General features: G+C 37.7%; 2 protein-coding genes across 3 annotated transcripts; one reads left to right on the top strand and one right to left on the bottom strand.

The window, feature by feature from the left end:
* Positions 1 to 32,655: 32,655 nt before the first annotated feature.
* On the bottom strand, positions 32,656 to 87,168 carry CUNH9orf85 (chromosome unknown C9orf85 homolog). The gene is made up of 4 exons (XM_045840702.1): positions 86,960 to 87,168; positions 55,561 to 55,667; positions 33,715 to 33,828; positions 32,656 to 33,227 (listed from the first exon to the last, which is right to left on the bottom strand). Exons 1-4 carry the CDS (start codon positions 87,080 to 87,082, stop codon positions 33,077 to 33,079), a joined length of 495 nt encoding a protein of 164 aa, XP_045696658.1. The 5' UTR covers positions 87,083 to 87,168; the 3' UTR covers positions 32,656 to 33,076.
* A 370-nt stretch (positions 87,169 to 87,538) lies between these two features.
* On the top strand, positions 87,539 to 129,378 carry ABHD17B (abhydrolase domain containing 17B, depalmitoylase). 2 transcript variants are annotated; one of them, XM_045840890.1, is made up of 6 exons: positions 87,539 to 88,162; positions 109,795 to 109,852; positions 120,135 to 120,604; positions 124,041 to 124,220; positions 126,416 to 126,623; positions 129,122 to 129,378. In XM_045840890.1, exons 3-6 carry the CDS (start codon positions 120,138 to 120,140, stop codon positions 129,146 to 129,148), a joined length of 882 nt encoding a protein of 293 aa, XP_045696846.1. In that variant the 5' UTR covers positions 87,539 to 88,162; positions 109,795 to 109,852; positions 120,135 to 120,137; the 3' UTR covers positions 129,149 to 129,378. The 2 variants fall into 2 exon arrangements, with proteins under 2 accessions (XP_045696846.1, XP_045696845.1); XM_045840889.1 differs by lacking the exon at positions 109,795 to 109,852.
* Positions 129,379 to 144,179: the final 14,801 nt, after the last annotated feature.

Raw genomic sequence — 144,179 nt, 5'->3', positions numbered from 1 at the left:
GTTTGAATGTTCTTGGACCATGAATGATCTGAATGGTATTTGAATTAAAAAAAAAGATATGTCAAGAAAACCTTTCCCTTCATCATCAAACATATACACATACACCATTACATTTAATAATATATTCGGAAGAATTGACTGTTAGAAAACAATCACAGGAAATATTTTCTTGGACAAATTATTGCCTTACCATGCCTCAGTCTCCTCACCTGCAACATTGGAATAATGACAAGCCCTTCCTCAGTGGCTTGTTATTAGGATTAAAAGCATTGCTCGTCTTAGTCCATTGACCCCTTTCTACTCACCAAACATGCCAAGCTTATTAGTATCTCAGGAACTTTTCATTGCCTTTTCCCCTGACTATAATGTTCTTTTAAAAACTGGTTTCTCTGGGTGTGTGTAAAGCATTTAGAGCAGTACCTGGCATATAGTAAGTGCTCCATAAGATTGAGCTATTGCAATATAGCTATTATCTTTTAACCCTGAAGAACTCTTAAAATCCTGAGGTCAGACTCTTCCAGAACCAGTTTTTCTAGTTGAATACCTGCTGCATACACTAGTCCAATAAGAAATGTATCCTTCTTGGATATCCCCATTCCCGGATTCTTTAATCACGTACTTAGAATATGTACAGATTAGCCCTGGTTAGTGTGGCTTAGTGGATTGAATGCCAGCCTGCAAACTGAGAGGTTGCTGGTTCGATTCCCAGTAAAGGCACATGCCTGGGTTGCAGGCCAGGTCCCCAGTTGATGGTGTGTGAGAGGCAACCACACACTGATGTTTCTATCCCTCTCTTTCCCCTTCCCTTCTCCTCTCTATAAAAATAAATAAATAAAATCTTTTTTTAAATGTGTAAATTAGATACCACATCCATGCTCTTGTCCTTACCATTAACCCTACTTTGAACTCAGCGCGTGCCCAGGGAACAGAGTTAGACTTGGACGTGTGAAGATCCACATTTCAGGCTCTACTCAGCCCTTGCGGGGTGAACTTTGGATCCACCATATAATGTTTCTGTAACTTCCTTTCTTTACGTACTTATTGGTCTTCAAGTACTAATTTCCTCACTATCTGTTGAGAGCATTAAATGAGATATGCATTATACACGTGAATCAAATTGGGTAACTCACCTGTTCCCTCCTTCTCCTTTGTCCTTAGAACAAAAATTTAGACTCGATATCTTGACCTTTGCCTGACGGACCTCACCCTTCCCTTCCCCTCTCTCTGCTCTAAGTACTTTGGCTTCTTCCCATTAGTCAAACACATCGCGTGTATTCAAAGCTCAGTAACTTTGCTCTCGTGTTTTACCTGCCCGTAATGTTCTTCCTCCAGATATTCTCAAGACTGGTCTGTTCAAACATCTGTCCTCCAAGAGGCCACCTGAACTGCCTAGTCCAAGTGGTACCACCTCATCACATATTTTCCTCATTGCACTTGTGGTCATCTGAAATTATTTTGTTCACTCTTTCATTTAACAATTTGCTCTGAGGGCAAGGAGGATGTCTGTTTGGTTGACCACTGTCCCCTCAGTGGTCCCCTCAGGCTAGATAGCACCTGGCCTATGGGAAACGTTCCTTAAATATTTGTGCATAAATGGATATGGACACGCTTCACAAAAGAGTGAGTAAGCAGCCCTGGCTGGCATAGCTCAATGGATTGAGGACTGGACTGTGAGGAAAAGGGTTGCCAGTTCGATTCCCAGTCAGGGCACATGCCTGGGTTGTGGGCCAGATCCCCAGTGTGAGGCACATAAGAGGCAACCACACATTGATGTTTCCTTCTCCTTCTCCCTCCCCTCTCCTCTCTGTAAAAATAAATAATAAATAAACAAAATCTTAAAAAGAAAAAGATTAAGCGAGCATCCAGGTGTCCTGGAGGGTGTATTGCAGGGACTGGCTGCAGCCACTCTGCTAGAGCGGTGGCCAAGAGAGCAGAACAGCTCTGCAAGTCCCAGAGGCCTTCCCCTCAGGGATGCTCTGAAAAAAGTATCACTTTAGAGAAAAGCAGGTGAACAGCATGGTGTGGGGAAATCCTTCTGTGAAGAGAAGTGCTGTGAGCCCCAAAACAAGGGAGGGAGCCCCTCATCTCCTCATCGCACCTATACAAGGACAACAATCGCTCAAGAGGGAAACCAGACCCAGAAGAGACCACACAGAGTATGCGTCCAGGGGGAAGGAGGAAAAAGGCTCCATAAACTGGATTTGGAATTGGAACAGCAACATGCCGGGAGGCCACTGTGGGAATGGTCTGCCCCCGGAGGAAAATACCAGTATAATTTATCACTGACCTTGTATATAACTATATACAGCCATCCTCAGAAACTATCATTTCATTCAATATCATTTCATTATAACTGACTAGAAAAAAAGTCAGTTCCCAGCTAGGGCCACTGTTGGTGTAGAGTTGGTGTTCTCTCCCCATGGGTTTTCTCTGGGTATTCCAGTTTCCTCCCTCATCACAAAGAGGTGCACGTGAGGTAGACAGGCAAGCCTAGATTATCCCAGAGTGACTGAGTGCAGGTGAGGGTGTGGGTGTGCCCTGCACTGGAAGGGAACCCCGTCCAGGGTGGGTCCAGCCTCGAGCCAATGGGAGTGGTTCCAGCTGCAGGGACCCGGAAGTGCAGTAAACCGGTTGGCAAAGAATTATCTTCCTTGTTTTTCTTAATCTTTCTTAAATCTAAGTAGCTCACATTTATTTCAATGTTTAATATTAGAAAGGTTTGAATCTTTATTTAGAAGATTAGTGATGTTTATGTCACCAGAAATATGCCATAGGAGCTTAATCTATGCCAATTAGCTTAGGGCAAGATTGGTTTTGTTATATGTCATTTTGCTTAAAGTAGCAATTTCCAAGAGCCTGTCCACAACATTAAGTAAGAACTTACTGTATATTGGATCCTGCCATTGTCACTGGAGCTTTAGCGAGAATGTGGTTTAATTCTTACAGAATTACCCTGACAAGGCAGCAAAGTCAGGTGACATCAGCATGCAGAACCCAGTCAGCATGAGGCCTTTGAAAAGAAGGTGCTTCCTACACTATGTTACACACTTCATTGATTTTTTTAAATTGGTGTTGATAGTACTATATAATGATGCTGCTTGCTTATGACCCCAAATCATCTACAAATTTGATTCATCTTCAAGTACTGAGAATAGTGTGACTTTTGCAGAATCTGCTTTCAACTCAGTCCTTCTTCCTATACAGGGTAGTTGACCTGTGCTTGCCTGAAAGTTCTGGGCCAGTCACAACCTGGTTTTGATTCCTACGCTTTCAGAGCCTACGCCTGGAAAACCTGACCCAGGGTCAATTCCGCTCAGCGGTTTGCATTTGCTGGTTCCTCCCTGTGTTTTCCTAGCTGCAGGGCCTTTGTACTTCCTTCCTTTGGCCTGGAACAGACTCTTTCCCAAATCTTTATATGCCTACTTCTTGTAGTCATCCAGGGCTTGGCCCAAATATTATCTCCTCAAAAAATTCTGCCACTGAAAAGTAAATTCCCTGAGAACAGGGGTCGTCTCTGTTACTCACCCTCTACATCCTCTCATTCCTAGAACAAAGTCTGTCCTATAGTAGGTGCTCAATAAACAATAATTTATTCATTGAATGGCACAGGAGTCCAGGTGTTCTGCTGGTCTGTTGAAATTCACAATTCTCCATGACCAAGGTCTCTGATACCTATGTAATTTGTCAGTGATCTGTTTAGCTTCAAGTTAAGAGCATTGACTTTGGAGTCGACCAGACCTGGGCTTTAGTCTTGGCTTTGACTATAGCTAAATGACTGTGGACACATTACTTACCCACACCCCCGCCCCATGCCTCTCTTTCCTCCTTTATCATTTTATAAATAGTCCTTTTCTCACAGACTAATTTAAGAATTAATAAAATAATATATGTAAAAGGCTTAGTGTAAGACTTAACACAAGATAAGAACTCAATCAATATAACCATTAATATTATAGATTAATGTTATTTTTTATTTGTGCTGTTTTAATTATGGATGCACTCTGCCCAGGAACAGTGTGACTTAGGCAGTTCCAGGGAAGCAACTAGTTCTACACAACTAGACCACAATTTAGATTCATCCATTTATTCATTTTGAACCCATTTTCCAACCACCCACTGTTAACCAGGCACTGTGACAAATGCTGGGGATAAAAAGGAATTAGAATGTGGTCCTTGCCCTCAGGTTGCTAAGACTAGAGAGGGACACAATTGCAAACTGATGCCTTGTGAGAGCTGCTTGTAGCATGAAAAAACCCAACAAGTTTTCCTTGTGGGGAAGAAGTGAGCAAGAGCCTGAGAACAGTGATGGAACCTACTGGAGAAGCATTGAGACAGAGCTGTTTAACAAAGAAGCACTGAAGGTTTCAGAATAAGGGAGTGATATGAAGACCAGAAATTGAAAAAGTCAATAGGATACTCATTTTGGAATTCACCCATATCCACTCAGCTTGATGGACTCTTAGAAAGAGAACAGCAATATCTTTTAATTATATCAGTCCTCTCTGTGAGGGGAAGGGGCAGGTTCCCCTGGATATGGCAACTTTTCCATGGTCTGGGATCATGTGACCTCCAGAGGGCGCTGTTCCCCTTTCATTCTCAAGGTCAAGTAGTAGTTCTCAACTAGTGAGCCAGCCTCGGAATCCCCTGGAAGGCTGGTAAACACATCACTGGGCCCCACCCCCGACCCCGAGTTCCTGAGGTGAGGACAGAAGAATTTGCAGGCCTAATGGGTTCCAAGGTAGATGCTAATGATGCTGGTCCCAGAAAACACACTTCAAGAACTACTGGTCACAAGGATCTAAAACCCTTCTTTGTGTCTTTCAAAAACACAGGTGAAACAAGGCCAGAACCTTAAAAGGAGACCTTGCTAAAAGCTCAGGAGGAAAACAATCAAACAACAGCCAAACCAACAAAAAACAGAGCTATACCCAACCAGGTAATGAGGCTTCCATGTAACGAGGCTTGTGTCTCCTAGCTTTGCATGCAGCACCCTCTGAGTTCTGGCTTCCGGACAGTCAGGGCAGATGCACATGCCATGTAGAAAGAGTGTTACCCTTCTCAGGAGGGAAACCAATTAAGAACATCACACAGAATACAACAGCAGAACTGCATAGTTTGAACAAGTGAAATACATATAAAACAGCAGGAAGTCTTTATTTCCTTAACAGAAGAGTGTCTTATTAATTTTATCGCTCTCTCCAATTCCTAGAACAGAGCTTTATCTCTGATGTGTAGCTAATGAATGCACGAAGTGAACTGAGTTATGGCATATAGTATCTCTTTATGCATAGAAGCACAAACGACGTTACTCATTTGTTCTTATCCAGCAATATTTATGCAAAGGTTTTTGAATCATTTATTATTTTTAACATTGCCACAGCTTTCCAGATACAGATACAGATTTACAAATACATACACAGGCTCTACAAATACAGATTTATTGTCCCTTATCTCTATACTATGTCTTCCTTGGACCATTACCTTAGAAACCTATGCTTGGTTACTAGTCTTGAATTTATTTTAGTGTCTCAGTTTGTCATGACTATGGGTTGCCTTTGAAGAAAAATATACATAAAATTTCCCCCTTAAACCTAACTAATCAACAATTAGTTACCCTTAAATGCCATTCTATGATCCTATTGGGAAGTAATATTCAACTTCCCCACTGTCTTCCCCTCTTGTGTGTGCGTGTGCGTGTGCGTGTGTGTGTGTGTGTGTGTGTGTGTTTAAATGCCTTCTATGTTGCAATTAATTACTTAATTAATTATATTTTACTTATTTTTGAGAAAGGGAAAGGGAGGGAGAAAGAAAGGGAGAGAAATATTGATGAGCAAGAGAAGCATGGATCGGTTGCTTCCAGCACTCCCCTAATCAGTGACCTGGCTCACAACCAAGGCATGTACCCTGACCAGGAATTGAACCGGCACCCTTTTGGTTTGTGGGATGATGCCCAACACACTGAGTCACACTAGTCAGGGCTACTTATTTATTTAAAGTCCTAATTTTTTTTCTGTTTTTTTAAATTGACTTTTGCAGGGGTGGGGAGAGAGATTGATTTGTTGTTCCACGTATTCATGCATTCATGGCTTGATTCTTGTATGTGCCCTGACCGGGGATCGAACCTGCAACCTTGATATTTCAGGATGACACTCTAACCAACTGAATTACTCAGCCAGGGTTTAATTTTTTTTTAATTACAGTTGACATTCAATATCATATTAGTTTCAGGTGTACAGCATAGTAACATTTTATCTTTTTTCTTTTTTTTTTTCTTTAGGTGGTCATGTTCCCCTTACAGATAGAGGCCAAGGAAAACTCCCTCATGATTTCTTACACAGAAATATTTCCAAAGGCCTAGGGGGTCTTCACAACATAGACTTAAGCAGGAGTAGAAGGAAATGAGGAGTGAGGAGACGTGACTGCAGCATCTAACCCCCCATTATAGCTTCTCCGCAGACATCATTGGGGTCCAAATAAAGGACAGGGTAGGGGATGGAAGAGGAACAGAAGGAGTGCACACGAACCTTCACCAGTGCCAGCCCCAGACACACAGTCCTCTTCCCTCCACAGCCCTGTCATGTCTCAGGCAAAAGCCTCACACATGACTTAAAAACTATAATGCATTATAGAATTGTACACCTGAAACCTGTATAATTTTGTTAACCAATGTCACCCCAATAAATTCAATAAACAAAAATTTTAAAATTACTGAAAAGGATGTGTTGGGAAGAAATACGAGTCAAAGCAAGTCTGAAAGAAAGAACAAAAAAGAGTTCACACAGAGAGTGTGAGACAGCAAATGAATGAGGGGAAGATAGGGCACATGAGAGCAAGAAAGAGAGAGAGAGAGATTGAGAAAGACAGGCGGCAGGACATCTGGCTTGTGAGTGGGAAGCCCTGTACCACACATGAGAAAAGAGCAATTTAAAAATGGGTGCTGCTGAGCAGAGCAAGATTTTTTGTTCAGAAGTGTGCCCAGTGCCATACCGTGGAAAAGGGAGGCAAGCACAAGATGGGGTCGAATCTCCATGACCTTACTGGGCAAAAGACAGGTCAAGCCCCTAGGTGATCTTACAGGGATGCCAACACGAACAAAGGCATGACCTGGGGAGAGGCTACACTGATGGAGTATTTGGAGAATCCCAAGAAAATATCCCTGGAACAAAAATTATCTTCGCTGGCATTAGGAAGAGTGCAGAAAGGGCAGGCTTGATAGCTCATCTCGAAAAAGCTACTAGTAGTTGGCCACTGCTTTATTTATTACAAAACAGAAATGACTCGTGACTTTTTAAATGTGCACCATATTTAAATTGATCTCATACACCAGAATTCAGACCGTGAATAGCTGATAGATTATTTGGTTTGGGTTTTTTCTTATCAAATTTCTTGGGGTTACATCAGTCCATAAAATTATATAGCTCTCCAGTGTACCATTCTACAGCATGCCACCTGCACATTGCATCGTGTGCTCATGACTGAGCAGAAAACATTTCTTTTGGGCAGTCCTGATTTAAATAAATCTGGCTAACGGATAAACAAACATGATCAGCTTTGTGAACTTTGATGGTAATTTCAGTTCCGCAAGTGCTATCAGTTTTCTCCTTCTAAAAATATGGCTGCACTGGATTCATAATGTTCAGCTTTTCAGAGAGATGGTGAATGCCATCTCAAAACCTGTAGGAGATTGGTTTTCTATTTAGAGTTATAGAACTGTTTGCCTGCAATGTTTAAATAGTAAGGAAATCCCTTCACTGTCACTCAGAACAGAAAGATTTGCTTGCATTTCAGGTTGTGCTCATTAACCTGTTAAAAGGTAAGACAAAAACTAGGAAGAGGGTGGTAATGGGAGGGAAGTGGGGAGGGTTGGGAGGGGGGGCTGGAATGGGAGTAAAAGGGAGAAAACCGTATTTGAACAATAATTAAAATAAAAAAATATATTAACAGCCAAAAAAATTTTTTAAAAATAAAAGGCAAGGGCTGAAGATAAGCCGTCAGTATCTACTTGATCTTGGTTCTGACCATGCAAATTTAATTAAAAATTCCGTGTATCTAAACTGTTGACTTTTACTTAATGGAAGGCATTTTAATGTATGTATAATATCAAATAAAGAGTAACATCTCACATTTTATAGATGAACTACAAGGTCAGATGCTTTTAAAATTCAGCATGGCAAGACATAGTAGCAAACTTTGCCTATAAATTCTCTAAGTCAGACTAAGTTATAATTCAGGGCTGTTCAAGATATAATTATCTTGAACAGCTATTCAAAAACACAACTGTAGAATTACTATATATGTGTGATTGGTAATGATACTTTTACCAACTCACTAGAAGGATTAAAGTATAGGAGAATAAACCGTCAGCCCAAATTTGTAAACCATATCACCATAATGCTTGAGATCATTAAAAACAAAATCATAGATCAAGAGAGAGAGAGAGATGCAGAGAGACTCTTCTAAAAGAGTGAATCACTCCTCCTACCAAGCTACACACACACTCCCAAACTACCTCACAGGTCCCTCAGCCTGGGAGTGCAAGCCCCTACAGGCTGAGTCACCACCCAAGCCCTAATAAACTGCTTGACCCAGTTCTGAAGAGGACTGTTTTCAGCTTTAGTCATTTGTAGATTTTCCCTTTATACTTTCAGTGGCCACCTTTTATCCATCCAAGGTGACTGAGGGACTGAAGTTATTTTTCTGACATAAATTAATGACATCAACTTCATGCAGCCCTGTTAGTGTTTAGAAAACCACTCAGAGGCTGAACAAAATACAATATGGCCTCAGCATTCTTATCCAGATTCAAACAACTGAAACTAGACCAGATTAGAAAAACAAAAACCAAAGAAATTAAAATGTGGCAGCTGTTGACCAGCCCTCAGCCAAAAGCTGATCTTTTCTGGGAGAATAACACCTTGGTGAGCAAGTGCCATACTTGCAGATCTTTGTGGAGATGAAGGATTTTAAAAACTTTCAAACTGATGATTTATGGGCAAAGACAAATGGTTTGTCACATTTGACCCCTGTATTGGCCCAGTGAGGGAAAGAGACTTCTTTTTATACAGATGAGGAAACTGAGGTTTACAGAGGAAAGTGATACACCAATGATCACACAGCAAGAACCAAGAGGTAGAACCCCAGTCCTCCCAACTCATGGTCTAGTGTTCTCTAAAGTATGTGTGGGCAAAACAGGGGCATTTGATGCTTACACCGAAGAAATGTATCTCCTATAGGCAATACTATTAAAAATCTCACATGAAGTTATGCTCAATTTAAAGTTACTTATAGAAAACATAGTCTTATTATGAAAAAAAAAGTCAAGGTTCCTTGGATTTCTCTCCTACAGAGACAATAATACATAAAGTGTAGGGAAGTCAGACGAGAGTCAAGAATGAGATACTTAGTCCAAAACCAATAGCTGCCCGAGCATCCTCTTTATCCTTCAATTTCCTCTCAGCCTCCCTCCTAGAATGTTTGTTACACCACAAGAATAGCCAGACTTTTGTTGAAAACTTCAAGTAGAAAAAAAATAGAGACCCAAAACAAACACACTGAAAGGAACCCAGAAGACACAGTGTATTGTATCCAACAGAATGATATGTTTTTTAAAACTGCCATTGTTTATTTTTTTTAAGGTTTTTTTTTTGCTGTTACTGATTTTAGAGACAGAGAGGAAGGGGAAGAGAAAACATTGACTTACTGTCCCACTCACTCATGCATTCATCAGTTGAGTTTATTTTGTTTGTTTGTTTTATGATTTTATTTATTTTTAGAAAGAGGAGAAAGGAGGGAAGAAAGAGAGGGAGAGAAACATCGATATCAAGAGACATCAATCAGTTGCCTCTCTCATGCTCCCCACTGGAGACCCGGCCCACAACCCAGGCATGTGCCCTGACTGGGAACTGAACTGGCAACCTTTGGGTTCTCGGCTAGTGCTCAGTCCAGTGAGACACAGCATCCAGGGCCCATTGGTTGAGTCTTTCGTGTATCCTGACTGGGGATTGAACCTGCAACTTTGTCATATTGGGATGTTCAGTGAGGCAAGAGAAGATATTTTGTCCACAAAAACCTAACAGGGTGCTATGAAAAAGGAATCAAGAATTTTTTTAAAAGTTCTTGCAAACTCAGAGTATGACCAACCAAATAAAAAAGTTATAGATATATAGGAGTATAAAAATTAAGTAAATCTTTCAGAATGTAAAACTACAAAAGACAAAAAGCTGAAAATAAGAGACAAAAGACAGTAGATTAAGATGAGAAATCAAAGATACCTATCAAGTAACTAATAGTAGTTTCAGAAAAAGTAAATCGATAAAATGGAAACAAAATTGTCAAAGAGCTGATATTTTAAAAATCCAAAATAGAAGAATGTAAGTCTCCAACTCGAAAGAGTTTACCAGTCACCTGACTTAAAGAAATAATAAAAAGACCTACTCCTCACTCAGCACACCATAATAAAAGTTTGGAGGAATGAAGTGAAGATGCTAACCACTTTCAGAGAGGAGAAAGAAGCGATGGGGAATCAAAAGGACATTTAATTCTCAACAGCAATGCTGAAAGGTGTTGGGACAATTACTTCAAAATGTCTCAGGGGCCATACCTGCCAAATTCTGTATCTAATTACAAATCACATGTGAAGGTGGAATAAAGACACTTGTAGACATGCAAGGGCTCCAAAAATTTACCTCATGTGCCCTTTCTTACAGAACCCACTGCAGAGTGTGCCTCAGCAAAATAAAGACGTAATAACAACAACAACGACAAAGGAGGCAGAGAACAGGGACTACAAGAGGGACTCACGGACGGAGTGGAGGCTGGAGACCAGCACTTGGCAATGGACAGGAATGGACAAAGGACAGCAATGGTCAGCCTGGAACCACAGACTCAGGAGCACTCTTTTCCCTCTTGGAAAAACGAAGACTGGGACTGTCTGCCACCAAAGATGCTCACTAGAAAAAAAAAAAAAAGATGCTCACTAGAGAAATAAAAGATATTCCCACTGATGAAAAGTGGTCTCACGAGACAGAAGGAACTAGAAGGAGGAGATAGAGAAATGGGCTGACGTGCTGGCAAATATAAACAGACAGAGGCCAGCAGTATAAATCCGTAATAATGAAGTCTAACTCAGGGAAAAAAACAAAAAACGATAGAATTAAAACCCTGACAAAAGCAATGTCTAAGACGAATTCCAGGGTCCTGAATTTGGGGGAAAGGGAGTATAGATATTGTTAACTTTGACTTTGTTAAGCATATTTATTAAGATTTTAAAGATTGAAAAGAAGTAATTAAACCTTCATATTGTCTTTGAAGTAAGAACTGCAATTAAGAGTAGCCCAACCGGCCCAGTCAAACAGAAAGCTCTTCCTTGTCAAGGAATTCCAGCTAATACATGTAAAAGGAATAAAGAATTAGAGAGGCACCATTTTAAAGATCCTAACAGGAAAAAAAATGACTACCAATCAATGCTAAAACCAACATGTGAAAAGCTGATGGGGAACAGAATGTTTGCAAAGTAGTAAGGTATCACCCCACCGGTGACTTGTGAGTCACAAGAGGAAAAACCAAAATGACAATGTTCGCATCAGGCTTGCCCCATCTGAACCCGGTGATGAATATTCACATCGCTATTAAATGGAATGAGACATTATGTGCTTCCTGACTGATGTCATGGCAAGTAAACAACATTGTCTACCATGCATTCTTGCCAAAAAATATTCAACCTGAATCTAATGAAGCCTTCAGCTCTCACTTCTAGTTTACAGAAAACACAGGGGCTGAAAGAACCAGTTAAACAATACTACAAGGAAGCGATCAGACAATTCCAGAAAGGGAGACATTCTACACGACCTAATCTTCTTAACTAGACAACGTCATAAAGAGAAAAGCTGTGGGTGCGGGAGAAGGGAGGGGAGTAGCCTGGATTCAAAGAAGCGTAAGAGACAGGAAACTTAATGACCAAAAGCTGTGAATAAACCAAGACTGGATCCTAGTGCATGCTAAGTAACTGTAAAAGCCGGTTTGAAAACAGTTGGAGAAATTTTAACACTAATTGGGAACTAGCAGTAGAAAATAATAGTTAATGTTAAGTGTGATAATGGCATTATGAAATGTAGAAATGTCTTTATTTTTAAGAGGTCCTTATTAAACTACTTTGAATATAAATTTCATGGTTTCTCCAATTTCCTTTTACATATATAAACATAAATGAATATATGTATACAAAGCAATTATGGCAAAATGTTAACATTTGTTAAATTCAGGAGACATGCATTCACTAAACTAGTGCTTCTCACACTCTTAATGCACACGTGAATTGGCTGGGGATCTTTTTAAATGCAGATTCCGTAGGTCTGGGGTGGGACCTGGGATTCTTTGTTTCTAACGAGCTCTCCTAATAGCCCAAAGGTAACTGCTATCCTCACTTGGAATAGCATGGATAAGTGTTGCCTGTCTGAACATTTTATAATTATTCAGTTTACAGGCTATCTCTCCGGTTTTTTTCACTCAACATATGCCTGATACTACTGGTTCATCAAAACAGAAGAAAATAAAAGTCCAATTAAAAGTAAATAAACTCAGGAGAAAGTAATATGGACAAAAGAAGGACTATAGAAAAAGCAGGATGAAAAAGCAAAAGATAAATTAGAAAGAAATTGGAATACATCAGGAATCACACAAAATAAATAAACCCAATTACCAGTTTTAAAAGACTGCAGTTGTCAGAATGGGAACCTTTAAAATCCAGTCATATCCTATATAGAAGAGAAAATCCTAGGACATAGACTTAGGAAAACTGATAGTAAATAAATTGAAAATACAGACAAATATTAACCAAAATAAAAGCTCTTGTAGTTATAGTAACATCTGCAAAAGAGAAGTTAAGGCAAAATTGTTATTAGGTTAAAGAAATTCATTAGGTTAATAAAAGTTTCAAGTACAAAATTGTGATATTCTCATAAAATGGAATATTCTAAGAGCAGGGAAAAGGGATGAACCAGAGTAAAACCAGTAAGGTACAGAAAGATGCATGCAATAATATATAATTTCTATAAAGTATGAAACCAGGCAAAACAATAATATATCACATACATGTATATAGTGTTTAGGGATGCATAGACACGTGAGGCAATTATAAAAAAGGGCATGAGAACAACCGAACAACAGAAGGGCAGAAAGAAAGACTTGAGCAAGTGCAAAGACGTCGTGTTCTCAAACAAGAAGACGGCATCAACACGTGTTCATTGTCTCCACATGAATTCATAAATTTAATGTGGCCTCTGTACAAACCAAAATGGTTTTTTGTTTGTTTTGGGTGTTAGTTTGTTTAGAATTAGACTAATAAATCTAAAATCAATATTAAAAAATGATAGAGGCCCTGGCTGGCATAGCTCAGTGGATTGAGCACGGGCTGCGAACCAAAGTGTCGCAGGCTCGATTCCCAGTCAGGGTACATGCCTGCCTGGGTTGTAGGCCATTACCCCCAGCAACTGCACATTGATGTTTCTCTCTCTCACTCTCTTTCTCTCTCTATCTCCCTCCCTTCCTTCTCTAAAAATAAATAAATAAAATCTTTAAAAAATGATAGAAACACTTCAAACAGGAAGAGCAATAAGCAGGGAGTGCTTATTATGGGATATTAAAACATACCAAAAAAAGCCCTCAATAACTAATGCAGTGTGAAAGGCAGACCAATGGAACAGGATAGAAAGTTTATAAATAGATCTAAATACTTGGTAGAGTTTTAGTGTAGCAAGAGATACAACTCATCTGTGTGGGAGAAATGATTACTCAGCAAATAATGTAGAATAACTGGTTAAAATGGGGAAAAACATTAAGATGGAACCATATCTTACAACTTACTTCAAGAAAATTCCAAGTAGATCAAAGATTTAAAATATGAAGACATACAATTCTAAAAAGAAAACATGGGAATTCTTTAATAACTTTGAGTCATTAAAACCATACTATGTTTAGCAGACATTAAAAAAATGACTAATTGCTAAATTCCACTACATAAAAATAAAAGCAAAGAAAAGCTTCTTTGTGTGTGTGCAGAGGGGACAAATCAGAAGTAAAAAATAAATAACACCCAGGAAAAATCTTTACAATCAATATCACAGAAAAAGAGCTGATGTCCCTAAAACTTGCAGAGCTCCTAAAAATCAAAAAGAGAAACACTACATACCAGTAGAAAAAAGTTAAAGAATGAACAAACTGTTCACAGAGAAGGAAGTACAAGTGACTAAATTTATAGAGTTGCTTATCCCCATTCATAATAAAAGAACCAAAATTAAAACTGTCCTGAGATACCATTTCTCCTCCAGTAGATGAGCAAAAATGCAAAAATGTAACAGCACATTCTTTTGACAAGCCTAGGGGGAGACAGGCACTTTGCTTAGATTGCTGGTAGGACTTTAAATGGACACAATCCTAGTGGATAGCCACTTGTCACTATCAGAATTACAAATGTGGATGCCTTTAATCTAGCAATCCCATTTCAGGGAATTTATCCTGCATCTGTAAGTGCACACCTCTAAAATGACATATGTGTACAGACTTACTCATTGCATTATTGTGACAGCAAAAGATTGGACCCAAACATCAGTAACAGGGGATGGGTTAGATACATGTAATGATAATTATGATGCATATAACTGCATATAATGGAATACTATGCAGTTTCAGAAATGAATGAGGAAAAAATTATTGTTGATTTTTGAGAGAGGGGAAGGGAGAAAGAGAGGGAGAGAAACACTGATGTGAGTGAGAAACATCAACTGATTGCCTTCCAAACCTGCAGCCCAGGAATGGGTTCTGACTGAGAAAGCGGCAACCTTTTGTTTTGTGGGATGATGCCCAACCATCTCAGCAACACCAGCTGGGGCGATGAGGAATTATCCTTAAAGCACTTTGAAAACATCTCTAAGATACAGTGAGTGGGGTGAGGAGAACATGCTGCAGGGCAGTGTGCACGTTACTTTGCATATATAAAAGGGGGAAAAAGTAAGAACCTATCTTTGTGGGAAAATAAAAAAGCTCTAGAAGAATACTGTGTTTGAACATATACTTGTAGAAAGTTTGTGGATTAACTTTGGAAATATAACAAGGCTATTTTATGATATTATGGATATTTCAATGTAGATGCAGGAGATAGAATGATGGTATCATGATATGAATATAAAAAGGGAGGAGAAGAGAGAGAAGTGAGTGAAAGAAGAAAAGGAGAGAGAAGAGAGGAAGCGAGAGTGTGGGGGCAGAGAGGAGGACACAGGGACAGACAGAACAGAGAGAATAAAGAGGGAGAAGGTGTACTCACTTGCATAATGTTCACACTAGGAACGGGGCTCTAATCAGGGGCTAGGAAGTATCTCCAAGATGAATGGACAGGGGAGATCAAGGCTGTCCATAAAGACATTTTTCGTATTTTTAAATGGAATTGAAACCTGAAGAGTGGCAAACACGTTGACTTCCTTTGAACTGAATCCAAGCTGACCGTCAGAGTGGAGCTGAAAGAGGACTGGAGTTCAGGGACGTGCTCTTTGATCCCAGTTCTACCAAAGACTGAGACCTCTGATCAGCTTTGTCATCTGTGGGCCGGGACATCAAGTCATCTATCTGTCTTTCCTATTTCTAGGGGTGTCTGACAAGTACAATGGTGACTGCTGATACTATTATGACTTTGTGCTCTTCACATTACAGTTAAATTCAAATACTCTGAAAATGATGTTGTAATCTACGTAAGTCCACAGGACCACAGGGAACTCGGTGGGGTAAAGGAAACAGGAGAGAGGCCAGAGCGGATGGTGTGAGGTGGTGACCCGGTACAGCCTTCGCTGAGAACCACCTCCCAACTCTCTCTTCCCCTCATCGCACACGCAGCGGAAGCCTGGCTCACCCAGCAGGTGGTGGAAGGGGAAATTCCTGAGGTGGTTTCCCATATTCAATCCTCTCTTCCCAGTCCAATTACACACCAATTCAAAGACACTCTGCTCTTCCAAAGGCCACCTCCCTGATCAAAGTCCTTATCACTTCATACCAGAGTTTCTGCTATGGCCTCCAACTCGGCAACACATCAGTATTTCCCCTAAGTATCTCAGTCAATGACATACTTAGGCTTTCGGGTTAACCTTTTCAGTTTCCAAATTTTGGAGTCACTCCCGAATCCTTCCTACCCCCATCCAGGGCCACATTATGATTTTTGTGGGTCCCAGGCACTTCTGCCTTTGTGGGCCCCTCCTTCCATTAAGAAAAAAATTATATATATATTTTACAACTGCATGGTCACACAGATGAATATAAACCAAACCAGGTTTATTTTATGTAGTCATTACTTTTTTCTCATTTCAAGATAAATTAAAATTCAAACATAGTACCGTAGTGCTATGGGCACAGGTCCTAGGCACCCAGCCTAATGGGTCAGTAAGTCCAACCGTTCACTAAGATCCACAGGCTATGAGACCAGGCCTTAACTCTCCCCCCTGTGTCTCCACAAATCTGACTGCTGCTCACCACTGTAAGTCCAAAGTTCTGCCCTCGGGAAGGGCTTTCTGTCACCACAGGCTCTCAGGAGCACCGCTGAATGAAGGTACACCACAGATGCCAGCATAGTAGAAGACCCTTTAGTAAACCAGGTCCTTACTCCTCCATCAAGTGGCCATGGAAATCTTCCCATGAAGACATATGGGTGAGGCAAGGGGGGTAGTGACACAGGGGACCAGGCAATGTCCGAGGCCCAGCCACATTCAAGGCAGTTCACTTGACTCTTGGATCTGCATGGGACTGGTTGCATGTATCCCATTCCCATTTATAAGGGAATGCCACGGCACAGAGTTTTATGGTTCAGTGGAGACGCCCATTCGTGTCAGCTCCCTGGGTCACACAGACAGATGATGGCCTGTGGCCAGGCTTTTGGGCTCCACCAGACCCAGGAGCAAGCCAGAACTGCTTTCAAACGGTAATAGTTGCCAGCAGGTCCCAAGTCTCCTACTGGAGATTGCCAGAGGTTCCGTCAGTCGTTCTGTTGGTCACAGACATCGTGGGTATCTCTGGGTCATGAGGCTCCAGTGGCCGGGCAACCTACACTACAACATGCACCTGCTTCAGAACACTTTCTTGCTCTCTGGATGCCATCCAAAACTGCCAGCTTCACAGCTCGCCAGGTAAATGGGTTGGAACAGCGAGCTCAAACACGGCCTAGGTTGCCTCCAAAATCCACAGACCCAACGTGCACTGTGCCTTTTTGTGATGGTCAATGCAAGGTGCAGCAGCTCTCCTCCCACTTCAGAGTGACATGCCTCTGGCTGCCGCACCCCTCAAATCTTCATTCACGCATGTGGCAGGACCCTGCACTTCTCGGACTTTCACTCTTACCTTCTGGCATAAATGTAACTTACTAAGGAAGGCATCTAGGATACTTGATCCTTCCTGTTCTCCAGTTCCAATTAGCATTGTGTCATCTTTATTTTTATTTATTGATTTGAGAGAGAGAAACATTGATTTGTTGTTCCACTTACTCATTTGTTCACCCATTCTTATATGTACTCTGACTGGGTAGGAACCCGAAAGCTTGGCGTAGTGGGTGACACTCTAACCAACTGAGCTATTTGGCGTGGGGCACTGTCATCTTTGTGGTGGATTAGACTGATGCCATCGAGGTGATTGAAGTCCGTTTCACCTGTTTTATAAGGAAAGCAGAGTTCACATGGCCTAGAGGCATATCAGTAAAGTTACATTGTTGCCCCTGAAAAAGCAATCTGCTTCAAAATGTTTCTGATTTTTATTAATGATAAGAATGGGGGATGGGAGCATTTGCTAGAGCAACAGCTGTAAGCAGATGCATAGGGCTGTACTGATTTGTCCCAGCAATGATACTGCCTCCCGGTCATGGTTATAACGGGCATTACCATCTGCTTAAGTTTGCAGTAATATATAATCATCGCCATAACCCATCTGACTTCTACACTAGACAAACAAGTTGAACGGGAACATGATAGAATCACACCACTGCCTCTTTCCAGTGTTTGATGGTGACACCAACCTCTGGGGGGTTCTCTGGGGGTGGGGAATTGTTTCTGGCTTAATGTCCTGAAGGGGGAGTTGTGTAGTTCCAGAGTTTTCACTTGACCCTTTCTGTAACAGTAACCAATGTCATCTGCTCTGTGACTATAGGAGCTCTCATCCTCCAAAGCTGCCATGCAGGCTTTCTGATTATCCACTGGGAATGGGAAACTCAGCTTCATTTCCCCTTTATCCTTTGTACACTCTCTAGGACTGTCAAAAGAAACCAGATGGCTCTACGATCTATCTAATCACTATTAGTGCCATAATGACAATGCCACAGCTACTTGATCTCCCAATGCCTTGCTCTCTTCCTGTACTTCTTCTCATGCCCCCACAGTGATAATCTAAATAATCATGATGCCGCCACATACTAAAGATGATGTGTCTTATTTCCCATTGGCAAATAAGTTCTCCCTATGCTCTTTAAATAGAGGGGTCAGACAAATCCAGAATCCCATTTTGAATATCTATTTCCTTGGGCAATGTGTGATAACAATATTTATGTCAGTCAAGATCTCAGAAAGAAACAGATGACACACTGAAATAGGTTTGTTTAAAGAGAGTTTTAAAATGGGACTATTTGCAAGGATGTGAGTAGGGTTTAGGGAATCCACACAGCTCGATATAGTACCCTCAAGCTGGGGAACAGGTGGCACCGTTACCACTCCTAGACCTCAAAGAGCAACGAGAATCTCCTTCCAGAACTGGAAGAGAGAGATGCCTGTATGTAGTGAACCAGACCACCTCTCTACTTTCGTCAAGCCTGCCTATGGTGACCCCACAGGAAGGGAGCCAGGAGAATAATCTGGATTCTTCTCTTAGGAATTCCCATTGAATGAATCCAATTGGAAGTCAAGGGCAAGGACATCCAAGACTGTAACCTGTAAGGTAAGCCTCCCAGGAGGAATCTAGGGATAAATAGAAGATAACCTGTGATTTTTAAAAATTAAATTTTTTGAGTTTATGTTCAGTTCCCTCACATACATTACAAACCCCTTGAAAGGGTAAGAGACTGTCTTACCCTTCCACGGATCCTCTCATAGCACCTGAGATGGTTTGTCATGAATGAATGAATGAAAGTACATCAATGTTCAGAGCTACATTACCTGTCCATAGACCAAGTTACAAAGCATGATAAATAAACTATCTAAAAAAATAATCAGCCCTACATATTCTACCCAATTCAATAGAAGGGCATCAAAGTGATTGGAACATACTGGGAGAAAGCACAGCAGTTCAAACGGACCGGATCAGGTAAAATTCAGACAGCATTTAATACAGTCCAAGCTGAACAATGACTCGGACTCTCCTTGAGTGACTTCATAGGCAGGCGTCAGCCAGTCCAGCCCGTGCTTATGATTAGCAGGGCTTCGGATAAAATCACATCACCCAGTTTGTGGCCTTAAAGTGATAGCTGAGTAATGGATGGTGATTTCCCATCCAAATTATGATAATGCTCCCTTTCCAATGGGTTTTTGTGAATTCTGCTAAGTGGCTCCGATTTTCATTTCCTCAACACATTTTTCTTCCCCAAATGCCCTTCTAATATGCCTTGTTTTGACAATCTGTGGCTTAGTACGATTTGCAAGGATTTGTTTCTCTCTGCTACAGATTGATTTTAATCTCACCTTGATTTATTATGATGCATTTAACCTGTCACTGACAAAAGAGGTGGTGGGGCCTTTTTCTGCAGATAATAAAAAAAGAGGCAGTTTTATTTCTCAGATTCTATTTCAAGATTTGAAGATGAAGAAAGAGACGGCAGAGGGTTGCTGCAAGAGGATCGGCTGCTCATGTGTATTGCTGCAGAGGTGTCCTGGACACAGAAACCTTCCAAATAGGCTTCACATACAAACAGACCGTGACATTCCTTCTCAGCATGGGGACCACATAGAGTGATGCACACATTTTACCTTAACGTCAACATAAAATCCAAGAGCTACATTCATCTCTTGGTGACCACCGCCCAATGGCACAAATCAGTCTGAGTAACAGTGGGCTGGTGTGCCAATTATTCCCCTTCAGGGTCACATTTCAGTTTTCTAAGTTCTTAATATTGAGAATGTACATATGTAAAGTGCACAAATCTTAATGGTATAGCTCAGTATATAAATATGTGGAGTGTATGTATATATGTATATGTTCATGTGTATATATGTATATAATTACCACTACATCAAGAAGTAGGACATTTCCAGCACTCTGGAAAGTTTGTTCCACCATGCTCACTTGTCGTTACTACCAACGTGTCCCAAGGATAACCACTGGCCTCCATCAACATGGATTAATTTTGCCTCATTTTCTCTTAAGTAGAATCACATAGTATTTCTATTTTGTGCCCAGGATTTTTTTGCTCATTATTAAATTATGAGATTCAACCTTGTCACTGTGTACCAGACAATCTAACAATTTTTTGTATGTTGATTTTGAGAGAGACATCGATTTGTTGTTCCCCTTCTTTATGCATTCATTCATTGCTTGATTCCTGTATGTGCCCTGGCCGGGGATTGAACCACTCCACCTTGGTGTTTTGGGACAATGCGCCAAGCAACTGAGCTACCTGGCTAGGGCCTCACTAGTTGATTTTTATTGCTGAGGGGTATTTTGGTGTATGTATGTACCACAATTTATTTATTCACTCTATCATTGAGGGCCATTTAATTTCTTTTAATAAAATCTAACAGACTGCAAATGAATATTTAACAAATTGTACTCATATAAATCACAGAATATATCAGAAGAAATACACTTTGTTCCTCTACATATCCAATGGCAAAGTTTTAAAAATGCTTTTCCTTCTCTATTACCACAACACCTAGTGGTCTAACAAGCCTGCAGGTCTAGATGGAAGTATTTATATTTGGAGACAGTGACTTTTAGTTGTAATAATCCTCAGAGAGCATCTAGATGTCCATCTAGAACCAAATAACAATGCTTGGGGCCCACTAGAAATCATTTAAGTCAGAATCTTTGGCAGGTAGAGCCCCAAACCTGGGAACTAATCTGGACCAATTGTTCTCAATTTCTGCCAAGTATCAGAACCCCCAGAGGGACTGGTCAAGCAGATTGCTGGGCTCCACCAGGGAGTACGTTTCAGTAGGTCTGGGGTGGGGCCCAAAAATCTGCATTTCTTACAAGTTCCCAGGTAATGCTGATGCGCTGGTCTGGGGACCACATGATGAGAACCACTGATCTAGACCAACTCTGTTATTTTAAACAAGGAGAACCTGTGGGCCCAGCAGGCTGGAGTGATTTGCTGGAGTCATAGACCTAGTTAGTGACAAAGTTATAATTAGAACAAAGCCTCACAATCACTTTCCCTTTCATCTGACACACAACTGGATATCTCTACTAAGTCATGTGAAGCATTGTTAAAATAAAGACCACTTGCCCTCAGCAAAAAAGAAAAAAAAAGTATTTAAGGAGCGTGTGAGGGTAACTCTTTCCTATAAACCTATTTGCAAAAACTGAAGCATTTTTGAGGAAATGAGATTATTTACATTAGAACCAGGATTTGAGGAGGACAGGAGGGATGGGATAGGCAGGCGATGAAATTCCTTTGGGCAACTTAAACTCAGACCCCTGCCCAGGGAAGGGTGCGTGTGCCCTCCAGGACCTTTCTCAGCCTTCCTCTCCTTCAGCTTCCCCCCAAAGACTGAGCTGCTGCAAATGAAATGGGTCACAAGTCACCCATTCCAGAGGCCAATTGTTTATTTCTTCCACATCTCTCTCACAGCACAAGATTTAGTCTGTTTTGCTGTATTTCCCTATGACATGTAAATCTCACCCATATTTGCCCCTTATAATAGAATTTCTTCAAATGTGGCCAGCATGTCCCTGCCAGTTATGCCCAAACCTGAGGTGCAGACAACTCTGTGCCTAAGCATCTCTAGTGTCTGTGAGCCCATCCTCCTAGCCATGCTGTTAGGACAACACACTGACAGTGTGGACCCTGTTGCTGAGCTATTTTGACCTGCTTTAGTGGCACCCTGGAGTACCTGTATTCGCACGGTTGAAGAGCTTTGCTCATGGGGCCAGAGGGCCTATATTTTAAATACACAACTCAAGTGATTCTAACGGAACCCAGGTCTGGGGACCATGGTCCAATTTCTTATCAGGTATTTATTGAGTAATCTTTAACCTCCGCTGCTGACTTTTTTTTTTTTTTTGCCGGGATGGGGGACAGTTGAGTTTAATGGCATTACACAGTGATTTTCAGTGTTCACACTTTTGGGAAGTGGAGATAATACTTTCAGCAAGACTCCCATTCTTCCAAATGGGGAGAGGGAAGAGAGAAAAGAGAAGACAAACTGCAGTGGCCACACACTGCAGGGGCAGGATATTTGCATATGATATAAAAATGAGTTCTATAAAAAAATAACTGATACGAACTCATTTTTAAATAAACAGCAAAGACTGAAGGACTCCCTGATGTGGAACAAAAAGCATTCTCGATGCGCACAAAACTTAGGGGGAAAAAAGTCCAAAAGTGGATCTAGAACAGACCAAAATGATTCTCGCAACTACAGGGGGTCTATTGCCATTCTCTCAGGAAGAATCGGAGGCTGATATGAGAATCCGTATTATGACTTTTATCATTTGCTGTAAACACCGTTTTCATTATTGAAGGAAGGTCCACTTAGTCTTTTGTTTTCTTCATAAAGTCTGTAGCTGAACTACTCCCTCCAACCATGTTTATTTATTTACACACAGAGAAACATACATGTATACACGTGTACTCAATCACAGGGATCCCACTTTGACTTAAAAGTAATGGAGGCCATTTCTTCACATTCTCAGGAAATGGCGTTCCCAGCCACTCCCCAGATTCATACGGGACGGGTCCACAGTAAATCCACCACAGAGGGAAGCAACACCTCCTCACTTCAAATTTCATATTAACTTACCTCTGGAGGCAAGGTGTTGGATTAGGGTCTCTACATGTCTTCCAAGTCCAAAGGTCTGTTCACGTGAAACTGCATACATGGCTACTCTAGAAGTTTCATAAGTGATGCCGCGTGTAGCTGGTGGCAGGTGGGGCCGGGGGAGGGATAGTTGTCAGGCTTCAGGACTCTAAGCCTCCATGGCTACCAGAGGGATTATTATGTCTCCACACTATTAATTCCTTAATGTGAAGCATATTTTTATTTTATTTTATTTTTTAGAAGATTTTATTTATTCACTTTTAGAGAGGGGGAGGAGAGGGCGAAAGAGAAGAAGAGAAACATCACTGTGTGAGAGAGACATCTATCAGTTGCCTCTCACATGCCCCAACCTGGGGCCCTGGCCCACAACCCAGGCATGTGCCCTGACTGGGAATCAAACCAGTGACCTTTCAGTTTCCAGGCAGCAGCTCAATCTACTGAGCCACACCAGCCAGGGCTGAAGCATGACATTTTTAAATTGAGACATATTTATCATGTTATGTACATATAAATAAAACTAGCCACAAAGTTTCATAAAGTAACACAATATTAAAAATAGGCAAAATATCTGATAGACATTTTACTAAAAAAGATAAACCACTGGAAGATAATCATGTGAAAAGATGCTGATTCAACATCATTACTCACTATGGATATGTAAATTAAAACCACAATGAGACTGGACACCCAATGGAACAGCAATAATCAAAATGGATCGGCAATTACAAGCACTGGTGAAGGAGTCTACCTCCTCAGTAAAGAAGCCTCATATACTGATGGCAGGATTGTAAATGATGTAGCCACTTTGGAAAACAGTTCTGTAGTTGCCTAAAAATTAAACATACATTCACCATATGATCCAGCAATCCTATGCCTAGGTATATATACCCAAAGAAAATGAAAACATGTCCACACACAGACTTCATAAGCAAATGTTCACAACAGTATTATTCATAATAGCCACAAAGTAGAAACAATTAAAATTTGAGTGGGTAGCCTGGCTGGGTGGCTCAGTTTATTAGAGTGGCAACCCATACAACCAAAGGTCGTGGGTTAGATTCCCAGTCAGGGCACATACCTAAGTTGCAGGTTCAATCCCCAGTCAGGGTGTGTACGGGAGGCAACCAATTAACATCTCTCTCTCTGTCTTCCCCTTCCCCTTTCTATAAAATCAATAAACATATCCTCATGTGAAGATTTAAAAAACACCCTTCTATTTAAAAACACTTTTGAATGGATAAACAAAATCAATATGTTCATACAATGGAATACTATTCAGCAGTAGGAAAAAATACATAATTAATAAACTGCTTATACATGTTCCATGGATATATCTCAAATGTTTAAAGTCAGACTTAATGACTATATATTTTATGATTTCATTTATATGAAAGGTTCATAAAAAGCGATTTTATAGACAAAGAAAGATTAGTTGCTTGGGGCTGGTGGTAGGAATGAAGAATAACTTAAACTGAGCAAGACAGACCTTTGTGAGGTAATGGGAATGTACTAATAAAACTGGATTGTGGTGCTAACTGCACAACTCTGTAAATTTACCAAATCATAAAATTATACACTTAAAAAGGGTGGATCTTATGGCATATAAATTATACTTCAGCATTTAAAAAGCACAGAGACAGAACTATCACTACACTGTGGAAATGGCTTTTATAGAATTTTATAGAATTTACAGTACAATGAAGGCTGATACTTTTATGATTGGTTCCCAACCAGACTGAGTTCCCTTTTTTAACAGCAGAAACAGTGACAATCCTGCATACTTGAATTGAACGTTTAATATAATTTCAAGAATACTATGGATGCCCTGGCCAGGTACCTAAGTTGGTTAGAGCATTGTCCTCACATGCTAAGGTTGTTTGGGTTCAACAGTTTTGCGTCCTAATGCAACACTGAACTACTAAAGAGCAAAATTACTACTTTAAGTTCATTTCCATGGTGTTTTTAGTCATCTCTGCAGTCAGCTTAGAGCTGGGAAAACATGACTGATTTTGGACTATAGGCATGGCCCATGTGTGGGCAAAATGTACTTGACAAGTGCATCACAAGAAAGGAGGAAGTTGTATGACTTCTACTGTATGTCCAACATTATAGGCAGGGACAGTATGCCCCAACGTGGCTTCCTTCCCCTGGGATTTTCTTTTCTGCAGGATATCCTCTCTACTTTACGAACAGTGGCACAGCATCATTAAGTATTCCCAGAACCACCAATTGAGGACATCCCACATATAAATCAATCACTGAATAGGATCTGAAATGTACTATTTCCATTGCCAAGAAACGGATTCCGAAATCGTTTCCAAATGATTTATAAGAAATACTTGTTTGCTTCAGTAAGTCTTGCTTTTGTCACTGTCTACTGACTGCCACTCACGCTGCCCCTGCCTTGTTCAGCTGACAACCACAAGTGTTGTGAAGGCGAGGAACACAGGGGAAATCCACTTTAAAACAGTGTGTAACTGTTTAGTTGCACTTCCAAATAGTTATGATCAGTATGCTTTTGGGTGAAGTATAATAAATACATTATTCTTCCTATGTTTTCAGATGTTTTAGACACTCTCAATGTATTCATTAAATATTTTCCCAGAATAACAATGGACCTATAGCTTTAAATTTAGAGTACTTCACCAGAAAACACACTGTGTGCACTATTTAAAAGAGTAAATAGTTTGTCAGTTTATCTCCTGTTTCCTGTCTCTGTGGACATGCTGTAATATCCTGTTAAGGGACGTCCTAACCTCAGCTGGTCCTGGCAATTTCCCCAGGGCCAGTTCATTTCCTGTATCAGTACTTCATACTTCTGTTCCCCATGTTACTATAATTTTTCTTCATAATGGTAAAAGAAAAAATCTCTTACAGGTTAAAGAAAGTAAACATCATATATGGAGCACCTACTATGGGCTGGGTGCTATATACAAGGTAAATTTAATACAGCAATCTTACGCTGTAGAAATCACTGTCCTCATTTTACAGGTAGGGGAGGTACACACAAGGAAATCGCATATAGGTAAGGAGATTGAACCACAGTCACATGACCAGTAAGAAGCACACTTAGGATTCAAACAGATGTGCCTCCTAGACTCCTGCAGTGCCTCTAACTCCTGTTCTTCCTGAAGTCAAGACAGATGTTTTGTATCAAGGCATGGATTTGACAACAGTATGCAATTAATTTTTTAAATTAAGTATTATAATTACTTTTGAAACCAGCCAAAATTTATATACAATAATGTGAACAAATCCTAGGTATTAAATTTTGCATTTCTATACACTGTGTTAACATCACCTAGATCAAGATCTGGGCAATTTCAACACTCTAGCAGGTTCCCTCATGCCCCTTCCTGGTCAATCCACCATAAATTAATTTTTATTATATTTGAACTTCATATAAATGGGATCATAAAGTATGTGGATTCCTGTTTTTTGTTTTTAATCCTAGTCAAAGGACAGTTTTCCATTGTTTTTTTTTTTTTTTTTTAGAAGAGAGAGGAAAAGGGGGAGGGAGTAATAGAGAAACACTGAAGGCACAGAGAAACATCAATTGGCTGCTTCTCATAGGCTCCCTGACCTGGGATGAAACCCACAACCCAGGCATGTGCCCTGACTGGGAATCAAACCCACGACCTTTCAGTGTACAGGATGACACTCTGACCAACTGAGCCACAACAGCCAGGGTGTTGTATGTGGATTATTTTGCTCATCATATCTGCGAGGTTGATCAATGGACAATGTATAAAATAGAAAAGTTAATTGATATAGTTCAAATTACTGTTTATGGAAGTTTCAAAAACTTCTAAACCAAATTTTGGTGAAATATCACTTAGTCAACTTCTTAACACTTTGGTACTATTTGTATTTTTGTATCTAATGTATTCTTTAAAAACTTCCACATTAATACCAAGTACCAACTACATGTTTTATGATAATGTAAATAATTTCCTTTAAAAGCAAACATACTTTTTAAGATTATAAAAAAATTTTAAGCTAATATCGAGTCTACGGCCATAGCACCCTGAACTCGCCCAAGCTTGTCTGAGCTCGGTGAAGTTAAGCTAATGTAGAAATAAAAGGTGAAACTTCATGTGTAATTTTATGCATTAATATCTTTTGAAAGCCTGGTGCTTCAATTACTTAAAAAGTCTTACATATGACATTTGGGGATTCATAAGTTTTTCTGTATGTATACTTACAAATTTGCAGGATTCCTTAGTATAGAGCTGAGTAAGTAATCTCAACACACTGCCCCTGCTTCATAAGGATTACCAGTAAAAATTGTGGAAAATTGTCTTCAACACTCAATATTACTAAAAAATGTGAACATAATGACTGACAAAAATCTATGCCCCAAGTATGGTGACTGCCAGAGGGAAGGGGCTGGGGCAGGCAGAAAAGGGTCAAGGGGGAGACGTGACTTGGGGTGGTAAACACACAATACAATACACAGATGATGTATTACAGAATTTACACCTGAAACCTACATAACTGTATTAACCAGTATCACCCAAGTAAATTCAATATAAAATAAATAAATACATAAAAATTAAAAAATGTAGCTTTTAACCTGGACAATCATTCAGCACAGGACTAATGGTACGAGGGAAGGAAAAGACCTAGAAAGAGGGACAAGGAAGTGACAGAGGTGTGTATAAGTTAATGTTACCAATTTCACCTATGAAAAAAAAAAAAAAACCATTTAGGAGCATAAAATATTTTTAATTTTATATACATGTGGTTGAAATAATAGGCTTTGTTGCCACAAACACTTGATTTGAAATCCAGATTTATTATCTTTTTTTACTTTGGCAAGTTATTAAACCTCTGAGCCTTAGTTGAGTCACCTGAAAACCAGAGAATACTCACTCAGAACATTGCTGTTTACCTTACCTGATAAAATATATATATATATATATATGGATAAGCACCAAGTACATATAAAAGCTGTTTTTTCTCTCCTAATAATTATTACTGTATTAGGAGACAATCACTACAACTAACCTGCCCAATACAGCTACAGATATATCCAGAATTGTTACAAACAGTTATATTCCTTCCATTATGCAAGTAAGTCTCACAATAAAGTGACATCACCTAATTAGAAAGATTACAGGGGTTTTGATTCACATGTAGAAATCAACAGTCATGGGGGAAGAATTTTGAAAAAGTGAGGTAAGTTCAGCTGCATGAGTAACAACTAGAAACCTAAGTACCCTCCAATGATGACTGTGACCCAACAGTTCTTCGGAAAAAAAGCTCTAAAATGTCTAAGATAATAATGAGAATGACACTGTGACAGGGCCCTGTCCGCCGAGTCCTGGAACAGGGGTGAGGAAAACAGTGACGTTCTCCAGTCAGCAACTCACCTATTCTTACGCACACTGCCCCTGGTGTGCAGGACAGGTTCGGGGATCAGAGGAGTGCAGAGGGTTAAAACCCAGGCCTAAGTTTCTGGCTGTATGCCAAATTATTTAACCCCAGTTTCTCAGCTGTAAATGTAAATGATGACAGTTATCACTATACAAGGCCATAATAAACATTCAATGAGCTTATCATGTAAAGGGCTTGCTGAGAGCAGTGCCGGGATATGTTAAGCACTCAATACATGTGCCCCTTGCCTCCCAGGACACACTTTCTTGATTTTCCTTCCACCCTCGTCACTCCTCAGTCTGCTGAGCTGCATACACGCAGGGCACAACTCCAGGAGTCCCAGCAGAGAACTGCTGTGAGAGGCTCAGAGCTAGACAGGGACTTCAGAGGTCACACAGGCTGCAGTTGGGGCTCACCCAGAGTGGCGATCCTTGAACACCCCTGGCATCCAGACCCCAGAAAATACATGCCTAAGAATAAAGACAACACTTAATGAGTAAGAGACAGAAATGAGAAATTCTAGAAACAAGGGCAAAATTGAAATGGACCACCCCTAACAAATTTGAAACCCAATTTTGACAGGCTCAAGGTGATCTACAATAATTTATTTTTAGAGGAAGCCTCTATAATGCATCACGTACAACTTCTAGCATACAATAAAAATTATTACATATGCAAGGCGGGGTAGTGACCAATAACCAAGAGATAAAATAATCAACTAAAAGCAAACAAAAATGAACAAGGACTGCACAATAGCTATAATTAATGTCTAAGAAAACAGAGAAGAAGATGGGAAAGATAGGTAACATGCAATATTTTAACAGAATTAAAATCTATTTAAAAAGAATCAAGTGTACATTTTAGAACTGCAAAATTCAGCATCCAAACTTAAGAATTTATTAGATGGGTTTAGAAGCAGACTGAACACGTTAAATCTATTATCTAGCAGATACAATTAATAAGTGCAAAGAAAGGCCAATAGAAAACATAAACTGAAGCATGGGAAAAAATGGAAAAAAGCAAGCAGAACATGAAAAATACTTGAGTCAGCGTCAAACAGGTCCAACAGTAAATGTAACTGGAGTGCCAGAAGTAGAAGTGAGGATTAAAAAAGTATTGGAAGAAATAATGGCCAACAATTTTCCAAGTCTGTTTAAGGACATTAACCAAAAGATTGGAGGAGCTCAGAAAACCTTAGGTAGCATAAATAAGAAATTCACACCTTAGAAATCACAGTAAAATGCATAAAAACCAAAGATAAATATTTGAAAAGCATATGATCATACCTCTTAGGGTTCTCCAACTTAATCACTCCCTTCCCTGCTGTTACCTAGCACTTTACAGACCTCACAGTGGCTGTTCCCTTGGTCAGGGACACTCTTCCCCAACGTGTCTCTCCAGACACCATATTTAAAAGCCACAGCCTACTCGCTACCCACTTATGCACCTTCCTTTCCACCCCATCATGTCCTTAGACTTCCAGTCACCCTACCATGCCTTATTTTCTCTCATAGTACTCTTCACCTTCTCATATATGATTTACTTATGTTTACTACTTATTGTCTGTTTCTACCCACTGAAAGGTATTCTCTGAAGGGATAGGTATCTGTTCTGTTAATTGTTGTACCCTAGGTATCTTGAGCAGTACTTTGCATATGTAGGTGCTCAAAAATTATTTCTTGAATACTATTACCATTATTATTCCAAGCCCTTTTAATCACCAAATAACTTGTTCATGCCATGTGCTCCATATAACATTCTCATAGCTTTCTCTATTTACCTTTAGAAATGCTTTTGACAGGTGCTACAGTGGTAATAAAGGGCAGTAAATAAAAAACAGACTCTGGAGCCGGATAGCATTGACATACAAGTTACAGGATTCCACATACACACATTCTCCACCCTATATATATGTATTCTTTTACAGAATATAGGCCAACAACCTATACATACTCATAGTAGCAATGATGTCAATTTGTAGTGCTCTTATAGGTTCCAAGCATTTTTACATATTAATGCATTTAATCCTTCTATCAACCTGATGGAAACCAAGGCACAGGAAGGTTAATCTGTATCAAGTCAGACAGCTACTAAATGACTGAGGCAGGATTTAGATCCATGTTGGGTTCTTATTTTTAAAAATACTTTTTAGATTAGAAAGGATAATTCCTAAAAAATAAAAGTGAACTACATAGAACACTTAAATTTAAGTCTGTTAAAAGAAAGCAAAATGACCTTTCTTAGCATGAAAGAATGGAATGCAGATATTAGTAGATGTCACTAGGTGATGCTCTTTGTTCAGTCTCCCTCTTGGTTATCTGAGGAATGATAACTTATTCAGATGGGAAAACACTTATTCTAGGCCTAATAATAATTTAGTTGTCTATTAACCACAAAAGTTACACAGTCCAGAAAATAAATTTATATGCAACCAGGTAAGCCACACAAACTGGGAAAGAAACTTTCAGTAAGACAGCAAGCTTAGATTACTGAGACTTTCACATGGTAATGAACATGGTACCTCTCTCCACTTATTTTTATCTTCCTCTATCTTTGCCTCCATTTTCTGTAATGTCTTGAGAAAATTTTATACTTTTGTCGACAGAGTCCTTGAGTATTTTAAAAATTCACTTCTGGTTGACATATTTTTGATGCCACTGTAATGTTATCTGTCTTTAGTTTTTACGTTGAAATATTTTAAAGTGAATTGACATTACACCCTTAAATATTTAGTATGCATTTCTTAAATAACGTTATTAAAATAATGCCTTAATAGCATCTAATAACCAAAAAACCAGTCAAAATGTAAAAAAGAGCTCAAACTTGGTACTGGAAAAATAAAAATCAATTAGGCAAAGACATACATCACACACATATCAAGTTGACAAAATTTGCAAGTCTGATACCAAGTATTGGAAACAACACAGAAACACTGGAACCCTAACACACTGCTGTGGGGAAGGGAGATAACAATTCTTCTGGAAAGATAGCTTGGCATTATATTGTAATACTGAGGACATATAAACCTGATACCCTCAACCGCTGCTAGATTCACATATGCAGAAATGTATACCAAGAAATAAGATGCGTTTCAAAAAACACATAAAACAATGGTAATAGCAGTATTGTTTTTAACAGGAAAAAACTGAGATAACTCAAATGTCCCTCAACATAGACAGTGTAAATAAATCGTGCTATGCAAACACAACAGAATAAAACAAGATAATGTCAAATGAACGAATCAGAGCTCTTGTAACAACCTGGATCAATCTCACCAATTTCATAATAATGAAATACAGAAGAGATACAAAATCACATGCATAGTATAAGTCTGCTCAAAACCAATGCCTGCCACTTATTATTTTCAAACGGCTCAGCAAATAAAATGCGTATCCATTTCCACCCATTCAAATGCAAATAAATAAATAAAACATGGCAAATATGAATCTAGGTGGAAGTATACAGAGGTTCATTGTATTATTTTGTTACTTTTCTTTAGGTTTAATATTTTTCGAGATAAAAAGAAAAAAGTTCAAAAATTAGATAAAGCTGATTTATATCGTTTAGGAGTAGTTTCTTTTTTCTAAAGATTTTATTTATTTATTTTTAGAGAGAGAGGAAGGGAGGGAGAAAAAGAGGGAGAGAAATATCAATGTGTAGTTGCCTCTCAAGCGCTCCCCTACTGGGGACCTGGCCTGCAACCCAGGAACACGTCCTCACTGGGAATTGAACCAGTGACCCTTTGGTTTGCAAGCCAACACTCAATCCACTGAGCCACACCAGCCAGGGCTGTTTAGGAGTAGTTTCTTCATCTGGGAATAGATGTGTTTTCTTTATAATTATTTATTAAACTATACATATATATTATATATGGTTTCTCTATGTATACTTCACAGAAAAACAAAGGTAAATAATGTGATGATGTATATAAAGATACCTTTCAAAGAAAAAAACTTCTACTGACTGGCGTAGCTCAGTGGATTGAGCGCGGGCTGGGAACCAAAGTGTCCCAGGTTCGATTCCCAGTCAGGGTACATGCCTGGGTTGCAGGCCATAACCTCCAGCAACCGCACATTGATGTTTCTCTCTCTCTCTCTCCCTCTCTCTCTCTCCCCCCCTCCCTCTCTCTCTCTCCCCCCTTCCCTCTCTAAAAAAATAAATAAGTAAAATTAAAAAAAGATTATTTCCTTGTCTTTAAAAAAAAACAAAAACAAAAACAAACTTCTATACTTGTTAAACTTATTATTAAAAATAATTATAAAGCAACCAAACATTAAGTAAGGGGGCTTTCTTTATGTGGGTCATTTACTTGATATCAATTTATTAAAAAGTACATACTGAGGACCAATTTTTGAAGCTAGCAGTAATAATGTCATGATTTTTCCATGAAACAGTTCTTATATAACCATCAACTCTGAATCTTGTTTACTCTGATATTAGGTAGTATATTTTTCTAAATAATCCCCATGAACTGAATTTGATATCCCAATTCTCACTTTGGCATATGTTACTTAAAAATTTATTGTTAAGAATTTAACTCTGAATTAAAGTTTTATAATTATTCATATCATATATAATTTATACTGTCCATGTACAAATATGGCCATTTCTATAGGTTATTCCAAATTCTTCATTAGGATTTCACGGTATTTTTTGGTAAAATCCTCAAAGTCAAAATGTTCAGAATTTCATGTTTTCACATTTTTAATATATTAATTTATTTGACTGTCATCTTCTTCTGAGTCATCTAAATCAATATCAAAATCTAAATCAGCACTTTCTTCATTTCTTCTGCAGCTTCTTCTATGGCTGGAATGTGGGTTATTTTCAATGTCTTCTGTCTTTTCTGGTTCTTTATTAAACCTAAAGGTGAAAGGAAAATCTGTTTATTTCTCAGGCTTTTACTATTTAACTGTGTAGACTGAAAAAAACTTTACACTACATTTCCTGATTAATAGAAGCCTAATTAAATAAGTATAGAGAAAAAGATCCTTGAAGATTAATTTAACTCAAGATCCAATGAATTATAATACTGTTAATAAAGTATGCTCAAAGACATCAATGCATAATGTCCATTAAAGGAATGTAGTTACCTAATTTTCAAGGAACTTTTCTGTAATGAGTTAAGAAATATAAACCTTCATGGGTAAATATTTTAATTTTCTAAAAACATGAACTTTTACTTTTATTGTAATGATAAATTAAGGCTTTTTCCTGTATGGTAGAAAAAGTCTATGTTAGTGTGATACACTACAACTTAAGACTCTCAGAGCTACTGAACGCTTCCTTAAATAAAATTCACTTATCAATTACTAAAAGAGTAAAACCCAAACATAAAAGAAATACTCACGGAATAACAATGTCTTCTTTTTTCCCACATTTTGCACAAACTTCAAGTTCACAGGCACATGGTCTACACATTATGCGATAAGAATCCTTCACTGTCTTTTGTAAACATTTAACACTAAAAGTGGAAAATGAAATCAAACATTAATTTATGTTAATTATCTAAGATTTATTTGATAAAATGAGGAAGTACAGCTAAATGTATAGGTAAAAAGCCTAAAAACAAAACTAGATTTCAATTTCAGTTAGATATTTATCTTATGTAACTTTAGTTTCATTATACAGCATTTTTAGATAACAGCTCACAGATGCAAAATAACAATAGTACTTGAGATTTATCTACTTTTTCATTAAATACTTTTGAATTTTATTGTTCAAGTACAGTTTTCTGCCCTTTCCCCTCATCTCTCCTCACCCACCCCATATCTACTTCCTTAGAGCCTTAAAAAAATGTCATCTGCACAGAGACAGTTTTACTTCCTCCTTTCCAATGTGGAGGCTATTTATTTCTTTTCTTGCCTAATCACTCTGGCTAGAGCTTACAATACTATGTTGAATAAAAGTGGTGAGAGCACGCATCCCTGTCTTGTTCTGATCTTAGAGCTTTCCATTGTTGAATATGATATCGACTTTGGGCTTGTCACATGTGACACTTATTACATTGAGGTGCTTTCCCCCTATATCTACTTTGTTGTGAATTTTTATCATAAATGGATGTTGGATTTTGTGAAATGCTTTTTCTGCATCTATTATTAAGATGATCATATGATTTTTACCTTTCATTCTATAAATGTGTCATATGACATCGATGATTTGTAGACGATGAGCTACCCTCACATTCCTGGCATAAATTGCACCTGATTATGGTATATGACCTTTTTAATGTACTGTTGAATTTAGTTTGCTAATATTTTGTTGAGGATTTTTGTATCTATACTAATCAGGAATATTGGCCTACAAATTTCTTTTCTTTTGGTATCCTTGTCTAGTTTTAGTATCGGTGATGCAGCCTTGTAAAATGGGTTTAAAAGTGTTCCCTTCTCTTCTATTTTTTGAAAGAGTTGAGAAGGGTTGGTATTAATTCTTTGAATGTCTGGTAGAATTTGCCAGTGGAGCTATCTGATACTGCACTTTTGTGTGTGGGGAATTTTTGATTATTGATTCAGTCTCCTTACTAGTAATCAATCTATTCAGATTTTCTGTTTCTTAATGATTCAGTCTTGGTAGGTTGCATGTTTCTAAGAAGTGATCCATTTCTTCTAGGTTGTCAAATCTGTTGGTGTACTTTTGTTCAGAGTAGTCTCTTGTGATTCTTTGTACCTTCTGTGGTATCAGTTGTAATATTTATTTATTTTATTTATTTGATTCCCCTCTTTTTTTTTCTAAAGATTTATCAATTTTGTTTGTTTTTAAAAGATTTATATTTAAAACTTTATTTTCTATTTACTGATTCTAGAAAGATGAGGGCGAGAGAAAGAGCCATTGATCCCGTCATCCCACTCCTCCATGCACCCATCCGCTGACTCCTGCATGTGCCCCAACTGGGGAGCAAACCCACAACCCCTGTGCATCACGATGATGCTCCAACAAATGGGGCCACCTGGCCAGGGTGAGTTTTGTTTATGTTTTTAAGTAACCAGTTGTTATTAATGTTCTCTGTTATCTTTTTAGTTTCTATTTAACTTATTTCTGCTCTGATCTATGTTAATTCCTTCTTTCTATGAATTTAGTACTTTGTCCTTTCTCTAGTTTCTTGAGGTATAAAGTTAGGTTGTTTAAGATTTTTCTTGTTTCTTGATATAAGCAGTTATTGCTGTAAACTCTCTTAGAACAGTTTTTGTTGTACCCCATAACGTTTGGTATGTTGCATTTCCATTTTCATTTGTCTCAGGGTTTTCTTTTTTCTCTCTTGATTTCTTCTCTGACCCATTGGTTATTCAGTAGCATGTGGCTTATTCTCCACAAATTAGTGAATTCTCCAGTTTTCATCTTGTAACTGATTTCTAGTTTCACACCACTGTGGCTGCAAAAGATGCCTGACATGACTTAATGTTCTTAAATTTTTACTATTTGTTCTGAGGTCTAACATGTGATTTATCCTGAACAGTATTCCATGTACACTTGAGAATATATATTCTGTTGTTTTAGGACAGAATGTTCTGTATATATCTATATAATACTGTTAAAATGCCGATACTACAATACCTAAAGCAATATATAGATACACTGCAATCCCTATCAAAATTTTGATGGCATTTTTCCCCACAATAAAACAAAACAATCCTAAAATTGGTATGTAATGGCTAAAGACCTTATGTAGCCAAAGCAATACTGAGGAAAGAAAAACAAAGTTGGAGGTATACTGCTCCCTAATTTCAAACTATATTACAAAACTGTAGTAATCAAAATAGCATAATATTGGCATAAAAACAGACATATAGGTCAATGAAACAGAATAGAGAGCTCACAAATAAATCCACACATGTATGGTCAATTAATTTATCACAAAGAAGCCAAAAATACATCAATGGTAGCTTCCATAAATGCTGGGGCAACTGGACAGCCACATGCAAAGGAAAGAAATGCATCACAATTGTACACCATCCACAAAAATTAACTAAAAATGGATTAATGTCTTGAATGAAAGACCTGAAACCATAAAACCCCTAAAAGAAAACAAGCTGTAAGCTCTCTAACATCAATCTTGGTGATTTATGTTTGGATTTGACATCAAAAGTAAAGGGAAAAAAATATATAAATAAATAAGTAGGACTACATTAAACTAAAAAGCTCTGCAGAGCAGAGGGAAACTATCAACAAAATAATGGGAAAAATATTGGAAAAACATATACCTTTAAGGAGTTAATACCCTAAATACATAAAGGACCCTACAACTTAATAGAAAAACAATCTGATTAAAAAATGGGCAGAGGATCTGAATAAGTATTTTTCCAAAAAGATAAACAGATGGTCAACAGGTATATGAAAAGATGTTTAACATCACTAATCATCAGGGGAAAGCAAATAAAACTACAATGAGATATTCCTTCAAAAAACTATTGTCAAAAATACTACAAATAACAAGTGTTGGACAGGATATAAGAAAAAGGGAACCCTTGTGCACTCTTGGTGGAAATGTAAATTGATACAGCTGCTATGAAAAATGGTATGGAGGTTCCTCAAAATAATTAAAAAACAGAACTACCATATGATCCAGCAACCCACTCCTGGGTATTTATCTGAAGAAAATGAAAACACAAACTCAAAAAGATATATACACCCTCATGTTTATTGCAGTGTTGTTTATAAAAGCCAAGAAATGGAAACAACCTAAGTGTCTACTGATGGATAAAGAAATGTGGTATAGATGTACAAGTGAATATTATTTATTCTCCCCTAAAAATTAAGGAAATCTTGCCATTTGTGAAAACATCTATGGACCGTAAGGGCATTATGACAAATGAAGTTAAGTCAGAGAGAGAAAGACAAATACTGTATGATCTTATTTATATGTGGAATCTAAAAATAAAAAAATAAAAACAAACAAACCTAGCTCATGGATACAGAGAGCAGAACGGTGGCTGCCATAGGCAAGAGGTGAAATGTCAGTGAAATAGGTGAAGGGGATAAAAGGGTACAATCTTCCAGTTATTAAATACATAAGTCATGGGAACGTAATGTACAGTACAGAGGCTATAGTTAATAATGCTGTATTGCATATTTGAAAGTTACTAGAGAATACATCTTAAAAGTTCTCATAACAAGAAAGAAAAATTTTCGCAACCATGTATGTTGATGGATGTCAAATGGAAACATTATGATGATCATTTCATAATGTGTACACATATCAATAATTACATTGTACATATGAAACTAATATTAATGTTACATGTCAATTATACCTCAATATAAAAAGTGTAAGGCTTCTGTGCATCAAAGGACATTATCAAGAATGTAAAAAGGGAAAACTCCCACCAAGATGGAGGTGTAGGTAGACACACTGTGCCTACTTGCACAACCAAAATAAGGACAACAACAATTTAGAAACAAAATAACTAGAACTGACAGAAAATTGAACTGTATGGAAGTCCGACAACCAAGGAGTTAAAATAGACACATTCATCCAGACTGGTAGGTGGGGTGGAGCCAGAGGGCCGGGCAGAGAGAGGTCCCAGAACAAAAAGCAGTGGCATAGGGCATGCAAGGCACCCCGGGCTCGCAAGATGGCAATAGGCAGGCCCTGGGAGCGCAGGCAGCAGCTGACAGACCCCAGGTACAGGGTGGCAATGGGCAAACCCAGCTAGGTGGTGATTATGAAGCGAGGCACTGTGCTCAAGGTGGCTGGCTGGCTGACTGGGTGGTCCCACATTTGCACACAGATAAACCAGGCGAAACTGGGGAGTGAGACAGACTGTGTCGCCCAAGGCCCCAGCTCGGGGAAATAAAGCCTCGAAACACCGATTGAAAACACCTGTGGGGGTTGAGGGGGCAGGAGAAACTCCCAGCCTCACAGGAGAGTTCGCTGAAGAGACCTACAGGGTCCTAGAATGTACAGAAGCCCACCCGCAAGGGAATCAGCACCAGAAGGACCCAATTTGCTTGTGGGAAGTGGGGGAAGTGACTGAAATCTGGCAGAGAGCGGAGCAAGGCGTCATTGTTCCCTCTTGAACCCCTGCCCCACATACAGCACCACAACACAGTGACTGGGTTGCCCTGCCCTGGTGAACACCCAAGACTCTCTCACTATGTAACAGGCATGCTGAGACCAAAAAAAAAAAAAAAAAAGAAGAGGCCCAAATGAAAGAACAGATCTAAGCTTCAGAAAAAATACAACTAAGTGACAAAGAAATAGCCAATCTATCAGATGCACAGTTCAAAGCACTGGTGATCAGGATGCTCACAGAATGGGTTGAATTTGGTCGCAAATTAGAGGAAAAAATGAAGGCAAATGTACAGGGAACCAATAGTGATGGGAAGGAAAATGGGACTCAAATCAAAGGTGTGGACCAGAAGGAAGAAAGAAACAACCAAACAGAAAAGAATGAAGAAACAAGAATTCAAAAAAAATGAGGACGGGCTTAGGAACCTCCAGGACATCTTTAAACATTCCAACATCCAAATTATAGGGGTACCAGAAGGGGAAAAGGAAGAGCAACAAGTGGAAAAGTTATTTAAACAAGTAATAAAGGAGAACTTCCCCAATCTGGCAAAGGAAAGAGGCTTCCAGGAAGTCCAGGAAGCTCAGAGAGTCCCAAAGAGGTTGGACCCAAGGAGGAACACACCAAGGCACATCACAGTTACATTAGCCAAGATAAAAATGAAGGAAGGAATCCTAGAAGCAGCAAGAGATAAGGAGACAGTCACCTACAAAGGAGTTCCCATCAGACTGTCAGCTGATTTCTCCAAAGAGACCTTACAGGCAAGAAGGGGCTGGGAAGAAGTATTCTTAGTCAAGAAAGGCAAGGACCTACATCCCAGATTACTCTATCCAGCAAAGCTTTCATTTAGAATGGAAGGGCAGATAAAGTGCTTCTCAGATAAGGTCAAGTTAAAGAAGTTCATCATCACCAAGCCCTTATTTTATGAAATGTTAAAGGGACTTATCTAAGAAAAAGAAGATAAAAACATGTATAATAAAGTGACAGCAAACTCACAATGATTAACAACCACACCTAAAACAAAAACAAACAAACAAAAAAAACTAAGCAAACAACTAGAACAGGAACAGAACCACAGAAATGAATATTGCATGGAGGGTTATCAACAGGGGAGTGGGAGGCAGAGAGAAGGGGAAAAGGTACAGAGAATAAGTAGCATAGATGGTAGGTAGAAAATAGACAGGGGGAGGGCAAGAATAGTATGGGAAATGTAGAAGCTAAAGAACTTATGACACATGGACATGAACTAAAGAGGGGGGATGTGGGTGGGAGAGGGTGTGCAGGGTGGAGGGGAATGAAGGGGGGGTAATGGGACAACTGTCATAGCATAATCAATAAAAAATATTTTTAAAAAATGTAAAAATACCCCAATGAATGGGTGTAAACATTTGTAAATCATATCTGATAAGGGACTTGTATCTATGAGGCAGGAGGTAGTCAGGAAGGAAGCTCCAGAGGCCCCGCAGGGCTGAGGTAGAAAACACCTATACATGACAAAGACCCCCTAAGACGGGTTGTTCCTGTTTTCTGGGACAACTCTGAATCATAGAATGCGCCTGCGCACTACCCCTGATTCATTATAATATCATTATAATGAAATAACATTGTGGGACTCCCTTCTCCAGTAGCCAATCAAGAAAGTCATGGGAAACCACACATGCGCAGTAGCTTTGAAATCCAACTCCTTGTACCTGCGCAGGAAAAGCCCGCCAAAGACTAGCAGGGGGGCTTCTGCCCCTATAAGAATAGAATCCCCCAGCCCACGTGCCCTTTTTCCTCTGCTCAGAGCTGGCTCACTCCCGTGTCCTGTGGTATGTACTATCACTTAATAAACCTCCCCTCTTTCTTTATGCTATAAACTTTGTGTGTTCCGTTCAATTCTTTGTTCTCGATCACTAAGAACCTGGTTACCTGTGCACACCTGTGCACACCTGTGACATCTAGAATATATAAAGAACTCATAACTCAGTAATAAAGACAAATAACTCAATTAAAAATAAACAAAACACCTCTGTCTGCTGTGGCTCAGTGGATTAAGCATTGGCCCACAAAATGAAAGATCACTTGTTCTATTCCATCAGGGCACATGCCCAGGTTGTAGGCTGGGACCCCAGTTAGGAACGTGCAAGAAGCTACCAACTGATGTTTCTTTCCCTCTCTTCCTCCCTTCCCTTTCTCTAAAAATAAATAAATAAAATCTTTAAAATAAATAAATAAGACACCTGAATAGACATTTCCCAAAAAAGACACATAAATGGCCAATACATACATGAAAAGATGTTCAACATCAATAGCCAGCAGGGAAATGCAAATCAAAGTCACAATGAGATACCACCTCACACCCACTAGGATGACTATTAACAAAAAGATGGGCAATAACAAGTGTTGGTAAGGATGTAGAGGAACTGGAATCCCTGTATTGATGGGAAGTAAAAGGTATGGTCACTTTTTAAAATAACGCTTCTTCCATTTTTTTAAAAAAGGTTTTATTCATTTATTTTTTTAGAGGGAGGGAAAAGGAGAGAGAAAGTAGAAACATTGCTGTGCCAGAAAAGCATCCAACAGTTTACTCTCCCATGCCCCCAGCAAGGGACCTGGCCTGCACCCAAGCATGCACCCTGACCGGGAATTGAACTGGCAGCTTTTCTGTTTGCAGAATGATACCCACCCCACTGAGCCACACCAGTCAAGGCAGTATATACTTTTAAAAATAGTTTGACAGTTCCTCAAAAGGCTAAATATAGAGTTATCAAATAACTCAGGAACCCCACTTTTAAAATATACCTAAGAGAACTGAAAATGTAATATATGCACACAAACACTTGTACATGAAATGTTCACAACAGCATTATTTAGAATAGCCAAAAAAGTGGAAACAATCCAAATGCCCATCAGTTTATGAATGGATAAATAAGATGTATAGCTATAAAAGACATTATTATTTAGTGATAAAAAACAAAATTAAGTATAGATACATGTTACAGTGTGCTTGAAAAAATTATTCTGAAATAAGCTAGTCACAAAGAATATCTATTATATGATACTGTTTATATGAAATATCAAAAATCAGTAAATCTACAGAGACAAAAAGCAAGGGGTGGGTAGATGTTTGGAGGAAAATGGAGACCAACGGCTACAGCAAATACGGGTTTCTTTCTGAGATAATGAAAAGTTTTAAAACTCGATTATTGGGACTGCTACACAGCTCTGTACTGCCCTAACCAGCCACTGAATCATGCACTTCAGACATATGATCTGTGTAACATGTGAATTAACTCTTAATCAAACTTTCAGAAAAGTCAAATGGAAATGTTAGGAATAAGAAAAACAAAGTGAAAGATAAAAAAATACAAAAAATCTACTTTAAATATAAATAAAGTAAAACAAGAAAAAAAAACAGGCAAACACTAATTAAAAGAAATTAAATTAACATGACAAAAAAGGATCGATTTCCCCAAACCATACAATAATCCTGAACATTTATGCACCAAAAATGGTGTTAAAATAAATGAGGGAAAATTATTGAAATAAAAATAGAAATACACAAATCCACAATTACAACTAGGGACTTCAATACTTCTCTCTCTGTAATGAAAGGGACAAACAGACCAAAAAAAAAAAAAAATCAGTAAAGATATAGAACACAACACCTGCTTGATAGAAAACTATCAGCTAATTGACATTTATAGAACCCTCCACCCAAGAATAGCAATATACTATTTTCGAGTATACATAAAACATTCTTTAAGATAGACCATATCTGAGCCACAAAACCAACCTCAATAAATTAAAGAAAAAAACCTGTAAAGTTATATGACTTATATTCTCTTACCGCAATGAAATTAACTAGAAATCAGTAACAGAAAAATATATGGAAAATGCCCAAATATCTAAAAATTAAAGAGAATACTTCTAAAGAGTCTACAGGTCAAAGAAGTCACAGAGAAATTAGAAAATATTTTGATTGAATGACAATGAAAACATATCATCAACATTTGCAAAATAGAGCTAAAAATGTTCTTGGGAAATATATAATTATATGTTTACATTAAACAGGAAAAACTTTCTAAACTTTCACCTTAAGAAAGTAAAAAAAAGTGAATAAATTAAACTCAAAGCAAATAAAAATAAAGAAATGTTGATATGAACTGAAATCAATGAAATTGAAAATGGAGAAATAGAGAAAATCAGAAACACCCAAACCAGGCTCTTTTGAAAAGATTAATATAACTCATAAACACATAATCAGACTGATCAGGGCAAAAAAAGAGGACACAAATTACCAATATCAGGAATTGAAGAGGGGACACCACTACACATCTAACAAATATTAAAAGACTAATAATAAAATTTTACTAACAACTCTACATCCATGTATCCAACATCATTGAAATAGACAAAGTCTGTAAAGTACTTTATCAAATTTGATTAAGAAAGAATTAAAGTTTCCTCTATCCATTAAAGGAAAATTTAATCATAGTTAAAAACTCTCCAACAAATCAAACTCCAGGCCCAAATGTTTTCACTGATATATGCTACCAAACATTTAAGAAATATCAATAACACTAATTTTATACAAACCCTTCTAAAAAACAAAATAGGAATAGTTCCCAACTCATTTGATGAGGCCCTAATATCAAGGCAAAACAAAGACAAAATTATAGACTAGAATTTCTAATAACTATAGATGTAAATACCTATGACCAATCAAATCTGTCCATATAGTACAAGAATACATATCATGACCTACTAGAGTTTATCCAAAAGCCTGCAAGACTAATTCAGTATTAGCATAAATAAATGTAATTGAACAAATCAATGTTCTAAAGAAGAAAAACCAAATGATAATCTCAATAGATGCAGAAAAATGACTTGACAATATCCATTCATAATAAAAAGCCTCAGCAAACTATAAATAAAGAAAACTTTGGCTCTGGCTGGTGTGGTTCAGTGAGTTGAATGCCAGCCCAAGAACCCAGAGGTCACTCTTTTGATTCCTGGTCAGGGCTCCTGGCCAGGGCACATGCCTGAGCTGCTGCCCCGTCCCCAGTTTGGGGCATGCAGGAGGCAACCAGCTGATGTATCTCTTGCACATTGATGTTTCTGTCCCTTTCTTTCTCCTTCCCTTCCCCTCTCTCTAAAAATAAATAAATAAAAATCTTTAAAATAAAAGAAAAAGAAAACTTCTTCAACCTGATAAAATGTATCTACAAAGATCCTACAACCAATATACTTAATGATAAAAGGCCGAAAATTTTTCCCATAAAATCAGGAACAAGACAAGAGTATCTGCCCTCATCATTCCTAGGCAGCACATAAAGTCAAAAGAAATAAGTCATACAGATTGGAAAGCAAGAAATAAAACTGTCTTCATGTAGAAAATCCCTAAGTATCTATTTTTAAAAGTATTAGAAATAAAAAGTGAGTTTATTAAAGTCACAATATATAGGGTCAGTCAACAAAAAAACCTATTTTTTAAATTAAGATTATATTTATTTATTTTTAGAGAAAGGGGAAAGGAAGGCAAAAGAGAGGGCGAGAAACATCAATGTGTGGTTGGCTCTCACTCACTCCCCACTGGGGACCTGGCCAGAAACCCAGGCATGTGCCCTGATGGGGAATCGCAGGCCAGCACTAAATCCACTGAGCCATACCAGCCAGTCAGGGCTAAACTATATTTCTATGTCATAGCAATGATCAGTGATTTTCTGTAAAACTTGACATGCTGAGTCTAAAAGTTATGAGAAAAAAACAAAGAAATTATAACAGCCAAAACAATTTTCAAAAAGAAAAACAAGGCTGGAAATTCTCCTGCCTAGATTTAATCAGGGTAGTGGGGTATTGGTGAAAGGAGAGACATACAGATCAATGACACAGAATGGAACCCCAAGATAAACCCCTACGTATGTCAATTGATTTCCAACACAGTAGAAAGAGAATTCAATGAAGAAACGATAGTTTGTTTTTTTTCTTCAACAAATGGTGCACAAGCAATTAGGGAGCCACAGAATTAACAGGAAATGAGTCATACCCAAATATAAAAGCAGAAAATATTTGCAAAACACATATCTGATAAGACTTATATACCCAGAATATAAAAAACTTTCAAAAGTCAGTAACAAGTAAACAAAACAACTCAATAAAAACATGAACTAAAGATATGAATAGAACTTCCTCAAAGAAGAAACAGGGATACAAAATGAGCACATGAAAATATGCTTAGCATTACTGGTCATCAGAGGCATGCAAATTTAAATCACAATGACATATAATTTATTGCTAAATTACCTGGAACTCTCATAAACTGCTGGTGAGAATGTGAATGGTACGCCACTCTGGAAATAAGTTCGACGGTTTCTTATAAACATACCCTTAACATACAACCCAGCAATCTCACTGAAAACACATGTTCACACAAAATGTGTCAAAAATGTTATTGGGAATCTAATTCATAATCAGTAAAAACTAGTGACCTTGTGGCACTACGGCAGCACGTCTGACTCCATGGTCACTAAACCAAAAATTAGCCAACCCTAAATGTACATTAACTGGTGAATGGATGAACAATCAGTAGTCCAATTTGTGGAAAAACAAGTTTGGATTAGGAAAATTTTCAGTGGTTTGTTTGCTTTAATTTTTTAAACTTTTAAAACAATGTTAAAGAAAGTCTATCTTGGTTAGGTTTATCTGAGGCTTCATGAAAATTAGAATGTTTTCATTTCTACATATACGTTGTTTCACACCAGGGATTCCTGGGACAGATCAGTCTTTCGGTATTCAAAATGCTAATTCAGGGATAAAACTACTTACAGAACTGTCAATGTCAAAATTTACATGTAAAATAGGCTTTAAAAATGGGACCTCCGGTTTTGGAATCTGAAGTCAAAAGACCTCAGATTCTACATTCTCTGGCACAACTCTTCAAAACACTAAACACTGGCTCAGTAACCTGCAGAGCTTATTAAAATGCAGATTAATGGCTACGCCCATTATTTACATAATCAGAATCTTGGGGATGGGTCCCAAGAATGTGCCGATTAAACTAACTCTTCAAGACATTCTTATGCACACTAGCACGTGAAAACCCTTGACCAGATCAAAGCAATACTTCCTCGACAGGGGGCTTTCCAGTGTTCCCGCTGCCGGTTGGGACTGTAACAGCTAGTTTGGAGAAGGAATTCTATTGCTGAGAGAGATTATTCTCTTTTCAAATTTAAATTCCTTCTGGAAACCAGTTAGGGTGTATTAGACTAGTACCTCTGTGAATTTAAATACCTTTTTTTTTTAAGGAGACACACACATTTTTTTTTAATGATGTATTTCTTCTTTATAAATGTAAGATATGTTTGTGAAAATGTAAACTACATCAATTTTTAGATGTTTATAACCTTCGAGTTTCTCTGTCACAGAAGTATCACCTTTGTGTCTTCTCTTTCAAGCTCTCAATCCCTGCTTTACATCCTCCCTGGGCAAAGAGTGAGATAAGGTCTGAAAGTAATTGAGTTTCTGGATTTTTTTTAAACACATAAAATCTTGACCTTAAGCATAAAATGGTTTAGATATTATTTAATGATAAGAGATATGCATTCCAAGTTATCATAAAACTTGTGAAATACACTAAAACATCTTTAAAATAACTGGAAATCGTTTATCACTCCTGAGTATTTTTTCTTACAAAGTGCATAGTAAGGAAAAACTTTAAAGTCACCTAAATGTAAATTTTCCCTTGAAAATGGCTATATTTTGAAAATTTTGTGAGTACACTGCTAAGAGAACTTCAAATGTTAAAGTAGTGATGGTTTTCCTTCTTTCATTTCTCCACAGAATATAAATTCCTAGGAATAACCAAATAATCTTGACCATCCACATACCACAACTAATTAAAATCAGTGCAAGCTGTGGTCAAATACAAACCATGTTCACTAACAGAATAACAGTAATATACTTTTTAAAAATAAAAGATATTTACCTCTTTACAAAACACAAAAGAAAACATAATTAAATATTAAACACTTTTCACTCTATATTTAAGGATGAAAATCGGAGATAAAATTTGAAGTTTTCAATGGACCTATGTAAGTACTAGAAAATATTATTTTGCCCTGGCTGGCGTAGCTCAGTGGATTGAGTGCGGGCTGCAACCCAAAAGTGCCGCAGGTTCGATTCCCAGCCAGGGCACATGCCTGGGTTGCAGGCCACGGCCCCCAGCAACCGCACATTGATGTCTCTCTCTCTCTCTCTCTCTCTCCCCCCCTCCCTTCCCTCTCTAAAAAATAAATAAATAAATAAATATTTAAAAAATAAAAAAAATATTATTTTGAAAATGGCACTGATTTAGGAAACAGGGAACCAGATTCTAGCCTAGTTCTGACATGCCCTTGCTACGCAACCTTTGAAGCCACTTTAACTCCTTTGAGTCCCATTCTTATAACAGATACTAAAAGTGCTGGCCCATTAGGCATGAACAAAGACAGTGGCACTTCCACAAAGTTAAAAAACAAAAATAAAAAAATCCTTATACCTTTTAATGACAAGATTGTGATATTTACATGATTTGTCATATGGTATAATAAAACATATCAACATCTGGAAGGTCTGTACAACTTAGTGAACTAATATTTTCCAAATGAGCAAATGCATTATGTTACAAAATCATCCATAAGAGAAAGATCTATTCAAAGCACAAGACAGCAATTTAGTTAACAGCATCTAGTGTTCACCGATGTATTTCAGATTCTACATTGTAGGAAATTGCCATTTGTTGAGATTTGGCATAGTATCAAGGATGAATCACTACAATGATCAGGAAAAGGCTATTAAAGTTTACTTTGTTTTTCCTTTTGAAACCGAGGGTCCTTTTGACAATGATTACATTCACCTTTAAGTCTTAGTTCTAGTAATCATCTCTCTCTCTCTCCCTCTCCCTCAGAGATCTAGCCTTGACCCCCATCAACAGCAACACCCCAGGCTGCAGGAGAGAACAGCCAGACCTGAGTAATGATCACAAGGTCAGGACCTCTAAGGGTAACAACTTGGCCTAAATTTTGTGTCAGCTCCTGAGCCCTAAGGTGGACTGACCCCCTGGCTACTTTACCTGAAGCCAGATAGAAGGACACTGGGACAGACCTCAGATCTGTCCTAAAGACCTGAAGAAATGATGCATTACCCTCATCTCATCTCCAACCAATTAGTTTCCAGCTCAAACCAAAGCCCTAACCTGGGGTGTCTAGTGATTTTGCCCCATATAATTTGTAACCTACCTGCCACTGGACAGTTCGGGTTTTTGAGTGTTAGCTCCCCATTCTCCTGGGTGGTACAATTTATCAATAAAATAACCAATATTTCTCCACTGCAATTCTCAAGTGTTTACTGTTTGGCTCTGCTAGCACTGGGTGAACAAATTCTTTCTGTTCTGTAACGCTACTACTAGGAAGGCATTAAGGAGATTTGTAAAAGTGTAAAACAATGCCACTTGTCTCACTAATATTTTTGGTTCAAAACTTACTTATCATAAAAAGTTATTAATATTAACTTTTAATAGGCATGCTATTTATTTACTAAATATTTTTTAAGTGTAAAAGGGTCCTGAGATCAAGAGTTTGAGAACCAGTGATACACACAATCATTACCAGTGAGGAAAAGAAATTATATTTCTAGTCCTTACTAGAAGTAAGAGGCTTGTTTTACTCTGCCACAACTTTTCTGGCACTGCTTTCATTTCCTGGTCCTATTATTATACTTTAACCTTTTATCATAATGAAACTCCACTTGTAATAGTCTCAAATACATGATGACTAAGTGCTTTTGTAAACAGTGAGCTATGCTACTCCACCTTTGGTGTGCAAATAATAGAAACTTAACATTGACAGAATTCTATAACACATTTCCTCCAGTGGCTCTAAGTAATCTGTGCTAATATAGAAAGGTTCTGAAAATATACTAAGGAATTACATCATATGCTACTTAGCAAATGCTTTCAAGAAAACAATGTCCCCAAATTCCAAGAATTTTGAGAAGTTACTGTTCACTTTCCTGTGTCCCTAAATGATGTGTTTGAAAAGTAAGTGGAAAGATCAGACCAAGTCTTTCAGTTGCAGTAGTAAATTTGATTAGGATAGTTCTTTTTTTACAGTTTTGTTCATTTTTAAAGTACATATTTTTAATTTTTATTTTTATTTCTTGATTTTGAGAGAGAGAGAAACATCAATTTGTTGTTCCACTTATTTATGTTTATTGGTTGCTTCTTGTACATGCCTGACTGGAGATTAAACCAGCAACCTTAGAGTATTGGGGATGATGCTCTAACCAACTGAGCTACCTGGCCAAGGCTAGAACAATTCATAAGAGTACAAAATAATTCACCTTTGATCAAGAGTAGTTTAAAAAAAGAGAGAAGATCAAAATCATTACACTTCACGGTAGGCGATTTTAAATCAAAGCTTGCTGTACAATCAATATTAATGTCAAAAAAGTAGGCTTCATTCATAGGTGAGCAGTGACAACAGTAATGACGGCTCCACTTTCACCTTTAGGTAGTATATTCAAAGCCCAAAAAAGTCTTCTTTTTGAAAGACAGCACTGATTAATATTCCTGGATCAAGATTATGTAACAAGAGGAAAGAAAAACTAAGAGCAAATGAATGAACAAATGACAATTTATGCGGAATTCCCCCAAAGACATACAGAGACAGCTCGAGATCATTTGCATTGCCTATTAAAGAAAACAGAGGAAACTTGATCATTTTCCCCTCCATTCTCTGGTGCCTTCCTCAGTGTTTTGAGTCAGCATTGTTTATAGCAAGCACTCTTCTGTCTTTAATTTATAAATTTTCTAAATCTATCTCTCCTGCTTTCCTTTTATTACTCCTGTACTGTGTGCCCTAAAAACAAGTAATGAATGCCAACTCATGGACAAAGAACCCAGTGCCAAAGAATGAGTACAAGGTGTTGCCATGAGTATGATCTCAAGCTGGCGAACACCTCCAGTGCTCTCTGTGCATTAATTTGCTGCTTCGAAAAATGACTGCAGTGGTACTCTTTATTAAGCAGAATTTTATGAGTACAGTACTTCTTTCCTTCAAAAGTTAATGGGTTAACAAATGCTGGCAAGGATGTGGAGACACTGAATCCCATGCACTGTGGGAGGGATGTACAATGGTGCATTCATTACAGAAAACGTATAGAGTCCTTAAATACTTAAACACAGAACTACTGCAACTCAAATGTCCATCAACAAATGAATGGATAAACAAAATGTGGCGCACACACACACACTGAAATACTATTCATCCTAAAAAAGGAAGGGAATTCTGTCACATGCTACAATGTAGATGAGCCTTGAAGACATTATGCTTAGTGAAATTAACCAGTCACAAAAAGACAACTACTGCATGATTTCACTTATATGAGATATTTAAAGTCGTGAAGTTCACAGCAACAGCAAGTACAATGGTGGTTATCACAAGCTGGCAGGCGTGAAGAGGAAGTTGTTGTTGAATGCCTATGCAGCTTCAAACCTGCAAGGTGACAAGAAGTCCTGCAGATCTGCTGCACAACAGTGTGAGTTCACGTAACATGAATGAACATTATATACACTTAAAATGGTCAAGATAGTAAATTTTATGCATTTTTTACTACCACCAGAAAAAACAGACAGATAGATACATAGATGGATAGATAGGGAACTTCAAAAAGAACAGGCAAGGCTGAGGTATAAAAGATTATCTTGAAGGTCTTAGTTGGGCTAATTTGGCTATAAAAAACGACCTTGTAGTAAGGAGGGAGCATATTGTTAGAGAGGTAAGCCATGGAGTGGGGCATGACCTGTTTAGCAGCCTCTCATCCCCCTCTATCTCATTTTCTCCCAAATAGCATTATTATTTTTTTTTCCACAAAGCGTCCCCACCCTCAACTCCTCCACACACTGTACTAGACACAGAAAAGCAGAAGTTCATTGGGGACAAAGTTCCCCACCTGCTGCTAAAAACCCAACTCTTCCCCATAGAAACACTTAAAATATTTATGTGTAACAAGCCTTTTTTAAAATATTAATTTATTCAAACTCTAGACCAATGGAGGTTATTTGAGTAGAGATGAGATGGAAGAGAATTTATTTATTTAATGCAATGAAATATGAAGAAGTAAGGCTGCCTATGGCAGTCAGAGGAAATAAAAACTAAGAAGCAGTCAAGTTAAAAATTATCAGAATAGCTGGATGTGAGGACCAGGTCCTCAGCAGGAGAGGCTTTGTTTAATGAGATGTCATGAAGAGCAGTGTGTTAAGCACGAAGCAGCACCCACGTGTCATGAAAATGGTAGGCTCGCCTTCCCTAGGCAATGCTGGTTCCAAGGCATGTTATTACACCAATTCTTCTTTTCTTCATTTGAACTATTTTTAGGATGAAAGCTACTTTCAATCACATTCTTCTGGAGGCATTTAAGGTCTGGGCTCCCTTTTTCCCATTCAGGAAAGTTCTGTTTTGGCCTGTTGTACTTAATGAACTCCTGGGTAATCTTTTGTTTTATTCAAGAATTCTACAGCTGAAGAGTTTGTAAAACACTAACCTAAGATACTGAAAGGACCAAAGTTTTGCCTTCCTGAAGCTGCTTTTTTGGGATACAGATTCTCAATTGTTTATTAAAAAACAAAAGACTCAGAAGGAAACACTGACCCTCCCCCCCCTTTCCCACCCAAGAGACTCAGACAGAAACTTGCTTTGAGAAGGGAGCCTTGGCTTAATCTCCTTAAGAATCTTCACCCTAGCGTCAGTCAGGAAGACTCCAGGCTTGTTAGCTAGATCCCCTCACCCACTGTGTCCCATTGTTTCTGAGTTGCCTAGAAAGAATATTCCTGCCCATGTGTTTCCCTCTCCCTCAACTACCTGAAAATCGCCCATTCTCACTCCTAAAATCTAAGCCTCCTCCCATACCCTCCCATTTCTCTTTTGTCCAAAAATGTCTTATATACCCAGTGTTGCTTCACTGTCTTTGGAATTTTCACAACTATGTGAATTTCCCATGCACATGTATTAAAAATTTTACTTTTCTCTTGTTAATCTGACTTTGTTAATTCAGCCTAGAAAAACGTAGAAATTGAGAGCAAAAGTATTTATATTTTTAGCCCCCTACAACATACATGACATTTCAATGGCTTGACCTTGTGAACATCCGTTTTATATATAGCGGGGTTTCTCAACTCAAACCTAAAGACATGTTGGGGTGGTCATGTCTTGGCTGTGGGGACTGTCCTGTGTATGGCAGGATGTTTAGCAGCATCCCTGGTCTCTACCCACTATATACTAGTGGCATCCCTCCCAGATCCTCTGGTCATGATAATCAAAAATGTCTCCTTAGCCCTGGCTGGCATAGCTCAGTGGACTGAGTGCGGGCTGTGAACCAAAGCGTCGCAGGTTCGATTCCCAGCCAGGGTACGTGCCTGGGTTGCAGGCCATAACCCCCAGCAACCGCACATTGACGTCTCTCTCTCTATCTCCCTCCCTTCCCTCTCTAAAAAAAAAAATAATAAATAAAATCTTAAAAAAATGTCTCCAGACATTTGCAAATGTATCTGGGTGAAGATGGCAGGGGGTGGGAGTGGGGCGGGGAGGGAGGGTGGATTCTCCCCCTTTCCTGTTAAGAGCTACTGATACAGAGGTCTTACAGGATGGATTCTAAGCTCAGATCCTAATCTACTTGTGGCCTGTTGTTTTATATCAGCTTCTCCATTCTCTTCTACTATGACCATGTTAAACATTTCCTAGCACTGTAGTAGTGCTGATTTTACCTTTATGGGTAGGAAGAAAGAAGCAGGCTGAAGAGTCTAGCACAAGTCTGGGTATTTGCCCACCATACTTCTAAATTAACAGGAGAAAAGGACTGCTTAGTTACCTAAAGTACAAGGTGGAACAAGTTTCTAGGTACAAGCTTAGGAATTTCTGTACCTGAACATATCATCTGTTTCTCTGGATGCATGTATTTTTTTAGAAAGCTATATATAAATAAGCATAAATCCCCAAAAAGAAAAAATTTAATTTATAAGTGATTAGCTTGAACAAACCATTTAAAATTTCAATACAAGTTCTGCTACTGTGGTGACTAAAAAAATATAAATACTTTCCACCCACTTTCTAAGAGCTTCTGGCTGGGCTAATAACAAAATTAAAGGAGACAGATTAACAGGAAGAAATACAAGTATAATACATGCACATGGGGAATTCACATAGGCATGATAAATCCAAGAAAATTCCAGACAGTGAGGCAACATTGGGTATATGAGACATTTTTGGAAAAAGGAGAAAAGAGGGGTGGATAACAGGTTATTGGATTTCAGAAGTGAGAATGGACAATTCACAGGGAGCTGAGGGGGACAAAACACACATGGCAGAAAAATCCTTGCTGGGTGACTCAGAAACAATGGGGCACAGAGGGTATCTAGCTAACAGGCACCTGCCTGAAGTTGTCTTGTTTACCATGCTTAATTCAAATTAGGTGAAAGGGAACATTGTAAGACCTCCTTCCTGGAGCTCCTGTTTCTGAATCTCTTGGGCAGAAAGAGGTGGGGGGAGGGTCAAAGGTTCTTTCTGAGCCTTTTGCTTCTTAAAAAACAGCTTACAATCAACATGCCCCAAAGCAGCTTCAGGATGGCAGAATCTTGGTCCCTTCACTACCATCAGCCTCCTTCATCAATGGGTTTAAATCCTTTTACAATATCAGTCAAATCTTAATATGCAGAGAAGGCAAGGTGGACACAGATGAGTTATACTTTCTAAAGACTCTCAATCCTGGATTGGAGTTAGAAAGCTAGGCTTTCTAAAAATGCCTAATGTGTCACAGATGCAGTGTAATCTGAAATTTATAATGCTCTGGGCCAGAAAGGTAGCCTCCTAAGTAATATGTTTGGACCATGTTTTGACTAGTAGTTTGTTAGTCTCTCATTAGCCACCATTTATTTTGCATGTTCTAAGGCTTCTTTAATCCTAGAGACCTTCCTTCAGGCTTTAATGTCCTGTTATCTGTATTTTGGTATTTATACAATATTTCATTCCTCAGATGTGGAACAGCAGCTCCTGAGGTCATTCAAAGGCCTCTGGATGAAGCTGTACTGCCCAGGTAGTGGGAACATCACCATGAACTTACCTGACTCTTAAGAACTTCAATGACTCCAAGATAGGACACAGTTGGTGGCCTCTGGGTCCATGTGCCCACAGCCAACCATTCTTAAGGCTGTTATGTTACATGTTTTTTAGAACTAAACATAAGATTTGCTATTAACACTGTTTTTGTTCACATTTTTTAAACTGAGTTGCCTTCTGAAGAGAATATTTGTACTTCCAGGATTTAAAGTATGCAAATTCTTCTGCAGCAGGAACACTATTAAGCCCACAGCAATGTACACACACAAAAAAGGAAAATCCAAGAACTGTCACAAATAAGTAAGTTCAGAAATTCTACAGAAAATCATACCATCTACAAAATTTATAATACAATAATCTTTTACACACTGGTATATTCACAATGAAGATAAATATACAGGATGCAGCATGTAAAAGATAAGAAATTAAAATAGAAATAATGGATAAGGCATGGATGTTTTTAAGTAATTTCCTTTGTCATAATACTACTCTATTAAACTCTACGGCTAAGTAAATATTTGTTACCTATGCCTCAAACTCTTTTAGGAATAACAATACCAATACAAAAATGGACTGTGATGATCTCTAAATACATTTTTATAGAAAGATTGGCTGAAAATATCAGAAAGTTACAAATTTTATGTCAGGCCTATTAACTAAAACTACATGCTCTATAAGCACAACCAGTACCTATACAGTACCTGTATAGTTAGAACTGTACAGAATAGTTAACTCTTTCATGGATATCTAGCATTGGATCCTCACAGTTGCCAAATTTCCTACTGCTAATTTGGGCCAGTGAGCATAAAAGTCATTAGATTTATTTCAAATTGTTTTTTTGAGGAGGAAATGCTAGAAGAACACAGCCAAAAAACAAACAAACCTACCTTAAAATAGCAAAGAGAAACTTACATCTATATAAAAGGGGGCTGACTATACCTATAATAAGTAGTAAAAAATTTTTATTAAAGTGTAATACAAAAAATATTAAAGAGCTAAAGTTAATCTATCCTTCCTTGAGGACTTTACCTTTCAATATTAAAAAGAAGAATTTTAAGCAAAATAAATTGCCCAAAATAAAAAATTCAAAACTGGTAAATAGTGTCAGGAAAACAAATTACACTATAGCTTAATCTATAGAGTCATAAACTATTTGACATTATTTTTCAAAACACATAAACAACAAATGTTATATCACACTTATTTTTTAGGCTAACCTTCCAAACTAAGTAAACTTCCTCCTGTGAAGGAAGAGGAAGAGAGAATATATTTAAGGAAGCTGCCACTACTCAAAAACTAAAAGGAAAATAAAACAACAATGAACAACTGTGTTCTCAATAGCTAATACCTAAACTACCAAATTAAAACTCATAATGTAAAAACACCATCACATATATTAATGCTAACTTTTGTATTTAAAGTGATAGGCAGCAGTTACCCCCCAATATCGTTCTTATCCAGCTGAGCTGAGGGATCTAAGGAAGTAGCACCAGCATGCACGGAAGCCTGATAAAACAGAATCCCAGAGTCACAGAAAAGGGTTGAGAGACAGAGGAGTGAGAAACAAAGTCCAGTATCTGTTCATTTAAACCCAAGCATTCAAAGGAATGAAATGATAAATTATCAATCTAGCAATTTATTTATGACACTTCATCTGAGCCATCTCAGTAATCTTCATGGGTTGCATTAAAAAGTCAGACCCATTTTAAGACCCTTTGGGAAAGATGATCCACAGTAAATACTGTTACCTCATCAGTGGGAGGTAGATTTTTGCAAAACAAATATTCTCTTCTCTGCCCTAACGTACATTTTATGAACAAAAATCTATAAAAATGGTGTATAATTTATTTATAGAAGAATGGGGCAGGAAATAATCAACTTTTTCAATATACTTTCCTTCACAAAGCAGGAGTCATAGCATGTAAGATAAGTTCTATATGGGAGAATGAAATCTTTTCCCTATTTACCTTAATATTTGAATACAATTTTGAAAATTGTGGAATGAAATAGCAAACAATGGTACATACGGTACTGGTAAGGCAATTAAGAAACTTAACTCACCATTTTTTAGGCTTTGACAATGGTTTGTATTTGCTGTATTTTACACGCCATTCAAGAACTTCTTTACAGCGCTGACATACTCCATCATGAAGTTTTTCATTAATTTTCTTCAAAACAGAAAGAAAAGCAAATTGAGAATTTCATCTGTGAGCCAGCATTACAAACCCCAGGACAAAGGCACACAAGAAATTTAAATTAAAAAAAAAAAAAAATAGTAACCTAACTGTGATCTGTGTTAATACTTTATGATATGTATTTTTACATACATTACTCAATTCTCTCTTTACAAACCAAAGATTCTTAACAGGTGTAGCTCAGAATCACCTCTACGAAATGTTTTAACCGGCTGGCAGGAGGATTTTGAGAAAGACCACACACTGATTCTGATGTGTACATATGTACATACATATGTTAAAACTAAAACTGCAGAATTAAGATACGTGCATTTTACTATAAGTTATACCTCAGTAAAAAAGCAATAATAAAGAAGAAAACCTAATTCATATTTTAAGACTATTCTTTTGACAATTCAAATCTTATCGTTGAGAAATAAGAAGTTAGACTCAGAAATTAGGTAGTCCTAACTGGTCCACAGGGGAGAGCGGGGACTGAAAGCTGAGAAAGGAGTGCCAGGGAGAAGCCCCTGCAAGCAAGAAGGCATTTAATTATTCAACTTAATCCTGTTGTATTCTCATGTAAAAAATGGTTTAGAAAAGTTACCTCGTAATATGTCTTTATTAAAATAAGTTCTAATGGGAAAAAGAAAAATTACCTTGCTAATCTGGCTTCTTCAAAGCAGAAAATAAATATGCACATGTAAGTAGCTGTGGCGGGAAAAGGGCTGTAGGAGGGGGAAAAAACATTTTTAAAATAATTCGTTTGATTCAGGACCTACAGTAAGTATTTTCACTAGGTACTCTGAGAATTCTATAACTTACGTGCAGTGGAAGCCTGCTCTTTACTTATTGCTAGAATAAACAGAATGAGTAGAGGACATTTAAAGTTTTCTTTGCTTTCATTTCTCAAGAGGAAAAAGAAAAGCATCACAAAAAAAGCAGATTCTATGGAAGGTTATTTGATTCTGAGTTAAATAAAAGTACAATGTTTAGTGATCACCTGAAACAAAACTTCCCAACAGTGCTTGTTACTCTTTAAAGTTCTAAACAAGAAGGCAAAAATAATTTCACAAAACTTTTATTCAAAGAGAAAATATTTCAAGGGTATTTTCACACCATAAAGTAAGCTGTGAATATATTATGCTTGAATTTAACTCTAGTGAAAAACATAAATCTGTTAGTCATGAACTGAGTATTTTCTTTCTTCCCGACTTAGAAGGAGTCTCTGGGAAAACATATTCCGCATGCCAGTATATTCCTTCTTGCTGTGGTCTGCTAGCTATGGCCACAAGCAGGAAATCTGTGCTTGATATCAAACTTCTCTTCTTATGCTGAGAAATACCCAGAACAAAGGTTCACATTTCATCTTTTGTTCCCACTGCCCGTGGTAGCCTACAGTATCTTACTAGAAGCGTTACTTAGATTTTCATAACTCTAGCAATGGGAACAAGCCAATGACTTGATTATGATTACAAAATGAACAGAATATAACTTTCTAATTAGAATACTCTTAAATGCACAGCTTTTCTTTACCTGCAATTTTATTATATATGACACTGCTTGTTAATGAGGAAGCATTATGTGGTCTCGTTTGTTTCTGTATCCAGTTTCTGACCAGTTCATCTTGATTTACAAAGCTACGCAGGGTTCTGAAACTGGTTTCTTTAGGTGGATCAACAGTAGAACAAAACAGGTCTTTGTGGGAACTTGTCCTGTGAGTGATGTGTGAGGCAGTATAAATGGAGATGCTGTACAGAGCTCACATGACTAACAGGCACTACCAAAACTTAAACTTGATTTTCATGTGTTAAGAAATGAACGGAAGTCAGAGTGAGAATAGTACAATCACTGAAAAATAGTTTCAGAAAGAGAGAAAATTGTACATCTTGTTTATTGTGTTTTGGCAAACCAGAAAAAGTGAATTCCAGAGATGTGAGCAATGAAAGCTAAGTCTTAGTTCTAGGAATCATTCTGCCTGGGGCAAAAAAACATGGCAATGCTGTTTACAACTGTTAGGGCAATTAATTTTAGCATATTCCTCATGGTTGAAGATTCCATGGAAATGGATTTTCAACAGCAGTTAGACTTGGAATTTTACTTGAGAATTTCATTTGAAAAATGTTTTTATTTATTTTTAGAGAGAGAGAAAGAAACATTGATGTGTTGGTCCCCTTACTGATATATTCATTGGTTGATTTATGTATGTCCCTTGACAGGAACCAAACTCTCAACCTTGGCATATTAGGACAACATTCTAGCCAACTGAGCTACCTGGCTAGGGTTAGAAAATTTTATTTTTTAAACCTGTTTTTTTAAACTAATTGAGGGGAGTAAAACATACCACTGTTCTAATGTTAGCATTTCTGAAAAACTTATGATGTACAGAGAATCCTGGTCAAAGATTGTATTAGTTAGCATTGAATGATACTCAAATTCCTTTCCTCCCACAACAGTATAATCCCTGTTAAAAGCAGTGGTCCCCAAACTTTTTGCCACCACAACCCATTTTGTGGAAGACGATTTTTCCAAGACTGAGGGGATGATTTCAGGATGATTCAAGTGCATTATATTCAAGCGCACCTCCTGCTGGGCAGCCAGTTCCTAACAAGACTGGACCAGTCAGGTAGTGGCCCAGAGGCTGGGGACCCCTGTGTTAAAGGATACTTTTTGTTAAGATTATTAATGATAAGATGTAAGCATGCCCAGATATAAATTCAAAACTTAGTTCTGTAAGAACAAAATCCTTGAAAGATCATTTAACTACCTACTCTTCAGATCTTTAAAAGAAAAAGATCTTCAATGGAAGATTCCACTGAACTTAAGAATCTTAGTAAAAGAAGAAAACTTTCTTTTCCAGTGAATCCTTTTTAAAAAAACATTACAATAAACTTAAGCTGTATCAAAAGATACTCCTACTTAATATATATATGAAGTCTTAAAAATGTCTTGGTTACTACTAATTCATACAACATATTTTATATTAAATGTTATCCCTGCTTTAAAAATCTCTGCTGTCAGACAATTCATCTTTGGTAATGTAATGCAGCAATTTGAAAAAGAAATCAGGTTGAGGACTTCAACTCCCAAGAAGGTAGAAGAGTAACTTGAAAAAAATATATATTTTTATTTTAGCCATTCAAATACATGTATATAATTACTTCATTATGTTATTTAAAATCTCCCTAACAACTAATATGTTGAGCATCTTTTCATGTGCTTACTGCCATTGTGTATTTTCCTTAGTGAAAGGTCTATTTAAACCTTCTGCTCACTCTTTTAATTGGGTTATCTCTTTTCTAAATGACATGTGAGGGCTAACTATATATTCTGTATACCAAGTCTTTATTTATTAATAAGTGCTTTGCAAATATATCCCCCCAATCTGTACTTTTATTTCCATTACCTTAATAGTATTTTTTCTAAGACCTTTCTAATTTCTTTTTTTCTTTAAAGATTTTATTTATTTATTTTTAGGGAGGGAAGGGAGGGAGATAGAGAGAGAGAGAGAGAGAGAAAGAGAGAGAGAGAAACATCAATATGCGGTTGCTGGGGGTTATGGCCTGCAACCCAGGAATGTACCCTGGCTGGGAATCGAACCTGGGACACTTTGGTTCCCAGCCCGCGCTCAATCCACTGAGCTACGCCAGCCAGGGCTTAGACCTTTCTAATTTCAATGAAAAACAAATTTTCAATTAATTCTTCCATGCACCATCCTTTTCATTTCAAGTCCAAAAATTTTTAAAGAATCATGAAAATTTTCACCTATGTTTTCTTCTGGAAGTTCAGTAATTTTAGGTTTTACATGTAGTCTATGATCCATTTTAAGTTAATTTTTGTACATGGTGCAAAATACTGATAGAGGTTCTTTTTAATTATATATGTATGTCCAAGTTCCAGCAACATTGAACTGCATTTGTATCTTTGTCAAAAACTAAGTGTGTGTGGGTCTATTCCTGCACACAATATTCTATCACATTAATCTATGCATCTATTCTTTTACCAATACTACCCTGTCTAGGTCACTATAGCTTTAAGGTTTTAAGGTTTTAAAATCAGTACTGTGCATCTTTTCGCTCTGCTCTTCTTCAACATTATTTAGCTATTCTAATTCCTTTGCCTTACATTTTGGAATCAGTTTGCAGTTTGTTGATTTCAATCAGAAAGCCTGCTATAATTTTTCTTTGTTTTTATTGTTGACACTATTAAAGATGTCCCTCAGTGATAAGATATTTTTCTTTATCTGTATTTTTACAAAATATCAATGTGAACATGAGCATTACATATGTGTTCACATTATAGAAATTTTATAACAATATAGATAAAGAAAAATGACCACTCATCGGTGAGATTCTATATTTTTTCTAGTATTTCAAGCACATATATATTTACAAAAATATGCATTGTTTCTGCACATGTTGTTTTACAACTTGTTTTGTCCTTAATTTTTTCACACTAGTATACATATGTACATATATACTTTGAAAGCATGTTTTTATTGGCTGCATTATATTCTCTCAGAGAAACACTGTAATTTATTTAACCTATTCCCTATAATTTGACAATTTTGTAGTTTCCAATATCTGACTGAATGCATATTTTTTTAAATGCAGTATGTTATATGCATGAGGAAATTTCTAATGAACCTGTAAATTCTCATCACATTATACTTGCACGTAAAAAGTTCAGTCCCATTTCAAGAAGACAGTAAAAATAAGAGGAATTTATCAGAGACAAAAACTCATAGTAAAGAATAATTGTCTCTTTCTTGAATCAAGTACACAATTATTTGGATACTGAAGAAGCAAATGTTTCCTAATATCATCTGTAAAAATTTGCTTTGCTTTTGTATTAAGGCAGCTGAAATACAAAAATAGAAGACATAAACATTTTTAAAAATAGAAGACATAAAAATAGAAGACATAAAAACAGAAGACATAAACATTTTCCTTTTAAAAAGGGGGATTAAAAATATTTTTGCTATAATCAACTTAATATTACATTTACTAGACAGAATACCATGCCTATATAACCTAAAATGTCAATATTGAGTTCTAGTCACTTAAAACTTTGAAATCTACAAACTCTTTTATAATGTGATAAAAAGTAATATTTTTAAATATCTCATATTTAGGTACTCATATAAGAAATACTTTGGATAAGTTACTAAGTCTTACTATTTTTATGTATTTTATTATTTCACAAAATGAGTCATATAAATAGCTCAGAAATACTTCTGAAGTGAGTTATAGTAGTAAAACTGGTTTTATTATTATTTAAGGAAAACATAAAACTAAAGTTACTACAGATTTTTTTAAACTTATTTTTTAAGGAAACTATATGTGTTCAATATAGCTAATTAGATTGGATATCAATATTTATAAGAATTTTTCACAAAAAAAATCAGCCCAATTCTCCTTTAAGCAAAATACTATCCTAGTTATCTGTAATACGTAATATATACACATTCATACATACATTCATAAAAACATAAATATTTGTGTTACCAATATTTGATTTTTTTACTATATAAAATTTTAACCAAAAGATACCTAAGGCACTAAGAGTGAGGTATATTTCTACCACAAGCTAAAATTATTAATTTTCTTCCCTGAAGTCTAATCCACCTTCCTCTATTGACTCTACATTCCTAGTTCCATAAAACACCAGTATCAAACTGAGAGAAGGAAAAACAAATACTAGAAATACTTAAAATATTCCTCTTGTTCCATATTACTTACAACATAAGCTTTTTCTAGTCAAGAAGTAATACTTGGTTCCCTCTCCCACTTTTTTTGTTGTTGTTGTTATTGCTGGCATCTTTACCAAGTAACATCTGCGAAAATAAACAACTGCATTTTCATCCAAAGACTGAATATAAAATGAGTTCTAATCATCCCAAACAGAGGACTATTCTCTCAATAAGTGGGTAGAGCTATTGTCAGCTTCAATTATACAGAGAGGGTTTATGTAGAATCTACCCAAAGTACCTACTGATTTATTTCAGCAGCCAAGCAAACTATACAGATTTTCACAGGCAACCTTCAGGCAAAAGACACTGAAATGGAGCCACACCTGCCTACGAGCAGAAACACGCTGTAGCAATATCTTCTTCTGGCAATAGGGAAACCTATTAAGAAAGCATTTTTTCCCCAAAATACTCTAATTTACTCATTTATTTTTAAGAAAAAATAAAATAAGTAGGTGCTGTGTATTTTAGCAAACAAATATAGGATTCTGTAGGATTTTTAATAACCACATCACTGCACTGACAAAATAATCACATCTTTAAAAGATGTGGACAGTTGAAACAAAGAGCAATCTGGTATGAAGATTTTTAATTTTCTCCAATTTGTTCTAAAAGGCACAACTCGAAATGACATATTATAAATGTTAAAAACATTTTTTAGGGAAAGACCCACAATGCAATGTTAAAAGCATATTATAAGCAGAACATGGAAGGAATAATCTGACAAGGAACATTTTGCCTTTGAATACTTAATACATGGGTACTTAGTATTTTAAGATAATGTGCTTTCAATTGTCTTTAAGACATCTTCATTATTAACTATAGGACATTTTTAGTAAATAAGTAACCCAAGAACAACTTCTCTAAATGGAAATAGTATTATTGTTAGAGCAGTTCTAAGGGAAGTAAGCCTTTTTTTTCTCATTATCCTACCATAAATGACCAAAATGTTAATGGTTTTATCAAGGAATATTTTGTCTTTCCTGAAAATAGACTCACCTTACAAAGTAGGATTGTAACCCCAACTCCATTTGCTCCTTCTCAAGAGCCTTTGCTAATATGTCTTCCTCTTCCTCCCCCTTAAAAATACCCATTTCCTGATACTTAATCAGGAATATTTAATCACCTCACTCATTCTCATTGTCTCGGTCTCTTCAACATAGGCCTCCATTCAGTAGTCCTTTCTATTCACACTATTTTAAACTCTTGGTGAAATGAACCTATAACTATAGCCACAGCAATGAGCTCAATGAGGATTACATCCAAAACTATTGGCATGTTCCCAGTCCTGATGTCTCTCTGGAAGTCATGTGAGATAACCATTTTCTTCCTTGAGAAAATCTTGAAACACCTCAAATTCATGGACTAAACAGTAATCACTATCCTAGCAATAAAATCTGGTCCCCTTTTTCCCAAACTTCATCTTTAAAAGGTCTTCTTGTAGGCTCTAGTACAAAATCTCAAGTCACCTGTGACTTTTCCTCTCATTTTACCAAAATGCCAATACTGACAAATCAATTTTTTCACAATGTCCTGAACTTTGTCTTCTACATACATCCCCTCCAACTTCCTAATATTGGGTCCCCATTTCTGAGCACCTTACTAGGTGGTCAGGCATATATTAGATCTAGGAATATAGGTTTAAAAAAAAAAAAAAAAGAGCTAAGGTCCATGCCCTAGAGCCAGGAAGCAGGCAGTGCTAAAATTATCAGGGCAGATAAACCAAGGGCTGTGGGGTTCATCCTCTACCTATCAAAGCCCCAGGGTGGTGCATGAGGAAGGCCCCAGGGAAGCATGAGAAAGTATATGGTCCTTTTGGAAACCGCAAGCAGTGAGGAGCAGCTGGACAACAGAATGTAAGGAGAAGGGGAGGAATGAGCTAAATTATAAGAGAACTTGTTTGCCAAGCTAAAGAATTTAGACTCTTAAAGAAGGAAGGGACCTGACTGGACAAGATCCTAAGCAGCAATAAAAGACAGAAGGAAGTACAGAGATCAGTAAGGAAGCTGCTGTAGTAATGCAGAAATGATACATTAAAACATTAAATTTGGCTGTGGCAATGATGATAAAGAGATGGACACAGGCATGGGAGATAATAAAGATGAAGAAATTCTTCATCTAGAAATTCTAGATTTAGTCAATGGTTGAAAAAAGATGACTAGTACAGACTTGGAGCAAAGCCAAGACTCTGGGGAAGAGTGGCTTTTAAGCTAGTTCTCAAACTCCAGGATACATAACACCCACCTGGCAAGCTTATTAAAAATCAGATTTCCAGGCCCTATTTTCTGAGACTGTGATTCTATATAACTCAGGAACTTCTGATGCACAGATCATACCTTGAGAGCTTATGGTTACAGACGGGGGAATGCTTTGGAGCAAGAAAGAACTCAGAGAGGGAGGGCTTCTGCAATAACAGTCCCTCCCTCTCCCATCATCCCAACACAGACCTAAATGCACAAATAAAGAGAATATGATCTTTGGGAAGAAAGTCACATAGATTAGACCATCAATTTGAGTGTCAAATAAGAAGGAAATTACTCGAGTATTTTTTTAAAATTATTATTTGATCATTTATGCTATGAAAATTGTCCCAGTATTTTCCCCTCTGCACCGCCCCCCCATCCAGACCTGCCCATTCCTTTCAGCAATCCCCATGCCGTTATCTGTGTCCATGCATCACGCCTATGTTCTTTGGTTACTCTATTCCCTATGCTGGATTTTTACATCCCCAAAACTATTCTGTAACCACCAACTTGTACTTAATCCTTTCACCTTTTTCAGCCATCCCCCTGAGGCCCCTCCCATCTGGCAACCATCAAAATGTTCTCTGTATCTATGATTCTGTTTCTGTTTTTATTTCATTTTGTTTTTTTAAGAATTGTTAATAGATATGCATTTATTACCATTTTATTGTGCATATTTTTTATCTTATTAGTATTAAAGAAGAACTTTTAACATTTCACACAATACTGGTTTGGTGGTGATGACTCCTTTAGCTTTTTCTTGTCTGGGAAGCTCTTTATCTGCCCTTTGATTCTAAATGATATCTTTCCTGGGTTGAGTAATTTTGGTTGTCGATCCTTCCCTTTTATCACTTTGAATATTTCTTGCAATTCCCTTAGAGCCTGCAAAGTTTCTATTGAGAAATCAGCAGACATGCTTATGAAAGCTCCCTTGTAGGTAAGGAACTGCTTTACTATTGCTGTTTTTAAGATTCTCTCTTTGTCTTTAACCTTTGACATTTTAATTATGATGTGTCCAGGTATGGGCCTCTTTTGAGTTCATCTCGTTTCAGACTCCCTCTACTTCCAGGACTTTCTTATATGTCTGTTTCCTACACTACATTAGGGAAGTTTTCTTTCATGATTTTATCAAATAGGTTTCCAATAACTTGCTCTCTCTCTTCTCCTTCCTACATTCTCATGGTGTGAATGTCGGTACTCCTGAAGTTGTCCCAGAGCCTCCTTACACTATCCTCATTTTTTTTAATTCTTTTTTCTTCTTGATGTTCTGATTAGTTGGTTTTTGCTTCCTTATACTGCAAAATGCTGATTTCATTCTTGGCTTCATCCACTCTACTGTTGTTTCCCTGTATATTGTTCTTTATTTCAGTTACTGTTCCCTTTGTTTCTGACTGGATCTTTTTCATGCTGTTGAGGTCCTCACTAAGTTCCTTGAGCATCCTTACAAACAGTGTTTTAAACTCTGCATTTAATAGAGTGCTTAACTCCATTTTGTTTAGTTCTTTTCCTAGAGTTTTGTTCTGTTCTTTCATTTGGGCTACATTTCTTTGTCCAATTTTGACAGCCTCTCTGTGTTTGTTTCTATGAATTAAGTAAAGCTGCTATATCCCCCAATCTAGGTAATGTGGCCTAATGTAGCAGGTGTCCCTGTAAGGTACAGTGGCACAGCCCCCTCTATTACCCAAGTTGGTTACTCAAGGTGCACTCAGTGTGGGCTGCGTATACAGCAACAGTTTGGCCCAAAAGTTGGGTGAGGCAGGGCTTCAGCGAACACCAGGGTGGGGCAAACTGTGAGCCAGACTGAGTTTCAGATATGGCACCCACCAGCCAGCCCTGGTGCTCTGTGAGGGGGGCTCAGACAGGAACAATGGCCTCTGCCAGCACTTCAAGTTGGGAGAAAGCTGCCCCCTAGGCTCTTGGCCTGATGCCAACAATTTAGTTGCTACCCATATATCTCTGATGCTTTTCAATCTGCTCCCCCAACACTGGAGCTCAGAGGGTGTGAGGCCAAGTATGTACACAGGCCCTTTAAGAGGAACTGCCTGGGGCTCCAGAAGTTTCTATATTCCACAGCCTCAATCCCCGCTGGTTTTTACAGCCAAGATACTTATTTTCCTGGCACTGGAACCCTGTTGGAGACCTGGTGTAGGGCTGGGGACCACTTGCTCCTAAGATATCCCTCCTGATTTTGATATGCCACATATGGGTGTGTGGGACTAGCCCATTCTGCATCTCCACCCCTCCTACCAGGATTGATGTGTTTTCTTCTTTAATTCCATAGTTGTAGGACTTCCACTCACCTCGATTTCTGTTGGTTCTGAATGATTTTTGTTCTGTAGTTTAGTTGTAATTTTGATACAGTTGTGTGACGAGGAGAGCCATGTTTATATACACTGCCATCTTCCAAAGTATTTTTTTTTGTGTACTTTGAGAACCATGCATGTTAGAACCACTCCTGAAGTTTCTTAAGAATGATGATTCCTGGACCGAACCCCAAGATTTACTAACTGAGAATTTCTGGCAACTGGAATTCTTCATTTTACACAAGTTTTCCAGATGATTCTTAGGCATGCCAAAACTTAAGAACCACTACCTGAGACAGCTACTGCAAATGGACATTTCTAGAGAAGAATGCATTTCCTCTCATCTCTGCCACAGGGAGTATTATTATTAAAGAGGTGACATTTTTCCTTAGAAAGTTGTGATTATTATAGTTGAAACACTACAAGTTAGTGTGGTAAAAACAATAAATAAAATGTATACATACAAGTTCTGCTCCATGGGGTTGGCCCCTGCACAGCCTTGTCCATTGTATTCACGGATGGTCCTTGCAGCTGATTGGCCTGGGGGGTCAATCCAACCACTGACATGCCAACAGCAATCTAGGTTCAAGTATAAACAGCAAGAGGGTGCACACAGCCCACAAGGGAGTGTTCACCTAGAGTACCTGGCTCTAGTGACCAGGAAGAGCGTGCCACTGGGCCCTACAGGATACTTACTACGTAAGGTCACCCTACCAAGACTGGAAACATAGCAAATCTACCTAACACACAAAATCAAACACTGAGAGGTGGTCAAAATGTGGAGACAAGAAACATGCTCCCAATGAAAGAATAGGAGAAATCTCCAGAAAAAGAATTCAATGTGACGGAGGTAATCAAACACAAAATACGGAGTTCAAAACAATGGTTGTAAGGATGCTCAAGGAATTTAGTGAGAACTTCAACAGCATAAAAAAAAGACATAGAAACTGTAAAGAAGAATCAGTCAGAAATGAAGAATATACTAACTAAAATGAAGAATACACTAGAAGGAATCAACAGGAGATTAGATGAAGCATGATCAAATAAAGGAATTAGAACACAAAGTAGCAGAAAACACCCAGTCTGAGCAGCAAAAGGAAAAGAAGAATTTTAAAAAATGAGTCAAGTCTAAGGGACCTGCGGGATAACATCAAGAGATAATATCTGTATCACAGAGGTACCAGAAGGAGCGAAGAGAGAGCAAGGGTTTGAGATCCTATTTACCTATTTGGAAAAATAAGAATTGAAAACTTCCCTAACTTGATAAAAGAAAAAAAACCACACAAGCCCAGGAAGTATAGAGAGTCCTAAACAAGATGAATTCAAAGAGGCCTACATCAAGATACAAAATAATTAAAATGCCAATGGTTAAAAACAAAGAATCTTAAAAGCAATAACAGAAAAGCAGTTAGTTACCTACACAAGAGCTCCCATAAGACTCACAGCTGATTTCTTAACAGAAACTTTGCAGACCTGAACTGAAGTGTCGATCAACATATGAATGGACAAAGAAGCGGTACATGTATACAATGAAATATGAGTCAGCCATTAAAAGAAAGGAATTTTGCCATTTGCAACAATATGAATGGATCTAGAGGGTATTGCGCTGAGTGATATAAGTCAGATAAGTACAAATGCCATATGATTTTACTTATATATGGAACCTAAAAAACAAAATAAATGAAAAAGCAGACCAGAAATAGACTCATAGATACAGAGCACATTTTGAGAGTTGCCAGGTGGGAGAGGATAGGGGGATTAAGAAGTACACATTGGTATAGTTACAGCATAGTCAAGGGGGTGTAAAGTATAGCATAGGGAATATAATCAATAATATTATAATAGCTACTTATGGTGTCAGATGGGTACCAGATTTATCAAGGAAACCACCTCATAAGTAATATAAATGTCTAATCACTGCATTGTACGGAGGATCCAAGATGAAGGCATAGGTGGTCACACTGTACCTCCTCGCGCAACCAAAACTAAGGACAACAAGAATTTACAAACAAAAAACAACCAGAACAGAGAGAAATGAACTGAACGTAAGTCGGAATACCATACATCCAGTCCGGTAAGGAGGGGCAGAAGCGGAGGCCTACGGAGAGGGGTCGAGGGGTACCGACAGGAACCCCTCGGCAGGAACAGTCAGTGGCTGGCAGACGAGTGGGTGCGCAGGGCGCAGACCTCAGCCGACGGACCGGTGGCAAACCCTGGGCGCAGGAGGCAATGAGCAGACCTAGTGAGGCATGCAAGGCAGCTGGCTGTCCACAGCTGTACATTTGCACGCAGAACTAAGCCAAAACGGCAGCGCGACACAGACAGCACATCCCAGGGACCCAGCGCCAGGAAACAAAGCCTGAAGGCACCGATTGAAAACACCCATGGAAGTTGAGGCTGGGAGATTCTCTCAGCCTCACAAGAGGCTCCTTGGAGAAACCCACAGAGTCTGAGAGAGTGCACAAGCCCACCCGCCTGGGAGCCAACACCAGAGGGGACCAACTTGCTTGTGGGAAGCGGCAAGGGGGACTGGGGGACTGGAGTCCTGGTGAGAGCCGAGCGGGCTCCATTGTCCCCTCTCGGACCCCACCCCCACATACAACGTCACAACTCAGCGACTGAGGTGCCCCACCCTGGTGAACACCTAAGGCTCTGCCCCTCATACGTAAGAGGCGTGACCAGACCAAAGGAAAAAAATAAAATAAAAAAAGATGGCTCAAACAGAGATAAAACCCCCAGAGCCAATTTTTTTAAGTGACCAAGAAATAGCCAACCTATCAGATACACAGTTCAAAGCACTGGTGATCAGGATGCTCACAGAATTGGTGGACTTTGGTCATACATTAGATGAAAAAATGCAGATTACAACAAGTGAAATGAAGAAAAATGCACAGGGAACCAATAGTGATGGAAAGAAAACTGGGTTTCAAATCAATGGAAGGGACCAGAAGGAGGAAAAGAACAACCAAACAGAAAAGGATGAAGAAACAAGAATTAAAAAAAATGAGGAGAGGCTTAGGGACCTCCAGGACACCTTTAAACATTCCAACATCTGAATTATAGGAGTACCAGAAGGGGAAGAGGAAACACAAGAAGTGGAAAAGTTATTTGAACAAATAATAAATGAGAACTTCCCCAATCTGGCAAGGGAAATAGACTTCCAGGAAGTCCAGGAAGCTCAGAGTGTCCCAAAGAGGTTGGACCCAAGGAGGAACACACCAAGGCACATCATAATTACATTACCCAAGATAAAAATGAAGGAGACAATTCTAGAAGCAGCAAGAGATAAGGGGACGGTTACCTACAAAGGAGTTCCCATCAGAATGTCAGCTGATTTCTCAAAAGAGACCTTATAGGCAAGAAGGGGCTGGAAAGAAGTATTCCAAGTCATGAAAGGCAAGGACCTACATCCCAGAATACTCTATCCAGCAAAGCTTTCATTTAGAATGGAAGGGGAAATAAAGTGCTTCTCAGATAAGGTCAAGTTAAAGGAGTTCATCATCACCAAGCCCTTATATGAAATGTTAAAGGGACTTATCTAAGAAAAAGAAGATAAAAAATATGAACAGTAAAAAAAAGACCTCAAACTCACAGTAACAAGCACACCTAAAACAAAAGAAACTAAGCAAACAAAGAGAACAGGAACAGAACCACAGAAATGGAGATCACATGGAGGGTTAGCAACAGGGAAGTGGGAGAAGAGAGGGGGAAAAGATATAGAGAGTAAGTAGCATAGGCAATAGGTAGAAAATAGGGGGAGGGCAGGAATGGTGTGGGAAATGTAGAAGCGAAAGAACTTATGACACATGGACATGAACTAAAGGGGAGTAAAGGGGGAGAATGGGACAACTGTAATAGCATAATCAATAAAATATATTAAAAAAAAGTCTAATCACCGCATTGTACACCTAAAACCTATAAAATATGTATATCAACTGTAATTGTAAAATAAATCATTTTTTAAAAATGTTTATGTGGTTGTCAGAAGCACTGCATAGAGGTTAACAGTGTGCATTTGGGCACAAGTTTCAAATCACACTTCCCATGCTAGTGAGTTCTCTCTGCCTGTTGCCTCATTTATAAAACAAGAATATCTATCTTATAGTTATGTTTTCCTTGGTAAATCGTATGTACCAAATAAATGTTGGATATTGTTTAAAATTTTTATATAGTATATTCTGCTTATTAATTAATATTCAGTTAATTATATCATTTCCTAGCAACTACCTTACGGGATAAATAATATTACTGCTTTTTACAGAAGAAGGAACAAATCCAGATAGGTTTAACAATATACCTATAATTACACATCTATAATGAAATACAACCAGGGCTCAAGACCATTACCTCTTATTGCAAGTGACATTATTTTGCCCCACTATTCCGTATTGCCTCAATTTTAGAAACTAAATCTCAGACTGATTTCTTGAGAGCACCACTTCTTTGAGAAGATGCATTCTCATTTCCAAACAAGTGACTTAAAGAAATTTTTGAAACAGTGTTGTGAGTAGACTATTTGCATGCTAATTTAAGAAGCTTTTCCAAATGTTATACTAAAAGGCACCAACCCCCCAAAATAACTTCTCTTAATTTCTCACTCTGCATTTCCAAAGTCCCTTAATTCAGGCATCATATGCACTGTATAAAAACCATCTGTTTTCTACTCTCATCTCCTCATGGTCTAGGGAAATGGAATTTATGTCAGTAGTTTCTGGTCTTTATTCCTTGTCCTGCCTGGAATTTAAGGCAAACCTAAACACATGGAAAGCTGGAATTTCTTCTTCACTCTTTCCTATGTGTTAATCCTGCCTTAGTTATAAGATCAAATGTCAGACCAAATCTCAATTACCTAGGGAAGCTAAAATTATAAATATGCTGGGAAATCTGGGTAATTTCTAGATCAGTGATTCTCAACCTTTGCTTCTGCCTCTACTGTTCACAGTCTCATGTTACTCTTATCAAATATAGAAAATAGTATATCTTAATTAACAGGACAATGATGATTATGTTGGAGGACGGAGAGATCCTAATACACTCTCTCCCAACAGAGAATGTCTATATCAAAACTAAGTCGCAGGTAAATAATATATGAGGTAAAAAAAAATGGATTTCTATCTTCTCAAGAGATCTTCTACTATACTTATCATTTAACTCCCTGCCTGGTTGTTTACAGTTCCTGGTCAATGTGTTTTTGCTTACTCATGTCCTCGAGTGATTTCACATACATGAGACATGTCTGTACTTTGGCCATATACAATAGGATGCATAGGACAGAGTTGTGCACGTGGTTTATTACAAAACAAGTCTTTTTGGTTTTAATTTTAAAATGAAACAAACCAAATAATTTTTTTAAAAGATTTTACTTATTTATTTTTAGAGAGGGAAGGGAGGGAGAAAGAGAGAGAGAGAAACATCAGTGTGCAGTTGCTGGGGGCTGAGGCCTGCAACCCAGGCATGTGCCCTGACTGGGAATCGAATCTGCAATGCTTTGGTTCGCAGCCCACACTCAATCCACTGAGCTACGCCAGGGGTAACCAAATAATTTTTACACAAAAGACTACTATCATAAATCTATAAACCTCATGCTTAATCCTTTATAAAAATTCTCTCTGCTGCTATTCTTAGAACATTCCTGTGGCTAGGGCAGGCATAATTATCTTCATTTTCCAGATGAGAAACCTGAGGCTCAGAGAATTAAGAGATTTGCTTGAGGTCACACAATTAATCAGGAACAGCAGAGGCAGAACCCATAAAAAGATGCCTTTCAGTTTAGGGCATTCTATTAAAGTGACAAGTAGAAAGTATTTTCCTACAGCTTTCAAGGTTTTCTAAATATTAACAGAAAAAAAAAAACCAGCTCACAATTTGGCAGAGTACACATATCAATTTGTACTGTGTTTCAACTTAAATTCTAACACTAGTCTATTGTTTTGCAGAGTGCCAAAGCTGCTGACTTGTTCCTATGGTATCCCTGCAGTATTATGCATTATTCGTTTTAAAAACAAGACAAAATTTAAAGTTATAAAAATTCATTTAGGAAACAAAATTTATGCTTGCTAAGCAATGTTCTAAAAGAGGAGGTCTTGCTTTTCTATCACATTCCTCACAGATTTTTCAATACACTAAGTCCTAAACAGTAAAGGGAAACTAAGTGGTAAGCCACATGAGCTATGTACAATTCAACTGGAATGCAAAAAGCTCAAGCAGCAGTTGTGTAGTGTCATGAGGTAGCACACATGTTTTTATTAGCACTCATTAAAAATTAGTCACATTTTGAGATCTTGTCCAACCGGAATGGTATGCCCCAAGTTAGTGATCTTAAAAGAGACAAACTACTGACTTTGTTTCACAATGTTACACAAAAGAGAATAATAATATTCACTTCCTCCTACTAGCATATTGAGAAGTTTATGGATTTAACTCTTTCAACCATAATAATTGCTAATGTCCACAAACCAAATGATTTTACTTTTTAAAATAAATCAATATTGCAAGTCATTTGCTTGGGGGGAGTATAAGTAAAATTACCATACTGAAGCTAGTTAACTTCTTCAAAGATATGCAGTTGTCTCATTTTGGTCACATTAATATGTCACACGTATAAACTATGCACACTGACAACTGATTCAGGGGTCTAGTCACATCAGGAAACAATTGGGCTCATGCCATGACTCACTTGGTTCAGAGCTCAGTATTCGCACGTGACCTACCTAAACTTAGTTGACAGTATTTACTCATTCTTAAAAAGAAAACAAAGATGTTTTTGATGACAAGAATATAAAAAGCTAAGAGATTAAATTAAGGTATATTCTGAATGACACATGCAAATCACCTATAACAAAATATTACTACATTTTGTTTCTACAGATTTTTTAAAATCTGATTTTGTCTTATATGTCTCATTTTATTCTCAAATCATCTCTGTGTGGAAGGAAGAAAGTGATATTTGTGTTTATTTTTACTCTGATTTGTAGAGTTGATACGAGTTACCCATGGTTATACAGAGAGTGACTCAGTAGCCACACCAGTAGTCGAAGAGTAGTCTAACTCCTGACGTTGCCCTGACTCCGAGCTTAGGACTCCTTCCAACATGTCAGGCTATAAAATGTGTCACGAGTTAGGATTAAATACAGCACACATTGTGGTTATCTCACTGCTGTCTGTAGGAGCAACCTAAAAAAGTATAAGCATGTACTTAGCACTACACTAGGCATCTCAAGGATTCATAGGATTTATGATACAGTCTCTTCCTCACAGTGCTTAAAATCCAGCTGGAAAGATGCAAGTAATGATCATGAAGTAAATTTAGAGAGCAAGCAATATTTGCTAGACTTTAAATTGTGTTTAAAATAAGAGATTGACTGGCTGGCTTTTTCAAACTGGACTCGTGGTTGGATTAAGGGGGTTCAGGGCTGATTGGCAGCCATGACTTATGGCAGATAAATCACTCTAGTACTCACAGCACATTTGCAAAGGTATCACAGAATAGGAAAGACATTTTCTGTTTTCAAAGACCATTGTTAAATCTTAGATAAGTAAGTCCTCAAAAGGTTTCAGATCAAAGTCTAAAGTGATACACAAGCTTAATTTAGAACAGCCACCCATCTTCTTTCATAAATTCCTTATACATCTTCTGATCACATATTAAAACTAGAGTTTTACTGGAAAAATCTTAACTTCTATCTGTGTTGTATTGCAAATTCATAAACTGTTTAGCTGCATCAATTTAATCCTATCTATTTTATATCTTCAATTTACTTCATGTTCTTTTCTGCTTTTTCAGTTTTCTAATATTGTAGTTTTATTTTTTATTCTGTCATTTTACTGAAACTTGGGGAAAACAAAAAGATAAATGCCTGTTTTCAGTCAACTGTTTTGAATTAGAAGCCTAAGTAAAATTTGACTTAATTTTCTTACTTAGTAGCTAAAAGAAGGCCTTAATAAAGGTGTCCCTAGAGAAGCCTTAAGATTAGAGTTAATTGCCACTGTAAACCAGGGAGTTTTCTATTTAAATTTACTAGGGAACAGTTGCCCTTGAAGTCATCACATGAGTGTCAAAGAATTGCCCATGGTTCAATAATAGTTTAAATTAAAGAAACAGCGTCCATATGCAAAAGCAACAATAATATTTTAATATAGACAATAGATAATAATTTACCCCACATAACTATTTAAGGTTTTATTTATTTATTTTTAGAGTGAGATGAAGGGAGGGGAAAAGAGAGGAAGAGAACCATCGATGTGCGAGGTACACATTGATCAGCTGCCTTTCGCACGCCCCCAGCCAAGGACGTGGACCACAACCCAGGCATGTACTCTGACGGGAAATCAAACCTGCAACCTTGTGGTACACAGAGGAACATCTAACCCACTGAACCACACCAGTCAGAGCCCATATGACTATTTTAACTTTATTAAAAACTAGATCTAGCATCATGTACTATAACCTTTCAAGTTTACAGGAAACATGATATCAAATTATGATAATGTCTTACAATAAAGGCTAATGATGGTATATAGAACATTCACATATATGAATGTATACCAGGATGTCAAATATTACTCAAATTGATGACTTCAGTGATATGAGTAATTTCAAAACAAGTCAGCTACTTGATAAAAGATGGCTGAGCACTTACTAACATATAAATCTTTACAAAACAAAAAAAGCATTTAAAATAATCCCTAGCTTAGCTTGGTATTTCATATCCACAATGTTATAAATGGCCTACATCACCAAATGACCTTTAAAACCAGATCTGTTACTATAAGGTTACAATAGACTTCTGCTAACAGAATATATGCACCAGAAATTATTATACATGCATCACTCTGTCACCTACGAGACTACTTTCTCGTTAATGGCATAAGACTCTGCTAAAGCAAAAACAAATAAAAAGGAGAACAAAAGAGCAAAAATAAAAATACAATTTAGTTCAAAAAACAATCTGACTAATTATATTAACTTTAGAATATAAACCCAACTATTCCAATTAGAAATAAACTTGATAAGATATCCAAGAAAATGTATACCATAAAGTTCTAAAAATGTCATTCAACTTCATAAGTAGATAAAATGAAAGACAATTAGGACTGAGGTTGAAATAATCAGTTCCAAAGCTATCGGGAACTTCAAATTTACTCTTGGTATTTTTAGAAGCCAAAAATCCTACAGATACCAAATTAATCACTGCTGGGAAATCAAATCTAACAATTTCTTTCGGCCAAAGAAGTATTATAAGCATTACAAAGATGTGTTATACAAAGCATTAGGATGCTTAACTATATCCACTAACACAATTTCTAGAAAGAGAAACTGGTCACCCAGGTACCTGTACCTCTCTCTCTCCTGGGCCCTCAAAAGCTGTGACTATTTTAAAATACTTCATATTCACGAACTTCCGGTCAAAATAGAGGCATAGGTAGACATGCTTCACCTCCTTTGGCAACCACAAGAATCACAACTAACTTCAAAACTAAAACTCCCAGAACTGCTAGAAAATAGAACTGTATAGAAGTCAGATAACCAAGTATTTAAGGAAGCCATATTCATCCAGACAAGTAGGAGGGGTGGAGCTGGGGAACCGGGGCAGAGAGGACGCAGTTTGGTGTGGACAGGCTGTGGCAGTGGGATGGGTGCCCCACATCTACGTATGGTGAATGAAAATCAGGAGGGATACCTTGGGAGCAAGCTATCCCAGCTCCAGACCAGACCATGCAGCCCAGGGTTCTAGCGCCAGGAAGAAAAAGCCTCATAACATCTGGCTGGAAAAACGAGTGGGGTTTAGGGCAACAGAAGAAGCTGCCAGTTCCTCAGGAGAGTCCATTTAAAGGGTCCACACAGTCTTAAAACCCATGCAAACCCACCCACTCTGGGATTCAACACTGGGGCAATAGCTGGAAGGCTGCCAGTTGCACTTGGGCAGTGGGTGAAGTGAAGGAAATAGGGCAAATGGCAGACAAGCCTCCAGAGGCCAGGTAGCAGCACAGTCCTCTCTCCAACCCCTCCCCCTCCACAGTGCCACAAAGCACTGAAGCTGGTTGCCCAGCCCTGGCAAATACCTAAGGCTCTGCCACACACAACTTAACAGGTACACTAACACAGGGAGTCAAAGCAGCTCTACCTAATACCCAGAAACAAACATAGGGAGGCCGCCAAATTGAGAAGACAAAGAAATATGGCCCAAATGAACGAACAGAACAAAACCCCAAACAAGTATTAAATAAAATGGAGATAGCCAACCTATCAGATGCAAAGTTAAAACCTTGGTGATCAGGATGCTCAGAGAGATCACTGATTATGGCAACAACAAAAAAGAAGAAATGAAGGTTACACTAAATGAAATAAAGAAAAAACCACAGGGAAGTCACAATGAAGGGAAGGAAGCTGGGATTCAAATCAATGATTTAGAACACAAGGATGAAAAAAACATTCAACCAGAACAGAATGAAGGATCAAGAATTCAAAAGTATGTGGAGAATATAAGACTCTGAGACATCTCCAAAAGTCTCAACACTGGAATCATAGGGATGCCAGAAGAGGAAAAGCAAGAAACTAAAAATTTATTGGAAAAAATAATGAAAGAAAACTTCCTTAATTTGGTGAAGGAAACAGTCATATAAGTCCAGGAAGCACAGAGAGTCTCAAACAAGTTGGACCCAAAGAGGACCACAGCAAGACACAGTATAATTAAAATGATAAGGGTTAAAGATGAAGGGGAATGTTAAAAGCAGCAAGAGAAAAGCAGAGAGTTATATACAAAAGAGGTCCCTTAGGCTTATAAGCTGACTTCTCAAAAGGAATTTTACAGGTAAGAAAGGACTGTCAAGAAGTCTTCAAAGTGATGAAAAAGCAAGGGTCTACAACCAAGAATACTCTATCCAGCAAAGCTATCGTTTAGAATGGAAGGGCAGATAAAGCACTTCCCAGACAAAGTAAAGCTAAAGGAGTTCATCGTCACCAAACCATTACTACATGAAATGTTAAAGGGACTTATTTAAGAAAAAGAAGATCAAAACTATGAACATTAAAATGACAACAAATTCATACTATCAACAACTCAATCTAAAAAAACAATAAACTAAGCAAACAACTAGAATAGGAACAGAATCATAGATATGTAGATCATTTGGAAGGTTATCAGCTGGAAAGGGGAAGGGAGAGAATGGGGGAATAAGAAGCATAAATGGTAGGTACAAAATCAACAGGGAGAGGTTAAGAATAGTATAGGAGATGGAGAAGCCAAAGAATTTATATGCATAACCCATGGACATGAACTAAGGGGCGAGGAGAGATTGCTGGAGGGAAGGAAGGTACTTGGTGGAGGAAGGTAAAAGAGGAAAAATCAGGACAACTGTAACAGCATAATCAAGAAAATAAAGTATTTCATGTTATTCATCAAGATAAAGGTTACATTTCAGAAAGACAGTGGTAATAATGAGGAGAGGCCAGTGCATTCTCCTGATCTGGGTATTGGGTTACATGACTGTGTCCACTTTGTGAAAATTCATTGAACTCTACTATGATTTTGGCACTTTTCTATGTTTGTATGTTATACTTCAACAGAAGTTTATGGAATGAAAATGCTTCATCTTTACCTTTCCTCCAATTTTCAAAGTAGTTACTTATTGAAGGATTCATATCTTCTTAGTGCCAGGGACTCAACAAAGACAGGTGAATTACCAAAGATCAATAACCCACTGTACAATGTCAATAAGAACTGCCTGATTTCTATTCCTTCATTGCACAGGATAGAACTGCTGCTATGGGTGCATATCATACTCCATGGGTAGTTAAAACATACTTGAATCCCTGTTCTCTAAGAGATAGAGAATATGCCTGCATGTGTATGTGAGAGCAAAAGCCAAGACTTACATACTAGTAACTAATATGACATGCACCATATGTGTGGTGAGGACAATAAATGCCACAGGGAAGGAGAGAGACATTCCAACAGGATTCATCAGGAAAGTCAGTCACTGAGGGAGTAGCATGTGAGCATGATGAACACCTGAGTTAAGATGAAAGAATGGACTAGCACTTACAGAACACTTAATGCCAGGTACCACGTGAGCATTTCCATAAACTTTACTGAACTCGCACAATACAGCTAAACCCACTGAGACCCTGACAGGTTAAGAAATTTGTTGAAGATCATACAGCCAGTAAATAGCAGAGAATTTGATCTAAATCTTTTGATTCTAAGATCAATGTCTTCTACCACACCATATTGCCAGTCTTAAAGAGCTTGATACCTTTGGCCAAAAATCCAAAAACATCTGAAATCTGACAACTCACAAGAAATTTCCCTACCCAATACGTACACTTCAAAACATTTTTATTCTTCAAAGTAACCTGACCAAAACCAAAGTAAAACAGACTACATCCACTTACATGAACACTGGCCTAAACTGACTAGTACTGGAATTTTAATTGACAGCTTGAGATCAATCCATTTGACTATCTTTTCTTTTTTTTAAGATTGTATTTATTTATTTTTAGAGAGAGGGGAAGTGAGGGAGAGAGAAAGAGGGCGAGAACCATTGAAGTGAGAGAGAAACATCCATCGGTTGCCTGTCACATGCGCCCCTTGCCCAGAGACGAACCCTCAACTCAGGCAAATGCCGTGACAGGGAATCAAACCAACAACCTTTCGCTTCGTAGACGATACCCAACCAACCGAGTTGCACTGGTCAAGGATCATTTGGCTATTGTTTTAGCAAACAGGTCTTAGTTAAGAACAGTCTTCTAACCAGAGAGCCTATTACATAAAAGAGGCTTTCAGACTTGTGATTTTGCCATCACATAATTTAATATGTTCATCTTGGAAATAAATATAAATACCTATTTATAATCTTGTTTTGGAAAAATCCTTCAGACTCTTGGCCTTTTTTGGCCTTCCCTCTTTCTTTTCAGATGACCTTTATTCCTTCACTCAAATATTACTGAGAAAATTCCAAAATGTCCAAATTCTTCCCTCAAAAATAAATAAAAGAGAAGCCTCGATTTCTAAAGATTCCCTAGTGCAACAACAATTTTACCTGATCCTTCATTTTGTTTTCAGATTAAACTCCCTCAGCTTCCTGCAAAACCATCAGCACCCATTCTTCTTCCTCCCTTATTCCATTCATCCACCTGATTCCACTCAACTTCTCCTTGACCCTCTCATCCCCAAAATGTACTACCTCCTTGAAGATAACACTTTGTCAATTATTCCATTTCTCCCTTTATTTCTGATTTATTTTGATACTCCCCTGTTCTACCTTCATCACAGCATTTAACATACTGTTAGAATTATTTATTTACCTTATTCAATCACCAACTACTTATATAATGCCTCCTACATAGCAATTCTTATGTAGCAGTTCTTGAGAATGTAAAGAAAATCTTTCCTTCATAGAAATCATATTCTACAGTGGGCTATAAATAAGACAAACAAATGAAAAAACAGTATGTCAGAAAGTAATGAGATTATGAAAACTAATGTAACATAACAACTTTGCACTGATAATAAATTGAAACACACAAGGTGAGAAAAGGCCAAGAACCAAGGATGATTATATTTGTGGTTTGAGAAGGTGGGTAAATGGTGGGGTTGTGTACAAAGTTGGAGAACTGAAAGGAGAAAAGGTTTGAGAGAGAAAAATGAAGATTTCTTTCTTTGCCGTGTTAAATTTAATATGCCTTTTGGATTTTCAAGAATAGAGGTCAAGCAGGTAGTTTAACAATAACTCTGCAGATCAGGAGCAGGCTGGCCTGGAGTTCCAGATCTCAAAGTTATTAGTGTAAAGATGGTATTTAAAACCATGGACTGAGCTGAATGAAGAAATTATTTCAGGAGACCAAGAGGCAAATGCTGCTGAGCAACTGAATGAGGTGAGAACTGAGCAGCATTCTGAGCATTATTAACCAAGGATTTGGAAAGTGAGATCAATAACCTTTACAAGAGTGATTTTGGTGAAACAGGGATAGAAACAATGGAAGGTAAATTAGTGGAGAACCAGAGGCTTTTCTATTAAGAGGAAGAAAATATAGGGTGGAACTATAAAAGAACATGGATTCTACCTAAGGAGAGTTTTTTTAAGAAAATTAAATAACCCATTAGAGATGGAAAGATTGATGATGCAAGAGAACATGGGAAACAACTAAGTCCTTTATGGACAGAACTCCAGTGTTCAAGTAGAAGGGCTAGACTTGGGAGAGACAGGCCTTTTACCCACAGAAGGGCAGCGTATATGGGTACAGACACAGGTAGTCTGGTACATGTGATGATACAGTAACAGAAAGCTGGATCTAAGCAAGGTTAGGATTCTCTCAGGCAAATACCACAGAGGGAAAGAAGAATAAGGGAGCTGAGATATGTGCAAAAAAAGCAGTGGTTAATGGAGCATGCACTCCAAGCTAGATAAGGTGGGAAAAGGGGGGCATGAATGAAGTACAGTGAAAAGTGGAAGGGTTGACAGTAGTAGCCAATGAAGTTAAAAATACAGGGTCCAGAACAAATAACATGCCCTTTTTATTACAAAATCATAAGCAGGTAATTCTATAATTTAACAATATCACACTCAAGCACACCACATGACGTTGTAGGTAAAATGTTCAAATGAAAACTATAAACCATTACACCCATATTATTACCCTACCAACCACACTCAAGCAGGCCTTACTTCTGCAGGACTATCTATCTATCTATCTATCTATCTAAGGAATAAGGAAACCAAGAAAGAGATGGTGGTCAGTATTTTTAAAAACCTTGTAAGTGAAGCAATTATAAGCAAGAAGAGTATTTAAGGTTTTTGACCATGGAAGTAGATTTCGAAAGTGGGGGTGGGGGGAATTTAAAGCTGAGAAATCAAATGTTGGATTATCCATGTGGATAAAGCAATCACTAAACATGACAGGAATTGTGGAAAAGCAGTGAGCCAGGCACAAATGAGGAGGCATAACTAGAAAGTAAGGACAGATCTGGAGGGCATAACAGTCTGATGGTATGTATTTCTGAAGAGCTGGGGTTCTGAATGAGAAAGAAACAGACTGAAGCGGCAATGGGAGAAAGGGTTCCATCGGGGTGGCGGATGGTGCAACAAACGCCACTACGTAAAACTACAAGGAAACATAGTCAGGCAGGGCAAGAAAGTGAGAGAAATTTTATTTTTAACACTATGTCTATATTTGATTATAATAAACTATCAATTAGGATGCAGACTGGAATGGTTAGGGCAGGGGGCACTGAAAGTCTGGAAGATTGCATCAAGTTGGATATGCACAAAACCAAATGAGAATCAAATTTCCCAGTAGTAATGGCCAACCTGGGGATGGATCTTGGACAGAAAAAAAAAAAAAAAAAAAGACGCAAATCAAATAAGTAAGTACTTTTTCTAAGCTTTGTGAGAGCAGCTCAGTATCTTTCCAATAAATTTCTATTCTGCTTAAGTTAGCAACTAAGAAATCCTACTGATAATTACCTTCATGCAGGAGGCCTTGCACATACCAGACAAGTTCAGAAAAGGAATGTTTATTTAACTTACTCACTATATTTAAGTGCTATTTGGCCTAGAGCGATAAGGAAAATATCAGCAAGGAATCTTAAGCGTGTTAGCTATTTCTTTATCTTCTTCTCATTTCTTCCTTTCAATGTGAGAAAAAGAGCAAGGACGACTGAAGACAGAGTGAGCTGGCAGCAGGGTTGCTGTGAGGACAGCCGGGTTCCCTGTACACCTGTCTGTGACCTCATATTAACACTTGTGCAGGTGGGGAAAGAGCCCTACAGCTTAAAATAACAAATGCCACAGCAGCTTAACTTTCTGCCCTGAGGTTCTTTGTCCAACTGCTCCATTCCCTACTAGCATTTCTCTAAATGAAAAATAAACTATTTGGGGGAGAGTTAATATAAATGATGACTTTCTCTCTCAGGTGAACTAATTTACCTAGATGAAAAATTCTGAGAATATTTCTAATAGTGTAGTACAGTATTTAACTTCCTGTAGAAACAAGTATTGACAATTTAATTATAAAACTGCATAACCCAAAAGTGAGTAGAGTACTATTCCACTATTCCTTAACACAGATCAAATTAAGGCAAATTAGTTTCAACTGTCATTCACTGAATATTAAATAAATGTCTAAAATATATGATTGAGCCCTGACTGGTGTGACTCAGCTGGGCCTTCATCCACAAAGCTAAAGGTCGCTTGTTCAATTCCTGGTCAGGGCACATGCCTGGGATGCAGTTCAGTCCCAGGTCGGGGCACTAGAGGCAGCACATTGATGTTTCTCCCTCACACAGAGGTTTCTTTCCCTCTCTTTCTCCCTCCCTTCCCCTCTCTCCAAAAATAAATAAAATCTTTAAGAAAAATAAAAAGAAAACATAAGATTGAGGTACAAAAACAATTATATTATAGTAGGTCTCAACATTAAGAAACATACAAATCAATTTACTGGCTTCATGTGAAAGCACCTTGAAAATGTAGGTATATAGAATATACCAAGCAAGGATGAAATTATTTAGTGCTGGGGGGGGGAGGGGTATGGGGGGGGGACATGAGAGGTAAATAATTGAGAATACTTCAAAATACTCACAATAGTGAATATTCACTAGCACTATGACTTTTATTTGGAATAATATTTTTCTGCACTCATACATCATAAGACCCAGCACATCAGAGACTGTCACTCTGTCAATTGAAAAAATATGTTGAATTTAATAACAAGTCAATTGGGGGGAAGATACATTTAACATAAATCCAATTGGTGTCACACTGCTTCCATTATGCACAAAAATACAGTATTAAAAAACAATGACAACTGAACACATAAACAAAGGAAGGCTTTCTTTTTTAATTGTCTTATGAGATCTCCTAGCATACACCTCACCTAAGCGATGGATAGCCATCTGCTAGTTATGTAACTTTGGACACATCATTTACCTCTAAGTTCTAATTTCCCAATATGTAAAATGGGATAATTATATCATTATCATAGGGCTATTTTGAAGATCAAATCAGATAACATGCATTAAGTGTGCACAGTGACTAACGCACTTAAGCATAAAATATTAGCTGTTACTAACAGCAGTTCCAGAACTATTTAGAGTATATAGCCATCGATTTTCATTTTCCTTTTCCATCTCAAGGTAAAGACAAGAGTTTCCCAAAATTGAGTGTCCCCCCACAAAATCAGTTCAAGTTTGGTAGGCATTACGTAAACCAAAGGTTTCCACAGCCAAGCAAGTTTTGGTTGACTTAATTTTTTTAAACTGCAAAACATATGAGTGCATTATACTAATGTATACTATGATTCCCTAAAAGTAAAATCTAGTTTAGTATTTCCAAAGTAATTTCACCATGAAGTTGACTCCTGCCTTACTGAGATCACATAATCCTAGAGCCCAAACATTTTAGGAATACTAGTAAAAACAATGCTGAATATATATACCAAACAAATAGCATCCTTCAGAAGATGATATATGATCTTCCCATTTTATTTAGTTAAATGCTATGCATCCTTCAGATCTCAGGAAAGCCTTTTTAACCCTCCAAACTTAATCAATTCTTCCTGTCAGATACTCTCAGGGTTCCCTTAGAGTGGACTTTTCCTTCATAGGCCTTAATGCCATTTGTATTAACATGCTTGAGAGATTATTTGATTAATATGTTACCTTACCCACCACACCATGAGCTTCAATTGAAGTCATGCCAGTATTTTATGCTGAACTCCATACCCATAGGTTGATGCATGATGTTTGATAACATGTGTGGAACAAATATGTGATACAAAAACTTCACTGCAGCTTTATATTTGTCACAGTGAAAAACTTTATTAATATGAAAGTAATTTGCCTTGGCTGGTGTGACTCAGTGGATTGAGCACGAGACTGCAAACCAAAAGGTCGTTGATTGTGGCCCACAATGCAGGTATGTCCATTGACTAGGAATTGAATGGTTTACAGGCTAGCGCTTAATCTACTGAGCCACACCAGCTGGGGCTCATTTCTCTATTATTTTAATATTTCTCAATAAGTATGCATTTCTTCTCTAATTTTTTTAGGCTTTGAGCAAACGCAAGTCCACATAAATTATGTGTTTTATGTTTAGTTCGTATTTGTATCATTATTTCTTTAAAATATTTTTTAATGATCCCCATAGAGATCTCTGAGAGGAAAATAAGACAACAGATAGTACTAACCCCATATTGTAGATCAAAATAAATGAGAGAACTGAGGTCAAAATGTGGCTCTTTTTTCTTATTCTAGTATTCTTCTCATTACACAGCACTGCCTTTCCAGTAAGAATCACAAGACTGTCCTAATAATATCTACATTTTAGTACCAAATGACTAGAAGAGATTTAATCCTATTTCCGCCCCTTCAAGTCCCAAGAGGGCACTGCAGGCAAATAGCTATAGAGGCCTCTTTCAAATAACCCCAGGGAAGGTAAAGTGTAAAATCACAGTGCCAGCTCCTCGCTATCAGACAACTCCCTTATATTAAGCTAAAATTTACCTCTGTTAGTTTGAAACTTTGGTCCAAGTGTGGAATGCCACAGAACAAGATTCTCTCCAGTTCTAGAAAATATCCAAGTATACGAAGACAGCTATCACTCCTACCCTTTTGGGAATGGGTGCTTCACCTATATAAATTTCCCAATAAAATATCTGTCATTATCCATGTTCTAATTTCAGTGATGTCCTGACAAATTGCTTGGCACAGAAGGAGATGGAAAACTATCATGCAGAACTCCTGCAAAATAATGAGGTACATGTTGTCAATTGTTACTACAATTGTTTAAGGAAAGTTACAGAGAATCATGAACTCATCACTCCTTTGTTAGATGTCACTGAATCAAATAGCTCTCTGATATAAAGCATAGGAATTAAGTCAGAGTCAGATGCTTCTGACAAAATCTTGGCTTTAAGTAGCGGCATCTAGCTGGCTCCAGAATTTGCTATAAATGCAGCCAATTATTAGTCCTCCATTAGACAGACAAACAATCAACCTAATTATCTTTGCTCAATAAAATATTTCTTGATGTTTTTGTCACTACCTCCAATAACAAAACACCTGGTGTTTATACCATTGGACAAATGAGGCTTCCTCACAATTTAAAAAGAAGCAAAGGATTTAATGCTAAAAGTAATGTACAAAATTAACACTTAGTGACGAAACTTGAGACTCATGAAAAGATTTAAGACCACAATAACATGGCTGTTAGATGACACCAAGAAAATGCACAGTGAAAAAGTACAGTAAGTCTATGAAGGACTGCTAGCACAAGAAGTACAAGCTCAAGAAGTCTTGTACTTAAGTACAAAAAGTGCAGTAAGGTACACGATAGCAACATAGTTATTAAAACTGTTTTATCATCTAATGAAAAACAATCAGATTTAAATGGTTGTGCCAAAACTTACAGTTAAGAATACAGGACCAGACAGATATCTATAGCGAATAGCACTGCTTTTTATTCAGTACCTAGTGACAGTAGGCACAAACTTGGGGAAATTTTTCCAAATGTTGCTTCAGTTTTGTTTTTGTTTTTTTTCTGAATCTGAACCTAAGGTAAACAAGAGGTTCCCTGAGCACTTAATTGAAAATATCCCTCTTTACTGAACTGTCTTTCCCTCACCAGAACTTATTATAATTCATAACCATACATCTTTGTGCTTGCTTATTGTCCAGTGACTCAGGAAACTATAAATTCCTTCAAGACAAAGTCAACTCAATTGTATGCACCTGAGCATAGGGCCCTGTACAAGGCATGTGCTCATTAAATATTTGTAGAGTTTGTGAAGACAGAAAGAGGAAAGGAAAAGGGGACCACAAGTTACCATAAATAGTTTACTTTCAACATTAATTTCTTTCTCAATGTCAAAAACTTAATCACTTTTTGGACACTTATAATCTAGCCCATTTATGTACCTCATTTAGTTTAGCTTCACAACAATCCTGCCAGGTTTCTCATTTGAAACTCAAGTAAAGCTTAGAGAAATTATTCACTCACATCACACATCTGGTAAATTTGAACTCCAGTTTATCTGAATATCAAGTTTATCTCATGTGATGGTGGCCCCTAAGATGCCCTTGGCTTCCACCATCTCCTCAATAATCTCTACATAGGACTATGGAGGATACCTATAGCAAATTAGTAGTTGTATACAACCCAACACCTCTGGCTATGTAGGAAGTCTGAATTTTCTTCCAGCTTACAGAAATCCTGCTGCAGAAGTAAATGAGCCCTGGCTGGTGCGGGTCAGTGGGTTGAGCGCCGGCCTGGGAACCAAAGGGTCACTGGTTCCATTCCCAGTCAGGGCACATGCCTGGGTTGTGGGCCAGGTCCCCAGCTGGGTATCTGGAACCAATGAGAGACGAGAACACACTGATGTTCCTCTCCGTTTCTCTCTCCCTTCCCCTCTCTTTAAAAATAAATAAACTATTTTTTAAAAAAGAAGTAAGTAACTTATGAGAAGTAAAGCATGCTTTTAATATATTAATCACAGTTTGATCCTCAACATAATCTTTACAAAATCATCTTCTACCCATTATGTTGGTGAGGCATTAGGGCTAGAAGCGACCAGTCCTTCACATTCTTCCTACAAATTTGTGAGCTTAACGTTTTCCAAGAAGAAATGGTTGCTGCATAAACGTTGTACAAACTCTGACACTCCAGCCATAGTCCTCGTTCTCCTACGGCAAATGTGTGAACCAGATGGGAGTGTTCAACAACTCAATTGACCCATTTGCATTTTAGGTTTGACGAGGGTCCCATTCACTTTGTGAAATTATTTAAGTATTGACTGCCAAATACATTTATAAGTCAACATATCGAGGTCAAAGAAAGGGTGTGGGAATGTCATTTTGGAAAGGGTTGCACTGCAGCCAAAACTAACTCTGGGCTGCGGTCCACACTCGCCCTCGCCAAATCCTTTCATTTCCTCTCTCCCCTCCCCTGAACCACTCATTCCTTCCTAGAGTCAGATTTCGAGCAACAGGTTCCTACCTTGGTTTGAACAGTCTTATCAAACTTGTCATTTTTGAAGCTAAACGTATTCTGATGCCTCTGAGGCCTGGAACGGGCCACGTTCCCTTTCTGGGAGCTCATCGCCAAAATCACAATCACCATGCGCTGGGACAACGAAGATGCAGATAAGACCAAGACGCCAGAAACTACCTCTAGGAGTAGACGCCTCCGTCACTGACCCGGAAGGAACTTATCCGGCTTTTCCGCCCCGCCCCTGCCAGCCCACGTGACTTTGTAGGAGGTCAAAGGACACCCTCAGCTCCTCAGCAACTTCGAGGCTCTAGCACGGAGCCAGTACTGGCTCCCTCCACTTAGTATCTCTATCAAACCCCACATATAAATCCCCCTTTCTTCGAAGCGAGAATTCCCCCATTGGTCCGAACTGGGCAGTTGATCTAGGCGGAGGTACAGGGAACTTTTACTTCTATTGGCTCTTCTTTTCCGCAATCCCCGCCTCCTGCCGACTCAGCTCAGCCTCTCCTGGCGCCCGACTCCGTACGACGAATTGTGATTGGTGGAAGTCGGGCGAAGCTAGGCTGCGTTCCTCCCCCGGCCAGCTTGCAGGCTGGAGCCCGGGTCAGCGTTGGCATCCTCATCCAGTCAGTGACCAACTCCTGCCTGAGCAAGTCCTCTCCTCGTGCCCCTTGCTTCCTTTTCTGCCTTCCTCCCGCCACGAGGGGAGCCCGGCGGCTGCCAGGCTGAAAAGGAGCAAGGAAAGGAGGATTGAAGAGAAGAAAGAACTGGCTAGGTCTGGGTGGTGTCTGCAGTGCCAGAAAGGGCGGCGGTGGTGGCGGCGGCGGCGGCGGCAGCGGCAGCTGCGACCACGGCCACTCGGGACTTAAGGCCCGAGAGCAGCCGGCGGCGGCGGCAGCTCCAGCGCCTTGCGCCGGGGCCGTTAGTCAGCAGAACACGAGCCTGTGTGGAGGAGCAGGGCCGTTGCGAGGAGGCGGGACTCGGGAGCGCGAGTGGGCCCTCTCGGGCGCTGCCGTCTTTACTCGTCCGGTCGCCGGGGACAGCAGCTCTCGTCTCTCCTCCTTGGCCCGGCCCGTCCACACGCTGGGAGAATCCAGCCGCGGCGGCAGCTTCACGGATCGCGCCTTGTGGAGGACAGCGCGTCGGCAGACCTTCCCTCCCAGCCCTTTCTTTCTGCCAGACACCTTGGCTGCAGCTCCTCAGGTGCAGGTGCGTGAGGCCGCGGGGGCTGGGGCACTGCGACCGAGCTTGAGGAGGGGGCGCTAGGCCCGGAGCCGCAGCGTCGGAGGGACCTGAAGCCGCCGGCTGGGCGGGGGGAGGGGAGCAGGAGGCGTCTTTTGTTGTTGGAGACCGGGATCCCACTGGACGCCGGGCTAAGGCAGGGAAGCCCCTCCGGATTGGGTCTGCATTTTGGAGAGCCTTCTCCAGTGGTTCGGTGGAAGGGAAAGGTAGAATAGGGTACCTGGGGTCCACCTGGTTGCGGGAATCTGGGGGCAGGGAGGGACGGACTGACAGACTAGGAAAGGTCTTATTAGGTCCTTCTTGCCGAGAAGGGTCTCATGTCACTTCCTTTGCTTATCTCCTTGTGAACCGACAGGTGAGGTCAGGTTCACTCTGAGATTCGCGGTACCCAAGAGCTTTCTCCTGAATGTCCTCGTGTGTCAGCCTCGATTTGAGATCGAATCTGCCGGGTGCTTAGTGATTTGTGTATTTCGGTCGCGCGGTAGGGTTCTTTTTCTCTACGTGGGTGAACTTAAATCTTACCTATTTTTGAACTCTAGGGTAGACGCGTCGGGAATTTTGAATTGGATAATTGGAGTTTATGTTTGGATTTTTTTAAATCCTGAGACGAAAGTTCTGTCAAGTTAGATTGTATTGTTGTGAAGGTCTTTGTAAAGAGAGTTAACCGCGCGTTTTGTGGGGGGAAAAAAAATCCATGGTGAAATTTCTGCCAGTGCCTAGGCATGATTTTTTTTAACGATGCTTTGATTTAAGTTAGTGTGAGATGGATTTGGTAAATAAAAGGATGAATAACGGACTACAGAGAGGGTGACCTTTAAATTTTGGCTGTTTATGAAAAGGTATTCCTGTTTAATACTTTGTAATAATCTTGATCCGCAAGATGATTCATTTGATTTTTTTTTTAAGGATCAAATTACCAAAATGAATGAGTAAAAAGTAAGGTACATGTGGTAATAGCATTCATCTGTTTACATTAACAGGAAGACTTAAAACGAACTTTTCTTCATTAAAAGTTTCTCACATTTTTACAGCATAAAGTCACTTGGATAATAATGTCTAATATCTAATAACCAATGTTTTGATAGTATTCATAATTGCAATGGTCTAATTTAAGGCTGTCCCAACTTTTTGTTGATAAATTTCTATTTTGGAAGTGAGAATGGTGGGTTACTTGAAGCAGTGCAGATAGCTATGTTTCCACTAATAAAAAATGTAGAATCCCTGTTGAGTAATAATTGCTATATTATTTGAGATGGAGGAAATGAATAGCACCCTTACCCATATTTTGACCTTTCTTTTCTCCTACTGTAGTATTAATAAGGTTAATTGGCAAGGATGCGATTAGATTTTTAGCAGGCCTAGGCAGTTTTAAATTTGTCCCTTGGTATGGTACTGTAGTAGATAAGGGGTTTGTTTTGTTAAGTATTTTTGCCCATTTTGAAATGGGTATGAAATGACATTACCAATTTTCGGTATCCCTGTGACAACTAAAATTACCATAAAGTATCATGACAAAACAATGTTTTTGGTAGCTTAATGTACCTAGCATTGGTCTGTAATTCCAGGCCAGCTATCCAACATCTGAGTCAGTTTCTCCTTCTGTGATACAGGGCTAATAAAATGTCCCACCTGCTCACTGCATACGAAGGGCAGTGAGAATCAACAGTTACTCTGGTTGTGTGACATTGTTTTAGTTAAATAAGAGTACTCTGATGTGCAATTTTCTTATTTTGTTTTGATATTATAAATTTCAATTTTTTAGTGAAAAATTAGCATAAACTTTTGATAGAGGAAATCCCTTCTGTATGCCATTTAGGACTTGATCAACTCTGTCCCTTCCATGTTAAGATTGATGTTATATCTTTAGAATCAGTGATGACAAGAAAAGAGAGTAACAAATAAACTTGTTTGGTTTATTTACTAGTAGATTTTATTTCCAATGTATCCAGGTATTTGCTCTTACTGTACAAAGATTATACCTGCCTCTTCTACCCCGTTAAAAGTTTCTCACACATGTTGCCTTATATGCCTCTCAAATACAGCCTTGTGAGTTAGGAAAAATAATGTTTATGACCTTTTTAAACAAATGAAATAAAGCCCAGATAATTTAATTATTTGAATTGCCTAAAGCTACAGTTTGTAAGATGCAGAATTGAGACTTGAACTTGAGCGTTCTGACATCTAGTTCTGGATCCTTTGCCTCTGGAGCAGTATTTTTCCAAACACCATTTAAATCCTACACCCTTTCCCCCATTCCACATCACTAACTCCAAATTAACATACATCCTTCCTGTAGCTTGCTTTCTTCACTCACTTTGCCAAGATTTTTCTGTGTTTATTCAGGTAGTTCTAGTTTCTTTATTTTTGCTGCAATGTGGTATATGTTCCACATTATGTGACTATATCAAGTTTCTGTTGGTCATTTTAGTTGTTTCCAGTTGTTTGCTTATTAAACAGTACTGTAGGGAATATTCTTGTATATGTTTACTTAGGCACATGGTTCTTGACCCTATATCCCATTTTATAGAAATATTTTGCAACTTCCCAAATACTGTCCTAAAATAAAATTCATAATAAACTAACATTCATATTTTAAAGTAATGCACTTACTAAAATATGAGAAGTAATTTGTAGCAAAGTAATATAACATGCCTGGGGCTCAACCACCCTCTACATCTTGCTACCAAGTGTGACAGTCGACCAATAACATCAGAATGCTTGGAGCCTGTTAAAAATCAGAAGCTCGGGCCCTACCCTATTAACTCAGATGCTGCATTTGAACAAGATTCTCAGGGGATTTGTGTGCACTGCTAGAAGAAATAGTAGTAGTCAGCGGCTTTGCACCAATGGGTAGTATCACCATGAATAGGACAGTGACTACTAATGCAGACTAAGACAGGTGTGTTGAATTGGCCGTCACTGTTGGTGGAAGTGTGGTCATCTCTTTAATAAGTGGATGAATTCTTAAAAATCATCTGTATTAAAACACAAATATTTGTGTTAAGTTCTGTTTATAAATATCTGACCTTGTATTTTTCTCTTCCTGTTCCCTTAATCAATGTCCAGCAGAATCTTCAAAAAACATGGGGTAGCATAATCTCCACACACCAAGAGTGCTTGGCACCCCTGGCATCTGTTCAATTAGTGTCCCCCATTCATTATTACAGCTAACAGCCAACATTGAGGAAGATTGCTCTGGGATATGTCTAGTAGCAGTAGCTTGCTCTAGAACACAGGTAGATGCTGCTGCTTCAACACTATTAGATAACTACCAGTTTCTCTCCAAAGTGTTTGTCTCAGTAATGGGTAGGTCCATCTATTTTCCCACCTTCCAAATATTTTAGACTTAAGTTTTGCCATTTTGAGGAATATGCAATGGTACCTCATTGTAGTAGTATTTGCATCTCCCCAGCTAGTACTGTAATTGAGAACGCTTTCATTTATTTTTATCCATTAGTGGTCCTTTTCTATGAATTATATGGGGTTTTTTATGGGATTGTTTATCTTACTGATTTATAAATGCTTTTCTTATATTCTGGTAATAATACTTGGTAGACTTCGTAGATATCTTTCTAATCTTTAGCATGCCTTTTTTACTTTAAATATGGTGCCTTTTGATGACTAGATGTTCTTAATTTTTTAAAATTTTATTTAAATCATTTTTCAAGATGATGTTCTTAATTTTAATGTCAAATTTGATCTTTTATGATTGTGCTTTTTCTCTTTAAAGGAAGTCTTCTCTATCCTGAAGTTGTAGGTTCTGTTACAGCTTCTTTTAAAACTTTTACTTTTTGGGCCCTGGCTGGCGTAGCTTAGTGGATTGAGCGCAGGCTGTGAACCAAAGTGTCACAGGTTTGATTCCCAGTCAGGGCACATGCCTGGGTTGCAGGCCATGGCCCCCAGCAACCACACATTGATGTTTCTCTCTCTCTCTCTTTCTCCCTCCCTTCCCTTTCTAAAAATAAATAAATAAAACCTAAAAAAAAATAGCACAATATTTTAAAAGTTTTACTTTTTCACATTATATCTTAAATTTACATGGAACTGTTTTTATGTAATGAGGTATTTGTGAATCTAAATTTGCACAGTAAAAATAACTACCTTTATCTTGAAATTGTCATTTTTATGTTAAAGTATTTGATGAAACTGCTAGACTACATTTCAGGTGTAATGTCCTTTTGTTGTAAAATTAAAATTTGGCAACTGTAATTCCAAACTGTTGTTTTTTGTTTTGTTTTGTTTTTAGTTTAACTGGTTTTTGAAATCCTTAAGGTTTGAGTCCTGACTGGTATGGCTAAGTTGGTTGGGTTTTGTCCCACGAAGCAGGAGGTTGTGTGGTTCTCTGGTTGGGGCACTTGCAAGGCAGCCTAGCCTACTGATGTTTCTCTCATTGACGTTTTTCTCCCTCCCATCACTTCTCTAAAAAATAAATTATTTTTAAGAAGAAATCCATAAGGTTTGAGAACTGCTGGTTCAAAGTACTGTGGTTCCTATGTCTCATCTGTGCCTCCCATTCATCCTCCAAAAACATCATAGAAAGTGAGCAGGAATTCTTTTTTCTTTTTTCTTTTTTTTTTTTAAATGGGAATCACTTTCTTGCTATGTGATTCACTGTTTTGTTTGTTTAAGATTTTATTTATTTATTTTTAGAGAGGGAAGGAAGGGAAAAATAGAGAGAGAAACATCAATGTGCGGTTGCTGGTAGCCGGTGGCCCGCAACCCAGGCATGTGCCCTGACTGGGATTTGAACCTGCGATGCTTTGGTTCGCAGCCCATGCTCAATCCACCGAGCCATGCCAGCCAGGGCTGGCTACAATTTTTTAAAATGATATTTAGTGGCCCTAATTTTTTAAACATGATTTCAGAGTAAATTTAAATATTATTTTTATTTTTATTTGACTCAGGTACAGGCCCTAACTATTTTGTCTGCCCAAGAATTAAAAGCAAGAACGGTTAACAAATTTTTGCATACAAGTGAAAATGAAAAGTGGGAAAGGAAAAACAGGCCAGTCTACTGTGAATTAGTAAATATTCTAGGTTTGGCATGAGGGGTACATCTGTAAAAGAAGCAAAGATCCCTAGCTTCCTAGAGGTTTTACCCCACCTAGCAGAGCACCGTAGACAGTGTAAACAATTAATAAATAAATGTTAGAAAGTGATAAATACTTCTAAAGAAAAAGTACAAAAGGGTAAGGAGGACATATTAAATAAGGTGGTTAGAGTAGATTTATTTGGGAAGGGGACAATAAGTTGAGATGTGCAGTGAAGGCATTAGCTGTACATGAAGAAGACGATAGCTAGCAAGCAAATCTTGAAAGAGTGGGACAGAATGTAATCTTTAAGTTAAACCTGTATTCCTGGCTCTACCATTTAAGTTGTGTGAACTTGGGCAAGTTAATTAACTTAACAACCTGAAGTCTTGATTCCATCATGTGTAAAAGATGATAAGCTGAGAAAAGTATTATTAAGATAAAGGAGTAATAAGTGAAAGCATCTACCTCCCCCCCCCCCTAGTTCTCATGTAGCACTCTATATTTTCATAGTGTTTATCATAGTGTATAATAATCTGTCTTTAGTTGATAAATTTTATCTCACCCATTCAGAAATATTAATGAGAAGAACCAGTCAGTACAGTAATATATTTAATTAACATAGTCATTTGTAAAGTAACTTTACACCTGTTTTTATCTGAAGATCATTTTATGCAAATTTGTTCAGAAAATGTTTTGTATTTATAGTGTCTTTATGCTAGAGCTCCACATTGTATTATTATAGGTATTAGCTTATTAATCACTACACCACATCTTTGTGATGGAGGCAGTGGATATGTATCATCTTGCACTTGAAGGAATCTGAGCTGCTAAATGGCATTAAGTGACGCAGTGTCAAGGAGAATTTGGATCAGATCTGATTACATTTGACTATATTTTCACTATGTTCCTCATTTTTTTTCAATATTGCTAAAATTGACTAAATTATAAAAGTAAAACTGTGTAACTTATGTTATATTGTTAGATCATGGTCTTGGAAAAATCATTAAGACACAACAATATTTTATTGGGTTAGCCAAATTTTCTGTATGGTCTTCTTTGTAAAATAAAAGGCATGCTTTTTTTTATTTTCACCAATAACTTTATTGATTTGGATATTTTGAGTATGTTGGCTTTCTCCCACGTGGTTATAACATTGATTGTTCTCAATTAATGTATCGATTGAATCCCTACCAACCTCAAGTGGTCTATGATCCTTTGAAGTATCCTCCAGTGAGAAATCTCCAGCACGAAACTTCACAAACCACTTTTAATACTTGGGATCAGTCACAACACCTTCTCCATACACTGTACACTTTTTTTTTTTTCATTTCAGTTGCATTTGTACCTTTTTTTAAAATAAAAAGCATAATATGCTGGCAATGTTGCATATTTTGTTTCATGTTCAATATTAAAATGGCTACACAGAAATTCACCAATTTTGACGTTTTCTTAAACACATACTGATATGACAGCTGTCACCATACAACCCAACAAAATTGTTTCAAACGCATTTAAAGACAACTGAGTGCTGCTAGAGCCATCTTACAGGGGGGGGGGGGGGGACTTTTTTGGCCAACATAATAGTTGTTACTTTATTTCGGTTTTCCATCTTAAAGTTTTTCAGTGTCCAAGGAAGAGATATTAGAATTGGTGATAGAGTAAGACGTTTTTACCTTTAAAAATACATAGTGCTAAAGAGATTGTTTTCATTATGGCCATCTTAGAGTATTTAAGATTTATATTTAGGATGTAGTCACACAGGGTTAAGAAAATAAGGTTAAGAAAGTAAATACATGTTTACCGTAGGTTGGGATTAATAAGAAAGGGGTAGAAATAACCTCATTAACTTGGTGTAGGCAATTCTTCATTCCAGTCCCAACAAACCTGAAGTAAAGCCTGTCTCCAGAACAGAATTAGAAGATATCATCAGTTTATCAGTTTCAATAATTTTTTTGGTTTCTGAATTTAGAAGATCTTAAATGTGTTTTTAAAATCAATTGAAATAATTCCTGTAATACTTTTCCCCAAAATGCCATCCACAGACAGTGACCTAGGTATTTTGTTTCTGATTGGTATCCTGCTTGGTATACTGATAATTTTTCACTCCCTAACTTTGCCACCCCCACCTCCAAATGTAAAAATTACTCTGTGCACATAAATTATCAGCACAAAAATAATGCTAATCAGTAACTTGGTTTGCCAAGCTTATTTGAAACACTACGGGTTACATTTTGTTCATTGTTTTTAACACACCTCAATATAACTTTAATTAAAGATTTACAGCAATGAAGTTAATAGGAGTGAGGACTTTTAAAAATTATATGTTAAGGACATTCTGATACAATCCCCAAGGGTTAAAATGGCTTTCAATTTCTCTGTTAGAATCCATGAGAAAACATTTTGGTTCGTGACCTAATATATACTTGATTAGGCGCGCACGCACACACACACAAACACACACACACAGTTTCACTGAAGAGATTTCACGGTCAGTATAAGAGTGGGTCAGGAGATTTTCCCGCTAGTGAAAAAAAATTAAAACTTAAACAGGCTTTTTTTAAAACAGTAAAAGTTTTTTTATTCATTTGTAGGAAGGAGTGGTAAATGGGGGAGGATTTTACCAACAGAGATGGCTACAGTGTGTGCAAAGGCATAAAAGCAAGAAAGAATGTTTCTCTTATTGAGGAACAGTGTGTTCAGTAGAACCAATGAATAGTGTGGTCACATACTAAACCTGACTAGCCAGATGAGGGCTGCATGGTGTGCCTTACAAATTCAGAGACATAAGATAACCACGTAGGATGGTCTGAAATTAAAACTTCCTAAAACAGTTCAAGGCAGGTATCATGCCCTAGCAAAGGTCAGTTTTCACCTTAACTGAGCCTGTCTGTTGTCTGTTGGATTGAAGATAACATACCAGGTAACATACCTTTGGAATATCAAAGTAATTTCTTTTTTTTTCTGGTTCCCTCAAAGCACAATCACCCCACCAGAGCAGAGACCATAAATCCCCTCATTGTGGATATGTTAATTCCTGTTAACTATTCTATATCTGCTTATGTAAAAGAATTATGTGTCTATTCCTTTCACTTTTTATCCAATCCTACAGATTCCCTGCCTTCACTTTCTCCCCCCTCCCTAATCTATCATCAGTGAATTTCATATAACCCCCTTATGTCTTCCCCTTTTATTCTGATGTACAAAATAAGTGGTTAAACTCAATTTCTGTAGCATTTTCTCAATCTCTTGAGATTTTGCTCCTCAGCAATTATCAGTTTGTCTCAAGTAAAACTCAAAAATTCTTACAGGTTTGGTTGTTTCTAAAGTTGACAGTAGGGAAGTGCACAGAAAAGATAGGGACCAGGGAGCAGAGAGGGTGAGGGAATCATGTATGGCATGCTGAAGAATTAGATTTATTCAGGAGGGCTTGTGAGGCTCATTGAAAGATTTTAATCAGGAAAGTGATGTCACCCAGTGGCAGTGTTGTGTGGATTAGAGAGTTATGAGAGAGATACTAGCTAGTGATTTTGTAACATTAAACAAAAAGTGGCTAAGATATGGTTGAAGGGATAGAGATACCTAGGAGATAGATAGACCTTGGTTAAATGAGAAGAGTGAAGAGAGGAGGAAGGAGGCTGATACGAAGGAGATTATCAGGGTCTACAGTCTAAATAAAGGACTGTGCTAGAGATTTAAGTTTTTAGATTTAAGCATCATAATTGAATAAGCAGTAGTTAACGCCCTGGGTGTGGCTGAGATAAAAAGCCAAGGAAGACAAAACATGATCAAAGTGGTAGTTGAAGCTGTGGGTTTGAGTGGATTAAACAGATAAGACAAAAAGATATCCAATCTGTTTTTTAATTGTTAATTAAATAAATAAGTAAATAAAACGTTCGAAGAGGTCACCAGAAAACTGAAAACTGAAATTTATTCTCAAGAAGGAAGGAAAGGACAATAGTGTTTAATGCCACAAATCGATCTTTTTCAAATTAAAGACTGAGAAATGTCCAGTGAACTTTGAAATTATAAGAGGTCATTTATCAATGATCCTAAATGGATTAATAATTTGATGATAGATGTTAGATCACAAATCATTTGGGGCCCAGTGGAGGAATAGTGGGGAGTTTGATTCTAGAGCACACTCAGAGTTAGTAGTTAGAATGTAGGTATACTTTTTTTATTTGAGTCTTGAGTATGTTTATGAACAGAAGACATAAACCAGTAGAGCAGGAGAGGCTGAAGGTGCAGGAAAACCTACACAGAAGATAACTACTGATTACCCATGATCTCTGATACAAGAGGCATTGGAACCCTCTAGAATATGAATTGATTTTCAGAGTCCAGAGAGATTATCAAATACATGCCTTCCTATTCCAAGTAAAAGAACAAACTAATATACTGTATCCCAACTGTATTTTAAAATAACTTTTTAAGAAAAAGAATATCTATTTTTGCATCTAATATGCCAGGAATTTAAATGATATATCATTTAATGTTCCAAGCAGCTTTGAAGTTTACAGATAAGAAAATTAAGGCTCAAAAAAAATTTGTCTAAAATCACACAACTGGAAGATAGCTGAACTGTGATTTGATTGCATTTATGTCTAATTCCAAAGGCCAGTGGTTTTAAAATGTTTGATTTGGGGGAACCAGTCAAATTTCCTAAATGGAGAGAATACTAATAAGAGGCTACCAATTTAAGTTTCACCCAGAAAAATGAAAACTTCGTAGTATCTATTACCATTTTTTAGTTTTTTACAAAAGTTTTAATTTTCACAGAAAAATATTTTAATGTTAGAAAAAAGTATAAAGGATCTAATCTCTGAATAAAAGGCAAACCTTTAAATTTACTAAACCAACTATTTTTGTTCTTAGCTTTTATTTGCCAAAGAATGGTAAAAATTTACAGACTAGCACTAGTCCTCAGGTCACCTTTGCCAACAAAGACTCATGAAATAACAGTTTTATATATAAAAATAAAATTATTAAAGTTAATATGGTATTTTTACATATTAGAAACTTTTCATAGTTTGTTTTGCTGCAAATTGATTTCTAAGGGCTATTACCAAACCTCTAAGAAATTAATAAAATGACTGAAATTGAAGCAACTCTGAAAAATATATAGCATTAATTCTTGAACTTTTCCTTTTGTTAGTTTATTTGATACTTTGGGTTTTACTTATTGTCTCTTACTTTAAAAATTACTGAAAGACACTGAAAATCTAAATATTTTTAGGAATAAATCAAATTGCTCTAGCAGTATTTTGTAACATTGCTTACTATTCTACCTTGTCCCAGTTGGGGAATATTATCCTGTAAGCAGAAACTTATTTACTGACAGAAATGTAAATAGTGCCAATCAGCTGTAACAGGGCATCTTTAATCATCACATTGGTTTCTACCAGAGTGAAAAATTGAGCTAGGGTCCATGTTATTCTTCTCTTTAAATCTGAAGTTCTGCTTCTTCCTGTGATGGCACTGGAAAGTAATGACAGTAATACAGGGGGGGAAATATCAGTGTTTAGGGGCTTACAGCCACCATCATTGCCAGATTCTTCTCCCCTGAGTCCTGAGGCCATGGAGATGTTTAGCATGGCATTCATTAGTGTCCCTTGATGTTGGTGCTGGTGGTGAAGATGGAAAGAACTTACTTTCTTGGCATCTGAGCGTTTTAGTCACTGGTTGATCTACTTTTAAGTTGTAATTGGGATAAGGCTCTACCATCTGAGCTCTTCAGCAGTTACAGTTGGTCAGCCCGACTAGATGGCAAGGCAGGGCACTTGTTAAAAACAAGATCGTGTTTGGGGTGTTGTTAGGGCATTGTCACTTATCTCTTAGGGACTGGATGGTGCACTTGGGGACTACAGGATCAAATCACTCATTTATTTTAAATGCCCAAATCCTTTCAAAATACTTCAAGGATACACATTTCATCCCAAAATAAACTTCCAAACATATAAGAATGTTCAGTTTTGCTAATACAAAGCTTAAATTATCTCTTCAAAATAATTCATGAATATTACGCTCTCTAAAATGGCCTCCCAAATGATTAATTTGGGAAGAAAGGGTTTCAACCTTTTTTTTTTTTTGTCCACCATCCAAATAACCCTTTTAAAAAAAAAGATTTTCCAGCCTTGTCAAAGAATGCTCACCATATAACTTAATACATATAAAAATGTAGTGTTATAACTTTATGATCAGGAAGTTGATTTGATATGTTGCAGTTAATTGGCATTAACCAGATAAGACATACCTCCAGTTAGTAAATTGTAATTATCCTCAATTTAATGGTCTGTTTATTGTCTCTTGGAGGTTATATACGGTTGGCAAAGTATGTTTACAGTTGTGACTACATGAAATCGTTTTTCTTGCATTAATAATTATTGTTTTGCTTTTCACATGAACAATTGTACACCTACTTTTGCCCACCCGTAAACCTATCAGACGGTGTTTTTTAACCTGTAGAGTATAATGTAATAGAACCACAATTTTGTTAATTTAGCATGGTTTCCAGAAAGATTCAAGCCATAAATTACATTAAAAAAGCCATAAAAAACATTAATGTTTTTAATTTGGTTCAAAACAAACCTATTTTGATTATATTTAGGATTATTCTCAGTTTATCTGCTGTCAGGTCATTAGATACAACTTCAGGTTCTTATTTGTTTTACTCTTTTCTGTTTCATTTAGTTAGTGTTTATATTATTTTTGATCAGGTATTGTTTGTATGCTGCTGAAGAAAACACACACTGTCACTGACCTAATATAAGACAGTAGGCATTAATCAGGTAAGCCCATAGGTGAATAAATACATGGCAGGGAGCACAATTTGCAAGTACACTAAAGGAAAAGAACTGCGTACTGTGAGAAAGAATAACCTAGTTTAGATTTTGAATTAACAAGATCTCTGAAAAAGTGACATGTTTTGAGACTGGAATAGTGAAATCAGATAAAGCATATGTGCAGACTTGGAGAAGGAAACAGCTTTCATTCTTTCCAGAAACTGAAAGATGATGAGGGAGACTGCAGCTATAGAGAAGATATCAAAGTAAGTTTGGAGAGTTAAGCAAAGGTCAGATTATGCAAGGCCTTTAAGGAAGAACTTGTGGAGAAGTTTGATTTTATTACAGGTACAGAAGGAAGCCATCAAGGAGTTCTTAAACAGATCACCTTGCAGGCTGGCTATATGAAAAAGCAATTGTACATTAGGAGAATGTATGAATGGAAGAAATTAACACTCAAATTTATTTTTTGTTTACTCACATTTTTAGTTTTTCCTTCTGTTGTCTTATTCTACATAACCCTGGTCAGTCCTTTTGTTTGTAAAGGCTAGTAACTACTATAAAAGGGTAGAAAATGTAACCTCAGTAAGCCAAGATACTTTCCTATGTGTTAAGTACAATTAAATATGACAGAAATTGAATGACTTCTGAATTAAACTCTTTGTATTTAAACTTTAAGAAGTTGAGGTCAATGAAAACTACCTACTATTTGATACTGTTTTTACTTGCTATTAGTAATGCTATTTGGTGTTAGAAATGTGTTTTTTCTTTAGCAATGTGATTTTTGGACTCTTTTTAATAGAACGTACAATAAGATTTATCTTTCTCTAGAGGCAAGGAGAACAAGAGAATCATCTAGTTGTGCAGAGAAAAATAATGTGAATATAAAATAAGGTGCCAAAAAAATTTAGACAGATTATAGAGGAGAGGGAGGATTTAGTACAGTAGAATATTCTTGCTGGGAGAAAGCTCTAGATGTTATAATTCAGTTGTCTCACATTAAAATTGAGACAGTTAATGAAGGGCTTAAAAATTCACTTTAAATAGAATTATAACCAGACCTGAGTTTCCTAGGTTGGTGCTGTTTCTACTATGCCTTTATTTTATTAAAATTAGGTAGGTATAATATGAAACAAGGCTTCTTTGAAAGTTTAAAATTGTATGCAATGCCAAAAAAACATTAGATGAATTAAAATATTTCATGCCTAACGTGGTATGTAAGACAATATTTAATGACCTAATTGATAAGGTTTGGAAGGGTGATCTTTAATGTTTGCTTTCTTCTAAATTCCAAACAAATATTTATACCAGAGATATACTAGATATGTGGACTAAGACTAGCTATCACTTTCTTTTAAAGTCAGTTATCAAGGATTTTCCTCCATGGTTTTTGCAGCATCTCTTTGCCTTCCCTCCATCCCTCTTTTCTCTGGCTGCATTACTTGGCATACATCGTTGGTATATTGTTAAAATACTTTAGGAATTGTCTCAAAGACAACAAAAGGGTCTACAATATTTGCTTGTTTGCTACTTGTGTCTTTAAAGGAACATAAGACAAAATATTAACTGCAATATCCAGTAAATCAACAATGTCTTTATTTTGCATAGTAGAAAGTTACATATGTTACCAAATTGGAGAAGATTACTTTTAGGTGTAATCAAGTATTGATAATTAACTGAAAGATGTGATTTATACATTTTGCAATATAAATGATCATCATTCGTTTTTTAATTTTTTCCTCCTTGCCACCAAACACTCTTTGCTTTGGTCTTTCTCACTGCCATACTTTTATACATGTTACTCTCCCAGCCTGGAGGATTTTCCTTCTGCTTTTGGAAATTATATCTCGCTCTAAAATTCTAACTCTTTCACAGACTCTTTCCTAAATTATATCGACTTTTGTCTGATTTCTGAAGCTTTAAAATCTACCCCACATTATATAACACTTAATTTGTCATAGGACAAAAAGACCCTCTAGAGCATTAATTTAATATTAAGTTATATAGCATTCATTATAATACATTTAAAATACTGAGTGCCAGTGTACAAAAAGAGCTCATGAATTTAGAATTAAAAGAGACTAACAAACGTTAGGTCAGTTGCCTTATAAGTTTTGAAGTGAAGAAACGCTCAGTTAAGTAATTTAAAGGATTAAAACTGATTCCTAGGCAGTTAAATACGTTGTTATTATTTTCTTAGGCTTTTACACCTGTCTTTGAAATAATTATTCTAGTTCTTCTTACACACTCAAGCAAAAGGTAAAATTTCAGTGTTTTAAGAAATGTTGGCAATATGTTGGTTTGTTGAGTCCAGGAAAAGAGTTAGGCACAACTGACAGTGACAAGTGTTTGTTACACATTTTCTAGGAGTAGCAGTTTTTCTTCAAACTTTGACTTGCAGATGAGTGTAACTAAAGGGAGGCAGCTGGCAACCAGAGGAAAAGGAAGTGGTGGAGATGGCCAGTTATGCAGATAGTCAAACTGTTGGTAGACAAACTAACCATATTAGTAAAGAATGACTGGCTTGTTACACAATCTATGTAAAAAGAGGTAATGATCCCTGTTAAGGAAAATTATACTTATACTGACACTGCATAAATACAATAATTCTTTCAGTATCCCTACTAAAAAGTTATATATGTGGAGAAGGGTCTGATAGATATGAGGAATATGCTCTATGCTGCTTATCATGCAGTTGTGTGGTTTTGTTGTACCAATGGTTGATAAAATACCTCTTTCAAAATAATAGATACAGAAACAGTTGAAACTAGTCCGGTCCGTTCCAAAGACATTTGATTTTTTTTTTTCTTGTATGCTTGAAGAGATCTATTATCTGTTCTACTTCTCTGTACTGCTTTATTAATAAGCTGTAGAATAAAACTGGCTTAATTTAAATAACCTAAATTGTACTCCTTCACCAGATAATATTGTTTAAGGGGTTACATTTCAGAACTGGTCTAGTGCAAGAGCCTGTTGAGAATTAATTTTTAATATTTGTATGCAAAGTTGGACCACTTCTAGAAGTGACATTCCCACCACATTCATAAGGTGGTGGGGTGTCATCGTAAAAAAGAAGACAGTTGAAATTTCTTTTTCTTTCAAAAAAGAGTCTCTGGACAAAAAGCTAAATTAAAGGGAACATCTAAAGGAACCAAGGGGAAAAGGAGCTGACAGAGAAAGGAAAGGTTAGAGCCTGGAGACACAGCCTAGGAATTCAAAGAACATTTTGAAAGGAATAAGTTATTACTTTGTTTCTATCTATTTAAACACACCTTTAGTTCTTACTTACTTTATATTTTATATTCAAAACTTAAGCAGCTTATAGGCTAGAGTGTAATTCAAGTCCTATTGGACCCAAACCTTTGTATTAGATAGAGATAAGGAAACAGATTCAGGAAGAAAAAATGACTTAACTAATGTCTCAGAGCTAATTAATGTTAGACCATGGACTAGAATCCAGCCTTCCTAATTCATGGACTGGGGTTCTTTATGCTATACCAGAAGCTAGTTAAAGAAATTGGGGTTGGAAGTAGAGGGAATGGGGGAGACTGGACCTTATACATTCTTAAATTCAGATACTAGTCATTGTTGAAACTTTTATATGTTCTTCTGATTTTTGAAGCAATTCTTTTTTTAATTGAGGTATGATTAACATATTGATTTCAGGTATATACCATAATGATTTGATATTTGTATATATTACAAAATGATGATCACACTAAATCTAGTTTAACATCCATTACGTCATTTTTTCCCCACCCATCCCAGCCTTCCCCACCTCCCACCCAAGATCCTACCCCCTTTGGCTTTGTTCATGTGTCCTTTATACATGTTCCTTGACAACCCTTCCCCCTTTTCCCTGTTATCCCTTCTACCTCTCCTCTGGTTACTGTCAGTTTGTTCTTTATTTCAATGTCTCTGGTTATATTTTGCTGGCTTATTTGTTTTGTTGATTAGGTTCCACTTATGGGTCAGATCATAGGGTATTTGTCTTTTACTGCCTGGCTTATATCACTTAGCATAATGCTCTCCAGTTACATCAATGCTGTCACAAAGGGTAGGAGCTCCGTTCTTTCTGCTGCCTAGTATTCCATTGTATAAATGTACCACAGTTTTTTGATCCACTCATTTACTGATGGGCACCTAGGCTCTTTCCAGGATTTGGCTATTGTAAATTGTGCTGTTCTGAACGTTGGGGTACATAGGTTCTTTTGAATTGGTGTTTCAGGATTCTTAGGGCATAATTCCAGCAGTGGACTCACTGGATCAAAAGGCAGTTCCATTTTTTAGTTTTTTATGAAATTCCATACTGTTTTCCACAGTGGCTGCACCAGTCTGCATTCCCACCAACAATGTACTAGGGTTCCCTTTTCTCCACATTGTCTCCAACACTTGTTGTTTGTTGATTTGTTTATGATGGCCATTCTGACGGGTGTGAAGTGGTATCTCATTGTGGTTTTAATTTGCATCTCTGATGGCTAGTGATGCTGAGCGTCCTTTCATATGTCTCTGGGTCCTGTGTATGTCCTCCTTGGAGAAGTATCTGTTCAAGTCCTTTGCCTACTTTTTAAATTGGATTCTGTGTCTCCCTGGAGTGGAGTTGTGTGAGTTATTTATTTATTTTAGAGATCAAACCCTTGTCCGAGTATCATTTGCAAATATATTTTCTCATACGGTTGGTTCCCTATTCATTTTGCTGATGTTTTCTTTAGCTGCACAGAAGCCTTTTTATTTTGATGAAGTCCCATTTGTTTATTCTTTCCTTTATGTCCCTTGCTCTAAGGGACATATCAGTGAAAATATTGCTGCATGGAATATATGAGATTTTCCTGTCTGTATTCTCTAGGACTTTTATGGCTTCACAACTTATATTTAAGTCTTTTATCCATCTTGAGTTTATTTTTGTATATGGTGTTCTTCTGATTTTTTAAATAAATTATAGTTGACATTTCTTCACCTGTGACAGGCAGCACAGGATTTTTTCCAGGCTTTGATATTAATATAGCCTTAGCTTTGTAACTTAGGAAATAATTTCTTCTTTGCTGGGTGACTTCATATCTTATGTAGAACAGGGTTACAGGAAAATAATAATACAGATTGATTGAAGCCCCTCTAAAGCAACTGTTACTAATTTTTATCTTATTCATGGAGCTGCAGGTCCATGGAGAGTTCCTTATATGAATGGAGAATTCAGTAGTTTTTCTTGGGTTAGTCTCTATATTAGAAGGGCCTATCAGTCTATTAACATTAATTGGAACTTAAAATTCGTTTTAGTTTTAAATGCATAAGTCTTTTATGAGACACCCAAAGGGTTTTGGTGTTTTGTTTTGTTTTTTGCGGGGGTGGGGGGGCGCTGCTTCCTCCTTGGAACCTACCAGTAGACAACCGAATAAGCTTTATTCTAAGAAGTTTTCTATTTGCTCCAAGGCTGCTAGACGAGATATATATGACATTTCCTGACCTGGTTCAGCTTCTTCAGCTTAGAAAGTGGACCCTTTCTCTGCCAACAGAAACATGTATATTTTCTTTTTTTTTTTTTTTTAGTCCTCACCAAAGGATATATTTATTGGTTTTTAGAGACAGAGAGGAAGCAGTGGAGAGAAAGAAACATCAGTGTGAAAGGAACATCGACTGTTGCTTCCCATACACTCCCTGACCAAGGCCTTTTTGATTTCTACATTTGCCTTTTAAAAAGTAATTGGGGAGAGGGATAGTCCCATGTCATGAGGAAGGGAGATATAGCTATATAGACATATATGTATATATGAGAAATATGTATACAATTTGTATCTCCTATTTCTTCATTTGACATTATTTTGATAATCATAGCACCTTTTTTACAGATCTCCCACTAGCAAAGCTGGCAGCCTTACCAAAAATTAAGCATTTCATTATATTCATAGATGAAAATTCCCCATCTGTAAGTCTTCCTTCAATAAGGATTTAAGGTATTTTTCTAGATATATAATATAATGTCTTGACCAAGTTGTCTGGAACGGCCACTGTATGGTGACAGTATGGGGATAACCCTTGATGCCCAGGTCAAGATATCGCCAGGCCAGGAATAAGAAGTGTATTACCAGAATTGTAATCTGGATTGTGTGCAATGCCAAAAAGGAAAAAAAAATGAAATTAGGAGTACAGAGTAGAAGTTCCAGTCTAGAGCCTAAAATGTTATACAGAAGTGAAGTTTGGAACAGAATGAGCATTTACAGAATCTGGTGTAGGTAGGTTAAGATCCAGGTTGATTCCTTTTGTGACAGAAATGCTTTAGTGCAATATAGGAGATACTCATCTTAACCACAAATCAGGTGCAAAATAGAAGCATTCTTTTAGCTTTCCAAATACCTCTGAAGAGATTAAGATAACTGCAGCTGTTCTAGATTGCGTATGTGGTTAAGCCTTGAGCGTTTTCAGGTCACTGATATTAACTGTTTGGGGTCCTTTGCATGTAGTTTCAGGGGATCATAGAACCACACAATCTCCTTAGTAGTACTGTTGCTGTTTAAGTAAGATAATTTTCAGGTTTGACCCAAAGCTAATAGCACATTAACTAATTTTACATGGAATTGATTAAATAGTACTTAACTCAGAACCAACCATCCAGATAAGGGTTTGTTGTCGATTCTTAGAGCATTGCTATTTTGGGGTAGAGGATGTTAGTAAGAAATGGCTCACTAAGCATTACAACAGTCCCCAACCTTTCTGGCACCAGAGACTGGTATTGTGGAAGACAATTGTTTCACAGGCATGGCAGGGAGGGATGGTTTTAAGATGATTAGGGTGCATTACATTCAAGCTCACCTCTAGCTATGTGGCCCAGGTCCTAACAGGCCTGGACCAGTACCAGTCCATGGCCTGGAGGTTGGGGACCTCTGTATTAGAACATGGACAAGGTGGCATAATAGAGGCTGACGGGCATGACACATTCTTCTAAATACTCAGGACTTTGCAAAGGAAGGTAATGCAGCGCTTCTCTACACCACAGATCTTCATTGGCTTTTAACCTTCACCCATTGCTAGATTTAGTCAAGTTAGTATGAGAAGACAGAAGGAGCAGCAACGAGAACAATTTCTAAGTTGTCACTGATTAAGGTTGGTGGAGCTGAGATTCTCCACACTGGTATTCTACAAAAGGCAGTAAAATCTTGAGTAAAAACAGATCATTCAACCCTGAGAGAAGACAGTATACAAGGTCTGTCTGGAAAAAAATTCCCGCCATTGTTAATATAATGAGAACACTTTATGTGACATTGATGTAACCTGGCAGCCAAGGAAATTGGACCAGAATGTGCATGTGTGAACAATGACAGCATCACTGTACTAGGCAGTGGGGGTGGTAGAGGCCACTGAGTGAGCATGTGTACTGTGTGGCTGTTACATTGAAAATGAGCAAGTAGAGCAACAAATCTGCATCAGATTTTGTGTCAAGGTTGAACCATTCCTTCACGGAAATTATTCAGATGATTCAGAAGGCCACAGCTATGGACAACTGATGAGGGCAGCTTCATCACAACAATGCGACCGCTCATGCATCACCTCTCATGCAGAGTGTTTTGGTGAAATATACCACCCAGGTGATTCAGCCCCCCTACAGCCCAGATTTGGTGGCCTGTGACTTCTGCCTTTTCCCAAAACTAAAATCACCTTTGAAAGGGAAGAGATTTCAGACTGTCAATGAGATTTAGCGACACTAAATGGGGCAGCTGATAGAATTGGGAGAACCGAGTGAGGTCCCAAGGTGCTTACTTGGAAGGGGACTGAGGCATCATTGTCCTATGTACAGTGTTTCTTGTATCTTTTTCCGTAGATGTCTCTATTTTTCATAGTACATGACTAGATACCTTTTGGACAGACCTCATACAGTATTAAACACCAAAAATGAAAACAAATGATCCACATTTGTAACTACTGGTATTGAGCTGGGTTTGGTTTGGGGTTGGGGTTAGGGAAGGGATGTTGTCTTTATCAAATTCATAACTCATGTGGTTAATAAGCCAAATGATTATACAAACTTTGTTATGAAAATTGGCAATCCCGGGCATTCATCTCCATGATATATCCTATTTTTTTCTTAAGGATTTTAGGATGTTTATGTCCATATTTTAGATAACAGTATTACTATTGCTACTACTTCTTACATGTTGGCATCCCACTTACAAAAGAGAATATAGCTCCCCACCACCACTGTTACACACGTTTCCTAGTTCCCAAATTTCCCGTGTAACTTCCCATATCATGTCTTTGGATCTTTCTTCAGATTAATCTGATTCTTCAGAGAAGGTTCTTCGATGTAAACCTTTGGTCTTCTAAGTTAGAATATCTAGGGAACTGAATTCTAAAATTAATTTTAACCAGTGCTTATTTTAGCCTAGTGAGGAGACTTATTTTTTATTTTGTAATCCTCTGTGTCATTTGGAATTTTTTATACCATGTCTTATAATACTTCTGTAATTGTAATGTTATTTTTTAATGTAGCAAATCTTAAAACTACAGCTTGATTAATTATTTGAATGTAGTGCTTATGTTATCACCATTTACAGTTTTCCTTTGGCTCCAGTTTATCTGTTTTTTAATAAATAGTTTATTGATTATGCTATTACAGTTTTCTTCCCTTTACACCCCTCCATCAATATCCCCAATTCTTTCCATCAATTCCCCCTTTGTAGTTTATGTCCATGTGTCATGCATATAAGTTCTTTGGCTACTTTCTTTCTTATACTGTTCCTAACATCTCCCTGTCTGTTCTATACTTACAAATTTGTACTTTTTAATCTCTGCACCTTTTCCCCTCTTCTCCCTGATAACCCTCCAAATGATCTCCGTATCTGTGGTTCTGTTTCTGTTCTGCTTGTTTGCTTAGTTCCTTTTTTAGATTCAGTTGTTGACAGCTGTGAATTTGTTGCCATTTTAATGTTCATAGTTTTGATCTATTTTTCCTGTATAGTTCCCTTTAACATTTCATATAATAAGGGCTTGGTGATGGTGAACTCATTTAGCTTTACCTTATCTTGGAAGTGCTTTATCTGCCCTTCCATTCTAAATGATAGCTTTACTGGAAAAGTAATCTAGGTTATAGGTTCTTGCTTTTCATCACTTTGAATACTTCTTTCCAACCCCTTCTAGCCTGCAAAGTTTCTTTTGAGAAATCAGCTGATAGTCTTAAGGGAACTCTTGTAGGTGACTCTCTTCTTTTCTCTTGCTGCTTTTAAGATCCTTTAATTATGATGTGTCTTGGGATGGTCCTCTTTGTGTCCATCTTGTTTGGGACTGTGTGCTTTCTGGGCTTGTATGTGTATTTCCTTCACACACTAGGGAAATTTTCTTTCATTATCTTTTCAAATAAGTTTTCAATTTCTTGCTATTCTCTACTCCTTCCAACACCCCTATGATTCGAATGTTGGTACATTTGAGGGTGTCCCAGAGTCCCCTTAGCCTATCTTTGTTTGTTTGTTTGTTTGTGTTTTCTTCTCTCTCGCTGTTCTGATTGAATGGGGTTTTTGTCCTTATGTTCCAAATTGTTGATTTGATTCTCAGCCTCATATACTCCACTGTTGGTTCCCTGTAGATTTTTATTTCACTTAGTGTAACCTTTACATTATTGAATTACCAGTGAATTCCTTGAGCATTCTAATAACCAGTGTTTTGAACTCTGCATCTTATAGATTGCTTATCTCCCTTTCGTTTAGTTCTTTTTCTGAAGTTTTGTTCTGTTCTTTTGTGTGGGCCATATTTATTTGTCTCTTACTTTAACAGCCTCCCTGTGTTTGTTTCTATGTATTAGGTAGAGCTGCTCTGATTCCCTGCCTTAGTAGCGTGGCCTGTTGTAGAAAAGCACATGGGTAAGTTGGATGGGGCACTGCCTTAGGTAATCCCCAGGGTGGGGGAACCCGTGTAAACCAGGTTGATGGAGTTTTCGATATGGTGTCACTGCTCTGTGACTCTGTTTGGGGGAGGGCTCAGAAAGGAGACAGTGCCACCTCCTCACTCTAGAGTTTTGTCCAGGAGGAAGCTTTCCTCAGGCACTTGCCCTGAGGCCATACATTTCAGTTTCTCCTCATATGCCACTGGTGCTTTTCTAGCTGCTGCCCTGGTGCTTAAGCCCAGGGGGAGTGAATCTGAATTAAGTCCTAAATCCATTGTAGGACCTTTAAAAGGAGACTCCTGAGAATCCTGCATTTTCTTTCTCCTCCCCAACCCCCATTAGTTTTTATGTTCAGACATTATGGGGACTTATTTTCCTGGGACTGGAACCCTGGGCTGATGTTTTTGGTGTGGGCCTGAGGTTCCTTGCTCCCTAGGTATTCCTTCCAATTTTTACCCACCTTATGTAGGTATTCTGTGTCTCCCCATCTCTCTGACCCTCCTACCTGTCTAGATGAACATGACTTCTTTAATTCTTTGGTTGTTGGACTTCCATACTGCTTGGTTTGTGACAGTTCTGATGATAGTTGTTTTGTAGTTTAGTTGTAATTTTTGCTGTGGTTGTGCAAGGAGGTGAGGCATGTTTACCTACTCTGCCATCTTGACCCTCCAGTTTATCTTGTAGCATATATTTAATTGCCTGAGAACAAAAGCTTTGCTGTTGTTTGGTAGTTTTTATTTTATTGGAACAGCGTATTAACTACTTGCTAAGGAATGGCTGATTGGATAATTGTTTATATGTAGTGTTGATCTGGTTTATAACTCTTAGAAAGTCAAACCAGGATACCAATAATAATACGAGCCATCTTTTTGAAGAAATTTCATCATTTATAGTCATCAATAAGTTTCTAAAACTTATGTTTACTTTGATTAGATTATATCAGAGGTTTTTGGCACACATAAACTCATTACTAAAATTCTCTGGCACACCAGAAAAGTATGTTTTGCCAACCTGACCCCCCAAAAAAGCAGGTATAGCCCTGGGTTGTGTGACTCAGTGGATTGAATTTGGTTCCCAGTCACGGCACATGCCTGAGTGGGGGTCCTGGGTCCCAGTTGGGGGCGTGCAAGAGGCAGCCTATCAATGTGCCTCTTGCACATTGATGTTTCTCTTCCTTTCTCCCTCCTTTCCCCCTCTCTAAAAAAAATAAATAAAATCTTTTTAAAAATAGGTATAATTGATTCCTTCCCACTGGACCTTTATTGTCATATTGACTGTTTTCTTTTTCCTTTCCCTTTCCTTCCTTCCTCCCTCCCTCCCTTCCTAAAAAAGAAAGGGAGACAAACATCATTGTGACAGAGAAACATGGATCAGTTGTTTCTCATAAGCACCCTGATTAGGGACCAAACCTGCAACCCAGGCATGTGCCCTAACCAGTGACGTTTCACTTTGCAGGACTGCATTCAACCAACTGAACCACACAGGTCTCAGGGTACATGGGGGGGGGGTGGGGGGGAGGGTTTTGTTGTTGTTTGTTTCTCTTTGTTTTTGATAATTTAAAGGAAAAAAGGTCAGTTCCCCTTAGATATTATGTGTTTCAAAAATTCTTGCAATATACCAATGTGCTGCTGCAAACCCGTTGAAAATCAATGGATTATATTGTGCTGTAGATGGTTCTGCATCTGTGAATTCAACCAAGCAGGGATTGAAAATAATCCAAAAAATACCAGTGTTGCTAAAGGGCACTGTATAGTTAGGCCTACAATGCATCTACACCGAACATGTACATATATTTTTTCCCTTGTCATTATTTCCTAAGCAATACGATGAGACAGTATTTACCCAGCATTTATATTGTATTAGGTGTTATAAGTAATCTAGAGGTGATTTAAAGTATACGGGAGGATGTGCAGAGGTTATATGCAAATACAGTGCCATTTTATACAAGAGAATTCAGCTTCTGCAAATTGTCCCAGAACCAATCCCCCTTAGATAGGAAGGGATGATTTCACGTGGTATGGAATGTATTGAATAAGTGTTCATCTGAAAAACTTCTCAGAAGCAGACTTACCTATAAACGAGAAGGGAATAATGTGTATTTGTGGAATGTCTCTACCAATGTACTGTGACAGCTTTTCTGTGAACTTTGAGGATAAGCATGGATTGGAAAGTCTTCCCTCATAAGCACCAAAAACTCATCTGGGTTGGCTGTGTGTCCGTGTTTTAGCTTACACTCAGCAGCATGTAGAGGTGTGACTTTGAATGCTGAGCTAATTGCATTTTTCCAGTCACCAAAAGCTTGAAGGGAATCTATGGTATTAGCATATGCAAAAATTGACAACCTGTCCTTCTGCTTGATCTAGAAGACTTGATTCACTTGTTAGGGCATTGGTTAAGTGGATCATCAGGATTCTTGTTAAGTGTTTAGAATACTATATGGGCTGTGTTTCAAAATTAGTTGACTGATAGTCACAAATGTTTTTACATTTTCTTATGGTTTACTTGCAACTCTGGTTTACAGGGAACCTTTCAAGAACCATTGAATCCCTTTGACCATGCATTAGAATGTGTAGATAGTTGATTAGAGTTGCTCCTTTTTAATAAAATGGCTTTTACCTTAGAATTGGGTTAGCTGTTGTAGTATTTTTGTCCAATTAGCATTCTTCTAAAGCATTGTAGGGTAGGCAATCTCATTTCGTCCTGTGTGGTATACAGTGTTGAACAGGATTATGTATAAAAATTGACTGTATTTACTTCGATGGGAAGGCCAGTAAGGCTCCAGCATTTTAAGCTAGTAAGGATAGGAAATATGTAAGCTCTGGTCCTATATTGCCTAGGTTTGAAAGGTTCTAGTGTAGCACTGCTTAATAAGACTTTCTGCAACAATTGAAATGTTCGTCTGCACTGTGCAATTTGGTATCCACTAGTCATATGTGGCTAGTTGTCTAGGACCCAAATTATGTAATTTCATTTAAATTTTAATAGCCATATGCAGTTAGGGTCTCCTATATTAGACAGTGCAGTAAGTGTTTAAAAACTGAGGGAAATGTAAGTATAGAAATGGCCACATTGCCCTGACAAGGTAGCTCAGTTGGTTAGAGTGTTATCCCAGGCATGCCAAGGTTACAGGTTCTGTCCCTGTTCAGGGCATATACAAGAAGCAACCAATGAAGCATAAATAAATGGAACAACAAATCAATGTCTGTCTCTGTGTCTCTGTCCCTCTCTCTCTCTCAAATCAATACATTTTTAAAAATTGACTTATTTAAAAAAAGAAAGAAATGGCTACATTGACCATGTAGAATTTCCGATCCAAATTGGTTTGCTTGACATAGCTTACAAAAAGTAGTTTTTACTAAAAAACACTTTGTAACACTAGGGTTGAAACTTTTTTTTGATGTGTCTAGTAGATGCTTGTGTAGCATTTCTAGAATCTTAGTGGTATTTAAAAAATTGTATCTCTACCTTAAAAAGTAACTAACAGAATTCCTTTTCAGGGAAGAAATGTTCCCTGACCTGTGTGGCTCAGTTGGCTGGGCCCCCTTTGGATAAGGGAAAATGCCATGGTTGGTTGGATTCAGGTCCAGGAGCCTACTGATGTGTCTCTCCCACATTTTCTCCTTCCCTTCACCTCCCTCTAAAAATAAATAAAGACTTCTTTTTTTAAAGAGTGGTTTTGCCAAAATTTCTCCCTTCAGTTGGAATTTTTTTAAATAATGGTATTTTAATTTTTTCTTAAGTCTTTAAGTTTCCATTCCCATATAGCATAGATAATGCAGTCTGTGTCTTCAGAGCTTAATTTTCCTAACAAAGCCTGTCAATCTTGTCCTGTTATCTTTCAGACAGTGGAGTGCTTCTGCTGCTGATTTCTATAATAGTCTAAAAGAGGAAAAAGATACAGTCTACCTCAAAGAAAAAAAGAGTTTCACAAAGCTGTATTTCTATGTAACACATACATTAATAAGGTAGAAAATGTGTTAAAACAACATTGTATTAAAAACCTAGTTTCTAAGTAACACTTAGCAGAAATCTTGGTCATTATAAATATTTGGATGTTCCATCTTGACTGAAAAAACATGTTACCAAACTTCTTATAAGGTGAATATTTAGTTTCTCTGTGTGCACTGACCCTGCTACATTCATGTTTCCTGCTTAGCACGGTACTTTGGTAAATGCTGCCTCAGATCACATGCATACCTGATTTTGTGATGGCAGTGCCCGACTTGCTCGGTGCTCTCAGAGGGTACTGGGAAGTGTCTGATTTTCCTTGCTTTGGTACTGACATATCCCCAGGCTACAGAGCTTGTTATATAACTGACCACCTTTGTATAGTAGTAGTATAATGGTTTCTTTTGGGCCATTCTTTTGGGATATGTTAGGCTCCTGTCCCCTTTGTACAGAACTGACCCAAAATCTGATTTCTTTTTATGCCTTTTCATAGTTGAGTATCTTCTCTGCTGTTAATTCTGACTTTAGTTCATTCTGATCTTTGCTATCTCTTGCTGTCAGTAAACATCCACCTCACTTTCCATTTCTGGTGCTATAAATCTAATTTAATTTTTATAACCAAAAATAAGTGTTAAAAATGGGTTTGTGTGGTTTTTATATTATTTTTTTCTCTTTTTTGTTTTTTTCCCTTTGTTCTTTACATGTATGTTTTTATAGTAGCAAATGGACCAGTCTTTACATTTTGTGCGGTCTTCCCAGTTTTAATCATTTTTTTTGTCTTTAAATGCTCAGAGATTTGTTTATAACTTAAAAAAATAATCTCTGGAAGGTGTTGCAGAATCATTTGAGACCTCTAGAAACCTGATTTCTAAATAAATGAACCTATAACTAACTGGACCTAGTTGCAGATTCCCTAGGTGACATGATAAATTCTGACATTCTACAGTACAGAAAGTGTAATATTATTTCTCCAGATTTATTCATGAATGAAGTCAAATTCAAAATAATTCACCTGGACTTTAGAATATAGTTCTTAACCTATACTAGTATATTCCAACTTAAGTGATTTATCATTAACTACCTACACTCTAAATTGGATAGAGCATAGTTATCAAAATAGCACACAAAATGAAGAAAAGATATAAGCATTTTTCAATGTTTTCTCTAAAATCTTCTTTAAAAGACTGTTGAGTACTAATTTTGTTATAACAACAAAATCCTGAATTCCTGAGTATCAGTTCTCCTTTGTAGATGAAATAATATGAGTCGATCTGCATTACCAAGAAACTGTTAAAAAGGAAATCGAAGGGAGAGTTTTCACCCAGTAAAGTGTTATTGCATCAGAAATTGACAGGAGTCATTTCAGTAATTTTTCTGTCAGAAGAGAGGAAGGAGATATAGTAGGTCATTCTATTTAGGGACTTTTTTTTTTTTAACACTACTCTTCCTGTTTTGCTGAGAAAGAACTCAGATGTTCATCCTTTTCCCTTTGTCATTGAGCAGGAAAAGTTACCAGAAGCAGGTTCTTAAATTATTTTATACAGTTTTAGGAAGTTCCTCTTGTTATAAGTGAAGTAAGTAACTGAGTCCTCTGCCAAAAGGAAAACCGTAATTTTCACAATGGGCCATCTGTTTAACATTGAGTTGACCTTCCATTTGTGAATGATATTGAGAGAGGCAAGATTTCCTTCTCCCTGAAAGACTGCTCTGAGCTTCATAACACACTGCATGATTTTAGAACCTAGCAATTATTTTTCCCATGTACGCCCACCCCCCAAACTTAGGTTTATAGGTTTTTACTTGACTGCTTCTATTTTATGCCCCTATAAGAAACTTAAATAACCTTCATAAAACATATTTGCTTTATTTGTTAACATGTGATTTGGTAAACCTTTTTCTTTTGTGGGGGCTTCTTAGATGCAGAGAGTTGAGTTAATCTTATGAATTTATTAACTCATCCAAAAAAATTAGAAACCCTACTGTGTGTCAGGTACCCTGGGGGACCAGCAATAAGCAAGCAGATATGACTTTGCCCCCTGGGACTTCTAGTCTAGTTTGTGGCACATTGTTGTCATCATCAATGAACACGGACCCTATCCTTGTTGTACTTGATACTTATTTTTTCCCTTCTATAAATGTCCATTCAGATATGCATGTCCTTGCAAATATACAACATTTTTATGTTTTTAATTTACATTAATAGTGGCATAGATCTGTTTATTCCTTTTTTCACCTAGAACTATATTTTTGAGTTCTAGCCATCAAAATACTACTTCTGACTCTGCATAATGTCCCATTATCAGCATCCAACACATTTACATTCATTTCCCCAGTGATGGAATCTATATTGCTTTTACACTTGAGACTAGTAACGCTGCAGTGAGCAGCCTTGTGCACATTACCTAGGTGTCTGTGCAATTATTTCTTTGAATGGGATTTGGGGTCGTAGGTAAATAAAATGGCTTAAGCAGTTCACAAAGATTCCTCTCCCCACTCTCCCCACCCCTCCATTCTCAACAGCACTTGATGTTACTCAGTTTTCTAATTGTCATTTTTTGTAGTGTTGAAGTGATATTTCTTACATTTCTTTGACAGTTGGTGAGAATGACCTTTCTTGTTATACTTGTTTATCTCTCTGTAAATCACCCATTCATATATTTTGCCCATCTGCTCTCTTGAGTTAACCTGGGTTTTTTTTCTTGTTTTTTGCAGAAGTTCCTCATATTTTAATATTAACCCTCTGACAAGCCCTGGGCATGCCCTCAGAATCCTTTTCAGCATAACACTGCAGGGAGTTTAGCACTAGTGGTCATTTTTGTTCTGCCTCTTGTTGTAGTCAGACTAAGCATTTTTTTACTGCATAGAAATCCTTTATTTAAATGAAGCTAAATCTATCACTGTTTTATCTTTTGTGGATTTTTAAAAGTTATATTAGTTTTGCCTTTTAGTTCTATAATCCCTGTGTGAGTTATGATCTTTATGTTCTACATACTAAGAGGTAGGGATCCAACTACTTTTGCCTATTAGGTAAATATTCCCAGAACCATCTTTTCAAGGATCCATTTTTCCCTACTGCTTGGAGAAATCATTCGGGGTGTCCAACCTGCAGCCCCACAGGCTTCATAAGGCATAGGATGGCTATGAATATCACCCAACACAAATCTTCTTCCAGTGTGGCCCAGAGGCGCCAAAAGGTTGGACACCCCAACAGAAGATTCTCATTTATGGGTAGGTCTGTTTTATAAGTTCTGTCTTCTGTTACTAGGTCTATTTGTTTCTTTCCAGCACCTGTCTGTCTGTCTTTGCTTCGTCCTTGTGTAGTCTGTTTTAATACCTGAAACCCAACAAATAAACGGATATGGTTGCTCTTTCTTTGTAAAGTTACCTTAGCTTACCAAAAACCTTTTTCCCCCCCTTAACAGTTTTATTAAGATATAATTCACATGCTGTACAATCTACTTCCTTAAAATGCACAATTTGGTGGGGACAGGAGTTAAAAAATATATTTTTGGAGAGAAATATTATCAACCCAGGCATGTGCCCTGACCAGAGGAATTAAATGGCAACCAACCCACCAACTCTGGGTTCAGTTTCAAGGAACTACCAAACTGTTATTCAAATTAGTTGCCCCATTTTACTTCCCACCAACAGTGTATGAAGGTTCCCGTTTCCCCAGATCCTCATCAATGCTTGCTTGATAAGATCTTTTTGATTATACCATGCTAGTAGGTAAGAACTGGTATCATTGTGGTTTTGATTTGCATTTTCCTGATGACTAATCATGCTGAGCATTTTTTCGTGTTCTTATTGGACATTTTTATGTCTTTGGAGAAATGTCCATTCAGATTCTTTGTCCTTTTTTTTCCATTTAATTTTTTTTATTACTTGAAGTTCATGCATTTCATCAAAGTTATTTAATTCATTGTCGCTTTTTAACTTTCTGTAGGTCTGTCTTTTTCATTTAGTATTTTGTCTTTTGCTTTCTCTTGATCAGCCTTGTCTGAGTACTCTTTCCACAAAACTGTGAATATGGGTTCAGGCTTCCTTCATTGTACAACTTAACAGTTTCAAAACTTACCACTGTGTCAGTTTTGGCAGGTTACATAATTACTCTGCTCCTATTTCCTCAGATGATAGTCCTTACGTCAGGGGGTTGTTGAAAGGATTAAATGAGTTAATATATGAACACTGTCTAAAATAATGCCTGACAGTAAGTACTTGGTGAATGCTAGGTGTCGGTAGTGGTAGTGGAAGCTTTTTCTAATAATAAGCTTTTGGGTCTGTTACATTTTTCTGTTCTTTTTGTTCTCTGTTGTTGCCCTCTACCCCTTATTTTATTTTTTCTTATTTCTTTATGCTTCTGTTTCCTCTTAAATTTAACATGCTGATAAATATTCAAAGCTAGATACCTGTAATGAATAATTATACTTAAGGTGTGTCCTACAAACTATTTTTCTGGTGGTTATATCTGAGTCATATTTATATTCATGTTTTTCTTCTCTCTTTACCCTTTCTTCTAATCCTCTTCATGTTGTTATTGTCCGGAGTTTTGATTTTGGATTATTAGGGATGTTCTTTTCCCTTTTTTTGTTTGGATCCATTGCTAGCTTACAAAAAATATATTAACTTGTCATAGCTCATATATCTCATAGAATCTCCTAGACTTATTTTCCTCTTTGCCTGACAAGCCCTGGGCATGCCCTCGGAATCCTCTTCAGCATAACAACACTGCAGGGAGTTTAGCACTAGTTGTCATTTTTGTTCTGGCTCTTGTTGCAGTCAGACTAAGACATTAGCTTCATATTCAGGCTTTATTTGCTCTGAAGGCTAAAAAGGAATAAAGGTAAAATAGTAAGTAAAATTGCTTCCCAGTATCCAAGAGATACTTTCCTGCCCTTCCCTTACTTATCTTTTAAAGCCTTTAATGTCACTCCAACCATTGTTTCTATCTGTACTGTTTCTGCTTCTTTCTACCTAATTAGTTCAGAGTGGGGAATAAATAAATTTGTATTGAGCAGTACAGACAGGATTTTTGCTTCAGTACTCACTGAAGAGGGAATTCTTTTCCCTCTAAATATTTTCACCCTTTTAGTCAGTCCTGAGGTGGTTTCTTCTCATTTTTTGTATACTTCTGTACATTTTTCATATCGCTGTATTTAGATATTTTTTGGTGAATTAGGTGCTAACCAAGCCTCTGGAAGATACTTGTTTTGAATGCTTCTTTTTCCTTGAACTAAGCAAAGGTCTATTACTGCTTAAAGAAGATAGGGATTTGAGAATGGATAAGATAGAAGGAAATTCTGGTAGGGCAAACAAGTATTTATTTTTGTTCCTGACTTAATAGGAGGTGGATATTTTTTAAATATTAATGAGAAAGACATAGCAGGAAATGGACCATTCCTAAGTGAGCCAACTTCTCTGTTATATGCCTAAACTGTATCATCATACTTGTTCTTCACTCTGTTCACTGTGGGTGTTGGCCTCACTTATGATGGCAGTGAGAGTCAGAAGATAAATAATTTGCCCAAGGACACACAACTAGTAAGCAGTCCAGTTGGGATTCCACCCACCTCTGTCTACAAACCTTTATGTTCCTTCTCATCTAACAATTGGGGCAATTTTACCTTTACCAGATTCTACCTTTTATTCTTACAGGTTATTTGGGCATCTGGCACAATGGTTAAAATGATAAAGTTCTGGTATAAATAGTGTTCTGAGCCCTTGATAATGTAGCTCAGTGATATGGGACAGTGACTGAGCTGGGTGACAAGTCCTGATTCCACCACTGCCTTACCTGTGAGGGACCGACACACAGGATTGTTTTGAGGGTTAAACTTATAAATATGTATAACAAACACTTAGCACATTCCTGACAAATAGTAAGTGCTTCATAAGTACTATTATATATTTACTGTTAGCATGTTAAATTCCTAGCTTTTCCATGAGATTCTGAGCAGTTTCACTGAGTTTCACAGAAGTTGTGAACTATACTATTTCATACCTCCTGTGTTATTTGTAGAGAAATAACAAACATTACCACTACTCTTGTGTTATTTTTCATATTTTGGGTAAATATTTTAAGATATAATCACTACTCTTTGAAATATATAGTATTTGAGTCTCTCTCCTGATTAGCAATATTTGCTTCATCCCAGGATTTACAGTATTTCTACAGAAATCCCCAAAGTGTGTTTTGGTTGAAGATACTCAAAACAATAGTAGCTGATGTCTTCATTTAACCTCCTGTTGTGTGAGAATGCAGAATCCACATTCAGTGATTAAAACATTTGCTATTTCCTTTTCTTTTTCAGAAGATGAATAATCTTTCATTTAGTGAGCTGTGTTGCCTCTTCTGCTGTCCACCTTGTCCAGGGAAAATTGCTTCAAAATTAGCATTTTTGCCACCTGATCCAACTTACACGCTAATGTGTGATGAAAGTGGAAGCCGCTGGACTTTACACCTATCAGAACGAGCTGACTGGCAGTACTCTTCCAGAGAAAAAGATGCTATTGAGTGTTTCATGACTAGAACCAGTAAAGGCAACAGAATTGCCTGCATGTTTGTACGTTGCTCACCCAATGCCAAATACACATTACTCTTCTCACATGGAAATGCTGTTGATCTTGGTCAGATGAGCAGCTTTTACATAGGACTAGGATCAAGGATTAACTGTAATATATTCTCATACGATTATTCTGGATATGGCGCAAGTTCTGGGAAACCAACGGAGAAGAACCTCTATGCAGACATAGAAGCTGCTTGGCTTGCTCTTAGGACAAGGTAAATGGTTATTGGCAGTTATTTTCTTCACTTAGGATGATTAACTAAAATTGTCTTGTATTAGAATAGAATAAATGCTTTTTTTAATAACACATATCTGAAAATAAGTAGAGATTATATTTACCACTATATGAACAGTTAAAATTAGATTGTAATTTAACTTACTAGATTGTGGTAAAAATGTTTATTCAAAGCTGTGGCATTTCACAAGAATGAGAGAATGGTGATTAAGCTAATTACTCATTGACTTGATCTATCATTAACAGTGTAAGAGGCTGGATTTTTAAAGTATTCTGTAAAACTGAGATTTTACTTTAAATTTGGAGAGTTTCCGTGAAAAGCAATGTTATGATAAATTGAGTAAATTCTCTTGGTCAGTTATATCTTGATTATAACTATATTTTGGGGGGAACTAGAAATTGCATTAATTTTTTCTAGTCACCAGTATATTTATAAATTTGCTTGGAAAAAATGCAGTTTCATGGACTTAAGTGTATTTTCTTATCATTTAGTATACAATAGATATTTTAGTGTAAGTTAAGAAACAAAAATGAATGCCCATTTTCAGAGTTAGCCAGTTGAATATATTATAGTATAATAACTGTCAGGGGTATGATGATACATTTTTAATAACATTTATTGGGATAAAATTTACATGTCATAATTAACTCTTAGAATATAGATTCAGTGGACTAGCTAAGTTAAAACAGATAGCCTTTATTTTATTGTTAGTGCTTTTTATGAAACCAAGGAGGGAAAAGTAAATAATGAACTTAGTTAATTAAAGGACTAAAATTTACTATGCATCCTTCACCCATAAACTTTAAAATCATTATCTTTGTGTTGTAATAGATAAAACACTAAACTGAGTCCTGGCTGGTGTGGCTCAGTGGACTGAGTGCCAACCTTCAAACCAAAGGGTAGCTAGTTCAATTCCCATTCAGGGCACATGTCTGGGTTGCAGGCCAGGTCCCTAGTTGGGGACATGCAAGAGACAACCACACGTTGATGTTTCTCTCCCATCCGTTCCTCTCTCTAAAAATCAATCAATCAATCAATCTATCTTTAAAAACAAAACACTGGATTGAGAGTCAGGATACCTGTGTTCTAATTATAGGTCTGTTACTAACTTACTCCAACTTTGAACATCTGTTCAGTAAGCAGCTGAACCAGATTAGATGGTCTTTAAAGTCCTTTCTAACTTGTAGTATTCTGAAATTCTGTTATTGCTTTGAATACTCTGATGTGAAATTGGCAGCTGCCTCTGCTACTCTGGAGCCTTGTCCATTACCAGCTTTAGCCTAAAACCCATAGTTACCACCAACAAGGCTGCTACCCAGCCAACAATAACTGTGCAGCCTTCAGAGTTATGCTGATGCTACAGATGTTCATTTTCCTAATTTTTTCATTCCCATAAAGTACACACAGCTAGATCTGTTGTAAAGAAAATTTTTCTGCGTTTACTTACAGTTAGAGTCAGTCTGGAGTAGATGGAACCTATACTCTGAGACATATCCAAGTGCTTGAGTAGGACTGATTAGAAGGAACTATGGGAAGGTATGTTGTCTGGATAGTCCAAAAAGGCCTGTGCCCCAGAAAGGGCCATAGGGAGCGCACAGGGTTGGTCTTCCTCTTTCCTAGTGGGTGCTCAGGTAATTTGGAAAGCTCTGTCATCTTTTCAAAAGATGAGAAGCTGTCATTCAAATGGCTCTTAGTAGCCAGAAGTGACGCCCATCAGGCATCTAAAGCAGAAAAGGCATATCTGGCTGCACTTTTAACCCCTAACCCCACATTCATTAGTTCCTGTAGCATCTCATTTAAACTTGAAGTAGTTTACATTTGGACAATTACACTGTAGACAAGTAGCAGTGCCTGGAACATAGTATTACCCAGTATTACCGAGTCAGTGAGTTTATATACTTAAATCTTAAACGTTTTTAAGATTAAAGCAATCCTCTTGAGATTTTAGCTGAATTAGGTGTCATTAGAATTGTCATTCATCTGTTTATCTTTTCAATCACCATTTCTATGGTAAGTAAAGGGAGATTTTAAGAAGTACAGTAATCTGCTCTTGTCTCAAATAATACATACATTTATTCCATATTGTAACCATATGTCACATCTCATCACTATGACCAACTTTAAAAAATAAAATGACCCACTTTTGATATTTGAACAAATAAAGAACTTTTCTTAAATTGAGTGGAAGATAAACAACTATCCATTAAACACCAATCATTAAAATAGTGATTGATATGTTTCCAAATTTAGTCAGTGTACATTTAATTACATATATCCATTTTTAAGATTGAAATTTTATCCTTTCTTTTTATTCATGCCAAAACTACCAACTCGGACATTTGTGCTTTTGGTTTAAAGTACATTGATATTACACCTTGATGTTATCTAAAGTAAATTTATTTGCCTTTGATAAAAGGATAGTAGTGCAAGAACAAATCAGCTTTAAAAATGAGAGCATTACCTGGTTTCCTGTTTTTGAGCCTATTCAACACAATCTATATGATACAGAAGAGAATGGTGCAATTTATTTTTTAATACTTTTTTTAAGAATTTTTAAAAGATTTTATTTATTTTTAGAGAGAGAAGGGAGGGAGGGAGAAAGGGAGAGAGAGAGAGAGAGAGAGAGACAGATAGATAGATAGATAGATAGATAGATATCAATGTTTGGTTGCTGGGGGCCATGGCCTGCAACCCAGGCATGTGCCCTGACTGGGGTGCATCATTTGCCAGCCAAGGCGAATGATGCAATTTAAATAAGCTTTGTTTTACTATTTTCATAAACTCGTCATAAGCCATTTTTCTGCTCCTTTAATGGAAAGAGGTATGTGCCTGGCTGGTGTAGCTCAGTGGATTGAGCGCAGGCTGAGGACCAAAGTGTCACAGGTTCGATTCCCAGTCAGGGTACATGCCTGGGTTGCAGGCCATGACCCGCAGCAACCGCACATTGATGTCTCTCTCTCTCTCTTTCTCCCTCCCCTCTCTAAAAATAAATAAATAAAATAAGAAAGGAAAGAAAGAAACAAAGAGAGAGAGAGAAAGAAAGAAAAGAAAGAAAGAAAGAAAGAAAGGTATGTGAAATTTATACAGATTCACTTGTGTTGGACAGGGATTCTTATGTAAATTTTTCTCAAAGCCTAGCAGAAACCAAAAAAAGAAAAAAGTTGAGGTTTTAAAAGACTTCAGCAATTTTTCCAAAAGATGATACTAAAATAAGAAGCTAAGAAAAAGACCTTTACTGTAGCATTAAATATGATAGTGATAACTAAAAACTTAGACAGTGCCAACAAATTTATATTTAAAATCCAAGTCATTTGGTTATTAGATGAAGTCCTTAGGGATGATTGAGCATTTCATACCAGTCCAACTCTTTTTTTTTTTTTTTCCTCCCCCCCCCTTTAACTTCTGAACTTTGTAGATATGGCATTCGCCCTGAAAATGTGATTATATATGGCCAAAGTATAGGGACAGTACCGTCTGTGGATCTTGCTGCTCGATACGAGAGTGCTGCTGTTATTCTTCATTCTCCTTTGACGTCGGGAATGCGAGTTGCTTTTCCTGACACCAAGAAGACCTACTGTTTTGATGCATTCCCAAAGTAAGTATCAATATTCAAAATATTGAATTTAAAGAAACATTTGAGGGAATTTTATTCCATCACTTAAGGCATACATGAAACAACTCACTTAGCCATGGGCTTCTATTTTACATATATTATAGATATATGTAAAATATATAGGTATTTGCATGTATATGTATATAATATAGGTATATAGATACATATATTATTGTGAAAAATTAACCTGTGAAGCAAGTGGCAGCAGGACATCAGTCTGGAAGCTGAAATGTTTGAGCAACAGTCATCTGATACAAAGTGCAGAGGGCCTTTACCCAGACAGTGGTACTAGTATTAAAGACAAGATAATGAATTCGAGAAATAAAATTGATAGAACTAAATTTCAGGCTGGATAGAGGATGCCAAACAAAGGAACTTGAATGTAATTCCCAGGTTTCTGACTTAAACTGCTAATGGATGGTGGTCCCATTCAGTGAGATACAATACTGGAGGAAAGAAGTAGAGGAAAAATAAGATGTGTGCATAAAAATGAGTTAATGATGTCTAATGGTATCTGATTGACAAAAGAAGTGAACTTGAAAAAAAAATTGAGTCTGAAGTGAACTAGGATAAGTATTGTCACCAAAAAGTCTGCAAACATTAAAGCGTTAGACAAATTGGAAAGAAGGGCTACTTCTCAAGGTAGTTCCCACCAGCTCAAGAAGTGAGAGGAGGCTAGCAAATTTGTTTTATTTTCTTTGCATAATTGACAACAATACAAAGGGATTTTTTGGTAAGTGATAGATGGGCCAAAGGCCAAATCATCACTTGGTTCTTTATAAGAACAGCAACAGTCATTACAAGAACATTTTTTTCATCCTTAGCTGATAAGGAGTCACTTTTGCAAAGTTTATGGGAATGTATGATGTTATCACCAGAGCAGGCTGTGGGAGGGAGATTTTGATTTTTAGTTTTATTTTGGTTTAGATAATAGTAGGTTGGAAGGAATGTGCATTATATTGCTTTTGTCTAGCTGAATAATAGAGATGATAAGGATGTGTTTAGGGTAATGCTATTGCAAATAATATACCTAACCATTCTTTCCTTACCTAATGCAACCTTGTACAATTTCATTGATGTTCCTACTTTTCATAATTATATACTCATTTATGGCAAAAGTGCCTTTTCTCTCTCTGTCTCTAAGGACTTTTTAAAAAGAGTTGTTAATTGTAAGATTTCTTCTCTGTGTTTTATGTTTCCTTTGAGTTGCCTTTTTAGTTCTGATTGTTTTGATCTCTTATGTTAAAGTGTTCTCCATTGATGTCTGGTGGTTCTTGGTTGCCTGTTCATACAGAGTAAGACAGGGACTGAAGTGCTGACCTGAAGCAGGTGACTAAGACTTGTTGCCTGAGAGATTCACCATAGAGCAATCTATTCAAGCCAGTTAGTTGGGGATTCCCAGCCCCATGTCAGTATTCATATACCTTTACTTTTAAAGCGGACACAGACTGCAGAGAAGACTCTAAACCCCCCCCTTGGTGGATGAAGCTCTGGGTGCCAGCATTCTGGAAGCCCACTAGGGGAAAAGGGTTCGCAGCAGCCAGTATGTATATGCTCACGTGTCCTCTGGTGCCTCTGCCCCAAACTGACTGGCAATTCCCTAGCCCACAAACCTTCCGGTTTTAGGTGGAGAGCAGTTACTCTGCTGCAGAAAATAGGGGAAAGACACTGGGGGTGAGGGACCTAAACTAATTCTTTGAACAAATTCTAGAGATTTCAGTCACTCACCTTCATCGCCTCTGTCATTTCCTAACCTTCTCAGGTATTCCATGCAATAAATGGGGTTGGTTCTTTACCTTCTATATCCTCTTAAAAATTATGTTTTCTGCTGTTTTTCAGCTCCAGAATTTTGTTATGTGTTGTTACATTTGCTCTGTTTTTGTGAGTTAATACCCCAAAAACAAAACTTGCTGCCATATGAGTGCAAAGAGGTATGAAGTTAGCATAGTAACCATTGAGTGATTTCCTCAGAACAGAAGTGCATGAAATTAACTTTCCCAGATAATCTTAAGGTAGCCAGTATGTGAAAGTGACTTGAATAATGTTTGAAATCCAAGAGGCATCCATCCTTTCTGGTTAGATTCTGAATTCTCTGTCTGATATAGCATAAGAAAATTTGTTTTATGGTTTTTTCATAGTTAATTCATTGATTTTTCTTCCTTCGTTTTTCCCTGCAGCATTGACAAAATCTCTAAGATAACTTCTCCAGTGTTAATAATTCATGGGACTGAAGATGAAGTCATTGACTTTTCACATGGCCTCGCATTATTCGAGCGTTGCCAAAGACCTGTGGAGCCCCTGTGGGTTGAAGGGGCAGGTCACAATGATGTGGAACTTTATGGACAATACCTTGAAAGGTTGAAACAGTTCGTGTCACAGGAACTGGTAAATTTGTAAAATATTATGTAAATTTGCATACCGGGTTTTCTTTTGCTGAACTGCACTCCTTGGTAAACAGTGTAAAACCTGAAGGTTTTGTTTACAAATCATGTAAGTTGCCTTCATAAATGTACAGGTAATGATTTGTTAACAGACTTAATGAAGGTTTTAATTACCAGAACTATAACTGGAAATAACAGTATCATGCAGTCAGGCTGTGTAATTTATATTTTTTCTGTGAATTTTTTTTTAAACATCAAAATGAGTACTGTATGAAATTTTAATTCTATAAAATCAAATGCTGTAAAAGTATTGCCAAATGCTTTTGCATATGAGAAACAAATTTATAAATATTTTTAAAACATCTCAATGTACTAAATCTTATCCTGGTATACAAATGTAATATTCTTTCAATAAAAAGCTGTATATCTGAAACAATTCCAAGTACTCAGTAGAATACTAAGAAAACACAAGTTCACTAGAGGTGACCTAAACCCTGTTGTACAGGGATAGAGGTATAAACAGTTATTTTATTGTAAAATATATTGAATTTTCTGTATTCCTTGGTTATCATTCATTTTCTCCTTTTAAAAGAAAACTGATGTAAGTCTTAATTTTTATGCCATCTGTTAATTTACCAACTAGTTATCTTGTAAATGAGAAGCCATTATAGCACTGAATTTTAACTAGTTTTGATTTGTAAGTTTGGTACTGTGAGGCAACTACTTAAATTTTTTATTTTAGTTATTTAAAAGGCATTTAGAGCTTCAAGAATGATTTTTGTATGCATTGTTGTTTTAAATTTTGACTGGTCTCGTAAAATTGCAGTACTCTTCATTATAAATAGATGACCTGAAAGTCCATTGACCTTGAAGACCACAGACTGGCTTCGGTCCCTTTTCACTTTGGCTCTTTTTAAGAATAGAACCTATTGTTTTCATTTACTATCTGAAGATTTCACAGATTCACTCCTGATGCAGGAGATAAGAAAACATTTAATTCATAACTTTTATATTAACCAGCATAGGAAAAATAAAGTTCACACACAAAAACTAAGTTGCCTTTCCTTGAATGAATCATGCCTGAATTTTAAAAAATGAAAGAAAAATAGAAAATTAAATTAACGGTATGTAGTCTAATTTGTAAATGAATGAATATTGAAATAATACACACTGTGGATATCTTTTAAGGCCTTATGTAGTTTTAATTGTTCTGCTTGTTCTGTGGTTATGTCTAAGACTCTAGTATATGATTCTCTTCAAAGTATATCAAGTATTGTGAATGCTTTGGTTCAGATGTGTCAAATTAACAGTAAAACAATGAATATACCACTCAGCTGTGCTTGTTTGCCTTCTTCCATGCTCTCCTCTGTGTAGAAAAAGTGGAAAAGGGGTTTCCGTTCATCTTAATAGAATATAGTTCTTCAGTTTTCTAAATTTTGTCACTCCTTTGGAGAGGTTTTTCCTTCTCAAGATTTCTTGGGTCCAAGATTGTCTTGGGTCCAATACAATTCCTCTTTTGTGCAACATACACCCAGAGTTTAGCTGGGATGGTTTTATTTTTTGTTTGTTTTTGATTACCTGGGAAAGTCAAAATTTTGATCATGCTGATTTCTTACTCATTCAACAAATATTTATTGCATGTTTAAATTCTGCAAAATCCTATGCCAGGTAAAAATAGACATCGACCATGTCCTTCACAGACTTCACAGTATAACTGAGGAGACATACCTCATTGCACAGGTATTACTTTTTGGATAAGAACTAAAAGAGATCAGTAGGGTGTTATAATAGTTAAAAGGTGTATTCCTGGGAGGGGAGGTTGTGAAGGAGGCGAAGGAAGAGTCCCTTGAAGGAGTTTTCGAACTGAGCTGTGAAAGATGACGAAGAAATGACTAAACCTAAACATTCCTGGCTGAGAGGTACAGCTTGTGGAAGCCTGGAAGGAGAATGGCATATGAAATTAAGGTTGGCCAGAGTTCAAATGGAAAGGATGGCATGAGGCTGGCAAGCAAGTTAGAGGCACAATTATGTGGTATCATGGGCCCTGATCACTGTCCTAGAAACAGGAGAAAAGCCATTGATAAAAAACATGAAAGTACATTTGTCAGGACATTGCAGATTTTAGCTTTAATAAGAAAAAAATGGCAGCCAACTATTCAGGAACTGATACAGTCTTAGGGTGCTGAAAAATTTGTCATTGGTAAATAATTTTATAAAGTGCTGCAATATCTACAATATTGATTTCATTTCAAGATTCAGTGAGAGGATGTTCACAAACTAGAATAAATCCTGGACTGTTTTACGAAGTTAGAAAGAGTCTTATAAACAAACACAGAAACTGAATAGGGTTATGTGACTAAGGAATAATAATTAACCTTCAAGTTTTTTTAGAGTGATATACAATTTATTCTTTTTGACCCTCAGTAAAACAAAGTGAAAATTGTAAATTGGTATATTAGAGCTCAATATAAAAGCTAACTTTATGGTTTTTTGTCCATCAAGGTAAAGGAATTGCCTCTGAAGAATTAATGAGTACCATACTACTGGAGCAGAACAGAGAAGCTGAATGACATGTCACAATGCTACAAAAGAAATTCCAGATTTCAATAAGTTGAACAGCGTCCTTTAAGACTGTATATTCCACCCTGACTGGGGTGGCTCAGTGTGTTGGGCATCTTACCAAAAACTGGAAGGTCACTGGTTCGATTCCCGGTCAGGGCACATGCCTGGGTTGCAGACCAGGTCCCCATTTGGGGGCTCATGAAAGGCAACCGCACATTGATGTTTCTCTCCCACTCTCCCTCCTTTTCCCCTCTCTAAAAATAAATAAAGTATTTTTTTTAAAAAGAAATGATTGGTTAATATCTTTACATTTTTAATGTGGTAGGAAAATCTCTCAACCCTACTCATGTAATAACTCATACCATTTTTTAACCTTGGCTAGAGTAGACCCAGGTAAACTTACTTTTATATTTGGCCCTTGGGCATACCAACATGGTGTAATTTGCATGTTAACACTAGTTCTGGAAAAATTATCAGCAATATATAGAACTCCTGCCATATCTTACAACTATAAGAAGTGGAGTAAGAACAATAAATTGATTTTGTTATCTTTATACTTTTTCAGACTTAAAACACTCAAATTTATCAGTTCTATATCTCACCTAAGAAGATATATCATAGCTCTGACAGGTGTGGCTCAGACAGGTTGGTTGAATGTTGTCCCACAAAGCCAGAGGTTGCCGGTTCTATTCTGGGTCAGGTTACATGCCTGGGTTTGGTCCTCAGTCTGGGTGTATGCAAGAGGCAACCAATCGCTGTTTCTCTCTGACATTGATGTTTCTTCCTACCTCTCTCTCTAAAAAGAAATCTTTTTTTAAAAAAGAAATATAATCATTTTTTCTCTTTGTGATTTCTGTTGCTAGCTTTAAAAAAGCTTGATAAGTGCATTTAGATGTTCATAATGACAAAAGCTTGAACAGCTTTTCAAGAACAGGTACGGAAAGCCTGATAAAAGTCACACTCTTCCTAATCCTTTCATTTTACGGGTGAGGAAACAAACCTAAGAAAAAAAGTGAGTTTCCTAAGGTCTAACAATCTAATTGTCAATGATTGTACTATCTCATCACCAAATTTATCTGGACTTATATACCGGTGATCTTTTGAACTATAATACAGCATAAACTTAGTTATTCTCTTGTTAATCATAACTTTATTTAAATGGCTCTTAGATACCAGCAGGTTTATTCACTGAAGAGTAGATTGATAGGTTGTGCTTTTCACCTTTCTCTGATGAATTGTATGTGTAAGTATTTAACACTATTTTACTAAGCTCAGTAACAGCTACTGGTTGTGTTAAAACCTAGTGAACATGGTAACTAGTCAAATAAGTGTTTACTCACATTTACTTGAAATTATAAACATGCTGAGAATATGCAATTACATTGAATAAAGTATCAGAAGTTACTAATTGCTAAAGGATGAGCTTTTAGTAAATTGCTTTGGTTTTAAACAGGCTGTCTATTCAAATACAATGATAGCATATTGCTAATAATAATGTACACCCCAAATGTCCTATGCCCAAAAAGGGAACTATTCACATAATACTTGGAATCGTGTTTGAGTCAGATTTGCGGAACGGAGAGAGAGGTACTAAATGGATCGTGCCTGTGACTGAATAGTTAACTAATGCTAAGGAAGGAAGCAAATAGTAACTCTAGCCTGGAAATGACCCACCTCACATTACAGTTTAAAAAAAAATGAAGTAAAGCATAGTCTATTTTTTAAATATATTTTATAGTATTTTTTATTTCCATTTATCTCCCTTATACTGTGTATCACCTCCACCACCCCCATCACCACACTGTTATCCGTGTCCATGAGTCCCCCTAGCCCTACCCCCCAGAACGGTAAATGTCAGTGAGCTAAAACCTTGTTAAACTTTTTTTTTTTTTCATTAAAAACCAGATATACTTGAAATTATTTTACTCCTATTTCCTCTTTTAGGCCATGTACTGAACTTGCAAAATGTAATTATAACATATTAAAAAGTTTTATTAGTGCTTCGGCCAGTGGCTCAGTTGGTTGGAACTTCCCTTACACACCAAAAGGTTCGATCCCCACTCAAGGTGTGTATGGGGGGCAGTCAGTGAATATTTTTCTCCTCTTCCTCTCTAAAGTCAATAAACATCTTCAAGGATTTTTTAAATAAAAATTTTAAGAAATGAGGTGCCTATATTAGGAAATGCTGGTTTTGATCTGATACTTTTTATCTGCTGATAAAATGTAAATTTCAGCTATTGTATGTACTACTTGATTAATTTAGAGTTAAGTTTTTCTGAAATTACTGCCCAAGGCAGTAATCAAAGGTAAGAAGGATAGAGGTTTATGCATATAGGGGCATCCGAGTCATAAGTTTTAAACATACCTCTCTTTTTCCGAATAACCTGCAAACTGGTGGATTCATAGACTTTAAATAAAAACTTGTAATTAGTATTATACATTATAAATGTTATTCAGATGATACTTGTGTCTGTTTTTAAACATTTAAATATATAAATACAAGTCAAAAACTTGCGTCAAAGTGAGACCATTTACATTCACCACAGTTCAAGAGTTGGGTGTGTGTTTCTTTGTTTTTGTGTCTGGAAGTCTGGGCTCCAACCCTTCCCCCAGGTCCACTGCTACAAAGTAGAACGCACAGGTCAGAGAGACACGGGAAAATACTTATATATCGCTGAATACATGTGATGCTATCAAGAATGACAAACTTGCTAAAGTAATCCAGGTGAAAAAATACAAATATACACTGGCACAAGTAATGCCCCTTTTTTATTACAAAATCTTTTATTGTAAAATCATAAGCATGTGATTTTATGACTCAAGTACACCATATGAAATTTTAGGTGGAATGTTCAAATTAAAACTAAATTATTACACCCATCTTCTTACCCTACCAACCACACCCAAGCAGGTGTTACTTCTGCCAGACCCTGTGTATTAGTGGTATACCTCCGTAAAATAAATTGTGAATGCCTGTGGAATAGAACCAGAAGGGAATAAATAACAAAAAATGATGTCGAAGTAAAACGATAAATTGAGTTTTTTCCTTAGAAAGTTATCTCTTATTTTGCTATGTTATTTTTAATGATTATAAAAGGACAAAAAACTTTTCAGTCCAGACCTCAGAAATCAATAGGATCTTAGCATAGACCAAAGAGAAGTAATTAATATATTTTCAGCCTGGCTGTCAGAGCAGCAAATAAAAGCCAAAAGAAGATTCCTTATATTTCCTTGTTTGGTGTTTTGGTTTGGTTTTGTCTTTGCAAGGAGTAGAACAAATTGTAAAATATCTATAACTTGCCCTTATTGAGGACCAAGTCTAATGAAAGTATTTTCTAGGTAGTGCCTACATATTGCATTTACAAACCCAGCAGTGCGTTGTTACAACTGTTGGTCTAACGTTTGTAATTGTTCCCTCAGCGCGCTACAGCTTTACTCACATTTACTGTGTTTATGCTGTTGGCAAGTGTGTTACACATATTACATTTCTATATGTATAGTCCCAACAATATATTGCATACATACTATTTTATAAAAATGCTTTTTAAACCTTAAAAAATATGCATTTATAGTTACATAATTGCCTTCAACTTTGTTCTTGTGGCTTATTACTTACTGTCTGGGATCACTTACTTTCAGCCTGAAGAATTTCCTTTACTATTTTTTGTAAGATCAATTGACTAGCAACAATTTCTCTCTTTTTTTTTTTTATAGATAGCTTTCCTGGGTAGATTAAGATTCTTAGTTGGCCCCTGGCTGCGTACCTCAGTTGGTTAGAGCTTAGTCCCAGTACACCAGGTTGTGGGTTTGATTGGGTTAGGGTATATGCCTGAAGCAACCAATGAATGCATGGATGGGTGGATCCTCCCCCAAAGTCCCAGCCTTTAGAGAACAGATTAAAAACTTAAAAAACCCAGTATGGCCCCCTATCACTCTCCGCCCCATTCCCCCCGCCACCTCTCTTTAAAATCAATCAAGGAACAAAATATGGGTTGGCAGTATTTTTATCTGAGCTCTTGGTTTTCCAACTACCTTCTGGCTTCCACTGGATTCCCATTTAAGTGGCACGCTTTTTCTAGCATTTTTTCAAGGTTTTTCTCCCTGTATTTGACTTTTCAGCATTTTTACTATGATGTGTGTACATGTGGGTCTCTGCATTTATCCTTGGAATGTGTTTTTCTTTTTCTCCTTTCTGGCAATCTCAGTTCACGGGCTACGTGGATTACAGAATTAGTCACCTGCTCTTAAATTAATAGACGCCAGACTGCTGGGTTGTCCTTTCATGCTGTTAACTCACTTGCTACTGTGAGCTTGTTCTGCGTTTTTGTGTTCACTCAGACGATCTTGAAAATAGATAACTGGATTAATTAACGTATGTCTAAATTGAGAGCAAAAGGGCTCTGCTTTAAGGTCCTGAAAGGCTATTCTGTGACCTACAGCCAGATAGCCAAGACCAAGGCTACCCATCCTGAGGTAAAAATTAGTTACTGGCCACCAAGGAGATTGGTTCTGTCCAGAAGATTTTGGATTTTCAGGGATGGCTTTTAGAAGCTGGCTTCTCTGGCAAAGGTTAAGTGCTGTTATCTCTATTTATTTCTATTTTTAAAATCATAGAGTTTCCAAGACTTTTGCCAATGTTGAAACTGGATTCTAAATGACATCTCCAATCTGAAACAGGGACCGAATGAAGTGGTAATGTATGTCAGTTGTCCTTGAGCTTAGCCACTGTTTAATAGCCCTCATTGACCAAGATGATGGATTTGAAAGTGCTCTTTTTAGAATCATGAAGACAAAAAGTTGAGCAGTTGCAAATGTCAGAGAATATGGAATTGAATTTAGATTGATCTTGAACATGAAGGAACAGGTTCAATAGGGGAAATAATGCAATATGCTGTAGGACTAATAAATTCTTCCAGACTAATGCATAATCAGGAGAAAGTCAGGGTAGGTAAGAGTAACAGCCCAAATACCCTGTCCATTAAGGCATATTTTGCAATTGATGAGATACTTGGAGTACTTTTTTTAAAAGGATTTTAAATATTAGTAAATAGTGTGGAACTCTTGAAATGCTGGAAACAGCAGTAATGGGGAGAGTATGAGTAAGAATTAGTTTTACCTCTTCAGCGTTTAAGTTTTTATTTTGGACACATTGATCTCTGCATTTTTGCAACTCAGGGCCTAAGAGAAAGGATCAAAAAGTAATGATAAAGAATACAAAAGGGCACATAAGGAGAACCTAAATTGCTGTCAACCAGCTGAGATCAGCCACACCAGTCTTTCAGGTCCTTCCTGTTGTTTCTCAGAAGTCATCTACTCAAAGCCTATTGGACTGTACTAGCACCATCCCACTTTTTTTTGCATAAACAAGATAGTTTGTTTTTTCCTCAAGTAAGAGAAGTCTGGAGGTAGGATATCCAGGATTGGTTATGATCAGGGACAGGCCCCCATTTTTTTTCCTTAAGGTGAAATTCTCTTCCGACAGCTCCAAGATGTCTGCTAAAGTAACTGCCACCATGTCTGGTAATTGTCCCATGGACTCTGCTTACATCTGGGCTGCTGCTGTTGATCTGGTGAAAGGGCCTGGTGGGATAGTCTGAAGTCTGTGTTGCGATAAGTAGTTTATCCCATGTTCCCAATTTTGTTCTGTCCTGGCTTGATCATGTATGAAAAAAGTTTAATATACACAGCTGGCTAAGTAGGTTTACAGTTGTTTGTATAGAAAAATATATACAAGAATAAACACCATGTTTTGCATACAACCATAAACCTACTTTTGCCCACCCCTGTAGCTCAGTCACTTGCCATCAAGAGGTGCTGCAGACAGGTTCTCCAAGGATCATACATTCCACAGTTAACAGTCTGAAAGACTCAGATCAAGGGGCTGGCAGACCTCTCCCTGGCTTGTAGATGGCCACCTTCTTACTGTGTTTATCTGTTCTTATCTGTGGAGAGGGAGAGCGAGAGCTCTTTCCCTTTTAATCCTACTAGTACCAGGTAGTTCTCTAAACAGACTGTCATGCAGAGTGTTGTAAAGAAAGGAGGTAAGATCTCCAGAGATCCGGGCCCTCTACATTACAGATCTGCCCTTCAAGAAGCTATCTGCTATGTTCTTACTGTTAGATTACAACTCTCTGAAGGGCAAAGAATGCAGTTTTGTTTCACAGTTGACCCTTAAGGGGTGGGGGCGTGGGGAGAACAAGCACTGAGCCCCCTGCTCAGTCAAAAATCCCTGTGTAACTTTTGACTACCTGAAACTTAACTATAGTCAACCCTTCACATCCACAGATTCAGCTGTTTCCTGACAGGGGGCCTAGCCATGAGTGGTCTGCCTAGGGCCAGCCGGTAGTGTGTGGAGTCTTACTTCAGGGACTGTGAGGACTATGAGGGTACATTTATTACAGCTGGGGACAGTAAATCAGGAAGGGCCTAGCACAGAAGAAGCAACAGGAGAGCCTGGGCTGGGCTGCCTTAGCTCATTGGGAAGTCAAACAAAAGGGGGCCTTGGGGACAGATTCATGGGATTAGCCTGGGACAAGTGGCCGAAGCTCATTATTCCCCTGATTGCAAGTCTTGGGATCCCTTAGAGTTTAGGAGATGTGTGCTTGTGGGGGAACAGAGGGAAAAAGAGGGGAAAGGGAATGGCAAGGGCTGCTCCTCTCAGGGAGAATGGGGGTCCTTAGTCATTGCAGCTGATCCTGGGGCTGCCCACCTGGTTTTGCTGCTTTTCTGGGCCTGGAGCTGAAATACACTGGAGGCCTAGATGTCATCTCTAGGGTGGTGAACTTCTGTATCTGGCTATAAATTGTTTGGCCACTTTGTTCAGCTGTCTCAGTCTCCCTGAGACAGCTGAACAAAGTGGCCCAATGGGGCCAAAGTGGCCCGAAAGTGTTCCAGTTGCCCAGGAATTTTCTTAGCTTCTCACTATACTGCTTCACAATCACAGTTTCAAATCTTTACTTGGAAATGCTAAGATACTAAATTCTATCTGCAGTTGGTAGAATCTACAGATATAATACCTGGGATATGAAGGGCCAGGTGTATTTATTGGGAAAAAAACTGCATTTAAGCGGATCGAGGCAGTTCAAATCTCTGCTGTTCAAGGGTCAATTGTATACCTACCCTTCCCTTGGTAACTGAAAGCTTCCTGACAACTGAATTCATACTGTAGAAGAAAATATTTCAGCACTGGCTGGTGTTCAGTGGATTGAGCGTGGGCCTGTGAACCAAAGGGTTGCTGGTTTGATTCCCAGTCAGGGTGCATAACTGGGTTGTGGGCCAGGTCCCTAGTTGAGGGGGCAGTACAAGAGGCAACCACACATTGATGTTTCACTCCCTCCTTCCCTTCTCTCTCAAAAATAAGTAAAATCTTAAAAAAAATATTCCAAAGAGGTAAGACTTCATCTTTGTTTATTTCAGTTTTAAGTCAATAGGATAGCCTCATAGTCCGAAGCTGTGACTTTGTATATTCCTTTTGTATGTTTAAATTATTATAATTAGAGAAGAAAATAGCAAAATTAGGAGTAAACAGTAGGTATCTTTTGAAAACTTAGACATACTACTTGATCTCTTGGAGCAACAGCTTTATTGTCAGTTAAAGGGGAATATTGATAATATCCATTCTGTTGACCTTGGAGGTATACTATAAAGATTAAATGATAATCCTAAATGGGGATTCTTTCAGTGCTGCAAAGGAAAATAAAAATATATGAGGTTGCTTATGTTCTAAAGATGTGCCAGTTTACTAATGAAGTTGCAGAGAACACTCTTAGTCTGTGATGAAGGCTGACCCGTTTCTTTCTCAAGCCATATTTATATGACTGGTAGAATCTAAAGCAACCAAGTCCTGGTGTGTCGGCCCTTAAAACAACAGTCCAGCCAAGAATGTGGCAACAGCTGTATGAGGCTTAGCAAAGGTATCTTTTGTCCTGTCCAGCCCTGCCCTGCTCTCGTGACAGTTTGGTTCTAAATGTGCACTATTGTCCCCAAACATACTGCCTCTGTGTTCTGAGTTTTGAGAGTTAAACTAGAAATGCTGGAGACAAGACAACACTGGGACAGCTGAAAGGAAAACCCTGTGGACTCAGAAAAGATGTAATGTGCAGTGGCAAGTCTTTAGTGCTCACTGCTCTGAAAGTTTAAAAAAAAAACATACTAATACAGTTTTTTCATCACAGTGCTTCTCTACTGGCATAAGAATTGATTATTCAAATTTAATTGATTAAAGGTTTGATGTTTAACTTTTAAATCTTAATGAATTACTAGCATGATAATAAACAATATTTAATCTCTTATAGAGGATTTAAAAATGTAAACCCCTTTAATTTCATAATATATTTCCCTTTACAATAAAATAAAAAATATGACCTGTCCCACAAACACACTGTATACCTTTACCAAGTTCTTACCATATCTATCTTTTACTTTTTTTGAGTGTATTTTATTGATTATGCTGTTACAGTTGTCCCAAGTTGTTTTCCCTTTGCCACCCTCTGCCCAGATCGCCCCTTCCCTCCAGCAGTCTTCCCCTGTCCTCAGTTCATGTCCGTGGGTCATGGGTGTAAGTTCTTTGGCTTCTCCCTTTCCTATACTATTCTTAACATCCCCCTGTCTATTTTGTTCGTACCAGTGAGGCTTCTTGATCCATGCAGCATGTCACTCTTTCACCCAGCTGATAACCCTCCAAATGATCCCACACCTATGATTCTGTTCCTGTTGTGTTTGCTTGCATAGTTTGTTTTTATTTTTTAGATTAAGTTGTTAATTGTGAATGTGTTGTCATTTTAATGTTCATAGTTTTGGTCTTCTTCTTAAATAAATCCCTTTAACATTTCATGTAATAATGGCTGTTGGGAACCGCCCTGCCTGGTATCAGAAGCTGTAACCCCCGCCAAGGCTAAGGCTGAGGGAACAACCTTGGACTGTAAGCCACCAAGGAGACAAAAGCTTATCTCCCTGGCAGGAGCACCGCTTCTGCTCCTTTTCCTTTACCCTGCCTGGCCCCCAATGCTTGGTCGGTTAGCCAGTGATGGGTAAGATTCCCCCAAGGGGGGAATAACCTAAGGCATAATCACATGGGCGGTTCCCAAGGAAGGACTTTGGGGGCTACAGCAAAAGGGGGTGATGGACTCTCGCCCCTCTGCTTTGACATAGCCTGAGTCCTCATTGTCTGCGAGAAAATCTCCTAATCTCTTGGCTGCTTTACTTCCCTTGCTCCACCTAAGCCTGAAACAATAACAGAGGGTGGTGCAGCCCTGTGCTGGAAAGGGCGGGTTCCCTGGGTAATCAGGCCTAAGAAAGAATATGTAAAATCCTGTGAAACCTGCTTTGTTTAGAATGCTCTCAAGTATAATGATAATGGTCCAAGGAAGAAGTAAGTTTGTTCCTTAAAGTTTTTTACAGCTCTTTAGCTATCTGACCCTGACTCAAAATAGGCCCTCAGAGTTCCTTGTTATTTGATCCTTACTTCCCAGCAATGAGTAATGAGCTTTACCTGAATTCCTGTGTCAATGAACCCAATAAAAGCCATTGAGGAAAAGGCTCTTGGTCCTCCTGTGAGAGATCGGCCACCTTTCCTCCCTAAGCAGATCATGTATTGGTAGACTTATTCTCATCCGTGGCGGACAGGGGGCTCTGCAGACAAAGCTTCCCCACAAATGGCTTGATGGTGATGAATTCCTTTAGCTTTACCTTGTTGGGGAAGCACTTTATCTGCCTTCCATTCTAAATGATAGCTTTGCTGGACAGAGTAATCTTGGATGTAGGTCCTTGCTTTTCATCACTTTGAGTACTTCTTCCAGCCCTTTCTTTCCTGCAAAGCTTCTTTTGAGAAATCAGCTGACAGTCTTATGGGAACTCCTTCATAGGTAACTCTTCTTTTTTCTTGCTGCCTGTAAAATTCTGTCTTTATCTTATTTTTAAAGGTTTTACTTATTTATTTTTAGAGATGGGGAAGGGAGGAAGAAAGAGAGGGAGAAAAACATCACGTGTGGTTGCCTCTCATACGCCCCTACCAGAGACCTGACCTGCAATCCAGGCATGTACCCTAGACTGGGAATTGAACCAGCAACCCTTTGATTCTCAGGCCCACACTCAATCCACTGAGCCACACCAGCCAGGTCTAGGCATTTTACCTATGGCATTTTAACCCTTTAAATGCCATTGTACTTATGGCATTTTACCTTTAATCCTTGGCATATTAATTAGATGTGTCTTGGTGTAGTCTTCTTTGAGTCCAACTTGATTAGGACTCTGCTTTCCAGACTTGCGTATCTATTTTCTTCACCAAATTAGGGAAAGTTTTCTTTCATTATTTTTTCAAATAGATTTCCAATTTCTTGCTCTTTCTCTTCTCCTTTGGGCACCCCTATGATGCAAATATTGGATCTTTTGAAGTTGTCCCAGAGGCTGCTTTTACTACCCTCATTTTTTGGGTTCTGTTTGCTTTTTGTGGTTGTGATTGGTTGTTTTTTGCTTCCTTTTTTTTAAGATTTTATTTATTTATTTTTAGAGAGGGAAGGGAGGGAGAAAGAGAGAGAAACATCAATGTGCGGTTGCTGGGGGTCATGGCCTGCAACCCAGGCATGTACCCTGACTGGGAATTGAACCTGCAACACTTTGGTTAGCAGCCCGCGCTCAATCCACTGAGCTATGCCAGCCAGGTGTTTTCACTTCCTTATGTTACAAATCATTGATCTGATTGTTGGCTTCATCTACTCTATTATTGTTTTCCTGTAAATTGTTCTTTATTTCAATTAGTGTATTCTTTGGTTCTGATTGGATGTTTTTTATGCTGCTGAGCTGAGGTCTTCACTAAGTTCCTTGAGCATCCTTATAACTAGCGTTTTAAACTCTGCATCTGATAAATTATTTCCATTTTGTTTAGCTCTTTTCCTGGAGTTTTAATCTATTGCTTCATTTGGGCCATGTTTCTTTGTCTCCTTGTTTTGGCAGCCTCCTTGTATTTGTTTCTATGTATTAGGTAGAGCTGCTTTGACTCTCTGTCTTGGTAGCATGGCCTAATGTAGTAGGTGTCCTGTAGGATCTAGTGGCCCAGCCTCCCTTGTCACCCAAGCTGAGTATTTGAAGTAAACCCTTCATGTGGGCTGAGTACACCCTCCTCTTGTAGTTGAAGCTTGGTTGCTGTTGGCAGATCAATGTCTGGGATTTACCCAGGCCAGTTTGCTGCAAGGATAGGCCGTGACCACTGACCACCAACCTCCACCCTCTGTGGAGGATCAGCTGTGCAGGGGCCACATGGCGGTGTGACGAAGTGGTCTATAGCTGTCCACTGGGTGCATTGGCTCTGGGGTTTCCCGGGTGGTGCAGACCAAGGTCAGCCCCCACCTGAGTTTTACCTAAGGCCACCTTTCCTGAGCTATGAAGCAATCCGAAAAGGCTGCTATGGTGCTGGACTTGGAGATCTCCAGGCAAAGTCAAGCTGTGAAAGTAATCTGGCTGCTGCTAGTACCTGACCTGCAGCTCAATGAGGCCAGCTATTGCTTGTTTGAGAGGATTTAGTTAGTTTTGAAGCATTAGCCAAGATCAGCCATTCATATGGAAAAGCAGCATGGGTGGGCCTTAAGTTGTGTGGGGCAAAGTCTCTGGGGATCTCCAAAGCTGGTCAAACAGCGTTAGCCAAGTTAATGATGCCTCAAATATGACACCAGCCTGCAGTCTCCATGGCTCTGTGGGGACAGGACCCAGAAAAGGGACAATGGCTTCTGCTTGCCCCAATGCCAGACATTTCAGCTCCAGCCTGTATGCCACTGGTGCCTTTCAAGCTGCCACCCCAGCACTAGAGCTCAGAGGAAGTGAGTCTGAGTAGGTGAGTCCATGTGTGGGTTCTTTAAGAGGAACTGCTTGGTGCTCCAACAGTTTCTTCCACTGATTCAATCCCCGCTAGTTTTTGCAGCCAGAAGTTGTGGAAACTTATCTTCCTGGCACTGAAACTGTAGGCTGGAGGCCTGGTATGGGGCTGGGACTTCTTGGTCCCAAGATACCCCTCTCAAATTTTTATCCACCTTACATGAATGAGAGACCAGTTCGTTCCATGTCTACGCCCCTCCTACCAGTCTGGATGCATGTGGTTTCTTTAATTTCGTAGTTGTCAGACTTCCACTCAACTTGATTTCTGATGGTTCTGAGTGATGGTTGTTCTATATTTTACTTGTATTTTTGATGTACAAAGAGTCAAGCCATGTCTGCCTACATCGCCAGCTTGACCAAACAACTTTACTTTACAAAAATATAACCTATAACAAATTATACCTTTACCATGTTCATATCATAATCAATATATTATTTTATATTTTATTTTATTATAATGTTTTGACTACATGGTCACTCCTTTGCTTTATCCAAGAATTAATGGATTTAGATGGAAGAATTTTTAAGACAGCAGTTCAACCCAGATGGCACAATCCCATTAAAAGGATTGTCTAGGCAGACTTACCATTCATTTAGTTACCCTGAAACACAAGCTAATAAATACAAAATCTGCTTCCAGCTGGGCCCTGGCTGGGTAGCTCAGTTGGTTAGAGCGTTGTCTCCATATGCCAAGGTTTGATCCGTGGCCAGGGCACATACAAGAATCAATCAATGAGTACATCAGTACGTGGAACAAATCAATATCTCTGTCTCTCCACCCCCTCTTCTTCTCTCTGCCTAAAAATGAATAAGTAAAAAAATTTTAAAGTGTCTTCCAACTGTCCTGGAGCTCTCCCAGGTCTTCTCAGGGATGACTTCCCTATACAAAGCTCACCCCACCAGAACCTGGAAAAGGGGAAGGAGGAACACTTTGATTGAAACTATTTAATGGAGAAAATATGTCTTCTACTACCTAATGTGACAAAATGTGAATAAATTAACAAATTTTATTTTATTTAAACTTGACCTGTACATGGTTTGCATTGTGTGTGTGTGTATGTGTGTGTGTTTAATGAGGTTCTAAAATGCTGTTCTGGCTTGTATAGTTCTGAGAAAGGTGTTTTTAGATTGGGATCCAAAAATGTTCTCCATCACCCATACTTCCTAAATTTTTCTACTTCCATGACTGCCCCCATCAAAACAGCTCTGCAGTCCTGGCTCACTGGATCAAGCACCACACCAGCCTGTGAACCAAAGGGTCACTGGTTTGATTCCCAGTCTACAGCTCATGCCTGGGTTGTGGGCCAGGTCCCCAGTAGGGGGTGTGTGAGAGGCAGCCACACATTGATGTTTCTCTCTCCCTCTCTTTCTCTTTCCCTTCCCCTCTCTAAAAATAAACAAACAAACAAACAAACAAATTAATTAATTTGCAGGGGTGGGGGGCTGCAAATTCCCAAAATAAGAAAAACTGGGACTTTATCAGCTCAGTATAAGGAAAGAAGTACATTTAAGTTTATGAGAAATCTTCATGGTGGAGATAAAATTTATTCATTCTTAAGTGTTCAATATAACAAATGACCAAATTACTTGATGTAACCAAGCAGGATGCTGCTTACATCAAAGGACTATTTGATAATCTCATGAGATGATATATGTGAAAGAACTCTTAAAATTGCAATGCTATATTCATTTGTAATTATTGTGATTTTTGTAGAAAAGAGAGTGTCATATCTATGTATAAAATATTCTAGTAATTCTTCGAGTAAGATTGCTGTTGTTGCCTCACTTATATTCCCTCACTCTTAACTATTCAAGTATACACAGGCCCAAGTCTTAAAATTCTAAAAAATAAAATAGCCCTGGCTGGCGTAGCTCAGTGGATTGAGTGCGGACTGCGAACCAAAGCATCGCAGGTTCAATTCCCAGTCAGGCCACATGCCTGGGTTGCAGGCCATGGCTCCCACCAACCGCACATTGATGTTTCTCTCTCTCTCTCTTTCTCCCTCCCTTCCCTCTCGAAAAATAAATGAATAAAATCTTAAAATAAAATAAATCTTACTAGCTTGTGTGACTTTATGCAATCTTGTCTAGACTCAATGTCCTGACCTATACATGGCTGCAGCCTAACACCTGTAAAGCCTACTTTACTGGGTCTTCTCAATTATCTAAGAAAATAGTACATGTGAAAGAATTAGGTAGATAGATCCATTTATAGAAAGAAATTCATACAAAAATTTCATCATGATTATTAATTGAGGAAAGCTTCAAGACACTAGTTGATATTGGAGTAAGTGAAGAAACAAACCACTCCAGGTCTGAGGCAGGTGATTGGTTATGAGGGCAGTGTTAATAAATCAGTTACATTTAAAACAAAGACTTTATTTGCAAAGCCCTGCCTGGTGTGGCTCCATGGACTGAGCATCAACCTGCAAACCAAAGGGTCTCCAGTTCGATTCCTAGTGAGGGCACATGCCTGGGTTGCGGGCCAGGGCCCCAGCTGGGGGTGTGAGTCAACCAGTTCATGTGTCTCTCACACATCAATATTTCTCTCCCCCTCTTTCTCCCTCCCTCCCCATCCCTCTTAAAATGAGTCAATACAATCTTTTTGTGTGTGTGCTCAACATTTGACTTTTTTTCTTTTTTTTAATATATTTTATTGATTATGCTATTACAGTTGTCCCATTTTCCCCCCTTCACTCCTCTCCACCCTGCACACCCTCTCCCACCCATATCCCCCCCTTTAGTCATGTCCATGTGTCATACTTATAAGTTCTTTAGCTTCTACATTTCCCATACTACTCTTACCCTCCCCCTATCTATTTTCAACCTACAATCTATGCTACTTATTCTCTGTACCTTTTCCCCCTCTCTCCCCCTCCCACTCCCCTGTTGCTACCCCTCCATGTGATCTCCATTTCTGTGGTTCTGTTCCTGTTCTAGTTGTTTGCCTAGTTTCCCTTGGTTTTGCTTTAGGTGTGGTTGTTAATAATTGTGAGTTAGCTGTCCTTTTACTATACATGTTTTTTCTTTATCTTCTTTTCTAAGATAAGTCCCTTTAACATTTCATAAAATAAGGGCGTGGTGATGATGAACTCCTTTAACTTGACCTTATCTGGGAAGCACTTTATCTGCC

Source organism: Phyllostomus hastatus, unplaced genomic scaffold (genome assembly GCF_019186645.2).
Source record: "Phyllostomus hastatus isolate PE091 unplaced genomic scaffold, TTU_PhHast_1.1 phas_contig_34, whole genome shotgun sequence".
Classification (NCBI taxonomy): Eukaryota; Metazoa; Chordata; class Mammalia; order Chiroptera; family Phyllostomidae; genus Phyllostomus; species Phyllostomus hastatus.
This window is presented reverse-complemented; position numbering and strand designations above follow the sequence as displayed.

Coding starts and splice junctions, on each gene's coding strand:
- CUNH9orf85 (XM_045840702.1), bottom strand. CDS start 87,082: ATGGTGATTGTGATTTTGGCGATGAGCTCCCAGAAAGGGAACGTGGCC. Junction 55,668..86,959: donor ATAAGACTGTTCAAACCAAG/GTAGGAACCTGT, acceptor TCTGTTTTGAAG/AAAATTAATGAAAAACTTCA. Junction 33,829..55,560: donor TTGTCAAAGCCTAAAAAATG/GTGAGTTAAGTT, acceptor TTCCACTTTTAG/TGTTAAATGTTTACAAAAGA.
- ABHD17B (XM_045840889.1), top strand. CDS start 120,138: ATGAATAATCTTTCATTTAGTGAGCTGTGTTGCCTCTTCTGCTGTCCA. Junction 124,221..126,415: donor TGTTTTGATGCATTCCCAAA/GTAAGTATCAAT, acceptor TTTTCCCTGCAG/CATTGACAAAATCTCTAAGA. Junction 126,624..129,121: donor AGTTCGTGTCACAGGAACTG/GTAAATTTGTAA, acceptor TTGTCCATCAAG/GTAAAGGAATTGCCTCTGAA.